Consider the following 144179-nt stretch of genomic DNA (forward strand, 5'->3'; position numbering starts at 1 on the left):
GGCTGTCTTTTAAAAAAATAAATTCATTCAGCTTCCATTTAACAAATCAAGAGCTAAGCCTAAAGAAATCACCCATAGAGTTCTTCCAGTGTATAGTTGAAGTCAATCTTGGTTTGGTATTTAAATCCTAAGTAAGACTGGATGTAGAACTGGGAAGAAACAAGGTATAACACAGTAGAAAGATGTCTCACTGCTTGTACTGATAGAGGATAGTGATAATAAAGATGAAGTCAGAAGCAGAATAGCATATTGATAAGGCATAGATCTCTAAAATTAGATTATAAATTAAATTAGATCATACATTGCTGCTAAATACATTGTGAAAAATACTTCCTGTTTTCTGAGGTTTTGAAGTTCAGAATAAGACAAAAATAAATGCTTTAATTATTGAGCAGTAAGAGAAACAGAAATTTTTTTTCCCTTTCCTCTTTCTAGGCTTCAGTCCAGAGCAGAATATGTTCCCTAATAAAGTATGAGGATGTCAGCAGATGCCATTTGTGTCCCACCCAAAGCTGCAAACTTACTTAAAGTTTATCTGTAGCTTCAGGGGACAATTTCCATAATGACTGATGGCATTTTATCCCAGGTATGTACTTACATCTTTTTACCTTCATGATTTTTTTCTAGCCATGGGAATGTACTTGGCTGGTTGGGGCATCTTGGACTGCCGAGGACTTATCATTCCTAGAATCAATCCTCAATCTATGAGGGATTGGAGCAGTGGATAAAATCCCCATCTTGCTCTTCTCTTCTGTGTGATACTTCTGAGCTTTATTTCAAACAGTCTTTCAGAGGGCTTCTCAGTGGGACATACCTCTGGTTTCCCACAGTAATAACCCACTGATAAACACTTGCTTTATTCCTTTTCTCACTTGCTCACTCCCTAGAATCATATCCTAAATACATATCCTAAATACACCCACATACTTATTGTACTTTCTACAACAAGCAGGGGAACACTGAAAGCAGGGAGGTAGTTGCCCAGCTTTCCAGCTAGGGTATCCAGTAGGAAACCAGAAGTTGTACAGAGGACTCCACATAAATATGGGTCAGCTCAGCATAACAGCAAGGAGGAGTGGGTGGGTACAATCAGATAAAAATATATAGTTGTCCTCCTCAAGCCTCCCTCAATTTTTTGTGTTGAGTGGACCCTAAGCTGAGAACCTATGAAACTGCCATTGAATGCACTGTGGAAGAATGAAGGCACTATCTAGAGAAGCTGACAGCAGAACACTGGACCAGGGTATATATGAGGCACATAACATAAACCCAGGAGCTTTTGGCTAGCAAAACCTAAGGAGAGTAGATTTGGCAAGAGGAATATAGTTGCTTTTCTCAATAAGTATTATCCAAGTAAAAAGAATATACCACAGATTTATTTGCCATAGGATGCCGGTAGCGTTCTCAGTGACCAGACCTACAAGGGCTATTTTGCCCAAATAACAGTGGTGGCCTGCACCTGCAGCTTGTACACAGTCCATTTTCATAAACCAGAGGCCCATCTTTTCCCATGCCATTTTCCTCCTATTAATAAACTGGGACACCATATTTGTCACAGAAGCATGAGGAGGATGCAGGTTCTTCAAGAAACTAAGCACTTTCATCTAGGAATTACTGAAAGCCACCTAAAGGGTCTATTCATTTCTTTGGATCCAACCAAGTTGGAAACCTTATGAACTTTTAAAATTGTATTTCCCCATACTGACCAGCAGGTGGCAATCAAGAATTAAAACATTTTTGCCGCTTATGCGAGTTTCTAGTGTGAGTTAAATTGGGAACTCAACTGTAGACAAATGAGATTACACTATATCTACAGTTTTGTAACTAGTTTTTAACTCGACAAATATAGTAGAATTCTTATGTTAATTTTAATGAATGGATTGTGTTATATCCCATAATATTATTTTTAAAACTAATTATTGTTAGGTTATTTCCTATATTTGCCTATTACAAACAACGCTGCAATGAATAAAATATACTTGCACTATCAACCTTCTACCCACACCTTTATATCTACAATTTACAAGTTTGAATATTTGTGTAATGTAGATTTCTAGAATGAAATTGCTGGTCAGATGTATGCAGTTTTTGTGCTCTTTTTAAAAACTCTTTATTGTAAAAAAATTCAAACACATACAAAAGGAGAAAGAATAGCATTTAAAATCTATATGCCACTCCTTACTGAGCTTCAACAAATATGAACAACTTGTAATCTTGTTTTATTTATCCCCTCTGATTTCACCTCCCCACCCCCATCCAGGATAATTTTGAAGGAAATCCCAGGCATCATGTCATTTCACCTACAAATATTTAGGATGCATATTTAAAAGATATGTGCTCTCAAAGTCATGGCCATTAATACCATTATTATACCTAACATTAAAAATAATTCATCATTCATTTTGAAGTAAACACTAGATAGTCATGGCTCAAATATGTTTTCCTCCTAATTTTTCTGCGGCTGTTCATCTTTCTCTTCCTCCTTTCTTTTTCCTCTCTTTTCTCTCCTTTTCCTGCTTCTGAACCTCCTATTCTTCCTCCTTTTCCTCTTCCTTCCTTTCTTGAAGTTTGCTCAAATCAGGATCTAAAGAAGATGCATACATGAGTGATAGGTTTCTTAAGTTTTTGTTGTTGTTGTTGTTGTTTTTCATACGTTTCCCTCCACCTCTTTTCTTTTTGCTGGTAATTTATTTGCAAAAGAAAGCCAGTTATTGGTCCTATGGAGGTTTTTTAGTCTAGATTTTTGTGGCTCCATCATGTTTAATAAGTTCCTCCAACCCCTGTATTCTACGTAAATTGGTAGATCTAGATACAAATAACAGTTTTGTTGATTGCTTTATGAGTTATACATATTTTCTTTTTTTAACCTATATTTTCCTGGCTACAACATCCATGTGGAATAAAAAGGGTAATTGTGTGATTTTTTTAAACCAAATTTTTATTTAAAAAATTTTCAAAAGTACAAAAGCTTGAAAATAGTATAACTAAATGTCAGTGTACTCACTACTTAAATAGTTTTTAATAATTTGAGTCATTTTCTTTTATCTCTTTAGTATGTATTTGATGAGTCATTTGACATTAAGTTTTAGATATCATGTCACTTTGCCTCACCTACTTCAATGTGCATCTTTTAAGAATAATGGTATTATTCCTATTTAACCAAAATACCTTTATCAGAATTAACAGTGAGGAATATCATCTCATAATCCATGTTCACATTTCTCCAATTGTCCACAAAATGTTATTAGTTTTTTTAAACTTTATGTTTTGAAATAATTTCAGACTTACAGAAGAATTGCATCTATAGTGCTATCCTTTACCCAGCTTTCTCTAATATTAGTGCCTTACACAATTGTACAATTTTCAAAAGCAGGGAATTAACATTGATACAATAGGATTAGCTACACTATACACCTATTTTCATCTCACTAGTTTTCTCATTGATGTCCTTTTTCAAGTCTAAGATCCAGCCCCAGATCCCATATTTCATTTAGCAGTAGTCAAGTCTCTTTACTCTCCTCCAATCTGTCAGTTAGCTGTTCATTCTTTGTTTTGATGATTTAATCCTTTAGTAGAATGTATCTCAATTTGACTTTGTCTGATTTTTTTTTCATAATTAGACTGAGGTAATGCCTTTTTGGCAAGAATACCAAAGTACTGATGTGTCCTCAGTGCCTTATACTGGGATACATGATATTAATATGTGTTATTACTGGTGATGTTAATCTTGATTACTTGGTTGCAGTAGTGTATGACAAGTTTCTCTATTGCAAAGTTGTTATTTTTTTCTCTTTCAATTAAATAAATACATTGTGGGTAGTGATTCTTTAAGTCTTTTCAAATGTCCTATTTTTATCATGCTTTCTCCTATTAATTTTAGCCTTTAACAATTATTTCTGTGGTTTATGTTTAATATGATTTGCCTCTCTGATTCCTCCCAATTTATTAGTTGGAATTCTTCAATATATTTTCCCTCATTAGTTCATTTATTCAATTATTTGTTTGTATCAGTGTTAACTACTGGGTATTATTATTATTATTATTATTAATTTTATTGCTCTAATTTTTCCAAGTTTAGCTGTTAGGAGTTCCTTCAGGTTGACTTCTGTGTCCTTTGACACGTCCCATCCTTGAGCACTCTCTTACTTTCTGTCACCAAAAAATGTTTGAGACTCCTTTTGTATTCTCTCTGCTCTAGCCTTTAGAATCAAATATTTTTCACCAGAGTCCACTGAGGCTAGATTGTAGTCAGCACTACTGTAGTGTCATTGTTTCCTGTGTTCTCTCAGAGAATGTAACTAGAAAATATATGCATGTACATTAAAATATGCACATCTACATTTTTTGTATTTGTCTATCTATCTATCATTTATCTGATCTATCATGAGTATTTTGTTACCTTTAGTTCCAGCTTAAAACCATAGAGTTCATTTCTGCTTTTCTCTTTCCGTTATTTATAACTTTTCTCTGACAGTGATAAACCCTATTCTCATTATCCACATTATATTTACTTATTTTTCAATTCTAGTATATACATAAATAATTTCAGAATTGCTAGATCATATTCCTGTGAGAAAGACATTTACTAACTAGAGTATAGTACGTAAGTATACTTCTTCCTGTATTTAGCCTTACAGTATATAGTCAAATTATATTGTTTTCCAGGTACTTAGGTTATTTTTTTTCTTCTCCATGCCCTGTAGAGTGTATTTATTATTCACTTTTAATATAGTTATTTATTTTTAAATTTGTATTCCATCTGGGGTTTCTACCCTACATCCTGATGGACTTCTTTTTTTTTTTAATTTCAAGGTTTGTGAAATATTACCATACTTATAACAGTCAGAGGTATTGAAAAGGTATGCCTAGAGAAACATTGTTCCTCATCATCCCTTCTACCCAATATTTATTCTATTCTCATCCATTTCCTGTAGGTAAGTAATATCATTAGTTTCTGGTTTATTCTTCTATTTCTTTTGCAAAAATTAGCAGATATACAGATACATATATATATCTGTTTTTTATCCAATTCACTTTTACACCAAGTGTAGCACACCATAAGACCTCTTTTGGATTTTGCTTTTCTTACATAACTGTGTATCTTGCAAATCATTCCATATCCATTCAGACAGATCTCTTTATTCTTTTTTACACAGCTGAATAATATTCCATTGTGTGGATGTGTTACAGTTTACTTAAGCACTCGCTGTTCTATGTATGAACATTTATATTGTTTTTAATATTTTGCAATTATAAACAGTGTTGTAAAGAATAACCTATTGCATACATATTTTTGTATTGTTCAAGATACATCTTTAGGATAGATTTCTAGAAGAAGAAATGCTAGGTGAAAAAAATAAATGCATATGTAGTTTTGTTGGGTGTTATAACCATGATAATATTTCACAAACCTTGAAATAAAAAAAAATTAAAATCAATCAGGATGTAGAATAGAACCCACAAATGGAATAAAAGCAAAACGATAGGCCGGGCACGGTGGCCTGTACTCCCAGCACTTTGGGAGGCCGAGGTGGGCGGATCACGAGGTCAGGAGATCTAGACCATCCTGGCTAACACGATGAAACCCTGTCTCTACTAAAAATACAAAAAATTAGCCAGGTGTGGTGGTGGGCGCCTGTAGTCCCAGCTACTCGGGAGGCTGAGGCAGGAGAATGGCGAGAACACAGGAGGCAGAGCTTGCAGTGAGTTGAGATCACACCACTGCACTCCAGCCTGGGCAACAGAGCAAGACTCCGTCTCAAAAAAAAAAAAAAAAAAAAAAAAGCTCAACGATCAATTATCTTCTCAGTGGGTTGTACAGTTTATATCTCACTAGGAACATAAAAGAGTGCCTTTTTCCCCACAGCCTCATAAAAAAATTTGTCATCAAACTTAAATGTTTACCAATCTGATAGGTGAAAAATTCTGCCTCAGTGTTGTTTCAATTTGCATTCCTCTAATTATAAGTTCAACATTTTTCATATATTTGAGGACCATTTTTATATATTTTTCATTAATTATCTGTTCATTTCTTTGTCCTATTTTTTCTATAGGCCCTCAGTCCTCTGTACTTTAATTTTTAGGGTTCGTTATAAAATAGAGAGATTTGTCCTTTGTCTAAGTTGCAAGTATTTTCTCCCAGTTGGTCATTTCCCTTATGGTACCTTTGTAATGCATTTTAAAAAATTTTTATGAAATCAACTTTACCAATCTTTTGCCAATCCAGTGTCTTTGGATTTTGAGTCATGGTTATGAGACTCTTTTGAAGTAGCACATTCTTTGAACTCCTTTCCTTGCATTCTGTGTTCTGATCTGCCCAGACACTTTTCGAGTATTTTAAGACTTTGATGTACTCAATTTTGGGGGCAGCACTTCTACATCAACCCTAGGCCCCTTTGATAGCTTTCATTTTGTCTTCCCTGTGGTTTTTCCATTTGTTTGTTTTTGGTCTAACTTCGTTCACAGTAAAGCCTTGCTGTAGGATGGGTGTAGAGCAGGAATATGAAAGATCATTAACTGGGATTTGGTGACTTCTCTACTTTTACTCACAGTTAATGTGAAATTTCAACCATTCTTTCTTCAAGATATGCTAAAGCATGCATTTTGTATACAGTTACTTTTCTCTTTTTGCTGTTTTGTATCGTTTTGGAAGAAAATATTGGCAGACTGGTGGCACTACTATGATCTTCAGCTACCCTGAAGTCTATAGTTTGTGTTACTTTTAAATATCAACATTATATCAAGACTCATGTTCTCTTTTAATCTGTAACAGCATTCCTCCTCCATTTCTCATTACATTTAATTTTTTATGGCTATAGGTCTTATAGGAGTATACTATATTCTGCATTGGTTTCATTGTTCCTCACCGTGTTTGTGCTTCTATGTCCTAGAATTCCTGTAAACTAGAAGTCTAAACATACCTCAGATGTTATGCTCTGTACTGTATTTTTATATCTTATTGTATAATATGATCTTAAGTTGTTCTACAATTAGTGATGCTAGGTTTGATCATCAAGAAAAGGTGGATAACCATAAGATTTTTCCATTGTAAAAATACATAGTTTTCTTTGCAATTAGCAAGCAGTATATGAAGTGATACTTTGGCACCATGTAAATATTCTCTGCTCACAAACCCTTTTACTATATAGTATATTTAACAATTAATGACAATACTTTCACAGATAATACATGAGAGGACTGCAAAATAATTTTTTTTTCTTTTTTTTGAGACGGAGTTTCGCTTGTGTTGCCCAGGCTGGAGTGCAATGGCGCGATCTCCGGCTCACTGCAAGCTCGCCTCCCGGGTTCAAGCCATTCTCCTGCCTCAGCCTCCCGAGTAGCTGGGATTACGGGCATGTGCCACCACACCTGGCTAATTTTGTATTTTTAGCAGAGATGGGGTTTCTCCATGTTGGTCAGGGTGGTCTTGAACTCCCAACCTCAGGTGATCCACCTGTCTCAGCCTCCCGAAGTGCTGGGATTACAGGCGTGAGCCACTATGCCCAGCCCAAAATAGTGATTTAAAAAATCACTTCTTCCAAGTTTATTAGCCGACATTCTTTAAGTTTTCTCTTTTTAAGTGTTTCATAGACCCAATATATATATTTATTCAATGTGCTGTAATCATATATAGTTACTATGTTTTTTGATGCTCAAACTTTCTCAAATTTGGCCATAAGGTGCTCCTTCAGGCTGACCGTGTGTGTGTGTGTGTGTGTGTGTGTGTGTGTGTGTGTGTGTATGTGTGTGTGTGTGTTGAGCCAGAGTCTCGCTCTGTCACCCAGGCTAGAGTGCAGTGGCATGATCTTGGCTAACTGCAACTCCCCTCCCTGCCCCGTCCCCACAAGCCCCACCCTGGCTCAAGAGGTCTTCCCACCTCAGTCTCCCAAATACCTGGGACTATAAGCGAGCACCACCACACCTGGATAATTTTTGTAGTATTTTGTAGAGACAGGGATTTGCCACATTGCTCAGGCTTGTCTCAGACTCTTTTGACATGATCCATCAGTGCTTAAATTTTCCTTTCTCCTTAAAAATGAATTTAAGGTTTATCTTATTTTCTTCGATAAACTTGGAGTCAATCTTTTTTTTTTTTTTTTTTTTTTTTAATGGGGAGACCTATTTAGAAGCCAAGATCTGGGTGCTATATGTCCTTATTTATAATAGGTTCTAATTTCCTCTTGACACTTTCAGTAGATACATGCAAGACATTAAATAATCATGAGTTCATGTGGACAGTTCTCTTTCAAATGTAATATTATAACTTAAAAAACTTATTTTATATTTTTTATTTTTTAATTGATAATTTTCATTTCTAATATAAACATATTTATGTGTTTGTATAAATGAAATAGTTTCAAACTCAAAATACCAACATTTCTACTAACAATAAAACTGCAGAGTGAAGTTTGAGGTATCTTTGCAGTTCTTTTTATATTTAGAACATACTGCACTAAGGATATACAGAATGCTATGCACCAAATCACTTGAAATAATTATTTTTCTTTTGTTCAGTTTGTTTAATTTACAACATTTAGTGTGATTTTTAAAAAAATTTTTGATCTCTCTTTTTTATGTTTAAAATATTTACAGAGTTCAAAAATCAAAACATTACTATTAAAGAAGACGTATTTCCATTTTTCTTTTTAAGGCTCTATCTACCACCCTTAGGTAACAATTTATATTAGAAGTTTCTTTCTTTGTAGTTGACAAGTAAAGCGTGCATGTATTTATGGTGTCCAATATAATGTTTTAATATAGGTATGCATTGTGGAATGACTATACCAAGCTATTCAACATAGACATTATCTCACATACCTTTTTTGTGGTGGAAACACTTAAAATCTCCTCTCTTAGCAATTTTCAGCTATACAATATATTTATTAGCTCGTTGCCATGACATACAACAGATCTCTTAAATTTACGTCTCCTGTCTAACTTCGTGTTCCTTGATCAACATCTCCCCAGTACCCCACCTGCCCCAGCCTCTGGTAACCACCATTTTACTTTCTGTTCCTATGAGTTCAACTATTTTATACTACACATATAAGTGAGATCATGTAGTATTTGTCTATTTATTCCTGCCTTATTTTTCTTGACGTAAGGTCATCCAGGTTCATTCATGTTGTAGCAAGTGGCAGGATTTCTTTCTATTTTAAGGATGAATAGTATCACGTTGCGTTTATATACTACATTTTCTTTATCCATTCTTCCAGTGATAGACACTTAGATTTATTCCATATCTTGGGTATTGTGAACGGTCTGCAATGAACATAGGAGTGCAGATATCTCATTGACATACTGATGTCATTTTCTTTGGATACATATCCAGTAGTGGGATTGCTGGATCATATGATAGTTCTATTTTTAATGTTTTGAGGAGCCTCCATACTGTTTTCCATAATGACTGTCCTAATTTACGCTCCACCCCCCCCCCCAGCCCCAGTGTGCAAGTGTTCCCTTTTCTCCACATTCTTACTAACACTTGTTATCTCTTTTCTTTTTGATAATAACCATTTGACAGGTTTGAGGTAATATATCATTGTGATTTTCATTTTCATTTCTCTTATGATCAGTGATTTTGAGCATTTTTCGTATATCTGCTTTCCATTTGTATTATTCTTTTGAGAATGTCTATTCAGATCCTTCACCTGTTTTAAAAATCTAGTTATCTGTTTCCTTACTATTGATTTGTTTGCATTCCTTATATATTTTCAGATGTCAACCTCTTATCATATGCATAATTTGCAAATATATTCTCCCATTTTATCACATTAGTTTTTTGTTTATAATTCCAGTATTTGTTTTTTCCTTAACAATTCTTTAGCGTGTATTTCCTATAAATACACAGTTTCTGTAGAAACTCAATACAACCTTCAAAATTAGGATATTAACATTGACACATTTCTCCAATTTAATCCTCAGATAATGTTCAAGTATTACCAATTATACCAATCTTGGTTTTTGTAGCAAAAACATCTGGGTCATAATCACACATTGTGTTTGCCAAATTTGTCAAATTTCTTTAGTATACTTTGATCTGGGATAGTTCTTTAGTCTTTTCATGAGTTTTATGTCTTTGCTACTTTGAGAATTAGAGTTATTTAGTAGAATGCCCTTCGGGTTGGGTTTGTTCAATGTTTATTCATGATTAAATTCAGGTTATGCATTTTAAAGCTGGCTCCTATATTCTTTTTACAACACGTTGAATCATCCTTTGAGAATTTTCTTGCTTTCTAGCATAACGAAATGTTTCAGGGTCACCTTGGACATTGCCTGCCCCTGTCTTGCCATTTTGTATGTGAGTGTGTGTACTCACATTTATATTTATTTCTGTATCTACATATGAAAAATCATTAGTTCTATCCATTACCTCCAATTTCAAACACGAGAGGAGTCGTTCTAGGGTTCTCCTTTAGAGATCTGTAACTCCTATCTCTAACTGACTATATCCTTAGTGTTTTCACATACTTGATTAAGCCTTTGTATATAACCTATCTCTCCCATCACTCCTACCACCCCTACCACCCCTTCCTCAATGTGCATGACCTCTTCATTCCTCTCTGAGCCCCAAACCTCAAATCAGCCACCACCATCACAGACTGCAAGAATGGCGTCCCATCCTCGTAATGCTTCACATTCAGTTTCTGACACTTCCAGATAATTTGGCTACCTGTGTGAGTCCCAGCTCACCCCATCCACCTCCATCACACTATGTCAGGTCATGACAAGTTCCCTTCCCTCAGCCCAGTGTTAGGACTATGTGGGTACTCTCTTCACATCATTTGGGCCCCAAAATTCCATGTCATGTTACCAGCATGTGTGTCCACACTCCTTGCCACACTCTGACTCTCATTTCTTCCTCCAGGCTACACCTTTTTGGGGATGTGGTCATCACCGAGTTTGGGCTCTGACTCTCTATGCTGGGTTGGCATTGCGTAGATGACCTCCTCACCTTTTTAGGATCCAATACCTACAGCCAGGGCCACCTTCATCCTGTGTGAATGCACTTATGCCATTCCTACCATTCTTGGACTAACTCCCCGAGTCAAGCTCTTCTCCCATGAATTCACCAACCTCACTCTGTTTGGGCTTTGAGACCCCTACTCTGGGTGCCCCTTTTTCGGCAAAGTCTGTTTGGGCTTTGTGACCCCTACTCTGGGGTGCCCCATTTTTGACAGAAGCTCTTTGATCTCCTTGGCCTTTGAAACCTCACGCTGAGTCACCCCTCTGCATGAATTTTTTTCACACACTTGGATTCTCTAAAAACAGTGATTTAGCTGATTCCAACAAATTTGAAAATGTAAATATTCATTTTTATTTACAAATGTTATCTAATATGCATTGATATTTCTTCTCTGATCCATATATATTGAGAACTGTGTTTTGCTTGCTTAGTTTCCAAACATTCTGGTGATTTTCTAGTTATCTTTCTGCTATTGAGTTCTAGTTTAATTCACTCTAGTCAGACAAATACTCTAAATGACTTCAGCCGTTTGAAATTAATTTCATCTGCCTTAAGGTCCAGGATATGTTTCATTTTGGAAATCTTCCGTGTACACTTAAAAATGTGTGTGTTGCCATTGTTGCATGTTATTTGTCATGTTTTTATGTGTATATATGTGTGCGTATATACATTATATATATACACATATATGTATTTGTCAGTTGTCAAATGGATTGATTGTACAGTTTAAATATTCCATATCCTATTGCATTTGTTTCCGTTGGTCTATCAGTCATTAAGAGCATGCTAACATCTCCAGATAAAATGGTGAGTTTGGCCAGGCACGGTGGCTCACATCTGTAATCCCAGCACTTTGGGAAGTGGAGCTAGGCGGATCACGAGGTCAGGAGATCAAGACCATCCTGGCTAACACGGTGAAACCCCGTCTCTACTAAAAATACAAAAAAATTAGCCGGGCGTGGTGGCGGACACCTGTAGCCCCAGCTACTCGGGAGGCTGAGGCAGGAGAATGGCGTGAACCCGGGAGATGGAGCTTGCAGTGAGCTGAGATCGCGCCACTGCACTCCAGCCGGGGCAACAGAGCCAGACTCCGATTCAAAAATAAATAAATAAATAAATAAATAATGGTGGGTTTACCATCTCTCAGTTCTGTCAACATTTCTTGATAAGTTTTCCTGTATGTTATTAGATAAATACATGTTTAGATTAGTTATGCATTCTTCTTAAATTCATCACTTTATCATTATACAATATCTCAGTCTCTACTATTACACCTTGCCTCACATTCTACTTTGTCTGTTGTTAGTATAGATCAATTTTATTTTATTTTAGTGTTTCCAAGGAATATCTTTTTTCCCCATTATGTTCATTTCAACCCTTCTGTGTCTTTATATTTAATGTCTCCACAGAAAGTACTGAAATTTTACCAGGGCTTTTTATCCTTGCTAGGATAAATATTTCTCCCAAGATGTAAATCTGTTGAAAGCTCAGCAGAACCTCTCTTTCAGCCTTTTTTTTCCCTCTTGAATCTACAGTTTCCTCAAGGGAAAATATTGTCACAAAAAACAGGCTTACTTCTCTGCTTTTCTCTCCTAGTTATTGTTTCTATAAAAACCCTTTGTCTTATATTTTTCTGATGCTTTTAATCATTTTAAAAAACATGTTACCCAGTTTTTCTAGTGGTTCTTGGGGTTGCAATAGTCTGAAAAACTAGGCTATTATTGCTGGAAGTGTGCTTTTTTATTGCTAATTATAAAGAGAATAAGTCTAATATGTTCCCATTAAGGATATTGTTTTCTGTATACTTTTCATGAACTTCTCCTCTTAAAATGATTTTTCCCTTCCTTTTACTTTTTTTGTTCATATTGCTGTTCTCTAACTTCTTTAGATGCTTCTTTTTCCTGTCTTTTTTTAATAGCCTAATTAAATGCTATACAGTTCTTCTAAAACCACCACAAAATATATTTAGTGTATCCCACAAAAGTTGAGCTGTGCAGTATTTTTGGTACAATGTAATTAAAAAGTATCTTCTAAACTTTGCTTTGATTACTTTTTTGTGTTATTTCAAGATTTGTTACATAATTTTCCTAGCCATCTTTTTATTTTTTATGATTTCATTTTATTGTGGACAGAGAAAATTGTCTGATTTATATTGGTCATTTGAAATTTGCTGTTTTTTGTTGTTGTTGTTGTTGTTGTTGTTTGTTTTTTGGGTGGGGCTTGGTATTTGACCAGATTTTGTTAGTGTTTAGAATGTACTTGTAAAGAAATTCCTTTTCCTTATTGAGCACAACATTTAATGAAAGCACATTGTGTCTGTTTTATTAATCATTTTGTTCAAATGGCCAGTAGCCTTACTAAGTGAAGCTGGAACTGCACTGCCCAGAAGTCTTTTCTTTATCTGGTATCATGTTAGATTTGCACAAGAGGCAAACAGAGGTGAAGGAACAGAAAGACTTCTTTCTGGTCTTTGAGGACAGATGTGATAAAGGACAGGCAAATTGGAGTCTAGTGGGCTCTATGCTCGCCTCACTCTTTTTCACTCCATATCCAACTATTCCTGACCAGCAGTGCACTCCAAGTTTGTGGATGATTCTTGGCTGCAGATTCATAGAAATAATAGCTAGACAAATGTAACACTTCCCCATAGACTTCTTCATTAGTTTTCCTTCCCAGTCTCACTTTAGCACATCACATGGATATCTCTACAAGCTTCAACTTCTCTACCCATGGCAGTGTTTCAGGAGAGCTGAATGGTTCTTCTTCTCTGACTCTCTGTATTAGTCCATTTTTATACTGCTATGAAGAAATACCCAAGACTGGGCAATTTATTAAAAAATAAAGAGTTTTAATGGACTCACAGTTCCACATCGCTGGGGAGGCCTCAAAATCATGGTGGAAGGTGAAGGAGGAGCAAAGGCATGTCTTATGTGGCGGTTGCCAAGAGAGCATATGCAGGGGAACCGCCCTTCAAAAAACCATCAGATCTTGTGAGACTTACTCATTACCATGAGAACAGCATGGGAAAAACCCATCCCCATGATTCAATTACCTCCTACTGGGTCCTTCTCAGGACACATGGGGATTATGGGAGCTATATTTCAAGATGAAATTTGGGTGGGGACACAGCCAAACCATATTACCCTCCAAATCTTTCTTCCAGACCGTTGCTTTCCAGTTTATTTCACAATTTCAAAAGGTCTGTTTTCTATAAACAACCCTTTATTCCATAATATTCCTAACAGCTTTGCTTTCTTGATTAAATCTTGTATGTTAAACTATTTGTTCTACTTGTTCTTAGAATGTGATATATCCACCTTAATTTCTGTCCAGTCTATACTTTTATTTTCTTGAATATATTGGTAAAAGCAAATAAATTTAATTTACTATTTCCTTTTTTTAAAATACGTAGAAACTAAAGGGCTAGAGCTCTTAGGCTGTAGGATTTTAACTACTTCCATATACAACAGAATTGGAACAGTTCTACAAATTTGGAAACCCTGACTACATGGCTTAATGTACTTCTTTAATGGGCTGGAACAATAAATTAATGTTTAAGAGTCATTATAGAAATACTTTGGGCTAGGGAGTTTGGCATCTTATGAAATTCTCATCATTGTTATTGCTCCCCCACCCCCATCCCCCAAAACACACCTGGAGAGATTTTTTAAAGCATCTCTTCCAAAGACTCTGTTTCTAGAGATCTGGGATAAGACCTAGGGATATGCATTTCTAACAAGAGGTCCAGATAATTCTGATGAACAAGGTTTTGGACTTCTTTTTGAAAAACATGAGACTAGAAAAAATATGTGGGGGCTATTTCTGTTAGCGGTGGCAGACATCCAAGTTACCCTGAGTGACCAGAGGCAAATCCGTATGGGACCAGTAACTTCAGTCCTTGCCTCCTCAGAAGAAAGAATTCAATTGAGGGGCATAAAGCAGAAAAAGAGACCAAGGCATTTGGGGGCAGTAGTGGGAGTTTATTTTAAAAGGCTCTAGAATAGAAAAAAAAAAAAAAAGGAAAATTCACTGGGAGGAGACCTAAGTGGGCACCTGAAGCTCCAGGGGAGAAAAAAGAGGCATTTAACCACGATCCTGGGACTTTATCGGCTTCCCTGTTTCCCATGATTCTTCCCTTAGTGTGGGCTTTCTGCATCTGCAGTGCTCTCCTTACCCTTTGGAATTAAACATGTGCAGTGTGTTTAGGGAATTATACACACGCCCACCTGAGGCTTGCTTCCTTTTTCAGGTGGAGTGTGCCTGGAAGATCGTCGCCATTTTTGTCTCTTAACATGCATGCCCAGGAAGTTGCTTCTCCCTGGGGCCTGCATTCAAATAACACTTTTAATGTTAACAGGTTTGGATCACCAGGAGGTTGCCTCTCCCTGGCTGTAGAATTATCATTTTTAGAGAAGCAGTGTGATAATCGTGCAACCATCACCTACATTCCTAGTGAGTGTGTCGGGAGCCCACTCCTGCCCCGCTCATTGCCTATCTAACTACCGGTAACATTTCAACATGCAATTTTTCTTTTTGTGGGACTTTCTGTTCACCTTATCTTCCAAAGTAGTAAAAATAAAGAGACAAAACAACAAAAACTACCACCGTCTCAAATTTTTCTGGATTATCCAGCTTCTTACTTCAAGGAATTTGCATCGTTAATATGCAAACATCTAAATGTGCAAAAATATGTAATTTCATGAGCTAAACACGTTATATATATACACTTTAATGTTTCTAAACAACAAATATGACTAAAAAAGGAGTACTTAAACTCCAAAAAATCAACATTTTATTGTAAGAATAAATTGAGTTCATGTCAAAATGTAGTTTAAGTATTACTTTATTCACTCTGTAAATTTGATTCTCTTGAGATTTATGTACACATTATTTAAGACAGCTTTTCCTGCATAACTGCATATTATTCTTCCTGGAAAAAAAAACTTGGAAGAAAGAAATTTTAAAAAGGAGCACTCATTTCCTCTGTTAACACCAGGGGACATAATCTCACACATAGGAGAGATACACCCAGTCAAACCTTTGAGGAGAAGGAAGCAGGTATCTCATACCAATTAAACCACACTATTATTTTCTTTTTAACATTCTCATCATTTTTCACATAATGCTGAAATAAATAGAATGCTGGAATTATTATACATAAAAGTAGAAGAGTCAAAATTTGTCTAGAAAAAGAATAACACAGTAGTTATACCGATTCATTGTGGCTGACTTGTAAGCCTCCCAGTGGTACTTTTTGCAATGCTATTTTTCTTCATAACATTCTTTAGTTACATAACAACTATTAACAATTTAAAGGAAATATAACAGAGTTTCTTTCAAAACAATAGATTCCCTTTTTGAATGATTGGTACAGATTTCTCACCTTCAACTGGAGTCAATCAACAAAGATCCATACCTACTTATAGCGCCCAACACTACAAAATCACTTTGGAATCTAAGTTTTATTTTGACACATAATAGTGGTCACATTGAAATTTTCTTTAGCTCTTCTCTCACTTTCATTAGGTGTCTTTTTTAAGAGATAGACCTCTTATCAGCCACAGCTGGACCAAGCTTCCTCGGAACAGCTCTTTCTTCCAAAGAAACACACCCAGAATTCATAAGGAAATAACTCTTTCCTCACACCTCCTCTTTCTCATCTCCCGTCACTTTCATCTGTCCTCCTTTCCTTCTCCTCTTCTTTGATAACTTGCATAATGGCTTGGTTAAAAGAAGAATGTTAAAGCTAAGAGATGTCAAAAGACACAGCAAATATAAGACAGCATTTCATTTAAGTAAAACAATCCCTTCTTAATGGATTCCTCTAAAATAAATGTTTTGAAGTAGGTTTGCTTCCTGTGTGCAAAGGAAAGTTGATGAAGGCAAGGATGAAAGAGGGCATTTGAAAAGAGTTAAGTATTTTTTGGCTTTGGCACTTAAAATTTTATTTCACATAAAATCTCAAATGTTCTCTAGAACATTCTGAAAACAAAACAAAACTATGCGCTTGGTCAGCGGATAAAATCACCTGCCATGCTGGTAATTATCAACTTATATGTGGTGGTTGGGCGCTCTTAATGCAGCCCTCCCATAAAAACCAATGGGTTTAATTAGATGAGACACATCTGTCTGAATTGGTTTGGCTCCTGATTTTGGTTAGCATGCTTTCAGGAAAGTGAGGAATACCTGTATTTCATTTTTAAATCTGAAAAACAAAGATAAACTTCTTGGTAAGAAATTTAAAGGTGAATAAAAAATATCAGTCCATAACATTTTAAAAGGAAAATATCTATCAATTATGGGAATTATTTACTTATCTTAAAAATGATTTCTTGCCTTGCTGTTTTCTCCATTCACTTCCAGAAACCCAATAATTTAGTTGGTATATTTTAAAACTGCAATGTACAGATAACTTTGTGAATTAAATTTGTCTTTATTTATCATACAGTCTACCTCTATGAATACTTTTAAGCCTTAAAAATTAAAGCTTATATTCAAGAAACCAATTTTCATGCTCTTTCTTATTTTTATCAGCACCCAGGAAGGAAGCAATATGAGCGTGTGCACTGTACACTGTAGCAACGGAGAATCTGATTTGACAAGCCAAAGATCCTGCGTTGGTGGCACACATCATGGTAATCCTGATTTGTCTTTTCAAGAAAGAAATATTATCTCCTCTACATATGAAATCATCTTTCAATAATGAGATCATTTCAAATTACCCAAAAATATTCATAAAGTCTACTCAGTGGATGACAAATCAGTACTGGGGATTAGTCCCAGTCCAAACTGGGGTGACCATCTCATAGTTTATAAATCCATAATCCCCAGTTCTATATGCTTACTATTGATCAGTAGTTAATACCATCTGCCATATATTTAATACTGGCAGTACCACAATAATTTATTAGCATTAGATAATGAAATATTAGTTTTAAATATTGTGATAAAATTTCTTATGTATGTGATTAAAAAACAATATTCTTTTGGAGATGAATTATAATTTGAAACTAGAGATTCCAATACTACATAACTGGACTATATCCCTCTAGTGCTAATAATTACATATATATAGATATGTGTGTATATAGATACACAAATTTGTACATAGTTTTTTTTTTAAGTGAAAAAAGAACAAGGATTTTTGTGGATGTAACACAAGCCTAAATTTGAGAGGAATAATTCAACAAACATTTTTTCCCCCTTAGATTATTAAGTCCATGAACTCATTCTTAGTTGGTTGATTCACTTTCAGTGTTCAAGACTGTGGTTGTTATTACACTGACAATTTCTTTAAGACTAGCTTACATTTAAGAGGTTACATCACATCAAATCACTAGCTAACAACATGACTTCTTGTATGTCAGAGGTATTGGAACAAGGCACTGAGCATTGTATAAGATGACACATCAATAGAAAAGGTTGTAAACTTATTAAAAGATTTGCAATTATTTTAAAGCAAAGAAATGTTTATCATAAACAACTTGTACCTAACTTATACAAAAAGGCTTCATGATGCGAAATTGGCATTCCAGAAGAAAAGTGATTTTTAAGAAATAATTTAACAATTTTCTAAATTAAAACCAACAAATTAATCAATATACATTGTCTTGCATCCATTAACTACTAAGAAAACACATTTACTTCTCTATTGTATCTTTGCTTGAGAACCTGAAGCAATCTAACAGCTTCATAATGTTGTTTTCCAGATAAGATCAGTCTTGAAACTATTATAACCAAATTATTATCTCTAAGAACCAAGTTGTTTTATGTTGAAACCCAAAATTTCAGTCTCGAGAAAAGGAATTCTGCATTTACCAGGAAGAACTATCTGGGATTCTGATGGTAGTTGAATGTGTCAGGAATAAACCTCTGCTATGATACATTAACACCTTAATATGTGAGTTTTCTTATGTCATCTGATCTTGGCAATTCATTTGCATATTTTAAAATGATAGGATATATAGGGCTCAGTCAGTTTCTTTGATCCCTTTCTTTTTGCCCCAACATTTTTCTTAATGGTGAAGGAGGTATCAAATAACCCAAGAGAAGACCATAAAAATAAATAGATGCACTGGAAAGTGATGGGACAGCCCAAGGCCAGTGTTTCTTACTAAACTGCAAGACTCCATAATTTCCCAGTATTCTGATTCTACCTGCACTTTCAACAGTCATTTACAGCACCTCAGAAAACAACATCTGGAGAGGGCCCAGTCAATGAAGCAGAGAAGTAGTACATTTCCAACATCACAAAGTTGGCCTGTATAAAAGTGTATAAAAACTTTGAGTTTAAAAAAAAAAGAAAAAAAAAAAAAAGAAAGGGTAAAATTGACACATGGCTTCTGGGGTCTGGCCCTAAACCCAGAGGATAAAGTGAAGTAAGGCAGGCCACCTGCTGCTTCCTCATTATGCTGATTAGATTGTTGATTTAGCCAGCTGTGCTTTGTTTTGCTCAATCATGAAATGCTTGGCAAATTCATTAGAATTAATTCCCAAGTTCTCTTTTAATTTGTTGAGCTCAAAATCATGGAGAATCTTGATAGTCATTAACTTTTCTCGCTTGATTCTCTCCACAACATCTTTTGGAACATCAGGTATCATCCAGGCCAGCAAAAATTTAACTAAAAATACAACATGCTAGAGGAAATATAAAGGAAAGATTAGACACTACTAGAGTTGTCACATGTTCAGCAGAAAGTCTTTACAAATCATTTCACTTATTTAAGAAACTGCTCAACATATGAGGCAGAAAGGCAAGGGAGAAGATATGGTCCCTGTCCTAGGACTTTCATACAAAGATCAATATCAAACAAATAAATATATACTTAAATATGTAACTAGCAATATTCCAGTTAAACATGGTTATTGAATATACTGTTTATCACTGTTCCTTCCCGAAAACCTGATAAAATATTTATAAAGGAATCAGACTCAAAAGAGTGAAAAAGGCTAGCAAACTTGCAAATGGTGATGTGGTGACTGATAGTGGAAACCAAAAAGACAAAAGCCAATTTTGTTTCAGATTGTCAGAAAAGTTCAGGAAAGAAGGCAATAAGGACTTTTGAAGGTATTAGTATGAGCTGGAGTTGAAAACAAGAGGATTAGATACAAATTTGCATAAGGAGCACTTGAATTTTCAGAGCCTTTCTCCCATCTGTATCCAGATATTCTTTCACTCCATACTATACCCTGGAAGCAGCTGAAGAGTTTGTTTTCTGCAGAGATTATACCAGAAAGCTGTGAATCCAGGGGCACCAGACACAGTGGAGGTATGAAAACATATTTAAAAAAATGTAAAAGCAGTGAAATTCAGCACAATGAACTGTGAGATACTTAGTCCCCTCTGCCTTGCTCAGGTCTTAGAACATAGGCAGCCACAAAATATCTCAATAGACAGATTTAAAGGGCTTTCTCTGGGAAAAATAACTATTCTGTAAAAGCAGAAATGTGGATGTCAAAATTTTGTAAGGATCCAATGAAAATGTCAGCTCACTACCTTATCAACCTACAGTGAAACCCACCAAGTGACATCACTCCTGTATGCACAAAATGCTTAAAATCAGCTTTTCACTGCCACACTCTTAAACATGAGCAGAACCACCAAATATGTAGGTAAGTCGTCTCTGACATGGAAAAGAAAAAAAAAAAAGAAAAGAACCAGATATAAGGAAAGGAGTAAAAGAAAAAAGTAGAATTTTTAAAAAGATATTAATCCAGGTTTTCATAGAAAACAAATAATTCAAATTTCAAACTAGGAAGTGTAAATCTGAATAACAGCAGTTCCAGAGAGACAGCACAAAGAAAGAAAAAATTTATCAAAGAAATTATGCCAGCAAATTTTCTCAACTTGAAGGGTAAGTACGTTTTTAGATCTAAGGGGCTCAATGAGTGTTTAAAACAATGAATATTGACAAATAGCAAAGAACCATCTTGTGAAGCTTCATAAAAATGTGGCTAAAGACAGAATCCTAAAACCGCATTGATTTTAAAAATAGATAATACACAAAGACTGGGAAGTCAGAATAGTATTGCATTTTGTAGCAATACTGGAACCTGAATGAAAATGAAGCAATATCTTCAAAATTTCAGGAATACCAAAATAAAGTTGATTAAAAATTTTTTTAAGAAAAACAACTTTTAATTATAAATTCTATTCCAAATAATCACATGTAAGGAAAGAAAAGAAATTTTCAATATTCAATTTCTCAAAAATGGACTGTCCATAATTTTTCCTCAGAAAATTACTGGAAGATGTGCTTCATCAAAATAAGCTAGTAAACCAAAAATGGGAGAAACATAGATTGCAGAAAATACAGTCTTCAATAGAAGACAAGATGAAGAGAAGTCCCAGGATGATGCTTGGGTGGAGCCTGCAATGATTACAAAAATTAAATACAAATAATAAATAAATTAAAACAAAAGAATTCCTGAAGTAATTTACTGGCTGAAAGGTGATCTAAACTTCTGATGCAAAATGTTGGAATGAAAGACTGATAAATTCATAAGGAACTAAGAGACAGAGGGAGAAAAGAAAAGTACAATTATAATAAAAGAAATATGTTCAGAATGTAAGACAGGAAACAGATGTGACTAATATTTATAAAGTCATAATTTATAAACCCTGACTACTGTATTTATATAAAATCTCTTAATCAAAACTCTGATGGACAGAAATATTTCAGAATTGAGATTTAATATTAAAAATATGTAATTTAGTGTATAAACCAGCAGGGTCTCAGGTGGCACTCTGTATCAAACACTTAAATATTTCTGCAGCAAAGTAAATGAATAGTCACTCTAAAAATAATAAAGGCAGAATTAGATCATATGTTGCTGCTAAATAAATTATCAAAATACTTCCTGTTTTCTGAGGTTTTGAATTTCAGAATGAGACAAAAAAAATGCTTTAATTATTGAGCAGTAGGAGAAAGTTTTTTTTCCCCCTCTTTCTCTGTGTGTGTGTGTGTGTGTGTGTGTGTGTGTGTGTGTGTGTAAGATCTGCCAAAGTAGAATGTCAGTAATTGGTAGCTAAACCTAAAAAATGAAAATATATAACTGCAAAATGATCTTCTTTTGCCATACAAGGGCAACTACTAGAAGAATGAGTTAAGAAAACTGAGATGTTTAATTTGGATATTAGGATTTTAGGGTAGGCAGCTATATTATGTACGATTGCTCTTTTGTTTTTTTGCCATGCAGAACTATTTGATTTTTAAAATTACATGTGAAACCTTGATAACAATAAAAATAAACAGAAACTGGTTGGAATGGCATGTTCTTGGGTTAGGATTGTCTTTTATCGGGCTTTATTCCAGGGTGAAAAAGTACCTTTCTTTTATTTTCCCTCCCTGATAGGCCTTCTTGCCCTATGATTTGTATCACTCAATTTGAAACTTTGTCCAGTACTGCCTCTGTATTGTTTACCTTTTCTTGCATGCCTTATCTCTATAACTACAGTAGATATTCCACAAGAGAGGAAGCATAATATAGTAGACAGAGCATAAGCTTGGGAGTGAGGCACATTTGGCATTGAGACTTAGCACTAATGTTAGTTAGTTAACATTAAGCCAGCTACTTATTTTTGCTGAATCTCAGATTCCTTTTCAAAGGTGACTGATAAGGTCTAATTTACAATGTTGTTATGATTTAATACAGCCTCTGGAACTAGTAAATAATAGGTATTCTGTAAAATCAGTGGGTTATTTCCCCTTTTCCTGACTTGAAGGGAAAAAACCATATTTGTTTTCCTTTCCTTTTCTGTCACCATGACATGTTCAACAATAATAAGTGAATAATAGGCAATCCATTGTACTGAGAATATCCCTAAGGTGCTTTTTATGACAACAAATACAATACTTCCTTCAAGACAATTTATTGAGATATTGCTAACTTTCTGATGAGAGGTTACCTTTAGAAATATCTGCCTAAAGAGAGAAGAGAGTAACCCGAATGAAAGTTAAGAACAGCTTACTTCCATAACAATGATGAAGGTCATCTTAGCAGCAAGGACATGCCAGAATTGCATATTATGAAAATATTTATTCTCATCATCAGGAGGATATCTGTAATCTCTGTACCTGAAAAGTGGAAGTAAATGCAAAAAAAAATAATAGTTATAGCTTCAACTAGAGAGACCTAACATAATTTCTTATTATTTCTCTTAACAGACCTTTCTAGTTGATCAGAAAAATCAGGTCAAAGTTAATTGATATTATGAAACCTTTATCTTTCTTGTTCACATAAAGTCAGGGTATATGCTACTTATGTGCAAAATAGATCTAAGAAGAAACACACAAGAGGAACTTCTCTCTTACCCTTCAAAGACAAGCTTCTCAAATGAGTTATTCAAAATTTGCTGCTTCCACTTCCTCTTTTCCCACTCCTTAACACTCCCAGTCCTTTCCTTCTTTCCTATCCTTAAACTGCAGGTATATTTTAATCCTTTGATTTGACTTTCAAAAATAAGACTATTATAGGCCACTTCTATATTCTTAGAACTCTATTTTCTCTTGGCTGTTCTGATGCTGTATTGCTTTGTTTTTCTTAACACAATTCTGAAGTTTTCTTAGTGTTCAACTTTGTGAGTTCATTCTCTTCTATAAAGTCACTGGATACTGGTCCTCCTCAAATATTTAGTCCAGCTAAGGGGTAATCACATCCAGAAATCTGACACCAGTGGCCATGCTCTTAAACACATTAGGCTATGATTTAACTATACTCAAATATGTAATATAACAATATAATAATGTCTGCTTGTCTTGCAATATTTTGCTTTTTTGTTTGGAGTCTCAAATGAAACAGCTGGTTTAAATTAAGTGGCCTTGATAAGCGTGTGTGCGTGTGTGTGTGTGTGTGTGTGTGTCTTTAAATTGTATGGTGAAAAGATCCCACAGTACATGATACACTGAGTGTAAAAAGAGTAGGTTCACATATGCAATTTTATATTCCCTATACAGTATAAAACCTTTTAGTAGGATAGGTGGTGAACTGATCACTGATCATATTATATTTCTCTGTCTCACTCTCTTTTCTGAGGACACAGATAAATTTAAGTAAGTTAAATGTATATACAATTTGACAATGTTGTATGATCTATAGATTATTGCAGCTTTGGACTAAGGGGCACTTGTTGGTGACAAATCCTTCTGATACATTAGAAAGTAAGAAAAAAATTTTAATTAATGTTATCTTTACCCATAATCTTAGTTTTCACCATTTTACCTTTTCGAATCTGAATCATGCAATGTGTGAATTCTAGAATGGATACACTTTATTTATACAGGATTTTTGTTGCCCTAAGAAAATCCTTTATATTGTAAGACAGAAAGGTAATAGATAACTTAAGAAATACACTTAAGGGATAAAACTAAAACCTAAACAAACAAACAAATCACCTGCAAGTGATGAAGTCTCGTTTTTCCGAAGGTGCAGTGTGGTTTGGAAAATCAGCTATCAGGAATACTGACAGGCTATTATTCACATATCCTGTCATAGGCTGTGTGGCATTTGTTGAGTAAGCATAGTAGTAAACTAGACGGGGAATGATGTCCGACGTAAATGCAACAATAAAGGCCTGAAGAATAAAAAAAAAGAGGAAGATCATCAGCTGCCAATTTAGTTTTAATAATGTCTGATTTGTACATCTCTCAGTACCATAAATTATACAGATGCAAAATGATTAAATACTATTATAAACCATAGTAATATGCAAGTCTTTGTCCTGAAACACAAAATAGCTCATTTACAGTGTGTGATCAGTATTCCAAGATTTCATAGCTTCAAAGTGGCTAAGTAGAGAGTCAGACCAAAATGTATCTGTCTCCAAGAACCATGTTCTTTCCATTAAGCCTTGCTATTTCTTACATTTCTTATTGTTTTACAGCACAGTTCTACTATCTTTAACCAAATTAACTTTCTTAGATTAACTCAATGAGGTAGGACTGCAGGGTGTGTGTGTGTGTGTGTAAGAGATTAACAGGAAAGGAATGAAGAAGCAGAATATCATGTGTTTGTAAATTTCTCACAGTTCAGTGCAATTAATTTCAGTATTTGATTCCATGGAAATGATATTTTTGTATCCTTTCCTAAGTTCTGGAATAGTATAAATAGCATATTTCTTTTAGATTAGATAAGTCAATTAAAACCATCTGGCTCTGGCACCTATAATTTTAGTGCTACGCTTTAAAAAAATCTAATGTAAATTATATGGCTAATGGTACATTCAGGCTTTCTATTACTTACAGAATAGATTTGGCAATTTTTGCTTTCTAAAAAAGTGGTCATTTCAAATATATTTCAAAATTTATTGGAGTAAATAGGTACACAAGAGTCTCTCATACTTTTTTTCAGAGTTTTACTTACTTTATTTGTCTTTCCAGTAAACTAGCTCTTGATTTACTTAGCAATTATACTGCTTTTTATTTTCTAATTTGATTATTTCTGATTACATCTTTATTCTTTTTTACTACTTTCTATCAATTTGATTTACAATTTTTGATAGTGTCTTAAGTTATATACTCAGCTCATTTTCCAGTCTTCTTTTAATAATTAAAAATGTATGGCAATGGAGTTATCTGTAATAGTGGTTTTGGCTCATTCCTATAGGCTTTCATTTAAATTAAGCTCTATGATTTCAATTCTGTTTTCTCTTATAGGAGGCCTACTTAAAAGTGTTAGATTTTCTTTTTTGATTATCTTATTATCAACTTCAATTTATAAAGTATATTGTAGGTGAAAATGTATTGTAAAAGTTATGCTTTTGGAAATTTATTGTTCTTAAATTTTAATAAGTTTTTCATAAACACAACAGGTAAATGTATATTCTCTGTAGTATACAAATACAAATATAATCCATTTTTAATTGTTTTATTCAAACACATTATACTGTTACTTATTTTCTGTCTACTTTGTCACATGCTGTGAAACTGTGTCATGATACTTCAATGAGAATAATTTTATAATTGTCCTTGTATTTCTAAGAGTTTGCATGACATAGGTTTTTCTGTATTGGTTAGTGCATAACAATTTCGGAATGTTTTAGCTTTATAAAGTATCACCATAATGAAATCAATGTAAAGATTAAGCATCATTCACATCTCCCCACGTCCCCCAAAATGAAATACAAAGTTACCCCACCGAAATAGGTCTACTTACATTAGTTGCAACAGAAAGGACAGCCATTCCATAAAGAATGTCTTGCCAAACACCTATGCTATGAGCTTTAGAAGCTACAGTTCTCCTGTATTGAGTGGTAAGTTTCCAGGCATCCACTCGAATCTCTACAATATTATTTATGAGAGCAAGAAGAGGAGCCAAAGGAAAAGAGGCCACAAATAGTGTAACAAATCCAAATTGAATAACTGTAGAGAAAAGAAAAAGGCATGAATTCATTATTGTGAAGGAGAAAGACAGGAACACCCTGCCCAAATCCTGCTACTTCCTTCATTTTGGAGTGATCCACACGAATACGACAATCCAGGCTTCTGTCCATCTGTCCAGTTCCTGCTCTCCACAGGAGGCATAGTGACTTATCTGCTTGCTAGAACTAGAAGGAGAAACTGGGCATGCATGGCTGAGTTCCTTCTTTGCTCTTCCTTTAGAGATATGCTTGTTAGAAGGAAGAATCTATTCCTCTTTGCCTTTTATTATGGGCTAAGCTTAGGTTTATGCTGGTCTAGTCTTTACATTTGTATTAGCAATTTAGTGAGGTAACCAAGTTTTTCTATCTTGCTAGCCCATCTACTTTTTGAGATCAGGAATGATGACTGATTCAGTTGCATAATCCCAGCAGCCAGCTGTGTGTGTGTGTGTGTGTGTGGGAGAGAGAGAGAGAGAGAGAAAAGGAAATATACATTTTCTAGAACAAGAAATTTGTTAAGGTCTTGATTCTCCTTACTATCATGACATCTTTCTAAATAAATTTTATTCCCTCTCCTCATTAAAACTCAACAGAGGACCACACCTGTGTAAGCTGGCTTATTGCCACACTTTTATTCTTTTGTTTCCAACGACGTTTAGGGTAAAATAACCCATGCTACTAACAGCCCAAGCTTCCCACATGATTGAAGAAAAAAATAATAAGCCATTTAATGGAAATGGCTTTCCATTAAAGGAAAAAAATTTAAAAAAATTCCGTTATTCCTCCATTTTTAAATACATCTCAAATGTTTCTGGAATTTAGCTTCTCTCGTCTGACTGAATCCGTCTTGTTATCAAGTGACAAAAATACATATTCACCTCCTTTTTTTCCTGCTTTCTCTACCTAACCTACAAGGTAGAAAATGAAAAGGAAGTATTATGTAGAAGCAGCATGAACTTTCTAGTTCACATCTAATATCTTTACCTAAAATCTTTGTGGCCCATAAAAAATGTATTAACTTATGCAAGTTTCAGAATTCACAACAATAAAATGTGTGGAATAATGAATACTCTGCAGAATTGTTTCAAAATTTGAGATAATATATAAAGTTTTCAGAATAAATTAATTATGTCTTAATAAGTGGTAAACAATCTTATGAAACCTTTGTTTCAACTTTCTAATTTCAGTAGTAATCTCTGATGTACATATGTGCAAACTCATTTGAAACTTACACAATTAATTAAAAATCATAGCCTTATCACCTTATAGGGCAAAGATTATCTGATTTTACAAAGAGTTCTATAAAATAGCTTCTATTTGCCCTAAATTTACATTTCAATCCATGTATCACATAATGTATTACACTGGAGAAGTATGAAGAATTTTGGCTCATCTCATGTTTTCTACCATGGTTTTATGGGCCTTGAAAGGTAAGAAAATTATTTTCCTGGCTGGGCGCTGTGGCTCACGCCTGTAATCCCAGCACTTTGGGAGGCCGAGGTGGGAGAATCATGAGGTCAGGAGATCGAGGCCATCAACATGGTGAAACCCCGACTCTACTAAAAATACAAAAATTAGCTAGGCGCGATGGCATGCACCTGTAGTCCCAGCTACAGGCAATTCTCCTGAAGCAGGAGAATCACTTGAACCCAGCAGGCGGAGGCTGCAGTGAGCCGAGATCGGGCAGCTGCACTCCAGCCTGGAAGACAGAGCGAGACTCTGTCTCAAACAAACAGTTTCCTTAATTCTGTGAGAGAAACAGAGAAAGTTGCTTGAGGGAAAACGCTCTGAGCAGACCATATAAGCAGTTCCCAGAAAAATCTCTCTGAAAGCTGCTCCTCAAGGGTCTCTTCTCCTGTTCAAATCTTGCAATGTTTTAGATGTTTCTTGTGTTCAGCTTGTATTTCCCTTACACAATCGCTTTTAGCCTTATTTTTAGCCTCACAGAAAGGACATATACTAATTGCAAGTCAAACTCTGGAAATGTTTTCCAGGCAACTTATTCTATCTTTGAGCCGTCACTGAGGCAAACAAATGGAGAAATAGCCATCAAAGCGAATTTGAGATGGGTGTTAAAAAATGACTCTTACTTGATTTGGTTCAACAATATTAACATTCAATTAACAGGAATTATGTCTCTGAGATTGGTGTTTTGAAGCTAAACTTTATTCTGCAGTCTATTTGATGGAACAGGGAAATAGGGAACAAATTTTCTTTATATCCCTCCACTCATCTTTTTTGCCAACCAGCCAATGATTTATTGAACACCTACCATGTGCAAGGCAGAAAGAAGTATCAGGAGCTGAAAACCCACTCATTCATGCCGACTCTATGTTTCAAAACAGTGGTTAAAAATTACCTGTTTCTAAGTACTCATAGAAAAGCCCAAGGGGTCCAAAACTTTCAAGGTCATGATCCTGCTCCCATCGACTATACAGCTTCTCAGAGTTTGTCCGAGCTTTTCGGCGTCTCCACCAATTCAAAGCCAAGCTGTTGGAAGTGATAAAAGTTAATATATGAAATAGGACTAAAAAGAAAGCGATCAGAGAATCAGAGTGTTAGATCTGGAAACTGGCAGAAATTAGAGATTAAATAACTTAAGATCACAGAGCAAAGAGAAATGACACCAGCCAAAGCGAAAATCAAAATCTGGTGTTCTTTTCATGACACATGCAGAAGTCAAGAGTTCTTTATTAGGGTGATTGAGAAAATAAGACAATCTTTACTCTGCTCAGAGAAATATATTTACTCAGAGACAGTTTGGCTAAGGAATAAGTGGATGAGAGGGTTACCACTAAGACCACTTACTAATCCTGATGCTGTCATGATGCTCAGAAGAAAATTCAAACAAATATGAAATTGATTATAATAGGAAATGACTTACATAATATGAAAATAAATGGAATAACATTAAAATTTTAACCAACTGAATTCCATGCTATATAAAAAGATGATATATCATGATAACGTACTACTTTTTTTAAAAAAGAGGCTTTTTAAAAAAGAAACTTAAATTAGCAAATCAATTATATATCACATTGACTGGTTTGAGGTGAAAAATATAAAATCATCTCAATTGATGCAGAAAAATGCATTTGATATATTTTAAGGATCTATTAAAACCTACTTAGGAAAGAAAAGTAGAAATAGAAAAAAAAATTATTTCAATCTTATCAGAAATATCTACTAAAATCCTAGGGCAAACTCACTCTTTCTTTCTTTCCTTCCTTCCTTTCTTTTTTCTTTCCTTTCTTTCTTTCTTTCATTTTTTTCTCCTTCCTTCCTTCTTCCTTTCCCTTCTCTTCCCTTCCCTTCTCTTTTCCTTCTCTTTCTTTTCTCCTTCCTTCCTTCCTTTCCTTCTTCCTTTCCCTTCTCTTCCCTTCCCTTCCCTTTTCCTTCTCTTCCCTTCCCACCCTTCCCTTTCCTTTCCTTTCTCCCTTCCTTTCCTTTCCTTTCTCCCTTCCTTTCCTTTCCTTTCTCCCTTCCTTTCCTTTCCTTTCTTTTCATCCCTTCCTTCCTTCCTTTTCTCTCTCTCTCTCTCTCTCTCCTTTTTTTTTTTCTATGCCTGTCTCCTTTCTTTTTTGAGACAGGGTCTCACTCTGCCACTCAGGCTGGAGTGCAGTGGTGCGATCACAGCTCACTGTGGCCTTGACCTTTTCTCCTGCCTCCACTTCTCAAGTAGCTGGGACTAAAGGCATGCGCCTCCATGCCTAGCTAATTTTTAAATTTTATTCTGTATGACGGGGTCCCATTTTGTTGCCCAGGCTGGTCTTGAACTCCTGAGCTCAAGCAATCCTCCCTCCTCAGCCTCCCAAAATGTTGGGATTACAGGCATGAGCCAATGAACCAGGCTGCAAACAGCATTCTTAATTGGGAAAACTCTGAAGCATTTCCTTTAGAATCAAGAACAAAAGAAGAATTTGCATGATCACATTCAAGATTGCTGGAGATCTTAGCCAGTAAAATAAAATAAGAAAGGCAAAATATTTGGAAATAAAGGAGAAATCTGTGATTATTAACAGTGATGTGATTGTCTGAATAGAAAACCCAAGTGAAGTTAGACAAAAATGATTAGAAATAATATTAGGGTTTATTAATATATTTCATTCCTATACACCCACAACACACAAGTAGAAAACATATATATTTTTAAAAAGATATCATTTACAATAGCAATTAAAAAGTACCTATAAATTGATGTGACAAAAGATTTATAAGACCTATATGTAGAAGTTTAAAATATTTATTAGAATTCATTAAGGTCCAATTTAAATGTTCACAAGTAAGAAGGCTTGGTATTATTAAAAAAAAAGTCAACTGCTTATATTGAAACAATTAAAATATAATTTCAATGAAAAAGCCAAATTATTTTTCCATGTAAAATCTGACAAGATGTTTATAAAATTTATATAGAACAAAAAACCAAACACCGCATATTCTCACTCATAGGTGGGAATTGAACAATGAGAACACATGGACACAGGAAGGGGAACATCACACTTCGGGGACTGTTGTGGGGTGGGGGGAGGGGGGAGGGATAGCATTGGGAGATACACCTAATGCTAGATGACGAGTTGGTGGGTGCAGCGCACCAGCATGGCACATGTATACATATGTAACTTACCTGCACGTTGCGCACATGTACCATAGAGCCTAAAGTATAATAATAATAATAATAATAATAATAATAATAATAATAATAAAAAGAAAAAAAAAAGACTAAGAATAGCCAAGACAGTTCTACAGATAAAAAATAAGTTGATAAATGTTGCCCCGCCAGATATCAAGACTTAGAAAGCTGTATTAATTAAGAGATTGTAGTACTGTATTCACAATAGCAAAGACATGGAATCAACCTAAATGTCCATCAGTGGTAGAGTGGATAAAGAAAATGTGGTACACATACACCATGGAATGCTAGGCATCCATAGAAAAGAACAAGATCATGTTCTTTGCAGGAACATGGATGGAGCTGGAGGCCATTATCCTTAGCAAACTAATGCAAGAACCAAATACCACATGCTCTCACTTATAAGTGGGAGCTAAATGATGAAAACACACAGACACATAAAGGGGAACAGCGGACACTGGGGCCTATCAGAAGATGGAGTGTCAGAAGAGAGAGACGATCAGGAGGAATAAGTACTGGGTATTAGATTTAATACCTGGATGATAAAATAATCTATGCAACAAACCCCCATGACACAAGTTACTTGTGTAACAAATCTGCACATGTACCTCCGAACTTAACAGTTAAAAAAAAAGAGAGAGATTGTTGTACTGGTACAGGGATAAACAAATCTTGGGATGGAATGGAAAACTTGAAATAGCCTTGCACTTCGTATAATTGTAGATAGATTTTATATATATATATATATACAATCGTAGACATTTATATGGTATGTAGATAGTGTTTATATGGCATACAAAGTATTGTAGATAATATTGTATGTAGATGAAGAGTATTGTAGATGATGGAGCATACGAAAAAGGAATTTTTCAATAAATGGTAATATGAGGATTTATACAAATATATAGTTTATACATATATATACACATATATGTAAAAAATAGACTTGTATCTCATATCAAACGTAAAAATCCCATCCACGTATATTTATAATTTGAAAGTGAAAAACAATAATGTTAACATATATAAAAAATTTAGAAGTAAGTATATGAGAATATCTTTGTGTATGTGTGTGTGTTTCCGTATAACTTTTTATCAGTACATCTGCATATCCAGTATTTTGCCTAGGACCTTACTTTTGGCATAACTTTAACCGATATAGTCAATAATAATGAAAATGTCTTACAATCCTGGGTAGGAAAATATTTCTTAAACAATTCTTTAAAAATGCTAACACATAAAATAAAAGATTGATAAATTCTACCATATTAAAGTTATGTAATTTGGTTCATCTAAAGCAGTGGTTTCCAACTGGGAGTAATTTTGCCCACAATGACACAATTGCACTGTCTGGAGATATTTTGGTTGTCCCAACTGGAGAGGGATGAGTTACTGGCATCTAGCGGATAAAGTCCAAGGATGCTGTCAAACATCTTACAATCCAAAGGATAACCCACACCCCACAACTAAGAATTATATCAATAATTCTGTGGTTGTGAAACTGTGACCTAAACATACTATTAAAAAATAAAAATATAACAGTTATGTTAAAATAAAATATTTTCAACATATATAACCAAAAAAGAAGCAAATAAACAAAAACCAGTAACCAGAAGTTTAAAAGTATTCATAGAAATAAATTGAAAAAAGATTGACAAGTAGGAAAATGGTTAAACAACATGAACAAGCATTTAATTGAAAAGGAAACAAATATGGCCAAAAATGCTTATTCATATTGTTAATCAGAAAAATGCAAAATTAGACCAAAATGAGATATCATTTATAACCCCCAGTTGGCAAAAATTAATAAGACAATATGAAGTACTGTAGCAAATGTAGATTAAGAGGAACATTTGTATATTGCTTATACTCAAACCAAAACACAAAGAGGAAAAATGAATGATGATGTAAAGAGGAAAAAGCACCTGTGGTTTCTGAGACACTATCAAACAGACGAGCATACTCTCACTGGAGTCACAGTGGAAAAGAGATCACCCAGTTCAAGACACAGAACATGGCTAGAAATTTCGGAAGCTCTTTCATGTGCTTCATTCCATTTATAAATTCTTCAATCCCCACATCCATAACCATTATCTTAAATTTTATAATAAACACTTCCTTGCTTTTTAAAAAATAGTTTTGTCTATGATCCATTTTGAATTCATTTATGAATGAGGTGCAAGTTTCACATAGAGTTTTATTATTTTGCATATGGGATGTTCAATTTTTCCAGCACCGTTTACGAAAAAGACTACTCTTTCATCAATGAATTGTTTTTGCACCTGTCTTAAATTAAATGGTCATATTTGGCTAGAGAACAAATTTCTGCAATATCTGTTTCTACAATCTCTACTCCATTCCATTGGTTTATATAACTATCCCTTCACCAATCCTACATTGTCTTGATTAATATAGTTTGTAGTAAGCCTTAAAATTGAGTAGGGTATTTCCTACAGCTTTATTCTTCTTTTATCATACTTGTTTGGGTTATTTTAGTTCCTTGGCCTTCCATATAAATTTTAGAATCCACTTGTCTATACCTATAAAAATCCTGCTGATATTTTGATTATAATAACAATAAATCCATATATCAATTTGGGGATAATTGACCACCAACATGATATTTCTGTCCATTTATATAGTTTTACAGTTTCTTTAATCAGGATTTTGTAGTTCTCCCCACACAAATTCTATATGACTTTAGATTCTACCAAATGATTTCATTTGTTTGGAGCTAACAAATTCTGTGCTAACCAATGTTTCTTGCATCCTGTACTTTCACTTTGTGATCTCTTTTTGCTCAAGAAAATCTTTCAGTAGTTCTTTCCATGACAATTTTACATGCAAACTCTCCTAGTCTTTTCATGTCTAAAAATGTCTATTTTACCAGCACTTTAAATAATAGTTAACCTGGTTCTAGAAATGAAAGGGGAACATTATTTTCACTGAGAACCTTGAAAACATTATCTTTTGGCATCTAATGCTATTGATGAGAAACTGATGATAGTGTAGGTGTCATTCATTTGAATAAAGTTAATCTTTTTCATCTAAGATTTTTAAAGATTGTCTGTTTATCTTTGGTGTCCTGTAGTTTCACCATAATGAATCTGGGTATGAATTGAATTCTATTATCTTGAATTGAATTTTAGTATCTTGATTCGTACTCAGAATTTGTTTCCATTTCTGAAACTTGTGTTTTTCCTCATTTTTGAAAAATGTTCAGCAATTACCTATTCGAATATTTTTTTCCTTCAGCATTTACTCAATTACCTTTTTCTGGAACTACTAGTAGATTAATGTGGAAGCCTCTTAATCTAACATATCTTTATTTTATTTTTATTAAATGTCATATATTTGTTACACTGTACAAGGTAGGAATTTCTCACTATTATTTTCCGATTCACTAATACATTCTTCAACCATGTCCAGGCTGGAATTGTACTCTGGAATTTTCCCATCTGTTGTACTCATTATTTAAAGTATAATTTTTCCCTTATGTGTAATTGCTTCCATTTCATATTTACTTATTCTTATTTCATTTCTGTCAGTTTTTATTTATTTCCTGATCTGTTTTAATGACAGTATCACCTTTCCTTATGTTGTTAGTATTGTCAACATCATTTTTTCAGGGCTTTGCCAGAATATTCTAGTTAGAAATATCAGCTGGAGTAAGTTCACTTTCTAATAATTGATTTTGTTCACAGCCTTTGTAGCATTAAATATTATCACATTTTGAAATTTTCGTTATTAGGAAGGCTCAGGGGTTTTTTTTGTTGTTGTTGTTAATTTGCTTGTTTTTTTTAAAAATTTTTTTATTCTTTTACCTCCCCTGTCTTTTGTCTCTCTCCCTTTCTGTGCATATGTATCCCCCATCTTCTGTTTGGTTTAGGTATTGCCTCCATTCAGTCCTCAGGGCTCTCAATCTAGAGCTAGAACTTAAAATAAAATTTGGGGGCCAGGCATGGTGGCTTACACCTGTAATCCCAGCACTTTGGGAGGCTGAGGCGGGTGGATCACCTGAAGCCAGGAGTTCCAGACCAGCCTGGTCAACATGGTGAAACCCCATCTATACTAAAAATACAGAAACTTAGCTAGGTGTGGTGGCACATGCCTGTAATCCCAGCTGCTCAGGAGACTGAAGCAGGAAAATTGCTTGAACCCGGGAGGTGGAGGTTGCAGTGAGCCGAGATTGGGCCATTGCACTCCAGCCTGGGTGACAAAGTGTAACTCTGTCTCAAAAAAAAAAAAGAAAAAAAAAAGTTTGGCTATTTCCCTTATGGATGTGGTATATCTAAGCATGAAACTAGAAGGCTAGGCTTACATTTATTACCATTTGTAAGGATAAGTCCATGTTCTTCTTTTGTTAGTACTTGAAATACAGCCCTAAGTGGCACTATGAAATCGTGTATATATTGGAGGTGGGAAGGTGTGGGGATGGTGTTTTCAGTCTTCTTTCATAAGTGAGAAGAAACCCAGTCTCTGGCTTCAAGTGCAGTTAAAGTGGATGGGCCTCTGTCTTAAGTGGAGCACTTTTACTCCACTTTATATTGCATGCCAAACCCTGACACAGTCATTTCCTAACTAGGAGCCCTGCAGGATCGTAGACTTATGATTTTATAATTCTTTCTCTTTTTATCCATGACAATTTTCATCTACTATTTGAGATAAACTGTCAGTTTAGTTTTCTCTTTTTATAATGTATTCATTATTGCTGTGCTTTGATCAGAGAGCAATCTTTCATGTATTGACCTGAAAGTCTCCATCATTTTATTTACAATCTATTTTTATGCCTAGATTACATGACACATCGATATTTTTACAAAGTTCACCTTTTAGTAATATTCAGAAATAATACACAGCATGTAGAGTAAACTAGAGGATATAGCATTTAGATGTCCCAGTGAAATCTTCACAGGAAAGAAAAGTAACAAAAATGTATATTTAAAAGATTGTGTTCAAAACATTATAATGTACCTCATAAATATAGATAATTATTATTTGTCAAATAAAATTTTCTAAAAACCTTGCTAGCCATGGAACCAAAATAAATAAATAAATAAAAATAAGAGTTTATATTACTTCAGTGCAACCTTCACTGTTGATTAAAAATAAAGCTTTCTTTTGGCTTAAACATTTTCTAACAAAGGCACCATGGTAATCAAAAAATTCCATCTTCTTCTAGAGGAAATATCTCATGGTTACTTAAATCAAATAAAAAGCTTGTAAGTCATACATACGGATAAATGGCTTCTTTAATGTTTCCAAAAATCTGTTTCCCGGTCATTATAATGGTCAATTGGGTTGTTAATTCTATAAGACAGCCTCCAGGATCACACTAGTCAGAAGCAAGAGGGGAGAAAACAGAATAGAATGATCAAAGATGGAATTTTGCAACACCTAAAGGAAACCCTAAACCATAAAATTAGAATCTCAAGGTTTTGGTTGGAAGGGTTAAGATATATTTAGCCCAATAGTTTCAAACCTGATCACAGACCAGTGCCGGGCTAGCTGCATTAGATTCATCTGTGAACTGTGTTAAAAAACACAGATTTCTGGGTCTCATTCTTAGAAAATTCTGAGTTCTTTATATCTGGGTTAGGGTTGGGAGTTGTTATATCTTCCATTCTCCACAATTTGGAAGCCATGGATCTGTTCTAACTCTACTACCCATAGTGGAACCATTTCTACAGAAAGTAATCAGTCTTCCTTTGCAGGAAATTTTCAGGAATAAAGAACTTATGTCATTTTATAGCTCATATTTTACTGCTAAACCATAGGCATAATGTAACTTCTTGCTCAAAAATAAACTGAGAAGTTTATCAAATGACAGGATTCATCTGTGAACAATACTCTCTGTGGATAGAGTCAGTGCCTAGATATATTTTGTAATTTTTTAGCATGTGAATCAGTGCTTGGCACACAGAAAGTGGTTAATACTGAGGTATTGAAGCTACACACCTCACCTCTCAAGGAAATTCTTACCTCTTCACTTCGCCACTTATTAAATAAATATGTGTATTTTCCGGGATAGCCTACGAACTTCCCTTTAAAGAAAGCTACGTAGAAGCAGGATGAGTAAAAATTTACAAACTGAAACAGGAACATTTTCAAGGTAAGACTGCTCTCATACTCCTGGTATGTTCGAGGAATTTCTGTTAAGTTAAAAAAAAATGTTTAGTGCATCTTCCTATTTTTTTCCTTGAACTTCATACTCCCTAGGACAAGTGAATATCTAGTCACATCATTCTGGGAGCCTATAGAATGCTCCCCATTCTGGCGATATTAGGCCAATATTAAGTAACTATGGATTTGTGCTAGACTTTCTGTTACACACTTTGTAATAAAATAACCACTGGAAAAGCCTAGGAAGCTGTTGTTACCACAGTCAGAGAGACAGCATTCTTGTCTTGGGTTTACACAGAATTTGAAATTCAAACCCACATGATATGGTTTGGCACTCTGTCCCAACCGAAATCTCATGTCAAATTGTAATTCCCACGTGTCAAGGGAGGGACCTGGTGGGAGGCCATTGAATCATGGGGGTGGTTTCCCCCATGCTGTTTTCCTGGTGTTGAGTGAATTCTCAAGAGAGCTAATGGTTTTATTTATTTTTGAGACGGAATCTCACTCTGTCACCCAGGTGGAGCGCAGTGGCGCGATCTCAGCACACTGGAACCTCCGCCTCCCAGGTTCAAGCATTCTCCTGCCTCATCCTCTCGAGTAGCTGGAACTACAGATGTGCGCCACCACACCTGGCTAATTTTTTTGTATTTCTAGTAGAGACAGGGTTTCACCATGTTGGCCAGGCTGGTCTCAAACTCCTGACCTCATGATCCGCCTGCCTCGGTCTCCCAAAGTGCTGGGATTACAGGCATGAGCCACCGCGCCTGGCCAATTGAGAGCTAATGGTTTTAAAGTGTGGCACTTCCCCATGCACTTTCTCTCTCTCCTGCTGCCTTATGAAAAACGTGTTTGTTTCCCCTTTACCTTCCACCATGATTGTTAAGTTTCCTGAGGCCTCCCCAGCCATGTGAACCGTGAGTCAATTAAACCTCTTTCCTTTACATACTACCCAGTCTCAGGTAATATCTTTATAGCAGTGTGAAAACAAATTAATACACCAAATAAGACTGAAGAAACGTATGCTCATCTTCAAACACTATCTGCCATACTATAAGCCATTAGAACTCATCTGTTTTACAATCAGGTTTAAAGAAAGTAAGCTCATGTCAAGGGCAGGGATGATTTCCAACAGAATTGTGTTGCCCTCTCATTAATTCAATGGCTATATTAATTTTGAAAATAATGTTATTAGCAAATAGTGGCAGAAACAGTACACATTTTCCCTCTCCTTTATTTAAAACGCATGATCATGATCTGTCATTTAATGAATTCTAAAGATAACAAAATATTAAATTATCTTCACCCTGCAATAGAGGATCATGAAGCACAAAAATGTAGAAAAGCATGTTTTCCTGAGCTGATGATCTCCCAGTAGCATAAGCTGATCCAGCCAAATCATGACATTTTCAGCAATACTGGAAGAGTATCACAAATTATTTTAAAGACACAGATAACTCCCCCATTTTAGTGAAATGTAGCTGTATTCCTACAAAACCTGTAACGTGGACTTGATTTTTTTTCCCATTGAGGAAAATGGTGAATTTTTAGGTGCTTTTAAAAGCAATTTATCTGCTGTTATTTTCTCACTGTTGATAGCAGAGACAAGTAAAAATGAGAGAGAACTCCAAATTTGAAGACAGTATATAATGAAAGTCTCATCTCAGTGATCATTCCAGCGCTGACTGAATAATGTGGTCTTTTGCTTGACATCAGCCATAATGTCTATGTACAACAGATTCAAAGGAGCTTGAACCCTGGAGAGAACACTCAGAGAAGAGGCTGATGCCTTGATTTGAGTTTCCGATCTTACTGCTAACTTGCCAGGAAAAAGAGCAGAAGCGACTGTGCTCTGTGCTGCTCTACTTAACTCAATCTCTCACTTAACCTGTGACCCCTTTCACTTTCCCCTGTGGCTTTAAGTAGAAATTTTAATATTTTAACAAGAAAATAATCCAAGTTCTAAGAGATAGCAGTAGAAAAGAAAAGCACTAAAATTTAGATTTATTTAGGAGAAGCTGATGTTTCTGTTTTTCTCACAATAACTTCCAAAATCAATACTTTATAAGAACCATACACATGAAATAAAAATTATCTGTGTCTTCAGTGAAGTGATTATTTTTCTTAGACCCATCAAGGGAGAATCAAGACAAGGATACTCAGAAAGATACATAGAGTCTGAATTCTTTTTTTTTTTTTCAGTTCTTCTGCTGCTTCCTTTATAATGGACCTTGAATGATGGCTCCTGAGCAATTTTGAAATAGCAGATATGGGTCTATCTATAGAGAAAAACTGCCTTAAAATGTGCCCTTTGAAAATGAACTCCTGGAGACCTGATCCAAAATAGACATATAGCATCAATAAGAATCATTCTTCAGAATCACACTAATGATTTGGCCAGCTTACCCATTTTTGTGATCCAGGCAGATATCTTTTCATAAAAGAAATTCAAGATCAAGATGACAATAAAGTTCAGGCATGATCCTGTGAGTGATGTGGTTATCTGAGGAGTAAGGAAGCTTTTGACCTGCTTTAAGGATGCATCACTTTCCATGAAACTAGCAAATGTAGCAAAGACTGACAGGCGGTACACAATTACAGCTACCATACTGGTGACGACAAGAGACATCTGGGAAAGGAAAACAAAGAACTGCTATTTGGGTCTCTGTATCTCTGTTATGAATACATATATAACATATTGATTATTCTGTTCATCTCATTATATGAAGTTTAGCAGTTCTCATGTGCAAAGCAAACTAAGTCAGTCTCTCTTTCCCTAGATGGCAAGACGTGAACACTGGCAAGGTAAAAGGGTTAGAGATAAGGCATATAGTAGCTGCTGATTAAGTCTAAAAGAGAAACGTATTCATTGCTCATCCTCTAGGCTCATCCTCTAGTAGGGAGTGGCAAACTATAGTAGAAAGCCAAATCCTGCCTATGGCCTTGCCTGATCTTATATGGTCCTTAAATTAGGAATGTTCTTTTGCATTTTTTTCTTTTTCTTTTTCTTTTTTTTGAGACAGAGTCTCGCTCTGTCACCCAGGCTGGAGTGCAGTGGCGTGATCTTGGCTCACTGCAAGCTCCGCCTTCCAGGTTCAAGGGATTCTCCTGCCTCAGCCTCCTTAGTAGATGGGACTACAGGTGCCCGCCACCACACCCAGCTAATTTTTTGTATTTTTAGTAGAGACGGGGTTTCACCGTGTTAGCCAGGATAGTCTCGATCTCCTGACCTCGTGATCCACCCGCCTCGGCCTCCCAAAGTGCTGGGATTACAGGCATGAGCCACTGCGCCCAGCCTTCTTTTGCATTTCTAAAGGTTATAGAGAAAAATAAAGGCAATTATGTTCCAGAGACTCTATGTGGCCACAAAGCCAAAAATATATCTGGCCCCTTTACAGAAAATGTTTGCTGACGCATGCTCTACATTGAAGTTAAAGATGGAGAATCAAGATCACTTATTTTCCTAAGAAAAATACATGTCAATATTGTATTTCATTTCCCCTCAGAATATTGCCGTTAGTGCTCTAATACGCCTGGTAGTTTAGAAATTTATATACATTCTTTATAAATTTTGTATACTTCCCATATTGCAAAAGCACAAAGATGGCTTTCTATCAATCATTAGAGAATTTTATTCTAAAAGTTGAGGAAGCAAGTCAAATTAAATGAAAACTAGAAATCAAAAACAGAATAATTTTCTGGGGATATACTCCAGAAGATTTCTCAAAAGAGAGTCCTGAATTAATGATTCTTCCCCTTTTATTTTATCACATCTCCTCAATGATTATTATGTAATCTAAGAAAACATATTTTTACTGTTTTAACATATGAAAATAGTAGATTTAACAAGAAATGTTAAAGATAAATCATATGGGGTTTATGGACTGGTGAGTCTAAACTATAGTCTACAACTGTCAATTATTTATATTTCAACATGCTAACTAAACTCTTAGAAGGTAACACTGCCTGTTTTCCTAAAATTAGACGCTAACTGTTAAGAGGGAACACATTTGGAAAAAGGAAGAGCAGGAAATAAGGTGGAAATAAAGATACATTCATGATTTTTCTAAAACTAACCAAAGAGCCTGGAATCAGAGTAAGTTTGTTATACTGTCCTGATTTCAAGTGACCACTTAAATGAAGTGTCGTGAGGCAGGGAGGGACAGGCTTTAAGATAAAGTACTTCCTTTTCCCCGAGATCTTTTCCCAAAGTGTAAGTATGGAAAATCCATATAAATTAGTTTATTTTGTATAAGAGCTATAACCAAGATAAAAAGACCAGGGAAGGAGAAGGAAAGGAAGGACTCAAGAGACATTGCAGGTAACACTGTTGAGATAGCTCATTTAATCATCTGTTGAAGAAATTATAGCAATTTTTAAAGAAATGCTCACCCATAATGTCACTGTGGCTCCTGAAAGAAAGTACCATGGAATACGTGCGTATAGAGGCATGTAAGGTTCCATCTCCTGTAATGTTGAAGAAATCACAAAGAAATTCAAAATCTCCCCTCTAAGTCAAGACTCCAAGCACTAGTCAATATCATAGAGCCCAGTTAAAGTAGGAACCTCCCAAAAGGGCCTACTATAGGTCATGGAAAGCTACATTATAGGAATGGTTCCTTCTCTTGAAGGAGAAATCTCCAGGCCTCCTAGATGGGTTATCTTACACATGATATGAGACATAATGGATATACACAATTTCCTAAATGCTGAATTACGATGTTCAGGGCCTGGCACTGAGTAAATAAAGTCAAATAATGAATAATGAAGGTTGCTGCTTAGGTAGACATGCTTTGTGATGTTTAATGATGTTATAACTTTATTCTAATTGAATTGAATTGCATTGCTCTGCATGATATTAAATTAGATGCTTTCTTTATATTTTTCAGATAAACTGTGTTCTTCCACATAGCTCAGGAGCCAAGACTTCCACCTTTAGTCTTTAAGAGTTATTAATGAAAGATATTGATTATACAGCTGACATTCTTAGGTGCATCAAGAAGTAAGTAGATTTTACCCAAAAGAAGCAAAAAATAGTAAAAAAAAAAAAAGCTGTCAGCAGAAATCAAAATCATGTAATTCCATAACATAATATTTCACATTTTAAGAATTTTTAGGGTGGTCTGAATAAAAATAGAACTCTCAACAGGCAGAGTAGGCTGTCCAAGAGTCCTACAGACCTCAGAATGTGTGTGCATGTATGCATATATGTCACTGTGTACTTGTGTGTTCATGTGTGCACCCAGTGTATGTGTGCTCATGCATGTGTATGCATATTTGTGTGGGTGCACATGTGTGTTCCCAATGTGGACTCAAATGTGACAGTTCTGGTTGTCCTTAAACACTGAAGAAGCACTGCAATAAGTAAAAAAAACTCTGTTTCATGATTTCTAAACCATGAAATCTAACTGAAGCCAACAATTCACAGTGAATCAATACATATGGCTTTTCAACTGGATTCAAATGTAAGCATTCAATACATTTTTTTTTCTGCTAATTTTTGGCAAAGCTAATGGGACTGCTTTTGTTTACTTTTTTATTTCATGAAATAGGAATGAACATCATGTCATTATTCTGTCAATATCTTTTAATATATTTTCTTAATTTCAAACTGCCACCCACATTGTTAATGTATTTTGTGAGATGTTTTCATGATCTTTTGAGAGGTTTTCACGATCTTTCAATGAAATTTAGTAATTGTTTAGTGAATGCCTAAATGGTGAAAATAATTTTAAATGTTATACTGTGAGAATAATTTTCTGAAGAGAATAGGGAATTCTACTGAAGAGAGTGTATTTGGGATACATATTATTCTCTTTTAAATAGCAGCAGGAAACACAGTGATTGTAGATTATGGAAAGATAGGGGCTCAAAAAATATGTAACTAAGATTCTGGTCTTTAAAGGCAAAGCACTTCCATTTTCACATGAAAAAAGTGGGGTACCAAAAAGTTAAACAACTCAGTCAAGAACATATAGCTGGTTTGTCAGTTAAGCATTCTAATATGTAGACTTCTTCCCCCATACACCAATACAATGATTCTCAATATAATCAATTAAAAGGGGCCGTGTGAAGAAAAGTTAGTCTAATAAAACATAAGACCTCAATCTTAATATAAATACTATTTTAATTTTTATATATCACTTAGCATCATTTCAATGTCTGTACATTTATATACAAAGCCCACAGCATACACACTATTTTCCTTTTTGCACTTAGTTTAATGTTATTATGCCTTGGATTTGTTTCCAAATAATTTAGTGACACAAAAGAGTATGAGTATGAATGAAACAAGATTGTCCATGAATTAAAAACGATTGATTCTGAGTGATGGGTTCATCCATGTAGTTCATTATACTTTTCTATCTACATCTGAAAGTGTTTGAAAATTTTCATATATATACATTCATATATATACATTTATATATGTATGTATATTAGAAACAAGTAACGAAGTTTATGTGATTTATATGTTGCAGAATATTTTAAAGGCAAAATAAACTATGATTATACGAGAAGAAACCTATAGCAGTGTGTCCATTGAGATATGCTGTCCATTTCACAGTTTTCTAGTCTACCTTAGTCACTGCATTCAATTTCCTGTGTTTACACATAGCTTCAAATTCTGGTCTCAGCTGGAGCTGCTGCTGTTCCTCTTCAAAGTCCACCAGGTCCCATTCACATTCCAGTCTGGCTTGTCGTTGTTTCCAAAACTCCAAAAATAAGGTGACTATAGGTAAATAAATATATAAAAAAAAAGATATAAAAAAAGTTAAAAACTTTTTCAACTTTTCCTTTTAATTACTTTGGTTGCAGGATGGTTCACATGTTTCAGGTGGCTATTCTTTCATCGTTGTGTTTGATTAAAACTTCATCAATTATTAATGCTGGCATAATATTGTGTATCCAATAATACACTGAAAAAAAATCATATAAAAATTTAAATTAATTTCTTGGTCAGTGGTCCAAGCAAGAATTTTTTTCAGACATATTAACATATTTCTTCATTCAGATAATTTGAAGTAATATTTGAACTTAGCTTTTTATTAACACTGAAGTATTTCTTTGCATGTATCTTTTATCTTTTATTGAAATCATTCAAGTCATTGTACTGCTTTCTCAGGCTTAGGGAAATACACCTAGGAAGCATAAGAGCCAATCCCCAGCACAATTACTCTCTCTTTTAAACTACATATACTATATATACACATAAAACTTCAGCTTTCTTTTTATGTCTTTGAGTCTCCTTCTGTCACCCAGGCTGGTCTCGAACTCCTGGCTTCTAGTGATCCTTCCACCTCAGCCCCCCAAAGTGCTGGAATTATCAACTTTCAATTGAAGAATATATATTTACAGAAAAATACATAAAATATAAATGTGCAATTCAAAAAAATTTACAAAATAAATATACCCATATAACCAGCACCAATTTAAAAAATATTCCATTACAAATGGATTTACATAAATGATATACAACTGATATTTTTTCGTGTCAAGCTTTTTTTTTTTTGGTTCAACTTTGTTGCTGTGTACAGCGAAAATTCATTTATTTTCATTGCTGCATAGTGTTAGACTCTGTGGTTAAATTGCAATTCTGGTTATATATTCTTGGGCTGACAGACATTTGAGTTGTTTCCAGATACCTGCTATTACACATAGTGCTGCTGTGAACATTCTTGTACACATCTATTGGTGGGCATATACATGCCTTTCTATTGGGATATACTTAGGAAGAGAATACTAACACCTCCAATATTAACTCATAATTTTATCATCTATAAAGATTCAACTTTCTGACCCACCCTCTACCTTTTAAATAATGTAAGGAACTATGGATGATATCCATACATTTTTAAAAATCCTAATTATATTTTTATCATAACAGTCACCTAATTGCTTTCTCGGCTTCCAAAATATATTTTTCCAGTGTAAATATACCTATCATCTGACTGTTGGTTTTTTGTTTATTTGCTCTGTATACATTGGCTTATGTTTTCCTTTGTTCATTATTTAAACTTTAAAGAAATATTTAAACATTTATTAAGTGGGAAGGACACAGTAGACTAACCGTTCAACAATTCTAAAGTGTACAATTAATTATTGTGGACCATTAGTACAATGTTGTACAGACCTTATTCATCTTGCTTAATTGAAACTTTAAATTATGCTTATTGATTAGTAACTGCTCATTTCCTAATCGTCCAGCCCCTGGTAACCACAATTCCACTCTTTGATTCCATGAGTTGGGCTATTTTAGATACCTCATATAACTCCTCCAGTCAAAAAGTAATTCAGCCCTCCTCTGTACTCCCTCAGCATTTACAATGCACTTCTAGGAAAGTAGACTTCAGATTCTATCCCAATTAGATTGTAACTTTCTTAACAATAGGTTATATTTCATTCACTTACTCATTCTATCATTTAATATTGGTTGTGAATTTCATGAGGCAGAAACTTTTACTCTATTCATTTCATTACTGCTGTATGCAGTAGACACATTGTTAGCAGGGAGAACAGTTTCATGAACTTGGTACTATTAAACATTTTAATATTTGCTTGTTTGTTTATACTACAATAGAACAACTACCATTAATTTTAGAAGCAGTATTTGGTTACCGTGGCTATGCAAGAGATTGGATGTCATATACATACTGCTAAAACTTTTAAATACACTAAGCATTTAAAATTTTTTGTCTCAAAGTTTGTTAATGCTGAAGTAGAAATAAGAAAGTTGGCCAACATAGATGGGATTGTGAGATAAATTAATGATGGCACAAAATAGTTAGCAAAAAGTACTGTAAGGAAAGAGAAATGATGTGGACTAAAAACAAAATTGTTCCCATGATTTCTACGGACTTTTGTGATTATAAGTATATAGGAATCACAGGATTCATATATTCCCTGGAAAGGATTTCAAGAAATTAAAGGGACCCTTGGTTTGGGCCTTATAGATTGTGCCTAAATAGAACTTGACCTTTTTCATTTTTAAGAAGGAATACAATTAGCATTTAAATTATTCATTTATTCAACATATATTTGAATACATACCATATGCCTAGCCCTGGAACTATGGAGATGAAAGCCATGGTGTTTGTCCTAAAGGAGCAAGTAATCTAGTGATGAGCCTGGCTTATACACAATTACAATCATGGAGGCATGTACACTCAAAATGTGTCTTACAATCAAGGACAATGTATGTGCATATTTAAATTCCTATTGCCTAGAATAGTACCTGTTCCAGGGTAGAAACGTTAAAAACTAGTTGCTGAATTATATTAAAGTATAAATAAAATGAAATCATTAAATTTCTGAAATAAAGCATAGGTGAACATCTTACATTATCTCTGAGTGGGGAACATTTTCTAAAGAAACACAAAAACAAGAAAAACCCTAAGGAAAGTTTTATGTCCAGTAATATATATTAAAATGTCCATTGACTATGAATGAGATCAAATGTAAATTACAAACTGAAAAAAAATTTGCAATTTATGTGGCAGACAAAGGATTACTGTGCTTATTATACAAAAGCACGTGTGAATTATAAAACAATTTAAATACTTCAAACATCAAGGAGAGCCAATGGTCAGTAAATATTAAAAACGTGATCAGTCTCACTTGTGATCAAGTAACTGCAAATAGTGCTGTAGGGTGCTCCACACACACCAACTCCTCTATTTATGATGTAATATAAGGCAGGTGTTGGTGCACAATCTCTCTCAATGGAAACAATGGAAAATTCTCACAATGTATTTGTTTTAATCATGCACCTATCATTCATTTTCGATTCCAAGTAATGAGAGGTAGGATTGGGCAGCCTCATGAAAAATGGATGTATATACAACTTACAAAAACTGGGGTTGCTGTTAAACCATTAATAAGATTTCTAGATTATTTGTTCTCTCTTTGAATCTAGGCTGCTCTCTTCAGACCACAGCAGCCAAGCAGAAATGAGAGAAAGCCATAAATCCCTCTGCTTTGCATACATACCTACAAATTTTGATGTTATTTGCCTGGATAATGCAACCCTTGCCCAGTTTTGTTTTTTTTGTTTTTGTTTTTGTTTTTGTTTTTGTTTTTGTTTTTTTTTGAGACAGGGTCTTGCTCTGTCTCTCAGGCTGGAGTGCAGTGGCACAATCTCGGCTCACTGCAAGCTCAGCCTCCCAGGTTCATGCCATTCTCCTGCCTCAGCCTCCCAAGTAGCTGGGACTACAGGCACCTGCCACCACGCCTGTCTAATTTTTTTTGGTATTTTTTAGTAGAGACGGGGTTCCACCGTGTTAGCCAGGGTAATCTCAATCTTCTGACCTCATGATCCACCCACCTCGGCCTCCCCAAGTGCTGGGATTACAGGCATGAGCCACTGTGCCCGGCCGCCCTTGCCCAGTTTTGAATGGCACATATTTGTGTTTGTTAGAGGTGTTTTTTAATTGGGAAAAATATCTAATTTACACCCAGGAACTCCAAGTTTGGTGATATATTTTAGACCAGTCTTTAGGTCTCTTCTAACAAAGTTATTCTTACAGAAAATATTTTCCTTGCTGATGATAGGAAAAACTTCATGACACTTTAACTTTCCAACTGAAATGGTTAAAATATGAAGTCCTGGTCAGGGCATTTTTAAAGTTAAGGGAAATTCCATTTTATATGAAGGATTTTTAATGAATGAATGTGGGAGTGGTAACTATAACTAGACAATTTAGACTCAAAAATGTTCATTAGTCCTCAAGTTTTTGATCTTTGTTCCAGTTTGTATACATGACTCAATATCCTCCAGCCACAAAATATTTGTTTAGTCTCTCATGAATGAAGTACTTTTTGAGCCTGTTTTTAACATGGCACTGAAAGACAGTGGGAAATTAATACATTTGATGTTTCAAAAATTATGTTGTCTCTTAGAGAAATGAGCTGATGTTTAACAGAGACCTTTGTGGACCAAGAACTAATGGCCACTAATACGCACTCCATCAGTATATCAATGCTAACAAAGACACAATGATCTAAAACCACATTTGGTATGTAAGATATTTCATCTGTCATATGTTATATGGAGGCAAAACAACACATTAATAGGAAGAAAGCTGTTTCTTTATGGGACTATTTACTCACCCCAAATTCCCATGAATATTGCAAAGAACACTGTTGACTCATTATCAAACAAATGGGAGAACTGTAAAAATAACAATAACAATATCACAAAGATAATTTAGTACTAAATGTAATAAAAAGGAGGAAAATTCCAAGTCTTTTCAACATATTACAATGCCTACATACCTTTGAAGCCAAACACGTACTATTTAGTCTCCAATAATCACACACTTGATCACAGAGTGGGCACATGATCATCTGACCACCAATTTCAGGGTCACAGATTTCAGTGCTGCAAGAGGAACAGCAAAGTTATTGAAAAGTGATAAGTGTTTAGGTAAAAGTCCAAGCTGTTCTTATTAGAACAACTACTTATATAACTTCTCACATATAACAGAAGGGGCAATCAAGCAGCAATTTCTATAGTGGGTCAAGTCATGATTTGAGGAGTAGACTTTTCAGAGACCATCTTTAAAAACAGATTTTCCATAAAGCACCAGGTGAGAGGCGACTGTTATGTTTGAGTAGTTTTTGGAAAATATCAATTATCTGCTGCTATAAGGAAACATTCTGAAGGAAATGCCAGGGAAATAATAACAACAACTTCATTTGGCACAAGATAAAGACGTTTTCTCTATCTGGGCAACTCAGGTGCACTTACCTGCTTGTGTTATGTTCCATTGATAATAAACCATAAATAAAACAAGCTAAGCCAACTACAGCTGCAAAGAATAGCATTTCTGTGTAAAATCCAAGAAAGACAAAATAGATACCAATTTTTTCTCCATAATAATTCCTGTGAAAAAGAGTAAAAACAGAATCAGAATATGGAAGAATGTTATAGTCCAGAGAGCCTTGATTTTGTATTCAGACAGGCATATATTCTAATTTTGGCTCCATTGCTTTCTAGACATGTAATTTTGGTGAAATTACTCAACTCACTAAACTTCAGTTTCCATATCATTATCATGTTTTAACACAAGATAGTGCTTATTGCATACTGCAAGGACTGATACAAGCATTAAAAGGGATAACAGATATAAGTAGAAAGCCAATTAAATGGAATTTAAATTTAAAATTTAAATAAGATAATTTGGAAAGCCTCTATACTATAAAGAGAATTTAAATGGTTTTTGAATAAACTACAGAATATTCTACAATGTAATTTCTGGGAATGAACTTAACAAATCAAAACCATATCCAAAATCTGCATGGACTTTTGCTTTATCTCTCTTTCTAAAACTGAAAACATTTCTCTGACCACATTGTAGATACACATTTCCATCTTTCTCCAAGTTTGAATCCTGGATGTTTACAGGATTGTGACATATGCAGCAGGCCAAGGAATTAAACATGACTACTTTAGCAAAAATTTTATGAAATATGCAGCTCAGCTCTTGATTTTCAAAGAATTGAAAAGTGACAGCATTTATCGGCACAACATTTTAATTCTCACAACCAAGTGTTTTGTTTTTAACTTAGTACCCATTTAGGAATGAGAGAAAGTAGTTTTCTCCTCCTCAGAAAGTCAGGTTTTCTTGTTGTTGTTGTTTAACCTGATTAATCTTCCTCCTTATTCATATAGATCCCAGCTCACCAAATCTGTGAGTCTTTCCACAGTTTCCTAGGCAGAAAGATGTGATACCTTTTGTGTTCTAGTAGCATGCCGTATGATTCTGTGAAAGTACTTAATATTAAATTGTAATTTCTATATATGCTTAACAAGAACACATATCTGAACATAAAGGTTACAAACATTTTTTCTCAATGAGATTTTAAAATATATTTATCATATTCAATATTAACTTTATTGAACATCCCATTCTTCATATTTCAACACTCTTAACATTAGTAGGCATCTTTCTGCTTATCCTGCCTTTTTTCATTCTTTTCAGTGACGATGAACATTTTTGCATTGTTAATTTCCCTAATTTGGTTTTCCAGATCACTATAAACTTGAAATTAAATTATAATGCTATCATATTCCCTTGCTAATCTGCCATTCACAACTTCCTTAGCTTACTCAGAGTGAATGAACTTCGTTTCTCCCAGTTTTTTGCTGAAAAATGTAGAAATTATTGTAATAGTACATAACATCAAAATCAGAAAAAGTACAAAAATATATTTCATGAAATTTACTGTTTGCCATGTCTATTTTTAATGTTTTAAAAATGGCAGAATCAATGTTATTAGAAATATAATATCAACATTATTGCTATAGAGTTAACTTAAAAATTCTTTAAGTATTCATAAGGAAACTGGATATTTCAACAATCTTAAAGTACTACTTTTTTCTCCTTTTCAATTGTCACAATTCTTATTCCTTGAGCATAAAAAACAAAATCCCTCAAGAACTCTAAACCTGTCAGAAAAAGAAATTGCTGAGAATTTACTAAATGAAATCAGGTAAGTATTTATTACATGTGGAAATATACAAATTATTTTACTAAACTTTGGACTTGGGTATCTAACAGTTACAGATTAACAACTAAATAATCTTTCAGGATCTCAGAAAGTAAGAGATATTTCTTAGATTTGCAATATGGTAAAAATGTATACATTATTGAAATTACATTTAATATTTAATTTAAACTACCTTGTTAGTCATAACTAAGAAAATAAGAGAAATCTAATAATATGAGACACTCTATAAAAGCTCAAATATAGGGAGAGCCTTCTTTTGAGTATTATTTTTTAGAAAAATATGCCATATATTTAAATCTGTGATCTTTTTTAACCTGTCCATTTTAATTATTAGACTTTCAACTGATCTGTGGCACTGCACCATTTAACACAGCATCTGATAGGTAGATGTGTGTTAGATACTGTGTGAGGGGACTGCTCTCATTTTGTATTTCCAAGATGTAATATTTAGTGGAAGACATAGTAAATAATCAAAAGAATGATGATAGAATTAAATTGAATACAATCTTGATAAATCAATCAATGTAAACATTTTTTCTAAAATGATTTATTTTTATAATGAATCCATAAACATCTGAGAAACTTAGCTTCAGTATTATCCTCACATTGTAATAACATTATCGGTACCACACATATATTTAGTCTATGCTATTTAGTATGTGGCAGTATTTCAATTTTGTTTCTAAGCATTAACATACAACATATGGATATCAAAAAAGAAATTACCTGAAGTGTAAGCTGGAAGGAAAAAAAATGAACTGATAGAGCTGATGTGCCAGTGATCAGTCTTCAATTTTATATGCTCTATCAACCCACTTTTTTCAATCTTAGCATTGCCATTTTCCCCAAAAATATTATCTAATGTGACAAAACTATCTGTGCTCAAAAGGCATAAAAAACCACTTCCAGATATCTGGAAATTAAAGTGATGTTTGTTATAGAGGTAACATGAAATATGTGAAATCTAGGAACTCAGATTCCTATAAACTGTATCTCTTTCTAGACACCCTATCATTCTGTCTTCCTTATTTTTGTCCTCCATATCCAATAATCCATTAGGTCCAATGAATCTGTCATAAAAATATTTTTTCTAATTCATAGTCTCCTCTCCTTCCTGTTGTCAATGCCTTGAAAAGACCTCCAAAATTTATTGCTGGACAATTTTAACAGCCTCCTTACTTCCCTGAGTTCAATCTTATATCCATCTAAATTATCTTTTGTTTACAATAAAATGATGTTTCTAAAGTAAAAATTGAGCAATATCCTTTTCTTCCTTCAAAGCTTCATCTTTTTACTTCAGCATTGTTCTTCAGGATTTTGTTCCTGGTAAACATTCAAATCTCCTTTGCCAACACTCCTACATGAAGAACTAAACACACAATGCTCTTGTGTGTTCTCTTTGCCTGAGATATTCTTACCTAACTTCTTTCCCTACAATACTGCTACTTATCTTTCAAGACATAGTTCAAAATCACTGTGAAGCTTTCCTAGAGGTTGTCATGAAGATAGGTACTTTTCCCTCTGTATTTTGTTTGGAGTATTACTGTGCTGTAACTAATATGCATTTGTGTGTGTTCCTGCAAACAAATTCATGTTAGGAAACCACCATCTGATTATCTTTGTAGGCACAGTACCTTGCTTGATATGTAGTGATGCTTAATAAGGTCTCATTAAAAGAAATGTGTAAATTGTAATTATGCACCTATGAATAAATTCTTTCTTTCCTTTTTTGCTTTTTTTTTTTTTTTTTTTTTGAAACAGGGTCTCACTCTGTTGTGCTAGGCTGGAGGGTAGTGGTGCGATCTCGGCTCATTGCAACCTCTGTTTCCCAGGTTCAAGCAATTCTGCCTCAGCCTCCAAAGTAGCTGAGATTACAGTTGTGTGTGCCACCACGCTGGGGTAATCTTTGTAGTAGTATTATTATTATTTTTTAAGTAGAGACAGGGTTTCACCATGTTGACCAGAATCGTCTCAAACTCCTGACCTAAAGTGATCTGCCTGCCTTGGCCTTCCAAAGTGCTGAGATTACAGGCAAATTCTTTCTATTTTAAGAATATTTTAACTTTTATCAAGTCCACCCACAAAACCTTTACTAAAACCCATGAAATCAACAAGGAAAGGAAAACACCCAAACCCAATACAGGCCTTCAGTATCATGACAGAGAACATCACGATCCTCAAATTACCTGCAACTAAGGAAATAAAAACAACTCCAACACCTGCTGCTACAAACCTAAGTCACAGGAGAGAGGTGAAGATGTTTAAGAAATTATAGGGGAAAAATGTAAAGCAGGGTGGAAAACTTAAAGAAAGACAGCTAAAATAACCCTAGAGAAAAGTTTAACTAAATGCCCTAATGCAGAATATATGTTGGGATTTTGTCATTTATAATCTATAAGAAAGGATCTGAAAAGAGTGAGACTGGAAGTGGCAGCCTGAGATAAGCAGTATTTCTTGAGAAGAATCAGATACAAAGAGAAGACGGGTACTCCCTGGAGGAGTGTCAGTAAACAGAAAAAAGAAAATAAGAGAGGAGAGTTGGAATCTTGTAGAAATGAAAGAAATAGGCTTCGCAGGGCAGGGGATGATGGGTGCCCACAGCTCTGAGACTCACAGGAAGCTTCAGGTCCAGCACACACGGAAAGATTCTCCCTCACTCCCATTCACCAGGTTGAGCATCCCTCATCTGAAAATTTGAAACACAAAATTCTCCAAAATCTGAAACTTTTTGAGTGCCGACATGATGCCACAAGTAGAAAATGCTACCCCTGACCTCATGTGATGAGCCACAGTCAAAACACAGGCACACAATGATGAAAATGACATTTTTAACACTGCAGAAAAGGTGTCTACAGACAACATGTTGAGAATGTGTGATGGACTAACAGAGGGGGCACTCTAGTGCTAGAAACTCTGTTTATAAATTAAAAACAAATTGAAATAGGTAGGCCACATCCATAAAAAAATGCAAAACAAAAACAAAATCAGAAAATGTGAAGTAAATAATTTAGTCTGATAATTCTCCCCAAATAACATGAAATTGAATAATACTGTAATAAAAACCTAAAAACAGAGTGAACTCTTCTCAAATAAATATTTGCTGATACAAGAAAACCCCAGAAATATAAAAACTTAAAAAAGGAGTAGAGAAGATTGGAAAGATATAAAACAAAAATTGATTGAACTCCAGAGATAAGTAGAGCAAATTATAAATCATATCAGATCACATCAGAAGTAATACTGAAATTAGCAAGTAACAAAGGAAACACAGACACAGTGCCAGTGATCAGAGGGGTCTCCCCCGGGATCCCGAAGCATACCAGCAGGGAGAGAGGGTCATCTCTCTTTTCACCCCACCACACAGCACTGCTGTGAATAGGCAGAAATACTGAAGCGCTGCGAGGCTGAGCCTATCTGCTGGCTCTTACTCCTAAGTGCCATCTACTGGATAGTAGCCCAAATTACAACACCAAAAACATTCTGCCAATATACAAAACTGTGAAACCCAAGGGAAGAATCCAGCCACAAATAAAGACCCTGTACAGAGCCTTGGCTCTCTGAAAGCACCCAGTAATGAAGCCAACTGACTATACTCAACTTATACTACAATTAATGGAACACCAGCCCTCTCAGGCAAGAAAGATTCAGTGCAAGAACTCTGGAAATTCAAAAAGTCAGTGTCCCCTTACCTCCAAATGAGCTCCTCAGCAATGGTTCTTAAACTAGATGGTAACAATAGAAATGACAGACATAGAATTCAGAATCTAGATGGAAAGGACACTCATCGCGATTCAAGAGAAAGTTAAAACCCAATCCAGTAATCCAGGAATCCAGTAAAACAATCTAAGAGCTGAAAGATGAAATAGCCATTTTAGGAAAAAACAAAACTGAACTTCTGGAATGGAAGCAATCACTACAAGGATTTTATAATACAACAGGAAGCATTAACAGCAGAATAGACCAAGCTGAGGAAAGCATCTCAGAGCTCAAAAACCAGTTCTTCAAATCAACTGAGCCAGACAAAGGTTAAAAAAAAAAAAAAAGAACAAACCTCCAAGAAATTTAGGATTATATAAAGAGACCAAACTTATGACTTATTGGCATTCCTGAGACAGGAAAGTAAACAACCTGAAAAAAATATTTGAGGATATAGTCTATAAAAATGTCCCCAATCTCACCAGAAATTCACAGACAAATTTCAGAAAGATGGAGAACCCTGATAAGACACTATATCCCCAAGGCACATAGTCATCAGATTCACCAAGTTCAACAGGAACAAAAAAATTTAAAGACAGCTAGAGAGAAGGGTCAGATTACATCCAAGTGGAAGCCCATCAGGCTAGCAGCAGACCTGTCAGCAGAAATCTTACAAGCCAGAAGAGATTGGAAGCCTATTTGTAGCATCCTTAAAGAAAAGAAATTCTAACCAAGAATTTCATATCTCATCAAACTAAGCTTCATAAGTGAAGGAGAAATACAATTCTCAGACAAGAAAATTCTGAGATAATTTTTTACCACTAGACACGGCTTACAAGAGGTCCTTAAGGGAGTACTAAACATGGAATGAAAGAACAACACCTGCTATCACAAAACACAGTTAAACACATAGCCCAAAGACACTATAAAGAGACTATACAATCAAGTCTACAAAACAACAAGCTAACAACATGATGACAAGATCAAAATCTCACATATCAATACTAACACTGGATATAAATGTTCTAAACATTGCATGTAAAAGACATAGAGTGGCAAGCTGGATGAAAACACAAGATCCAATGGTCCGCTGTCTTTAAAAGACCCGTCTCATGTCTAATGACACTCACAGGTTCAAAGTAAAGGGATGGAGAAAGATCTACGATGCAAATGGAAAACAAAAACAACAGGAGTCTCTATTCTATCAGATGAAACAGACTTTAAACTAACAAGAATTAAGAAGGGCAAAGCAGGCCATTACATAATTATAAAGGGCTCAATTCAACAAGAAGATTTAACTATCCTAAATATATATGTACCCAACAATGAAGCACCCATGTTTATAAAACAAGCCCTTCTTGACCTATAAAAATACTTAGAGAGCCACATAATAGTAGTGGGAGACTTCAGCGTCACACTGACAGCATTAGACAGATCACTGATGCAGAAAACTAGCAAAAGAATTCTGGACTTAAACTCAACACTGGACCAACTGGACCTAATAGGCATCTACAGAGCACTAACCAATCACATAATATATATTCTCATCTTCTCAGAGACCACATGTTTAGTCATAAAGCAAGTCTCAATAAATTAAAAAAGACAAAATAATATCAAGCACACACTCAGACCACGGTGCTTTAAAAATGGAAATCAATACCAAGATATCTCAAATCTGTACCAATAGATGGAAATTAAACAGCTTGCTCCTGAGTAACTCCTGAGTATATAACCAAATTAAGGCACAAATCAAACAATTCTTTGAAATTAATAAAAATAAGATACAACTTACCAAAATCTTTGGGATGCTGTTAACACAGTGCTAAGCGGAAAATTTATAGCTCTAATATGCCTCAATTAAGTAGTAAGAAAGACCTCAAAATAATGATCTAAAATTCCACCTAGAGGAACTAGAGAATAAGAACAAACCAACTCCAAAGCTAGCAGAAAAAACAACTAAAATTATAGAAGAATTGAACTAAGTTGAGATGCAAAAATCTATACACAAGATCAATGAAACCAAGAATTGGTTCTTCAAAAGAATAAATAAAACAGACCACTAGCTATATTAACAAAGAAAAAAAGGAGATCCAAATAAGTCCAATGAGAAATGACAATGATGATATTATAGCTAATCCTAGAGAAATCAAAAATCCTCCAATACTATTATGAAAAATTCTATGCACATAAATTAGAAAATCTTGAGGAAATGAATAAATTCCTGGAAACACAAAAGCTCCCAAGATTAAACCAGGAAGAAAGTAAAAACCCAAACAGACCATTATAAGTTTTGAAATTTAATCATTAATTTAAAAATCTACCAATCAAAGAATGCCCTAGACCAGATGAATTCAGACCCAAATACTAGCAGATAGACATATAAAGGAGAACTGGTAAAAACCCTGCTGAAACTATTCCAAAAACTCAAAAAGGAAAGCCTTCTCCATAACTCAGTCTATGAAACCAGCACCAGGCTGATACCAAAATCTGATAGAAACACAACAACAACAAAAAGACAATGTCAGGCCAATATCCCTGATGAATACAGACACAAAAGTTGTCAACAAAATACTAGTAAACCAAATCCAGGAGCACATCAAAAAGTTAATACATACGATCAAACTGGCATTATTCCTGAGATGCAAGGCTGATTCAACAAGTGCAAATAAGTAAATGTGATTCACCACATAAATAGGATTAAGAGGAAAAACTATTAACATATGATCATCTCAATAAATGCAGAGAAAGCTTTTGATAAAATTCAGCATCCCTTTCCATTCATGACTAAAAAACCCTCAATAGTCTTGGTATTGAATGAACATACCTCAAAATAATAAGAGCCATCTATGATAAACCCACAACCAACATCATACTGAATGGGCAAAAGCTGGAATCATTCCCCTTGAGAAATGAAATAAAACAAAGATGCCCACTCTTACCACTCCTATTCAACATAGTGCTTAAGACCTAGCCAGAGGAATCAGGCAAGAAAAAAAAAAAAAGGCATCCAAATAGGAAAAGAAGAAGTAAAACTATCTCTCTTTGTTGACAAATGACTCTACACCTAGAAAACCCTAAAGACTCCACCAAAAGTCTCCTAGACTTCATAAATGACAGATGAGAGAGTTCGGTAAAGTTTCAGGACCCAAAAGCAATGGACAAAAGTGAGTAGCTTTCTATATGGGAATAATGTTCAAGCTGAGAGTCAAATCAAGAACACAATCCCATTTTCAATAGCCACAAAAAATGAAATATCTAGGAATACAGCTAATCCAGGAGGTGAAAGATCTCTACAAGGAAAACTACAAAACACTGATGAAAGAAATCAGAGATGACACAAATAAATGGAACAACATTCCTTGCTCATGGATTGGAAAAATCAGTATCATTAAAATGGCCATACTGCCCAAAGCAATTTACAAATTCAGTGTTATTCCTATCAAACTACCAATGACATTTTTCACAGAATTAGAAAAAGCTATTCTAATATTAACATAGAACCATAAAAATGGCCAAATAGCCAAAGCAATCCTAACCAAAAAGAACACAACTGGAAGCATCACACTACCTGGCTTCAAACTATGCTATAAGGCTACGGTAAGCAAAACAGCATGGTACTGGTAAGACACATAGACCAATGGAACTAAACAGAGAAACCAGAAATGAAGCTGCATACCTCCCACCATCTGGTCTTCAACAAAGCTGATGAAAACAAGCAATGGGGAACGGATTCCGTATTCAATAAATGGTGCTGGGATAACTGACTAGGAATATACAGAAGAATAAAACTTGGACCCTTATCTTTCACCATATAGAAAAATAACTCAAGATGGTATAAAGTTTTAAATGTAAGACCTCAAACTATAAAAATCCTAGAAGAAAACCTAAGAAGTATCTTTCTCTACATTGGCCTGGGTAAATAATTTTTGGCTAAGTCACCAAAAGCAATTGCAACAACAAAAAAAAAATTGACAAGTGGGACATAATTAAACTAAAGAGCTTCTGCACAGCAAAAGAAAGTATCAATAGAGTAAACAATCTACAGTATAGGGGAAAACATTCACAAACTACACATCTAACAAAGGTCTAATATCCAGAATCTATGAGGAACTCAAACAAGTCAACAAGCAATATCCAAATAACCCCATTAAAAAATTGGCAAAGGACATGAACAGACACTTCTCAAAATACATACAAGCAGCCAGCCAACAAACATATGAAAAAATGCTCATTATCACTAATCCAGAGAAATGCAAATCAAAACCACAATTAGATAACATCTCATACCAGTCAGAATGGCTATGATTAAAAAGTCAAGAAATATCAGATGCTGGTGAGATTTTGGAGAAAAGAGAACATTTATACACTGTTGATGGGAATGAAAATTAATTCAGCCACTGTGGAAAACAGTTTGGAGCTTCTGCAAAGAACTTAAAACAGAGCTACCGTTTGACCCAACAATCTCATTACTGGGTATATGCTCAAAGCAATATAAATTGTTCTACCAAAAAGACGCACGCACCCATATGTCCATTGCAGCACTATTCACAATAGCAAAGACATGGTATCAACCTAGGTGACCATTAATGGTGGAGTAGACAAATAAAACATGGTATATATAAACCAAGGAATACTACACAACCATCAAAAAGAATAAAATTATGTCCTTTGCAACAACATTGACGCAGCTGGAGGCCATTATCCTAAGCAAATTAATACAAGAACAGAAAACCAAATGTTGTATATTCCCACTTGTAAGTGGGAGCTAAATATTGAATACACATAGACATAAGGATGACTATGATATACACTGGTGACTACTAGAGGAGGTAGTGTGGGAGAGGGGTGTGGGTTAAAAAACTCCCTATTCGTTACTATGCTCACTACTTGGGTGGCGGGATCTGCACCCCAAACCTCAGCATCATGCAATATACCCGCACAAAAAACATGCATACCACTGAATCTAAAATTAAAAAGTTGAAATTATATAAAAAATTGGGACAGCCTAATGTTTTTCAATAGAAAAACAAATAAATGAATTATGAAAAATTTATAATAAGGCATTCTGTGTTCCACTAAATAGTATCAGATAGATCTTTGCGTATTCATAGAAGGATATCAGTAATATACTATTTAGTGAATAAAGAAAAGTATTAGCATGAAAGAGAAGAGAAAGATGCCATTGCTCTCAGAAAAAAAAAATGTTTCTGCTTTTTTATGCATGAACACAAAAATAGGACTAAATCAATATTATCCAAATCAAGCCTAGTTATTTTTGTGGAGTTTGGTGAAGGTAGAATTTCACTTAAAACTTTGTTCATCTCTTAATTATTTGAAATGTTTTTCATAAATATTCTAGTTTTATAACTTAAAGTGTTAAATGATTATTGTTCAAAACAGTTAAAATAGCCATTCAAGAAAGAGTTTGCATGATTTATCAAAAGCCCCAGTTTATAAACTAGTGACATTTATTTTTCAAAATGCATCCTCTAGTTTGACTTAAACATAATATTGAGATAACATTTCAATTGATTTGGATGGATCCATTCAAATCAGTCTCATGAAACAGATACTGTGATGCTGTGTAAGCATAGCAATGCAAGTATAAATCATCAAGGAAAAAACACTGCCTATAGTAGCAAGAGATCTCTAATCTAATAGTTCATTGAATAAAATCATATAAGTCTCCTAACCTCCTGTATGCTTGTAGTATTGCCATGCTTTAAAGTGATAACCTGCAGTCATAGTTTTCTTGCTTAGCTAATGAAACTATCTAAAGTATTGAGGTCATAGAACAAATGTCTTCACAGCTCACTGAGAGCACACACACACAAACATCCATACACAACTTTTGTCTTATGTCCCAAATTTCTGGACTCCAAGAGAAACAAAAACTAATATGTATTAAACACTAAGTGTTAGCCCCTATGCTAAAAAGTAGTAATATTGCTATTCCCGTTTTACAGATAGTATAGATATTATAACTACTATGCTAAAAAGTAGTAATATTGTTATTCCTATTTTCATAATGGTTAAGTAACTTGACTAAATTTATATAGCTTTCAAGAGACAGAACTTGGATTGGAATTCAGCCTAGCTAAACGCTAAGGTCTAACCTCTTAACCACCATACTATCTCTTTTGTCTTTCATCAGTTTAGCAACAACATTCTCCTAAATGAATTGCTAATTTATAGTGTAGATATGAAATCAAGAAGTTGTGAAATGTAGTGGGCAAAAATAGTAGTAAAAAAAGCAATATTATGCCATTGTGAATAAAAATCACATTATCAAGTTTTAATTGGTCTGATCTTGTGTATGAAACTTACTTAATCAAGTCCAAAGGCTGCTCCTTGTAGAAATAGGAAAATCGAGCCCAATTCTGGTGAAGTGTGTATCTTTCATTGGTAGGATTGGGAGGTTCTGATGGCTTCCAATATTGGCCCTGCAGATATTCAAGAGGAGGGTACATAAAAGACGAAGCAAAAGACAAAGACGAAGTAAATAAACACTGCTGTTCTAAGAAGGTTAGTAAACAAGGGTATGTTTTCTTTTACTTTTAGATTTCATATTCAATTGATGTGAAATTATTTCACAAACTAATAATATTTATTTATTAAATTATCATGCAAAGCTATCTCAAAATACAAGTAAAAGTGTAAGACTTTGGCTTTACTCAAGCTATTCTTTCACCTGGAATGCCCTTTCTTCTCTACTCAAATCCTAATATAATATTCACGGCCCAGAGAGCCATATCACTATATAACTGGATAGGACTTTAGAAATGGGCTAACACTTTTTTTATAGATGAAAAAATTAAACTTCAAGGAACATTAAGCAACTAATCCAAAGTCATACTGCTATTACAGGAAGAGACTCCTGTTCTGTCCTCACTGATAGCCATTTCCCAAAGAACTTAAAATATTACAACAAACTTTAGCATTTAAGGGGCTCGGTATTGCTTCATGCATAAGTTCTTTTCCCATTGTTAGACACTAACTAATATTATTAATATCTTTTCATGGCCTAGCAAAGTATTGTGTACACTGTGGCTGTTTCAGACATTCTGTTTTTACTGCAGACAAATGAACTGCTGAAGGCAGCACTGAATAAATATCCAGTTTAAAATTCAGCACGTTGGAGATATACCTAATGTTAAATGATGAGTTACTGGGTGCAGCACACCAACATGGCACATGTATACATATGTAACAAACCTGCACATTGTGCACATGTACCTTAAAACTTAAAGTATAATAAAAAAAAGAAAGTTAAAAAAATAAATAAAATAAAATTTAGCACGTGTGAAAGTCTTTATATGACAAGGTGTTAAATTTTATATCACCCAGATTCCAACTTTTTTCTTCTTCTGTAGGTAATCCAACTGAATCTTAAGAAATTAAACAACCAAAAAAGCAGCCTATGTGGGTATTTTGAAAAATGATTCTGTAAAGCATATAAGGGAAGATCCAGTGCCTAACACTGCATTCAGAAGAAAAGAAAGATTAAAAAGTAAAATCAACAGTAAGTTATAGCTATCTCTAGTGATAGCTCAGTGACATCGAATTTCCAATGAGCCTATATGACTCTACTGAAAGGCTACATGTATAGTTTAAAATTGCTGATGACTGAAGACATTAGTTTGGCTATATGATATGGCATTGTAAGAATAGAATTAATGCCCTAAAAATTAATTTTAAAAAACTCAAAATCTTAAAAAAAAAAAAAGAATGAGCCCTTTTGTGAAGAAAGATTGACAAAATGCAGTGCAAAGTGTTTATTAACCTACTTTAGATCACTCTGCTTTACCAAATGTCCATGTTGTTATTTAGAATCTATAATCTCCTAAGAGTTTCTTTGCCCCAGGAAAAAAAAATTGTGACAGTGGTCCCTCTGTATCTGCAGGTTCTGCACCCACAAATCTAACCAACAGCAGATTGTAAATATTTTTAAACAGCAGTAAACACACACACACACACACACACAAATTTAAAAACAATACAGTGTAACAACTATTTACATTTATATTGTATTGGGTATTATAAATAACCTAGAGATGAATTAAAGTATGCTGAAGAATGTGTGTAGGCTATATGCAATTACTACTACATTTTATATAATGAACTTGATCATGCTGGGATTTTGTTATCCAAGGGTCCGGGGATTGGTTCTGGAACCAATCCTCAGTGGATATGTACTATATATGTGTCCAAAGGCTGTTGAAAAAAAGAAGAGGCTGTTTGTTTTTTCTAATACTTAAGTTACTAAATTGACACTTCTGTTGAAAATGGCGACTCATTTTGGAAAATTTCCTCTACTCTTACAGAAAAACTAATCAGTGTTGAACTGACCTAGAGTAAATTCTCATACTACTGAATAAATATTGAACATTGGCCAGGAGTTCAATTACAGCCTGGCCAACATAGCAAAACCCTGTCTCTACTAAAAATACAAAAATTAGCCAGGCATGATGGTGTGTGCCTGTAATCCCAGCTACTCAGGAGGCTGAGGCAGGAGAATTGCTTGAACCCGGGAGACAGCCAAGATTGCACCACTGCACTCCAGCCTGGGGGACTGGGCAAGACGCCGTCTCAAAAAACAAAAGTAAACAAAACAAAAATTAAATGTTAACAGAGGGAAACTAGCACAACAGACTAAGTCCTATAAAAGGAAGAGCTTGGCTTTGGGCTTTGGGGAACTATTACAGCAACACTGTATTTCAAAACAATGGGGAATTATTTAGCTACCGCTTGTTTCAATAGAAATATTTGTTTCTTCTATTACTGAGAACTATATTTCTTACAAAGAGAATACATCACCAAAAAGTCTTTTTAAGTATGGAAGAGTAAAACTGTAACAAAAGAAACAACAAAAATAGACGTTCCAAGGGATGATCTCAAAGTAGAATATGTACACATTCGGCCCCAGGATTTCCACTGCCAATAGGTGGTGAAATTTAAACACTGGCTATTCAAATGAGAAGGTTTCCATCAAAAACACCCAGAAATTAGGCTGAGTATTGGTTCCAAGGCCAAGTTTTCAGATTTGGTTCAACAGGTGAATCATGTAAAATGTCACTTCTCTATTAAACTTATAAACTCAATGTTTTTGTACAATGATTTGCCAGCCCCCAAAAAACATTCTTCTGAATATCAGTTGTCATAACATCTGAAGCATTCTTATGCACTGAAGCCTTTAGTTTATATTGCAGTTGTACGCATGCTTTATTTCTAGGAGAGTCCTAGTCTATGAGCTTGGATTCATGGTTGTGTTCCAATAATGCCTAACAGAATGCTTTACATATAATTGAAGCCAATCATGTATTTGATGAATGAATATGTGAATGCATGTAATTTAAATTCTTTACAGCTTCAAAACTTTATAAATGAGAAAAGAACTAATGGGCTCAGATAGAAATTTCCAAATATTATGTTCTAAAATGTTCTTTTAATGTGACTGCTATTTTCAAAATGGGTTCTAATAAAAAGTCATGTGCAAATGTAAAAGTTTTTAAAATAAATGTCCGTTTGAAACCTCAAAGATACATTTACTGTATATCTCAGCATAGCTGGTACAGCTCTCAGCTCAGAACCAAGAAGTCTTTGGGGATTTTCCCACCATGAGAGAAAACTAAGCACCTGAAGTAAAGGAAGATTCTCTCTCCCAGTAATGAACATGGCAGGAGGAAAATAAGCTCAGATTTTCACAATCAAACCTATACATACATCGTGGAGTGGATAGGCAGATGAATAAGTGTTAGAGTTTAGCAGTCTTTCAATCCCAAACCTTTTCTTCCCATCTTCTATGCCGAAAGGACATCTTGAGAGAATATAGTACACCTACAAGGTAAGTGCAAAGAGACACTGTCACATCTCAGAACTTTATGCTTTCCTCATTTCTTTCAATCACAATTTAACAATGTCTACTTTGAATGTAGATACAGGCTCTAATTATAGAAAGAAGCTTCTCTTGGTTGTCAGGAAGATGTACAGTGTGGGATTATACGGAGTTTGCAGATATTTCAGCTTCTGAGTCTGAGAGCATTCATTTGATGGGGTGCAGGGGTGAACAGACCATAATTCATTTTGCTTCTCCTGTCCAAACCTCCTCTTTAGTTCTTTGTGCCAGAATTTCTACTATAATTAGTGCTTCAGGTAGGATACTAATGTCACTACTAACAGTTCAGTTGGGGGAATATGGAGTAGAATTGATATTTATCCAAGCTGTCTTGAATACTTCTTCAATTAATTATTTTTACAAGGCCTTTTACCTGATATCTGAATTTATTAGCCAAAGTGATCCTATCTCTACAGCCACTTTGCAACAACTTGCATATTTCTATCAGTTTTATCCTGAATATAATTTGGGCTTTGGTATCCTCTGCTCTTATATTTCTGTGAATTCAATCTCATCTGCTTTTTATCTTCCAGCAACTTTTCAAAACTTCTTTCTTTCTAATTGCTAAATTTGTTTTTTTCAGCACTGTTTTATACATAGTCCCCTACCTTTCCTTTCTTTTACATTTCACCATTCAAGGACTTTTTGATTGGAATGGTTGTAGTTCTTGAATCATCATCATCTAAATTCATCATTCATGTTAAGAGCAGCTCAATATTCCATCTCGGTAAATAGATCATAATTTATGCAAGGTAGTTTTAATTTTTACAAATAATGTCATAAATATGACCTGTTTTACATATTTTAGATTATTTCCTTAGGAAAGATTCACCAAAATAAGAACTGTATCTTGGGATGTTAACAAAGTGGAAATATTTATACTACCAGGTATTAAGATGTATTATAAAGCTATGATAAGTAAAGCATAATATTCTAAAATTAAAAAAAAAACCTGAATTTAGGCCTGAAAATACATTATTTGAAAAAATTATTGCAAAAGATGGAGAGGGACTACTGCAATAGAAAGAAAGTTTCAGGAGATCTGCAAACATCTGAAAGGTCAGGCAGAAAAGTGATTTCATTCATAGGGAGAAGTAAGCAAGTGTCAGGGATTTTCTTTGTGTTGAGGAGCTGCTATACATGACAATATTGGCTCAAGTTGAGGGTAGGCCAGTGTTCAGGTTCCTATAGGGAGAAGAGAAGCTTAATTAAAGTTTGGTCAAGTCAGGTGAACTGCTTGTTCTGATGGATCAATGGGGATAAACAGTTCAGCTAACCACTTATAAAACGAAGAATAAGAATTTGGAGGAAGTGAAGTGTGTCTGGCCTTTGTTACCATAAACTGTTAATAACAACAAAAGAAAGAAACGGCAGGGGTAAGGATAGACGTAAAAGAACTAGATTTTCCCTGGTGCCAAAAGGGAAAGTGACTTGCCCCACCTCCTTTTTCTTGGAATACAAGGGGGTCTTCAAAACACTAATGAAAAATGGATATGTGTGGTTTTCAAATTTTTGGCACAAAATTAAACTCATACTAACTTGTTATAACATGTCCGAACAGGATTTAGTTTGAGGGACTAAGAAGGACACATCAGTTTAAAAAGGGCCGCTGTCAGAGCAACATAAATTCTGCTAAAATTGAAGCAAGAACAAATACCAAATTTATGATGAAGCTTGTGGGGAAGAATGGTGAACTCACTGATGCTTTACCAAAAGCTTATGAAGACAACCCCCCTAAAGAGATCAACAGTTTGTAAATGAATAACTCATTTTAAGAAGGGATGAGATAATGTCAAAGATGAAACCCACAGCAGCAGACCATGCACATCAATTTGCAAGGAAAAAATTCACCTTGCTCATGCCCTAATTGAAGAGGACCAATGATGAACAGCACAAATAATAGCCAACACCACAGATATCTCAACTGGTTCAGCTTTCACCATTCTGACTGAAAAATTATAGTTGAGCAAATTTTCCAATCAATGGGTGTGAAAATTGTTGTACTCAGTTCACCTGCAGACAAAAGCAGTTTTCAATGGAAATTTTAAATAAGTAGGATCAAGATCCTTAAGAATTTCTTTGAAGAATTATGACAGGAGATGAAACACGGCTTTGCCAGTGTTATCCTGAAGATAAAGCACAATCAAAGCAATGGCTACCAAGCGGTGGAAGTGGTTCAGAGAAAGCAAAAGCAGACAAATCAAGAGCAAAGGCCATGGCAACAGTTTTTTTGGGTATGTTCAAGGAATTTCGCTTGTTGACATTCTGGTGGGCTGAACAACAACAACTTCTGCTTATTACAACAGTGTTTTGAGAAAATTAGCCAAAGTTTTAGCAGAAAAACTCCTTGGAATGCTTCAGCAGAGAGCCCTTTTTCACAGGTACAATGTTCCTGCTCCTCCTCTCATAAAACAAGGGCAATTTTTGCAAGAGTTTCAATGAGAAATCATTAGACATACACGTTTCAGTCCTGATTTGGCTCAGTCTGACTTCTTTTTGTTTCTTAATCTTAAAATGTGTGGAAGGGGCATCCATTTTTCTTCAGTTAATAATGCAAGTAAGACTGCATTGACATGATTAGGTTCCCAGGACCCTCAGTTCCTCAGGGAAAGATTAAATGGCTGCTATGATCACTTACAAAAAATGGCTGGACTCTGAGAAAGCTTACGGTGATAAATAAAATTTATATATATATTTTTTAAATTGTTTTTCCAGAAAATTTTGAAGTCCCCTCCTATTTCTTTTAGAGAACTTATAAATTCTTTCTTTGTCCCTTTGAGATGTGTGTCTTTTAAAAAGCTAAATAAGGCTCTTACCAATTTTATAAATCAGGCATTTTTTTCTTATGTTTTCTTGGAGTAATCACTTTTAAATGTAAGTATCAAAAAAGGCAGCATACTCATCTCCCAGTCTCCATGGGAGTTTAGCCTAAGCACCTGGCTCCATGCCGTAACTACTTCTTGACATAGAGATATGAGTTTTGTTTTTTCTTGGAATAAAAGCAAGTAAGTAACACAGATGAACACTTCAATTACCAGGTGAATTTAGGATGAACTGTGTGGCAAATGGTGCTGTCACGTCAAGCTTGCGGGAAGGGGTATCTATGAGTATTATCTATGTCATATGGTAAAGAGTAGTTCTGTGTAATAAACAGTTTTCTAGAATGTGAAATGATTCCTTTAACTGTCCCTGTTTTAAGGGACTACAGAACTCAGATACACTTCAACATTCTAAGTACTGACACAAAAATAGATGGAGTAAATCAGCAGAATAAAATTCAGAAGTAGAGCTATGAATACATAGATACTTAGGTTATAACAAAAGGTGGCATGGTTAAACAGTATGAAAAGTTGAATGTTTTCAATAATTGGTGGAACCTGACTGACTATACACTTGAGAAAAAAAAATTGACTTACATTTTGTACAAGGCATAAAAATTAATTACAGGTAGATAGTAGTTGTCAATGTAAAAAGTAAAATAATACAACTTTTAAAAGATAATATATGAAATTAATTTCATTATCTTGGTGTGAGTTGAATATTAAGAGCATTATTCATAACAAACAATTGAGAAAGTGGGGTACATTCAAATTTAAAACATCGGTTTATCTAAAAACATTCAAAAGGGAAACACAAAGTAACAAAAGATCAGTAGAATATATAATGAATAAAGGACTCACATCAAGAATATATAAATAACTACTGCAAATTGACAAGAAAAGGGAAGACCTAATTGAAAACAGACCAGAGACTTTAGCAGGTACTTCACAAAATTGCATATCTAGATGGCCAATAAACATATACAAGGAGATCAATCTCATTTACATCAGGGAAGTGCAAATTAAAACAATGATGACACATACACAAATAAATTTCTATACCAAAGAATGAAAATGAATGAACAAAAGTTCACACAAGAGCTTAACTGATCACCCAAATAAAGGTTGAGTTAAAGAAGCCAGACTACCAACAACACATACTGTATGATTGCATTTTTATAAAATTTAAAAACAAGCCGAACTAATCTCTGCTGTAAGAAGTTAGTCTATCTCTGCAGAGGAGACAAGGAATAGTGAATGAGAAGAGGCACTAGAGCTTCTGGATGGCTAAGAATATTTTCTCTCTAGGTGTTGGTGGTGGTCACATGGCTGTGTTCGTCTTGTGATAATTACGACTTATGGACCTCTATCATTTTATGCGTCCATTAAGAAAAGAGACAACACGAAAGAATGATAATTTCTTGTGTCCAGAAAGGTATGTAGGTGGAAAACCAAGTACTCTCACATATTGTAACCAGGACTCCAAATTACTACATCTTTTTGCAAAGTGTGATAGTGTAATACACATAAAAATTTAAATGTGCATATCCTTAGATCCCGAAATTTTACATGTGTATCTCTTTTAGCAGAAAACTTATATTTATGCTGAAATGTATAAATACCAGCTTGCAAACTGAGTTGTTTATAATATCAGAAAAGTTGGAAACAACCTGAATAGCTATCAGATGTGAAAATGTTTAATAAAATTATATTATATCTATACTATAGAATATAAAGAACCATTAAAATGAATACATAGATTAATATGTACTGTCACAAAAAGATATGAAAGAATATACTGTTAAATGATGAGTGTTTTCCACTGAAAAATAAGTAAAATGGGGATTAATATAACTTATCTTTTCATTTTATGATATACATCTCTTTAATGTTTGATACTTTCACAATGAGGATGAAACTGTGCTTCAGTTGTACAATTAAAAAATTTAATAAACTAAATGACCATAGAAGTGGTATTGAAATATTGGAAAATGCTTATAATATAAAATGATGTGATGAAATAATGTACATCTTATTATTTCATTACTTAAAAATACTTATGAGTGTTATATACTGGGCATTGAGCATACAATGGTGAGACTAATAGGAAGATGAACACTAATAAAAAAACAGAAATATAATTATTTAATTTTCAAAATCTTCTGATTCCTCTGAAGTGAATCATGTAGTTCTCAGCCATATTAATAATTCTGATCTGTGCCATAAGAGGTATGGTGAGGTTTGAAGGGCTGACACTATCAGAGTTGATTTTACAAAGATCATTCTGGATGTCTATATTAGAGAGTAGCAAAAGCATGGGTAGGAAGACCAATTAAAATGCATTTCAGTAGATCTCATGAATGACGACTATAATTTTGGATAATTTGGTAATAGCGAAGGTGGAGATAGAAGTGGACAGATTCAAAGAGAGTTAGGAGTTAAACTGATAGAACCTAGTGATGGGTTGAACATGGGTGGTAAAGGAGAGGTAGTATAAAGAAATCTTAGGCTTCTTGCTGATGCCTGAATGGAAGTGCTGTTCATGGGAAGAGGGATACTTAGAAGAAGACCTGGTTTGCATCACTTTTGTCTGTCTGCTTTTTGGTACTGATAGTCAGGAGAACATGTGGGAATGGTAGTTAAAAGTTTGGCTTTAAACATGTCAAACATGAGTGCTTTCAATAGGCACACAGACATGATTTGTAGGTGTTGGATTTATGAATCTGAAATTTTTTAAACATTTTACAAACTTAAATTTAAGATAAAAGAATTTTTTAAAAACACTATCAAAAAGCAACTGTGTTTGGATGAAGTACACTTAGAATGTATAAAATCCAGCTGTAAAATATTATTTGACAAAAAAAGATACTGACATGAATCCATATATTATGTATTATTAGTGCAATGGAAAATTTTCAATTATAAATGGACTGAAATTTGGCATTGTGTCCTATAAAAATTAATTCTCTATCTTTAAGGAGGACATTGTAACTAAAATGATTAGATGTATCTTATTTGTTTCTCTTTCTATACACATAGAAATTCCTTGGCCATATGTTCCATTTAAATCTCATATTGATAGTGTCAGCTTTTTCACCAACACAGCTGGATAAATCTAGAGCTTTGTTAATGTTAAAAAGTCTCACCTTTTTCCACAATAAAAGGTGTAAACACATAATCATATATATTCATCATATACATATTCACAAATCTACATATTGGTGTATATATAAACAAACATATCACATATATGGGTTATATACTATTTACTATATATTGTGAAGCTCAGGTGCCATGATGGTTGTGAAATACTTTGAAAAGTATGAAATTCTATATTAATGTAAGATGCTGTTGTAATATTATTCCGTTTGTATATCCATTGAAACAAGTGTTATGGATGAGGATAAAAAGGAAGGGATTTTGTCTACATTAACCTCCCAAATATCTTCCTCAATAAAGCAAGAACAATGTTGCTACACTATGAAGGAAGATAAAGTGTGCTTTAAAGTTGAATTAGACTAAGGTATTGACACTGTTCACAAAGAACAAGTAGAGGTAAATGAATACTGACATTTCTATTTCTGATCAAGTTCCTAATTTGTTCCTACGAGTTCACTGGCTTTTTATGAACAATTTTTCAATGTAACAAATATCTCTAAAATACTTTTCCATTTTCAAAGAGCATTACATATATTATTTCATTTGATTTTCACAATCATGTTAGTATTATCATTATTCATTTTAAGAGAAATGATCATATTTAGAGTTACGACTTGAAATAAGGTCTTCTGATTCCATGTTATTTGCTCTTTATTCCCATAAATCCTGACTTAGGTTTTGTTGTTGTTTAATCCTGGTTAAAAAAAAAAAAGAAGAAAATTTTATTTTGTGGATTCATATCCTCAATTCTAGGAATTATGTTTTGTTGACTATTCCTGTCAGTGAATTTTTAAAATATTTATTTAGGAACTAGAGAAAACATGGAATCAGCCTCTAATTCCTCAGGAAAATAAAGTAAGTAATCTCAAGGAAAAGAATCTTGTGATTGTTAGAACCGTGATGATTAAATTAATAAACAAAATCAAAAGATAACAAGTGCTGGAGAGTACCTAGAGAAAGTGTTGGAGAGGACGTTGGAGAGGACGTGGAGAGGAGGTGGAGAGTGTGTAGTCTTACACACTACAGATGAGAATACAAATTGGTATAGCTATTATGAAAGACAATATGGACGTTCCTCAAAAAATTAAATATAGAGCTACCACATAATCCAGCAATCCCATTACTGGGTATATGCCCAAAGGGAATGAAATCAGTATGTCTAAGAGATATCTGCCATCCTATGTTTACTGCAGCACTATTCACGATACCCAAGATGCGGAATCAATCTAAATGTCCATCAATGAATGAATGAAGAAAGAAAAGGTGTACACACAGAATTAAATAAATTTTATGGCTAGATATAGTCATAAAAAGAATGAAATGCTGTCATTTGTGACAATATGAACCTAGAGGACATTAAGGTAGGAAGAGAAAGATCAACACCGTATGATCTCAGCCATATGTGGAATCTAAAAAGTTGTTTTCATAGAAGTAGAGGGTAGAATAGTGATTAGCAGAGAATGGGAAGAGGTAGGGGGAGGAAAGAATGGGGAGAGATTGGTCAATGGGTACGAAGTTATAGTTAGATAAGTTGAATAAGTTCTGGTGTTCTATTGCATAGTAGGATGACTAACATTAACAGTAAAGTCTCAAAATAGCTAGAAGAGAGGTTTTTGAATGGTCTCATCACAAAAAAATGAAAAATTTTAAGATGATGGAGATGCTAATTATCCCAATTTGTTCATTACATAATGTATACACGTATTGAAACATCACATTTTATCACATAAATATGTACAATTACGTGTCAATCATAAATTTTTTAAAATAAGCAAGCTATAAGAGGTAACACACAATCTTATTTTTTTCCCTCTGAAAGCCAGATAAATAATGATAATAATATCTAACACTTGTTGAACACTTGGTATAAGCCAGGCACTGCTCAAAGCTCTTTATGTCTGAACTAATTTAATTATCTGGGTAACCTATGAAGTGGATATTATTCCAGTCTAACCACAAAGAAACAGTGGCACAAAACCATGATTCTTTCTGAGAGAGGTTTTCAATGGGAAACTTAAAGATCCTAGGACTTCAAATGCACAGAAAACAATACTATTTAGAAGGCAGAAAATAGTTTTAAATGAAGGAAAAAAAAAGTATTGAGGTTTCTCAAATTTTATCCATATATAAAGGAATTAAAACATTTCATTTCCATTTGGAATGATAAATAGTTCCTTTACTATGCACTGACTGTATAAAACCAAACTCCAAGTTTGTAAAACCATTTTACAAAGATCTTACAAAATCAAAGTCCTCTAGCTCTCAATTAATTGCTTTTTACAATATTGTATAACATCTCTTTCTTTACTACATCCATACCACCAACCACTCACTTTTAAACAACAGTTTGAGAGTTAGGGAGGGTAATATGTTTATGTGGTCTAATTACACTTTCAAACTGCCCAATATCACCAAATGCTTATATCCTATACAGAAGCACCTTGCAGAAATGGTATGACATCTGCACATGTATAAAAGCACACACAAGCATACATCTCGTATTTGAAGGGATGTGCCCAAAGGTTTTCTCTACCTACAATTCTGTTTCTTGATGAGGATGGAAAGAAGGTTGCCTGATCTTCGATGAGGAAGAGCTCCTGCCGATGTCTGCTGAATTGTGCAGTAAAATATTCAGGATGGGGATACTTCACACTCACTGGGAGTCTTACAGGTCCAAGCACATAGCTCATAGGAGTGTGCTTAGGGCGGGGAATATCACTCTCCTTAATAGGCATTTTGATTCCCAAGACTTCAGCATAGGTAACTAATACCTCCCAAGGGGCATGGATCTTGACAAAATAAGTTCTTCCATCTTCAGAGTCCTGCATTAAAAAAAAAGGCAAAACAGCAGAAAGCTTACTGGTCAGTTTGTTATTGAGCTGATTAAATAAAACAAATGATATTTTATAAAATCTCAAACACATCAAAGCATTTTCAATTTTTTGAAATTTTCAGGCAAAACTTTGAGAAAACAAAATTCACAAAACATATAGTTACAAAAACATGTATATATGTATACATATAATGTGTGTATATATGTGAAAGACAGAAAGAGAGACATACAAAGACACACGCAGAGAAAGACTATTTTTAAACATATATTTCATGGTCAATGTATACTCATCTCTAAATCCACAATTACCTATGCAGTTCTGGGCAATTTCTTAAGTTTTTAGTAACTAGCTATAAGCTTACAATTTTACTTAAGTTATATAAGCGATACATATAAACTGTAAAACGTACTCATTCTTCTTACCCAGCTTCTTTGTTTAGCCTACACAAACAGGAAGAACTTTAGGTAACAATGGTTCACGGCATAGGATAAATTATGGATTGTGTGGTATAATAATTTATTAGTTCACTGAAAATGGGAGAACTAGAGAGTAATGCTTTTGTTTTTCTTTTCTTTTTCTTAAAGACAGAGCATCACTCTGTTGACAAGGCTGGAGTGCAGCAGCACAACCATGAAACTCCTGGGCTCCAGCAATCCTCCTGCTTTGGCCTCTCAAGTAGCTGGACTACAGGCACCATGCCCAACTAATTTTTTATTTTTTATTTTTTGTAGAGACAAGATCTTGCTATGTTGCCTGGGCTGGAACTATTAGAAATTTCACAGATAGGGTGAGATATTAAATAGGCCTTTAAAAACAATTTTGAAGGAAATTCTAGAAAAACAGTAAATAAGATGACTTTAAAAAGAAAACTTGGTATATTCATGAACAGAAAGAATGTCTTGGCTTAAACAGCAGGTTATGCTGTAAGACAGCCTGGTTAATTATTTAGGGTATCAGATTATAGGCAGACTTCAAAATGAAACTTTTATGAGAAAAAGTCCACATCTTCTTTTTCTTTGTATCCTGAATGCAAACTGTGTCAATTTATAAAGGGTTCCATTTATTACTGCATATTCACAGTACTCATCTACTTACCTGTAAGACTACAGGCCCTATCATCCCGGTGCACATATCTGTAGCCAAAAGAGCTATTGTATTGCCCCCAAACACAGACTCTATCCAGTCAAAGGCCAGAATAGGAGAAAACAACACTGAAATTAAAGAGGCTGGAATAAATTATCAACTACATTTACCCTTTTGTCTTCTATTTCCAACTCAAGACCTGTTTTTCTGAGATTATTTTCAAACTCTTTTCTTCTTTCCTATGACAAAAAAATCAACAGAATTATGCAGAACACTTTTGTTTTATTTGCTCAGTATTGACAGATTCAATATACAATGGCTGTGACTCTGGATGGCTCTCTGCCCCTCCCATGGTTGTATATAAAAATGCTCCATCTGAATGTCAGGTACTGCTTTTCTCTTCTACTATAATTCACAACAACTACAAAAATTCACAACGACTACAAAAACTTTGTACATTTCTGAAGAAATGTACAAAACTTTACTGAATAACAAATTATAAAAAAAACTTTATAAAGAGAGAGACATATGCTCCAAGTTGAAAAGACACACTATTACAAAGATCAATACTCTTCAAATAAACTATACATTTAATGGAATTTTAAGCCAATATGTCATCAAGACTTTTTAATCCTGAAGGACAAAATGGCTTCACTTAGCAAAAAGTAAACTTAAATTTAACTATAGGTCATTACTGAAAATAACCACTTGAGTGCTTAGTTTTTCATTTGTTTGTTTGTTCATTTTGTAGTGACAGGGTCTCGCTGTGTCACCCAGGCTGGAGTACAGTGTTGTGATCACAGCGCATTATAGCATCACACTCCTGGGCTCAAGTGATCCTCCCTAGCCTCCTGAGTAACTGGGACTACAAGAAGGTGCCTCCACACTCAGATAATTTTTTTAAAAATTTTTCATAGAGACTGTGTCTCATTATCTGCCCAGGCTGGCCTTGAACTCCTGGCCTCAACTGATCCTCCCACCTTAGCCTGCCAAAGCACTGGGATTATAGGTGTGAACCACCCACCCAGCCTTTATTAAAGCAATGTACTGATGACAAAAAAAGTATTTTTTCTTTTTAAAACATTTTTACTGAGTTAAAATATACATATATAACTTACCATCTTTACCATTTTTAAGTGTACAGTTCAGTAGTAATAAATACATTATATTGTTTTTCCCCCTTTATCTCCCTCCTTCCCCCTCCCTTTCCTGGCTTCTGGTAGCCACCAATATACTCTATCTTCATGAGATCCACATTTTTACCTCCTGCACATGAGTGAGAACATATGACATTTGTCTTTCTGTGCTTGGTTTATTTCACTTAACATAATGGCTTCCAGTTCCATCAATGGCTGCAAATGATAGTATTTCATTTTTTCAATGGCTGAAAAATATTCCATTATATGTATTTGCCACATTTTCTTTATCTATTCATCCAACAATGAACACTTTTCCTTTGCTGTGCAGAAGCTTTTTGGCTTGATTTAATCCCAGTGGTCTATTTTTCCTTTAATTGCCTGGTCTTACACAAGAAGTCTGTCTGCACCAATGTCCTGGAGCATTTTCCTAGTGTTTTCTTCTGGTAGTTTCACAGTTTCAGGTCTTAGAGTCAAAGCTTTAATCCACTTTGATTTGATCTTTTGTATGGTAAGAACTATGGGTCTGGTATCATTCTTCCACATATAGTTATCCAGTTTCATCAGCATCATTTGTTGAAAAGCCTATCTTTTCTCCATTGTATGCACTTGGCCCCTTTGTCAAAGATGAGCTTGTTTTAAATTCATAGATTTAAATCTGGATTCTCTATTCTATTTCATTGGCCTGTGTGTCTGTTGTTATGCCAGTACCTTATTGAAGGTATGAGATGCAGAATAGTCATTTAGTTATGCACAGTTGGAAGAGAAATGTGGACTGGAAAAGTGAATTCTGGGATCGTATGATTAATGTATATAAAATCATAAAATATATGATTTTAAAACTGTAAGACAGAATCATCAAATACATCAGTGTAAGATAAGGAAAGGTGAGGATTAAGGACTGTGCCCTGACGCACTTTAATAATAAGAGATTTAGGAGAAGTAAAGACTGAGAAGGAGCAACTAGTGAAATAAGAAAAAAACTAAGATAATGTGGAGTCCTGGAAGCCACATGAAGAACATACACAATAGAAAAGGGAAGGATCAACTGTGTTAAATATTGCTAATAGGTCAAGTAAGATGAGGGCTGAGGCTTGACCATTGGATTTTATACAAGGAGATGGGCAGAGTGGTTGGGATGAAGGCTTGAAAGGAATAGGTTTAATATATAATTGCGTAGAAAAAAATAGAGAAATAGTAGCTAGTAGGAAAACTGGATCAAAAAGAGGGTTTTTATTCATACCTTTTTAATATAGAAAAATTAACAGCCTAGTTATTAATTGAAGAAAATGGCCCAGTAAAGAATATCAAATATAATTTAGGAGAAAGAGGAACTAATTTTCAGAGCAATATCCCAAAATAGGTATACAGAAAAGAGTTAATAAAGCAGGCATTAAATTGCTATCCTTAGAAAGGCCTGCCTGCAACTTTAGAAAGGTTGGTCCTAGTGTCTGCGACTTGCTTTTCTGAAGAGTTCCCTCCACTCCCAGAACTGATAAGAGTGGCTCATTTTGCCTATACTGTTTTTACAAACAGTGTTATTTATGCTGAATATCTGCTTTCCTTCTGGGAGTATGAAATTTTGGTATGTGCTAGGCAGAAGGTGACAAGGTAACCAGCCCCTAATAAAAACCTAGGGCACTCTAATGGGCTTGCCAATAGATATTTCACATGTGTTTTCATACATTGTTGCTGGAAAAAGTAAGTATATATCCTATGATTCTACTGAGAGGGAATTCTCATAAGCTTGCTCCTGGTTTCCTCCAGACTTTGTCCGATGAGCTTTTTCCCTTGCTGGTTTTGCTTTTTATCACTTCACTGTAATAAAACATCTCCATAAGCATGACTATATACTGAGTCCTGTGATTCTTTCTAATGAACCCCTAAACCTGAGTGTTGTCTTTGGCACTCCTGAATAGTAGGCAAGAAGGAAGAGAACGCAGGGCACAAGTGGAGGAGTTGGCTTTAGGTAGAAGGATAAATAGTTTGTCTATGGTAACAGAAAGTAAGATAGCTCACACAGGCAAAAGTCCTGGTGGATGGACAGATGTGGTGGTAGAAATTTATAGGTTTTCTTTTCTTGCTTCAGTTTTCTCAATGAAGCAGAAAAATGTGATCAGCTAAGCTTGAAGACGGGAGGAAGTGTTGGAGGTGTGAGGAGAGAAAAAAACATTATAAAACAGTCATCTAAGAAAGTGGGAGACAACAGAATATGGAAGGAAAGTATGATTGCCACACAGCATAAGGACCCAGTTAAGGTCCATGGGCACAAATATAAGGTAAAGTCAGTCAGTAAATTGTAAGTTTTCCTTTCTGCATGTGTGCTGGCATGTAGTAGGTGGGGCTGGGTTTAACTAAAGTTGTTATTTTGTCAAGTACAACTGGGAGAGGGGCAAGGGACTTGATGGGATATGTAACAGCATAATTACAATTGTTGACCACGAGACATAAGCTGAATAAAGATTGAGAGGGGAATAAGAGCAGCAAAAAGCAGTAAGATGATTGCATCTTATCTGGTCCTGGTGAGGTTGAAAGAGGAAGAATGTGGATCAGAAAGATTTGAGGTATAATCAGACAGTTGTACATGTAAAATGAAATTATAAAGAGTTGCAGTTATTAGTAATGACAAGTTCTAGGTGAGTGAATGGCTGAGTAGAAGCTAAGATCATTGGAAAAGGGAGTTCAAGGAACAGAGAGGCCAGAGTGTCAAAATAATCATCTAAGTATGAATTGATATAATCAATGATTTTAAAAGATTGCTGGAAAGACTGACAGTGATCCAGGAGCTAAAATTGTTGAGGAATAGAAGATGCAGAGACAGATAAATGACAAAAACAATGCAGGATAATAATAAATCTGATAGATTTAAATCTCAGGAATTTCAGGGACAAGTGAAGGAGAACACAGTATAATCAACAAGATACAAGGAGGGCAAGCAGCATTTACCCCATCTCTAGGGAAATGTTGTGTAAAGAAAAGTAACCATCACTTGAGAGGACTGCTATGGAAAGCAAAAAACCTCAAAGAGGTTTGAAGGGAATGTTCAGAGAAGAGATGAAAATGATGACAGGTCATGAATTTCAGAGGCCTGGTAGAAGGCTTTCCAGGCAGTGGGTGGAAAAAAGGGACAGACCTGTATATGTACGGAGTCTTGTGGGAATAATATCTTCATTTTTTATTTTTATTTTATATGACATTTATGTTGTAAGTACATAAGTAAATGTGTGTGTATGCACACACATATGTGTATAAAAATGGATTAATTTATGATTTCAAATATTGAGTATTTATTGAGCATCCGTTATACTCCAACCATTGTTCTAGGATTTGGGTACATAGCGGTGAACAAGACGAAGTGCTTGGTCTCATAAACTTAATTTATAGTGTTGGAGACAGCAAACAAGTAAAAACATGAATAAATAAACTCATAAAGTGATGTGTAATACAAATAAAACAGAATCAGGAATAGAGTACAATATAAAAGCTATACCTGGAGGAATGGATTAGTCATACATTTCCAAAATGAAAATATCATACAAAAGGTAATTATTATATTCAGACACATACCTCAAATTTTGGATGTTACATTTAATATCTAAAGTGAGCTATAAAAAGAATCAGTTACTTGGAAGAAGAACAAAAATAAGTTAGTATGCAAAATATCCAAAAAAAACATTGACTTTACATGTCTATTCTTAGGCTGCCTACTTTACAGTTATCTCACTCAGTTTCAGTTTTCAGTAACACTTCAGGGCCTCTCACTTTTATAACATAATTCAATCCAGATATCCATGTGAAATTATAAAATGTGCTTCTTTTTATTATTCCCACTTCTGTTATAATGCACTTACCGCCTTTAACTCTGCATCTTTCTTTATGTCATCAACGTAGGAAAGCACAAAATCAATTTGCCTAATCCCATCTCGGAAGAAGATAGAATCTTTGCTTTGCTGATTTTTTTGAAACTGCAGGAGACATAAATGACACAATTGTAAATTATAGTTTTATTCTGAAATGGCAAAAGCACAAAAGGAATTATTTATAATTTGGTCAAGACAAATAACCAGAGGTTTCAGCAACAGATTATGCTTTCTTTTATAAAGTGAAATTCCATATAAAAGATTAAGCAATAATGACTCGGGAGGAAGATAAGCATGTTAACTACATGCACGTACAACAAAAATGCTGCAAACATACCAAAATATGAAATGAATATATGTATAAATTGATCTCAAAATGTACATTCAGAGACTGACTTGTTCTCTTCATTAAACAAGATATCACTTAGTCCACTAAATAATTCATGGCTACACACAACTTTGGGGGTATAATTAATTACAGACCAATTAATGGAGTCACACTATAAGAAAATAAATTTATGATTAATGTTTATTCTATGTTTTTATAAAATTGTCACTTCCTAATTCAACTTTGTAAGGATTAAAATAAAATCAAGGTGCAGTTAAATATTAGAAAGCAGGTAGCTTATTAGCTGGCATCACAAGTTAGGTTTCATGCAACTCGCCCTTCAACATCAATTTCCCAGGTGAGCAAAAATCAATCCTTTCTTTAAATTTGCATGAATTATCTTAGTATAATAATTACACTTACAAGTTCAACTTTCACATATTGTGTAGTTAGTTCATTAGTTCCTTCACTTTAAAAACAGCAAAAACATGACAGAGCTTCAGAAGAAATAAATTTCGTGTTTGACTGATTTGGTTTTCTTTAAAGTTTATATCTAATACTTAATATTCCTGCTAGCCTACATGTATTATTACACTTAGAATTATGCAAATAGATAATACAGTGGCTGTCAATGAGATAATTTTCCAATTGCTTTAGCTCACATGCGAATGAGTAACTATATGGTTTTAATTTTCACAACTAGTGTTTCTATTAATTCATGAGTTTCTTTTATTATACCCTATGGGATTTTTTTACCCAAGTCAGGTGAGACAGGCCTCCCAGAAAAGGGAATGGATGAGGATCAGTTATACGCAAATAAGCCATAAGTCTCATGTTTGATCTGTGGTCTGTGAACAAAGTAAGTGCATTTACATAGCTGACGCAAAGCTGATGTGTCTCAGAAAAAAACTAGCTCCCAATGCACAGGAAGAATGTGCGGAAAAGGGAACTAAGAATTAAAAAAAAAAAATCTAGGGAACCCAGAGATTAAGTGCCAAGATATAGTAACTCAAATGTTATGTGAGTTCTCTTCACCTCAGCCAAAGGATGCATAATCATCTCCTATTTCCTAAAAGAAAGTAAAAGAACCTGAGAACAATCAAACTGCTATCACACTATACTTGGATTATAAATCACTAAAACTTGAAAAGAAAGAAAAAACAAACCCAAACAAATCATTGGCACTCTTATAAATCATCACAGCATTAGCATCTTATGAAATTCACCAAAATTCTTGGAAGGCAACAGAGGCAGAAATAATATACTACTTAGACTAAATAAAATCAAAGCTCAAAAATTAGAAGAAAAAAACAGTCCTCTTGCTCTAAGTCTGTGACAGTCATATTTTGTATGATAGAGGGTTTTTTTTGTTGTTTTCTGTTTTGTTTTCAAAAACTAATATATTTACAGGTACTTGTATTGTTTACATAAGCTAAATCTGGGTACACAAAGAGCAGTTCTGGTAACAGAACATGTGCACATATGAACTAACAAAACTCATATTCAGAGTATTCAACAACTAGAAAATAGACAAAGTAGCTAAGAGAATAGTAACTCCAGTGATTTTCCGGAGTGCTCAGTCAAAAATAGGTATACATATTGTCCTTCTGACAGCCAAAGGCTAGCTAGGAAAACACAAATTTCTATCACTATATCACACCCTGATGATACACTGTAAATCTGTTTTAAATATGGGAAAAAATCACTGGGAGCCTTGTAAGTCAACATGAGGGACATGTCTCAGGACTACTAATAAAAATCAGTTAAGGTTGAGGCAGAAAAATCTGATAATTCTGTCACATATAACTGAATGTTACTAACACACATCATGCTTTTGTTTTGCTCAAAACATAATATAAATATATTTTGTAGTACGTGTGTGCATTTGTTTATGTTTATATTTGATTTGTCCTTAGAATATCTATTTGTAATTATGTAAATATCTGAGTGGCTTCTCTGTAAAAGATGTACTTATTCTGTGGTTCAAACACCTGAATTACCAGCTGGGTGTGGTGGTTTATGCCTGTAATCCCAGCACTTTGAGAGTCCAAGGTGAGATGACTGCTTGAGCTCAGGAGTCCAAGACCAGCCTGGACAACATGGTGAAACCACTCATCTCTCCTAAAAATACAAAAATTAGCTGAGCATGGTGGTGTGCCCCTGTGGTCCCAGTTACTCAGAAGGCTGAGGTGGGAGGATTACCTGAGCCAGGGAGGTCGAGGCTGCAGTGAGCTGTAATTGCACCACTGCACTCCAGCCTGGGTGACAGAGTAAGACTCTGTGTGAAAACAAAACAAAATAAAACCCTGCATTCCTGATGAGAGTTCATAAACCTCTGAAACTGAATGAATTGTGTGTGTGTGTGTGAGAATGTGTATACATTTTAGGAAGAGGATCTATAGATTTAATCCAAATCCAGAACAAATTAAGAATCACTATTCTTAAACTTCAGTTGCCTGGGGACTAGGAATTAGGGACAATGTTCCCCCAAATCAAAGCATTCATTAGAAGAAAAATAACTAAGGCTACCACTGCAGCCATTCAGAGCATAAGCAGCATCATTCAGCACTGGTTTTACCATAAGCCGCCGCCTCAGGAACAAATTGAATCGCTTTGCAGGCTGTGAAGCAACCAATAAAGAATTAGCACTTCCTGCCCAGAATTACAGTAAAGATTCCAAAAAACAGACACAGACAAACTAACCCTTGGTATGATCATTTTATAAGTGTGTGTGTGTGTGTGTGTGTGTGTGTGTGTGAGAGAGATATTTCAAACTGGAGGATAGAAATTAGCAAGGAAAAAAAGAAGAAAAAATGGGAAGAAAGCAATAAACATGTAAAGAAAATAAGGAGACTCAAGTAAATTTTCCTAAATTCTTTAAATAGTGACTAAAAATAATAAATATTTGTGGATTTATATTTTATTTTATTTATTTCAACTTTTTTTTAAGTTCAGGAGTACATGTGCAGGATGTGCAGATTTGTTACATAAGGAAATATGTGTCATGGGGATTGGTTGTACAGATTATTTCATCACCCAGTTATTAAGCATAGTACCCAGTCTTTATTTTTCCTGCTTCTCTCTCTCCTCCCATCCTCTACCCTCCAAAAGATCCCATTTGTTGTTTCCTTCTATGAGTCCATGTGTTCTCAACATTTAGCTCCCACTTATCAGTGAGAACATGCAGTATTTGGTTTTCTGTTTTTGTGTTAGTTTGCTAAGGATAATGGCCTCCAGCTCCATCTATGTCCCTGCAAAGGATGTAATTAAGGAAGAGAAGAGAAAAATAATAATAATAAAGGAAAACATGAAAATAATAAAAATATAAAGTAAAATAGATATTTTGTTAAGTATGCCTGTATATACCAGGAAAAGAAAGTAAAATTACTACATTTATACTGAGATGATGTGTAGTATGGAAAGTTTACCCAGGTTTTTTTTTTTTTAATTTAATGAGCATGCAATATAATAGAATACATAAAAAGTCATTCAGTTATTCAGATGCTGATTTATCTCCAATCTTCAATTACATGGTCATTACTTAAAATACAGGGTCAATTACCTAAAAATATCTGGGATACTCAACTATATTTGAAAGAAAACCAAACCTATAGCATAAATGAGCAAGAATTGAGTGTATTTTATAGTGTAATGCATGGATAAATAATCCAATACAATTACTTAACCTAGTCTCGTCCTGGAATAGGCTGAAGAAGTCTAAGCAACTGGTGACTATTGGAGGGAAAATTCCTGCCCTGTAAACTAATGTCTTCTATATGTAGACAGAGGAGTTAATATTTATGTTATTTTAAAATACAAAAGATACAAGACAAATGTTGGTCATTACATAAAATATATTTTAACCTATATTATTCTGATGGCCTGAAATTTTTCATCTCAGTATTTTTATTTTCTCGGTATCTTTCATGAGATTCACAGGTTACTATTTTTCTCAGATGTTTTCCCTAAATTCATTAAAGAATTGTTAAGAGAAATGAAAGAGTCCCACACTAAAGGACTATGCAGGGCCACATTATGACTTCCATGGATCACAGACCTAAACATAAAAACTAAAACTATAAAACTGAAGAAAATCTTAGAAAATCTCCCCTACTTTGCTGTAGGCAAATATTTCTTAAATAGAACATAAAAAGAATGGATGATAAAAGATAAAATATGAGAAACTGAATTTCTATACTTCTAAAAACACTGTATGTAAATGAAAAGGCAAGGAACAAACTGGAAGAAAATGTTCACAATAAGTAAGGCTGACAATGGTCTCACATCCAGAACACATAAACAACTCTTACAAGTCAATACAAAGATAATCAACTCAATTTTTTAAAATGCAGAAAAGATTTGAACAGTTCATAAAAGAGTATCTATGAATGTCCAATATGCCCATGAAAAGATGGGCAACATCATTATTTAAAAAAGAAATGAGAATTGAAATCACAAGATACTACTACCTATCCACTAGAATTACTGAAATTAAAAAGCTATCAATATCAATATCAATATCAAATGTTGGTGAAGATGTACAGCAAATAGCTCGTACATTGCTGGTAGGAATAAAAAATGGTACAACCACTTTTAAAAATAGTGTGACAGTTTTACATAAAGTTACACCTATATTTTCCACATGACCCAGAAATTGTACTCCCAGGAAATTACCCGAGATTAATGAAAACATACATCTCTAAAAACACTTCTTACATGAATGTTCATAACAGCCTTATTCATAATGGTCTTGAAACTGAAAACTATCCAAATATCCATCAATGGATGAGTGGACAAATAAATTTCAGTATATCCATACAATGAAATATTACTGAGCAATAAAACAAACAATAATATCTGTAGTACAGATATATTCAAAAAGAATCAATTTATTAATAATATTTGGAGTTTTGGATGAGTCTTCAAAACACTGTGATGAGCAAAAGCAGCCAGAAGCCAGATACAAATTAGCGTATACTGTAAAATCCCATTTATATATTACATTAGAAAGAAAAACAAATCAGCGGTTGCTAGAATATGGTAGGGAGAAAACTGCTAAAGGGAAATTTTTGAGGTAATGGAAATTTTCTACATAAATTATAGTTTGTTAAAACTCATCAAACTACACACTTAAAATGGGTGCATTTTATTGTCTCTAATCTAGAACCAATGAAGATGAAAACTTTTTTTATAAATTTCTGATGTGAGCAACGAAAAGAATATATTGCGTGTTGTTGGGATGTGAAAGACTTCACACAAGCAGTTTTTTTGCAGGGGAAGATAAAGAATTACATTTTGGACATATTAATCTTGAGATAGCTTTTAGACATCCACATGCATATGCTGAGAAAGCATTTGGATATTTAAAAGTGAAGTTGAGGAGAAATAACTACGCTTGAAACTTAAATTTGAGAATTGAGATGGCATATCAATTGTATTTAAAGCAATGAAACTGGATGAAATCACTAGGAGACTGAATTAATGACTGAATCATAAGGTGATAATATCTAAATATATGCACAGATCAATTATAAATACTGTGCTAATATCATACTAATTGCTTCTTGTCATTTTACTCAAAGACTCCTTCTGATTGGTTTGTGCCTATGCCATATCAGTTATTAAATATTTGGAATATCATCCTTGAGGTTATCAAGGCCCATACTCCTTCAAAATCTGTTAATTGCATATCTGTCATTATTTAAGCAACCTTTAGTGTGTCTTTTCAATTCCCATTCTTTGCTTACTAAACTCTAAATACTTACCAAACTATTCTGTCCAATCCCCTACAGTAGTCACTCTAAGATAGGTTCTCTTAAGCATAATAGTTTCCATCTTTCTATATTTCATTTAGTGGCTTTAGTGACCTTTCTATACTGACAATCTGTGTAATCATTTAGGTACTCATCCACTTTTCACTATTTTGTTTCAAACAGAATTTTAAATTACAGTAATTATTATATATTTATAAAATAACCGATATAGAGTTTCTGTCATAATCATCACAGTAGGAACTGCAAGACTCCATTTTTTTTTACCCAAAAACATATCCAGTGATATTATGTTGGTTTATCCCAGCACATTCCCTCTCCACTCCTCTCCACCCTGCTTTTTGTCCTGTGCAGGTAAGCAAAGAGCTCCCTTGACCTCTTGCTTCTCACGAATGATTGGAAAGAATAGATAGTGTTTTTCTTCCTAAGGTTGAATGCAGGAAGGTTGTGTCCCCTCACCAAAGATCATTGAGCCTCTTGATAATGTCTGTAGTATATGACTTCTTCCTTCTGGGTTCCACTAAGTTATCCTTAGCCTATTCCCTTCAGTTCTATGGATTTTAATAAATTCAAGATTACTAGACCTATATATGCTGAGATTCCCTTACACCCCATCTTTGTAAAAGTCTTTTTAAGAAGTCCTTCTCAAATTATCCTACACTGAGTAGGCCTAACAGGACCCTAATTTATACAGATTTTTCTTTTGTGATATTTCTATGATAAATTTTAAAAAAAAACCTTCCCTGGGTACACAGTTGATTCTAGGACTGAGGCAGGAAATGTACAAAATGAATTTGGAGCATCTTGTCAGAAAGCAGAAAAATACTCAAAACAAAACTAAACACAATAATAGGGGTATACCAAGGAAACACAGGAGTCAACTGAAAAGCTTCCAGCCAAGTGAAGTGGCTTATGTCTTGTAATTCCAACCACTCAGGAAGCTGAGATGGGAGGACTGCTTGAGCCCAGAAATTTGAGAGCAGCCGGACCAACAGAGTGAGACCCAATTTCCAAAATAATAATAATAATAATAATAATAATAATAATAATAATAATAATTAGCTGGATGTGGTGGTGTACTCCTGTAATCTCAGGGAGGCCGAGGTGAGAGGATTACTTGGGCCAAGGAATCTAAGGCTGCAGTGAACTATGATCATGTCACTAGACTCCAGCCTGGGCAACAGAGCAAGATGCTGTCACAAAACAAAACAAAACAAAACAAAACACTTCCAATAGCCAAAACTAGAAAAATTTGAGCAAGAAAATAAAGTAGTATTTGGTTTATAACATAAAGTATAAAATAAATATCTGTAAGTACACACTGACAAAAAGAAAGGAAGAAAGATCTCCCCTACACACAAAAACAATTCCAAATAATGGATTCACCTATAAGGAGGGAGAGCATAATCCCAATCCTTTTGTGTAGGCTGCAAATAGTGACTTTCATCTGAAGAATGCAGTATGGAAAGGGAGAAAAAAAAAACAAAAGAATAACTTTACATTGAATAAATCTGCTAAACATTACTTCAAGCCAGGTAATCAAGGTTAAAACATTAAGGGTGATTAAGTCATGTTGATAGAATATACCCTTGATATGACATGAAGAGAACAACACTTCTATTATTTCCTCCAAAAACACATAATCCAAGTCTAATCATAAAAAAAAAAAATCAGGAAAGTCCCAATTGAAGGGCATTCTACAAAATACCTGACCAGTACTCCTCAAAGCTGTGAAGGATATAAAAATCAAAAGAAGTACATGAAACTGTCACAACCAAGAGGAGCCTGAGGAGACATGACTACTAAGTGCAATGCTGCATCCTCAATGAAATATTGGAATAGGAAAAGGATCTTAGGGGAAAACGAAGGAAATCTGGATAAAGCATGAACTTTATTTGATAATAATGCACCAATATAGGTTCATTAATTGTTACAAATGTACCATACTAATGTAAGATTCTAATAATAGGAGAAAATAAGTGTGGGGTATAAGAAACTCTGTTTAGATTTTATTTATAATAAATAGATTTATAATAAAATCTAAAACTATAATAAAATAAAGTATATTTTTAAAAAGAAGCCTACTGTTTAACAACATACTGTTTAATCAAAGACAATGTCAACATAGTGAATCAAATATCATATATCATTTTAAAGTCACTTAGAATTTAAAAATTAAATTACATGTATTTAACATATTTGAGGAAAGTATCTGCAACTTCTGTCACAGGCAAGGAGATAACAATAAATATATATAAAGAGCTCCAAAAAAATCAAGAGTAAAAAAAAAAACCTGACAGGAAATGGACAAGATATATGAACAGAGTGACATAGCAAAATAAATTTAAATGACCACTCAATGTAGAAAAAGATGAATTTCTCACACATGTTGTGAGAAATGCAATTTTAAATGATACTAAGATACTGTGCCAAGTGAAATAGCTCCCAATAGCCATTATCTATCTCAGTACCATGAGACAGGCAAGAATCTAAAAGCATAACAACACACTGCTGATAGGTTTGGGGGGAAACAGGAACTCTCATAGGTTTGTTACAAACACAAAGGGCAGGGGAATTTGGCAATATATGGGAAAATTACAAATTACTATATATACCTTTGTTCTCTGATAAATGAATTCCATGTAGAAAAATGAAATGACCAAAATATTATAAGACTAATTCCCAAGGGTATTCATTTTAGCAACATTTGTAATAGCATTGGAAAAATAAACCAAACAAAAATGGTAACTATTACACAAAAAGACTGAGAGGACAAAGAAGAAAGATTTCTCTGAAAACACTTTGTTTCATATTTTCAACCTAAGACAGATTTACCTTCAAGCTAATAAAGTCTAATCTTCAGGGCATCTTCCTTGCATCTACCCCTTCCAAGGGTTTAGGAAGGACTCTAGCAATGCGTTCTCGTGGTAAAATATTTTTGTAAATATTTTAAAGGAAAATATTTTTCCATATGTTTCTTAAAGAGTGATATCAAAATTGTATAAGCTTTAGGCTCATCTAAATGTTATTTGATCTGTGGATTTCAACTTTGGAATCATGTAAAAATGCTTTATGTAGTAAAAAAAAAAAAGTAAAAATAAATTAAAAAAGAAAAGAAACCAACAACATTTCAATTGTTTTAATTTGGTCAATATCACAATCCTCATTCCAAAACACTAAAGATTAGTACCCTAGTGAAAAGCAAACTATCACCCTTGCTAAAATTATCAGTATAGGAATATAACTCTATTTCCCCATCTTCCCAAACAGCATTTTTTACTTACGAGGCAACTAATGAAAACTTTCAGGTCCTCTTACCAACCTTTTAATTGATATTTAAGTTTGATTTTTAAATGAATTGTACTTTTTCATGATTATCCCCAGGCATGTACTTCAAGACAAGAAGAGTGATGCAGTGAAGAAAGAATACTGAACTAAGCCTCAAAAACTTGAGTGCTAGTCAAGCATCAACCCCTTAAACATATCAATAACTTTGGTCAAGTCATTACACCTCTTAGAACCTTCATTTCTCATAGAAAAAATAAAATCCAAGCAAAGTGTTATACTCAGTGTGTCATTCTCACTGATACGTCTGATGTGTTTTTCCCCCACCTAAAGAAACTGATTTTTTTTTCTAAAGTAATACATTCTCAAATACCATGTATGAGAGCATGTCAAATAACTGAACTGGAAAAGAGCATCATCATTGCAGACTACAAAAAGATGCCCCATTTGTGTCCATGCGAGAAAGGATAATACTGGTCACTGCTTACCATTGTTTCTTCATTGATGAGAAAGCTGGTCTCTCTGCTGCTCAGGCTCTGCTAACAGTACCGGGGGAAGATATAATGCTATTATTAATAGTGCAGATGGAGCAAAGGGAGCTTTTAAGTTTCAGTAACAAAAACTCTGTAATCTCTATGCAGAAACACTTAATCTGGAACCGCATTAAATCATTTGTAAAACTGTGGGCATATATATGTTTATACATGTGCATGTGTGTTCATGTATGTGTGCTATGTATCTGTAAATGTGCCTGTGGGGCAGGGTGTATTTGTCTGTGCAGTGAGGAAAGAGAGTGAGCTTCAGAGAGAATTAGTATTTGGGAGGTAGCTTTATTAAATCATAAAAAAAATCAGATACAAGAAATGGTTAAGAACTACTACATTACTGAGAAATAACAAGGAGGTCTAATCTTCTTATGATGCTGCATCCTGAAGAGGACCAACAGGAAGGGCAGAATTAATTGGCTATTTTACGCCCTTCAACATTTATTTGAAATCATTAAAGGGAATACCTTGGAAAATACACCATCAGGATTCTTAATAATTTGAATTTATAACCTCTTCAAAAAAAGCCATACATGTATAAAAATACACACAAACCGCTTATAATTAACACAATAGGGATGCCTCCCTCTGTATATGGTGGATTTCCAATTCCTCAGGTTACACAATGGTCCACACACCACAGGACACAGACCTGAGATAACACTCAATGACTTCTCAGCAGTCTCTAGTGACAGGTACAATAGAATACTATGGAGAGACAGCAATCAACAGAAATGATCGGAAATTCATGTCCAGATTGTAATTCACTTACCTTGTTCTTGGAAAAATCACAATCAGTATCTCATGATGCCCAAATAAGCTGGGCAAATCAGTTTTCAAAATAGCAGATAAAATATGCAACAGACATATTTAAAACATACTCAAAGAGCACCTTGGAAATATACCTAATGCTACAAAAGTAAAGTAACAGAATGTGCCACAAAAGCAGTAATTTCTCTGTGTTCTTTAAAAGAAAATGAAAGATAATTTTGAAAATGTACAATTTTCATACTGCTATATTTAATATAAATTACAAGATAATGCAATCGATTGTACTAAAGTAATACTGAAACCGGTGGGAAAAGTTGTGGGAAGACTGAGAATCTGTGAGTAAATACAGGCCTAAAATACAGTTATAATTAGAATCCACTTATATGTGATTATATCTCCTTGTGGACCTTGAATGAATTCCACTAGCTCGTCTAAATACAACAGATAGCAAATGAAGTGAACGAGTATCTTGGTCACTCAATTCTGAAATAGTAGCCTCTAAAAATATACTGTGCAGCTACATTTCTACTAAGACAATAAACAAATTTATTATAGCTTCATTTATATTGACTCCTGATAAGTTTTTCCAGTTATCCTAGAGAAATGTTAGTTGTTTTGCTTACAGAAGGATAGAAGAAAACCATATATTCAAAAGCAAACAGGCTAGTCATTTTACAATCTCTCCCTTTAGGAAAAATCTTTGCTCTGATTTCCAATCAAAAGATGGAGTTATATCTTCACTTTGCAGAATGTAAAACAAAATAACTTAGATTACTTCTTCATTTTGCTGAGTATGTCATTGTCTCATTTCTTACTAAGCTTAGTCTTAGGCAAAACGAGAATCCTTGATGTACTTCTAGACACAATTCTTAAAACAGCATTCTTAAAGAAATATTATACAGTGAATAAGGAGCTTTAGAATCAGATTACCTGTGTTCAGAATCCCAGCTCCAAAACATAGGAGATATAACAATTTATACAGTTTCAGTTTGCCTCATAACCTTTTTCTTCAATTATATAAAACCCATTAAATACATATGTAAAACTGATTACATTTGTAAACTTGAGCAAGTTAACCTCTCCAAACCATAACGTCCATACAGTGAGATTAAATAATACATGGGAAGTTCTCAATAAATGTTGACTTTTTAAAATTAATGTTTGTTACTTTACAGTGATCATATAATAAATATATTAATCATGTCATACATGTTTAATTCACATGCATTTTCTGACTTCCAACAAGACCGTAACAATGTCCAATGATGGACTCATACTAATTGTAATCAGAGGTAAAACTAGAATAGCTTTTTAATATTTAAGCAATCATGAAAGCACAGAAGACCTTTTCAAAGCATAAAATAGTTTTGAAATAATGAACCTACAATTCTTATATATTCTTCTGTCTTGTAAAAGCCTAAAAACATTCATCATATCTATAAATTTGTTACTGGACAAAATCCATTGATTCTAGTCAATTCTGCCTCAATCCAATAGTTGAATGAATATGCTATAATACTTATTTTTTTGAAAATTGCCTGCCTCCTGTCCATAGATGGGGTGAAAAATATTGACTGCAATGTGTAGAGCCTGTTTTTATTGCATTTGAGTGTCAGAAAAAATATAATTTAGCATTGAGGAAAGTGAAATAAGTTGTATTCACTTTTTTTAACTGTTTATTTTGCAATAACTATAGCTTCACAAGAATTTGCCAAAATAATACACACAGATCCCATGTAACCCCTACCCAGTCTCCTCCAGTGGTTATTTACATCTTACATAACCACAGTAAAATATCATAATCAGGAAGCTGACATGAGTACAATGTCTCTGTATAGTTGGAGGTCATTTTGTCACATGTGTACATTTGGGTACGAGCCAGCCCTGTCAAGGTATAGAGCTATTCCATCCACAAAGATCTTCCTCATGCTACCCTTTTAAATTTATGTCAATTTTCCTTCCCCTCAACATCCATGTCCCCTAGAAATCACTAATTTGTTCTCCATCTGTATACTGTCATTTCAGGAGTGTCATAAAAATGGAATCATAACATATGTGTTCAAGATTCTTTTCCACTTAGCACAATGTCCTGGAGATCTATCCAAGTTGTGTTTAATAATAGTTTGTTCCTTTTTACTGATGGGTAGTTTTACATAATAAGGCTGTGTCACACTTTGTTTAACCATTCACCTGCTGTAGGACACTTAGGTTGTTTCCACTTTCGGCTACTACAAATAAAGCTGCTATGAATATCTGTGTTTAGGTTTTGTGTGTGAATATATGTTTACATCTCTGCCAGATAAATGCCCAAGAGTATGATTACCCAACTGACATGAAAATTATAATTTAGTTTTTTAAGAAACTGCCCAACAGTTTTCCAGAGTGACTGTATCATTTTATATTTCTCCCAGCATTGTGTGAGAGATCTAGTTTCTCTGCATCCTCACCAGTAAGTTGTATTGTCACTATTTTATATTTTAGCTCTTCTAATAGGCATATACTGACATCTCACTTTGATCTTATTTTGCATTTCTTAGTGGCTAGTGATATTGAAGATCTATTCATATGCTTATTTGCCATCATATTTCCTCTTTAGTGAAAGATCTCAATATGTATTTTGCTCACTTTCTAATTGGGCAGTTTTTTTTTTGTAAAATACTTAAATTTTATGGGTTCTTTATAAATCATAGATATAAGCACTTTGTCTGATACAGAATATGCAAATATTTATCCCAGTCTGTAGCCTGTCTGTTCATCATCATAACAGGATCTTTCACAGAACAATAATTCTTACATTTGATAAACTCCAATTTATCAATGCTTTTCATTAATAATGTTTTTGTTTGCAGATATGACATAACTACAAACTCTTCACCAAGACCTAATTTCCAAACAGTTTGATCCATTTTTTCTTCAAAAAATTGTATGGTTTTATGTTTTACATTTAGTTGAATTAATTTTGTTTAAGTTATAAAATTAGGTTAAGTTCATAAGTTTGCCTACAAATATGCAAATGCTCCAGCCTGTTTGTTCCATTGAACTGCTTCTGCACATTTGTCCAAAATCATTTGGCTGTACTTGTGTGAGGCTATTTCTGGGATCTCTATTCTGTTTCATTAATCTACATGCCTATCCTTCTCCAAATATCACACAGTCTTCATTAGACTGCAGCTAAAGAACAAGTCTTAAAATAAGATAGAGGGTTTTCTCCCACTTTCTTCTTTTTTTCACAATCATTTTATCTCTTCTACTTCCTTTGTATTTCCATAAAATTTTCTGAATAATCTTGCCTATGTCTATGAAATGTCACACAGATATTTTAACGTATATACCAATTTGGGTTTCCACATTCTCATTACCAGTATATAGAAATATAACTAATTTCTATATAATTTTCTTATTTTTTACAACCTTCTTAAACTCAGTTCTAGGAAATTTTGTTTTTGTCTTTAATTTTGTAGATTTCTTGGGATTTTCTATGTACATTGTCATGTCACCTGGAAATGGGGAGAATTTTATTTGTCCCTTTCTGATCTGCATACCTTTTATTTTATTTTTTTGTCTTATTGCAAGAACTGTCAGTACTATATTTAATGAGAAGGGTAAGTGAGGACATTCTGATCTTACAAAGAAAGTGTTCAGTCTTTTACTATTAAGTATACTGTTAGTTTAAATGTTGTGTGGATGCTCCTTATCAGGTTAAAGTACTTCCTCTCTATTCTTGGTTTTCTGAGAGTTTGTGTTTATTTTTAATAAATGGAAGTTAAATTTTGACAATATTTTTTCTGATAAAAATCACATGATTTTTATTCTTAAGCCTTTGGTGAAGTATACCAATTGTTTTTCAAAAAATTAATGGAGACCAGGCACAGTAGCTCACGCCTGTAATCTCAGCACCTAGGGAGGCCAAGGCAGGCGCATCACTTGAGGTCAGGAGTTCGAGACCAGCCTGACCAACATGGTGAAGCCCCCATCTCTACCAAAATTATAAATATTAGCCGGGTGTGATGGCATACACCTGTAGTTCCAGCTACTCAGGAGAGGAAGGGGAATCACTTAAACCTGGGAGGCGGAGGTTGCAGTGAGCCAAGATCGTGCCACTGCACTCCAGCCTGGGTGACAGAGCAAGACTCTGTCCCTTCCCACACACACACAAAAATGAATGGAGCCTTCCATCAATAGAGTAAACCCTACCTGGCCATGTTGCATAATTATTTTTATATTACTGAATTTTATTTGCTAATATTTTACTAAGGATTTTTGTATCCATGTACATGAGGGACACGACTTGTAGGTTTTTTGTTTTTGTTGTTTTTAAACTGTCTGTCTCTTTTGGTATCAAAGTAATGTAGGGCTCTGACATGAATTGAGAAGCATCTGTTTTTCTTCTATTTTCTGGAAGAGACTGTAAAAAATTAATGTTAATTCTTCTTTAAACATTTGGTAGAATTCTCCAATGAGACCATTTAAGCCTGGAGATGTCTTTTAGGGGAATTTAAAAATTACACATTCAGTTTACTTAGTAGCTACAGGGCTATTCAAATTATTGTTTTAATGTTGAGTGGATTATAGTAGTTTGTGCTTCTTGAAGAATTGGTCCGTTTCATCTTAGTTGTCAAATTTATGTGTAGAGTTGTTAATAGTATTCCTTTATTATCTTTTTGGTATCTACAAATTCCATATTGATATGTCCTGTTTTATTCCTGATATTGGTTATATATGTCCCAGCCCAAACCCTTTTCTGCCAGTCTGGCTAGAGGTTTGTCAATTTTATATATCTTTTCAAAGAAACAGCTTTCGGTTTCGATGATTTTTTCTAATACTTTCTGGTTTTCAATTGCTTTTATTATTATTTCCTTCTTCTACTTGCTTTGGGCTTGTTTTGCTCTACTTTCCTTTATTTATTTATTTATATATTTATTTATTTATTTTATTTTATTTTATTTTATTTTGAGACACCCTGGGCCCAAGAGTCTACAGTTTTAAGAAATTCTTCATATAATTCTTATTCTTATTTGTATATTGATCTGCAGACTACACTATAAGATCACTGTCCTATATGATCTTTGTAGTTCCCTCTGGTTCTTATATTCTGTTTCTCTCAGCATTTAGGTCACTGAACTTTTCTTTGTTAGCTTTTATTTTAAGTCCAGAGATACAAGTGCAGGTTTGTTGCATACATAAACTTATGTCATGTGGGCTTGTTGTACAGATTATTTCATCATCCAGGTATTAAGCCTAATACCCACTGGTTGTTTTTCCTGATCCTCTCCTTCCTCCCACCTTCCATCCTTCAAAAGGCCCCAGTGTGTGATGTTTCCCTCTAAGTATCTGTGTGTTCTGATAATTTATCTCCAACTTATAAGTGAGAACATGGGGTATTTGGTTTTCTGTTCCTATATTAGTTTGCTAAAGGTAATGGGCCTCCAACTCCATCCACGTTTCTGCCAAGGACATGATCTTGTCATTTTTTATGGCTCCATAGTATTTTATGATATATACATATCACATTTTCTTTATCCAATCTATCATTGATGGGCATTTAGGTTGATTCCATGTCTTTGCTATTGTGAATAGTGCTGCAATGAACATATACATGCATGTGTCTTTATAAAAGAATGATTTGTATTCCTTTGGGCATATACCCAGTAATGGGATTGCTGGGTCAAATGGTATTTCTATTTTTAGGTCTTTGATGAATTGCCACACCATCTTCCACAATGCCTGAACTAATGTACACTCCCACCAACAGTGTATAAGCATTCCTTCTTCTCCACAGCCTCACCAGCATCTGTTATTTCTTGATTTTTTAACAATAGCCATTCTGACTAGTGGGTTATTGAACTTTTAAAGGAACCCTGTAACTTCTAGGAATCTTAATGAGCTTATCCAGCCAACTAGCAAATAGCCAACCTATTCTAGAAGGATGTGTTTTCCAAGCAGAAATTTCAGTCATTCCTGGAAATTCTTTTTAAATCCTGTTTATATCTGGCAGGACATCCTGAAACCACTCCAGGACGTCTACCTCTGTGAGAGCTATGCATGTGATTCCTTATCGACTAGAGTCTATCAGAAAAATTATTTCATTGAAATGCCTTTAACATGCTTATATTCAGTATAGAAGCAATATAAATTGTTCGTATGTTTCTTAAAATTTATACAAGAAGGCCTTTGGTTAAAAGAATTCTGTATTTTTACAAGTAGTATTTAATTTATTTATTGTTCTATTTAATGTGTTTATGCAATTCAGGTTGAACTCCAGTATAGTCATAGATAAGCACTAATCATACTAATAACTGTAAAATAATAAGCTATCACAGACTACACTAACATTACATTATAGCAAAATGTTAAGCCAAATACTAGTATCTTGCATATCAATGATCAGCATATCTGAGTTTATTTCGCAGGGAGCCTCAAAACAAATCAAAGATCTATTCGTTCCCTTATAACATCTAGAAAAGATCCAATATTAAATCTGCATGGAACATGGAACTTGCTTTAGCTACTTAAAAAATGAATAAATTAGAGGACATAATAGAATGTATTATAAGTAAATAAGTACAAAGACTTAGCCTTATCTTGATTTTTTATTCTGACTTATAAGGAAGCTAATACATATATATTTAACTTACCTCACTCATTTGGAAAGAGTAGTCTATATGCTTATTGACTTTTTCCCCTAAATTAAATAAGAAAGAGAAAAACATGTTAAATTAGCCAACTGATCAGAATATGTTCAAAAGTCTGTGTAAGGAAAAAATAGGAATTGAATGAATTAAAAAATTCAAAGAAAAAATACTAGAAGAAAAGATACAAGACTATTCAGGAGGTAAATTGTTTGAAACAGACTCCAAAAGAAGTCTTACCTAAAACTGACTGTAATAGGAAAAGCATAAAATACTGATGTGTAAAATACAATCTCAATTACTGAGAAATAAACTCAACTCTGATCAATGTGGTTATCAATCTACAACCACAGAACCACTAAGAGTAAAATACCCAACAGGGTGTCCATTCATATCTTTTAGTTCTCACCATGTGAGATTTAATATTCTCTCAGCTTATTTTCCTGAAATCAAACCAGACAGCTTGTATATAGAACACTACGAGTTTCTACACAGGCCAAAGTACTTTCCCGACATACAGATAGCTCCGTAATGGTAATGCATTTAGTCGTTTGCACTAAAATACATGTTCAAATAAGTTTATGACACTAAAAAAGTTAAATATGGAACTGAAATTCTTATTTTCTAGTGGTTCCAACTTGAAAAAGCCCTAAGATATATTTAAGTCAAAAACTTCCTATGTATTTTTTTTTTGGAGAAAATATCACAATGGGAACCACATAAAATGTTAGCACTTTAAGTTGAAGTTAGTGACTATAATTTTAGAAATAGGATAGAAAAACTAGCACATGAAACTGAACATAGAGCCCAGAATAAGACACTTTATTATATGGAAACTTGATATTGAACCATTGTAGGGGTTGACTAATGTCTCTCCTACACCCAAATTCAGGTCCATCTCAAACCTCAGACTGAAACCTAATTTAGAAATGTAGTCTTTACAGATGTAATTAGTTAATGATCTAGAAATGAAGTTATACTGGATTTAAGGTGGGCCCTAAATCCAATGATGGATGTCCACCTAAGAAAAGAAGAGGGAGCAGAGGCACAGAAGAAGGCAGTGTGAAGATAAAAGCAGAAATCAGAATGATGTGTCTACAAAGCCAAAAAACACCAAGTATTTCAGGTGCTGTAGTCTGAATGTGCTCATGGTGCAGAGCTCTTATGAATGGGATTAGAACCCTTATTAAAGAGATTCCAGAGAGCTGCCTTCCCTTTTCCATCATGTGAAGACACAGTAAGAAGATGTCGTTAATGAGCCAGGAAACAAGCCCTTACCAGACACTGAGTTCAGTACCAGGATCTTAGACTTCACAGCACCCAGAACTGTGAGAAATAAATGCTTATTCTTATAAGTAAAAAATAATAAAATAAAGCAATTGTATAAATCAAAAAAATATTTTAAAAAAATCTACCATTTGTATAGCTTTTTCACAACCCAAGTATGATAGTCCAATTCCTTTTCACAGATCACACAAATCACTCAGTTATTCTCTTAAATAATTAAGCCCATTATATACATAAATTTATACTTGACAGAAATTCAACCATTATAGGTCGGCTAGGGAATAAGGTCCAAAGTTTTCTGCAGAGGAATATTTTGAGTTTTGATCTGTACATTGGTTAAAACAAGGCTGTATGTGAAAATAAACACTGGTTTGTAAGAAAGTTTTATTTTATTTATAATTTTATTTTATTTTAAAAAGCAGATTTATGGTTCATAGCTTTGCTAGTATAAGATGGGATCATTCTTGATATAAGTTTCTTGCCTTTGGCAAACAATAAAACTCTTTAAAATTAACTAAAACCAACCAACTTCTCCAACCTCACCCTTTTGCGCTCTTAAGTCTGGCCCACTAGTCTCCTTTCAGATCCTTATACCTTCTTTCAGTTCCATTCTCCCTCTTTGAGGGGCTTTAACACACAATTATTCCTCTGTAAGGAATTCTCTCTGCTATGGATTGAATGTGTCCCCCAAAGTTTATGTGTTGGAAACAATCTGCAATGCAACCATGTTGAGAGGTAGGACCTTTAAGAGGTGATTAGGTCATGAGTGCTCTGCCTTCATAAATGAATTCGTGCTGTTATCACAGGAATAGATTTGTAATTGCAAGAATGGAATTGTTATGAAAGAAAGCTAGGCCATCTCAGGTGTGCATGCTCTCTCACCAAGTGATGCCTTCCACCATGTTATGACACAGCAAGAAGGGGCTCATCAGACATGGTCCCCAATCTTGGACTTCCCAGCTTCCAGAACATGGACCAAATAAACTTCTATTGTTTATAAATTACCCAGTCTGTAGTATTCTGTTATAACAGCACAAAAGGGAATAACACAGTCTCTCACTCCCCACCTTGCCCTGGGTAATTCTTCACATCCTTCAGATATCAGCTTCAAAGTCACTTTCTCCCCAGGGAAGTCTTCTTTCACGTATCTGGCTAGTTCAAAGCATCTGATATATCTCTACTCGATGGCACTTGTCAGGGTTTCAATTTTACACGAATATATGTGCTTTTTGATTAATATCTTTTTGTCTCCAAAAGAAGATACATTTCTGAAAAGTGAGCACAATTTCTGACTTTGTTCTTTTAGCATACTGATCGGCAAATGAAAGATGGCTGATAAACATTTATTGAAAAATTGAATGAGCAAGCTGACAAGGGAGCCAAGTTTTTCACTGTGGCTGCAAATGAAAAGCCAAAATATAATGATAACTTGCCATGCACCAGGCACTGTGCAAAGAGGTATAACAAATATTTACATGGCATTTCCTTTGTATTACATATTATAAGTAATCTAGCAATGATTTAAAGCATGCACAAGGATGTGCATAGGTTATATGCAAATACTATGCCATTTTATATAAAGGACTTGAGCATCCTTGGATTTTGGTAACAGTGGGGTATCCTGAAACCAATGCCTGTGGACACTGAGAGACAACAGTACTAACACACGTACATAACACACTCATACAACTTCTCCTTCTAGGTGATAATTCAAATCCTATATAAGCAATTTTAAAGTACTGTCTGCCAACCCCCATCAAGATACAATTTATTTTACTTTTTGTATGCGTCAAAGTTATATATTTTATTTTTTATTTAAAGTTTTATAATAATATTAAAACCATATTTGCCTTTTTCATTCTGTTGACGTTTGCACTGATGATGCAAAAACAATGGGATAAAACTGCTGGTGCCATCATATGAATCAAGGCTATGGCACCAGACTATACTAGTAGTCATTATATTCTCCACCATCATGCACTCTCAGTACAAAAAGAAACAACAATGTAGTTTAACTTAAAAATGTCCTTGATAAACAGTAAAGCTTATGAAGTTTATAAAATCTTGACCCTGAACACACAAAATTTTTAATAATCTATAAAGAAACAGAAAGAATGCATGAAGCACTGATGCTGCATTCCAAAGTACCATGGTTGCCTCATGAAAAAGTACTTTACATTGCAAGGTAAAGTAGCCAAATTTTTCATAAAACACCATTTTAGTTGAAAGTATGATGGGAAAACATATAGAGTCATACAGACCTGACTATTTGTCAGATATTATCTCAAACATTAATGACATGAATCTATCACTTCACGGAAAACACCTGATAGTATTTATTGCCAATGATAAAATTTGAGTTGCAAATGAAATAATTTTTGTAAACTTGTGACCATCACTGTGTGCTTTACAGATTCCCAGGGCCTTCCTGATGAGATCAGTGATGACGTTAGCATTACGTTTTGGTATTTTAAAATGAAATATGTCAACATTTGGAAGATCTGTATAACTCAGTAGATAAGCAATACATGATGTTACAAAACCATGCATGAGAAAAAGACACATTTAAAGTGAAGGACAGACCAACAGATTTTAATGCAGCAGTGAAATAAAAGTTCATTTCAATGGTTTCAAATTCTACATTATATCTAACTTTAAAGAACCTATTATTCGTTGAATTTGGGGGCAAATCAGAGAAGAATATCCACAATTATTCAAAAACTCTTTAAAATTATCCTCCCTTTTCAACTATAGATCTCTAAGAGGCCAGATTTTTTTCATACACTTCAACCAAAACACAACACATCACAGCAGAGTGAATGTAAATGCAGATATGAGAATACCTATATTTTATCAGGCCAGAGATCAAAGAGATTTTTTTAAAGTAGAACAATGCACTCTTATCACTAAATTTCCTTTGTTTTAGAAAATATACCTATTTTCATAAAAATATGTTAAGATAAAATAGAAGACTCCTAGGCATGAGAAATTTGAGAAGATGTCATTTAATAAAATAGGAAAGACTGTTAATGGTGGGTGACTAATATAGCAGAGGCTACAGGATACTGACAAATATCTTTCCTCTTCCTCCTCCTTCTTTGCTAATAGAACCCCAATTATAAGGTGTAGTAATGTACTCAAGCAAACAAAATATTTCCTAGCCTCCATTCCAAGAGTATGACATAAATTCAAAGCTCTCAGCTGTCATAAGTAGTATGTCTATCTCATAATGTTTGTGTAAGCACTAAATAGATAATGCATGTACTTGGCATATAGGAGGTAAACGGGTGTTATTCTTGTTGATATTGTTGTTATTATTCTATTCTACTGTTAAGCTTCAAAACTGCTGTAAATTCCTTGGGCTAAGTTTCAGAATGTCAGAATAAAATTGAAATACTCCTTTTGTATTCAGATTTTTGTGTTGCAGGATCTGCTCTTAAAATGTTTTACTCTAAGCAAAACATGAAAACTAACCAACTATAGCTATACCACTTAACTTTCTGAGTGCAGGCTTTCCCATGTAAAAGATACAAATCTAAAGAGAAATGCTTCGAAAAATATTAAACATCATACAGTATTATCATCAATGGGTTTTACCCATGATTACTGCCTAAACATATAGCTCAAAACTCAGTTGATCCTGATCCTGATCATCTCTTGTTAGATCTGTGAATGAAAAGGAGACCAATTTAGCATGGCTTTATACTGAATAGATAAAGAATAAGATTCTAAGAAATACAAGCCTTGTCTCTCAAGATATGATAGTTGACATTGACTTAGAGAGGCCTTTTTTTTTTTTTAAGGACGAAAACAGTCACTATTATGCCAAAGAACAATGCATCAAACAAAATATAGTTCCAATCACTGAACAATCAAGCAACTGCAAACCTTAAGCTAGGTTTAAAGAGTTTTACAATTCTATTTTTACAAAAAGAAAGTTGAAAAACTGCAAACACTAGCCCCTCTTTTTCCTAATTAGTTTCGTTCCATTTAACATAAAACAAGTAGGTGAAAAAATATTTTCAAGCTGCTATTAAAATTTGATGCGATGCATTTATTTGAGAATGTGGAAAAGGGACAATATGAATCCCTGAGATTACCTCCTATTATTACTAGCTCTCCTTTCATACTTTAACCTTTAAAATTACAGCTTTCTTTCTCTAGAACTAACACTGTTTACTTCCCTTTCTAACTCTTGCTTATTTTTCACATTATATCAGCCTAGACCTCCTCCTTTCAGGCCTTGCCTGAAACCTCAACTGTCCCCTGGATTGGCCTCCCACCTGCTCCCATACCACCTTGAATGCAGCCCTCTCTGGATACCTAGCTCAAATACACATCCCTCCACAAGACTGTCAGCTCCAGAGAACCAACAGGGACACATTTTGTCAACAGCATCCTTTTGTGAAACATCGGGACATTCAAGAGGATAGATTTACTTCCACACACACCATGCTCCCTCTCACCCCTGCACACTTACTGCTCGCTAGCTCTCTCACATGCATGCACCGTTGCAATTAGATGTTCACACAGACCATAGACTCAGACACTTTTACACTCCCTCATAGAGTATAAAGATGCCATAACTATGCATAATCACCAAACCTCTGTCAAAACTGAGGCCTGACTGAAGAGGCGGGATTTGAAGCCAACAACTCTGTCAGCTTCTTTCTATTCCTCCAACTTCCATTAAAATGAATGGATAGCACTATACTCTCCCTGAAGGCTAGATTCCAGGGATATGAAAGATTTGGTACCAATCACTGTGGAGAATCATCAAATACGTGCCAAAAGTAAAGCCAGCCTAAAGACTGAGTCTTGAGTTTTCACTGAAAGCACATGACTAAGAATACACACTCCAGCAAATCCACAGCCCAGAAATAGCACTTGTATTTACCAACTGGTCTTCTCAGTTTACACTCTTACTAGCAGTATAAAATAAAATATTTCTAATCAAATGTTAACATTACTAAAGACAGATGGCTTAGTTGGACACAATGCTTAACGTAGCTGTAAAGATGCAAACAACCTAATATTCAACTTTTAGTCTGCCTTTTCCAATGCTAAAGTCTCAAACTGTCTTTTCCAATACCAACTGTATCATAAATCAGCTAAAGCATGAACATTTCTTGAGGCTGTGATGAGCTATGATCACACCACTGCACTCCAGCCTGAGCAACAGAGTAAGACCTCAAAAAAAAAAAAAAAAAAAAAAAAGTTAAATACCAGCAACGACATTTTACTGGCAATGTTTGTTTATGTAACTAATTAAGTGCTCTATTAACTTCTGCCATTAGAATTTCATTTTTAAAATTAGAAGATAGTAGGAAATTAACCAATTGGAAATCACTGATTCCTCATGTGTTTAATTGTGAAAAAAGTAGAGAAGATGTAATAAATCTTAGATCTATTATGTCTAAAAGGCAAAATGTTACATTGTCTCTCTTACAATCAATTTTATAAATTAACTCTCATATTCAATATTTAAAGGTGATTTAGAAAGCACATACAAAATCAAGGCTTACCTATATGGGTAAATTTAGTCTGAAAAGTCTTCTTATATTTTAAAACATAGAAATGAAAGTAGCTACTAAAAATTGATGCTCTGGAACTTGAATTTTTCAGCCTTCTTCAGCCAACACTTTTGTTTTCATAACAGTGTCATTTATTTTATTTTTTATTTATTTTATTTATTTATTTATTTGAGACGGAGTCTCGCTCTGTCACCAGGCTAGAGTGTAGTGGCGCAATCTTGGCTTACTGCAACGTACGCCTCCCAGGTTCAAGGGATTCTCCCACTTCAGCCTCCCTAGTAGCTGGGACTACAGGTGCATGTCACCACACCCAGCTAATTTTTGTATTTTTAGTGGAGACGGGGTTTCACCATGTTGGCCAGGATGGTTTTGATCTCTTGACCTCGGGATCCACCCGCCTCAGCCTCCCACAGTGCTGGGATTACAGGTGTGAGCCAACACACCCAGCCAACAGTGTCATTTAACCTCAAGAGAAAATATATCTGGAAGTAGAGTTCTAAAAATCCACTGGAATGTTCATTAAAAAAAAAAAACTCTCATAACAATGATCTTTTCATATACCCTAGTGCTATGGTTTCAATATCCCTCCAAAACTCATGGTGGAATTTAACTGTCATTGTAATGGTATTAGGAGGTAGAGCCTTGAAGAGGTGATTACGTCATGAGGGCTCCATCCTCATGAATGAATTCATGCCATTCTCATGGAAGTTGGATAGTTACATTAGAATTGGGTGCCTAATGAAAGGATAAGTTTGGACACATTTATCTCTTGGTCTAATGTGCTCTCTTGACCTTCCAACATGTTAAGAGGCAGCACAAAGGTCCTTGTCAGATGCCAATACTAAGCTCTTGGACTTTCCAGACTCCAGAACCAAAAGCGAAATATTTTCTTTATAAATTACCCAGGCTGTGGTATTCCATTGCAGCAATAAAAAAAAGTGGGCTAAGATACCTAATAAGAACACAGGTCTCAATAATGGGCAGTAAAACTAAACCAGCAAAAGAACTGACATGCTAAGAAACATCTAAAAATATACGAGTCATATGAGTGGCCTGAACTATGCTGCTCCTTAGGCCCTGCTCTCATCAATGCCACACTTCCCTGCTGCTTGGCTTCTGGATCTTTGAATATACCTAGATACAGGAATTTGGGCAGAATGCAGTAATTAGTCCCAGCCATCAAATATACGGTATTCCTCATCAATATCTTTTTCTCTCACCTCCACCCTAATCAGAGGCACAATCTGGATCACATGCAAGCATAAATAGATTACAAAGGCCCTTTTTTAAAATGGGGGAGTGTGACTGGGCATTGCGGCTCACATCTGTAATCCCAGCAATTTGAGAGGCCAAGTCAGGTGGATCAGCTGAGCTGCAGAGTTCAAGACCAATTTGGTCAACAGGGTGAAACCCCATCTTCATAAAAAAAATAATAATAATTAGCTGGGGAGGTCGTGGTGCAGCACCTATAGTCCAAGATACTCCAGAGGCTGAGGTGGCAGGATCGCTTGAGCCTGGGAGTCAGAGGTTTCAGTAAGCAGAGATGATGCCCCTGCATTACAGACTGTGCAACAGAGCCAGACCCTGTCTCAAAAAATAAAATAAAATAAAAAATAAGGGGGGTATGCTTCAACTGACACCATCAAGAACATAGAATGATAACACTCAGAATGGGAGGAAATATTTGTAAATCATATATCTAATAAGGGACTTGTATTCAGAATATATAAAGAATTCTTGCAACTCAATAATGAAAAATACAACACAATTTTTGTAAACAGGCAAATGATCTGAATAGACACTTCTCCAAAAACATGAATAACTAATAAGTATATGAATATACTTGCTACATTAGTCACTAGGGAAATAGAATCAAAATCACATTGAGATACCACTTTACAACCACTAGGATGGCTATAATAAAAAAGACAATAACAAGTGTTAGTGAGGATGTACAGAAATTGGAACCCTCATACATTATTGATGGGAAGATAACATGCAGATGCCTGGAAAACAGTTTGGCAGTTTCTTAAAATGTTCAATATAAAGCTACCACATGATCCAGCAATTCCGCTCCTAGATATATACCCGAGGAAAATAAAAACATATATTCATATGAAAACTGATATATCAATGTTCATAGCAGCATTATTCATAGAAGCAAAAAAAAGTGGAAATAACACAAATCCTACCAATTGATGAATGGATAGGTATGCTATATCTCTACAACAGAATAGTATTTGGCAATTAATAAGAATGATGCACTGACAAAAGCTGCAGTATGGATTAACTTCAAAAACATTAATCTACGAGAAAGAAGCCAGTTACAACAGACCACATGTTGTATGATTCTATTTATATGAATGGTCTTGAATAGGCAAATCTATAGAGACAATAAAGAGATTACTTGTAGGAAGTGGGGAGGATGGGAAGTGACTGCCTAAGAGGTTTCTATTTGGGGTGATGAAAGTGTTCTAAAATTAGATTATGATGATAGTTACAAAACTCTGTAAATACACGAAAAAATCCAACTTTACACGTCAAATAGGTGAATTTTACAGTATATAGATTATATCTCCATAAAGCTGCTTTAAAAAGGGAACGAGGAGAATGCAGTAACACACGGTATTTCCCGGTGCCTTTGAAGACTGAATAGTAATGATCAGATCTTTTGTCATTTTGGAAAACTGTTTCCATGTTTAAATCCAACACTAAACAAGACATGATAATAAAGTATCATTGAAGGAACTGGGGTCCTGGATATAGCAGCAAAATAGTATGTGCATTTTAAGGAAAATGCATGTATTAAAATAGGTCCACAGAATACAGGTGGTGTAAAGGCTTTGGCAAACAATGGATAAATATTTCTCAACGGAACTAAAGGGCTTAATGAAAGCTGTTTAAAAGCAACAGCAGCAGCAGCAGCAGCAGCTTTTCCAAGTGCCTATGGCTCTCAGTATCTCAAACTGATAGATTTTAGGATCTGCTACTCCTACAATTAACAAGCATCTCAAAGCATGATAAGTAACGGGCAGAGAGAGTGAGGTAATAAGACTCAAGGACCAGCTCCTTACACGTGGGATAGCTGTCTTGCACTCTATACTGCTGCTTTTTTTGGGAAAGCCTTCGTTTCCATTGGCTGGGTTCGGAGGCCCAAGCACTGCAGCGCTAGCCTAGCAGCCCTGAATTACTCGGCGGTTCCCAGGCCTGCAGGGGAGCAAGGAGGGTGTTCCGGAACCACAGGGGTCACAGGTCGCAGGTCCCTGGCGCGCAGGAGCAGCAGAGAAATCTGTGGGGCCGCACTCACCCCAGGCGGGGGACTCTGCCCCACAGTCCCGGTTTCGCGCTGGGCACGCCACGCAGCGAACCTCCCTAGGACTTAGGCCGCAGGGCCGCCAACGTCCCCCGGGGCCCCTGCGCCGCGGGTGGCGGGGTGCAGGCAGCCAGCCCGGCTCTCCCTTGACGCCTCTTGGCGCGGTCCTACCTTCCTCCGCTAACACTTCGAGGAGATCCGGGTCGCCCATCTTCGCCAGCTGGTTAATGACACTGGTGCAGGAGAGGGGCAGCTGAGACAGGCGTGGAGATCTGAGGCAGGTGCTGAATCTGACTGTGGGCCGCCGGATTTGCTGCTGCCGGACTTCTAAGGGGCTGCTCTTCCTTCTGCAGGCCTCCTTCTCCTCCTCCTCCTCCTCCTCCTCTTTCTCCTTCTCCTCCTCCTCCTCCTCCTCCTCGGACTCCACCGTCTCTGGGCGCCACAGCCAGCCGGCCTTCCTCTCCAGCGGGTACTTCCACTCGACCCGGTCCCCCACAACCTGCTTCGCGCGCTTGGCCCTGCGCTTCCCCACCCTCACCCGGTAGCGCTCCTGGGCGCTCTCCCAGTACTTCTCTAGGCACCTGTCCCTGTGCCTGCTCGGCAGCTGATCCCGCAGCCGCCACTCCTTCCGGTGCTCGTCAGGGTCCTTTCCACTCCTGCCCTCTGGCAGCTTTCCTTTCCCCTTCGCTCCGTCCCTGTTTCCACGCCTCTTTCCCCGCCTCCAGACCGCAAGACCGGCCGGCGCCCCACCCTCGGAGACCGCCATCTCCCCGCCCCCCGGCCCGGCTGGCTCCACGCTGGCCCCCTCCTCTCGGCTCAAGCCGTCCCCAGGTCCCTGCTCTGCCGCCTCCCGCACCTCCTCCGGACCCGCAGCCTCCCGTCCCTCCTCGGGACCCGCGGCCTCCGGTCTCTCCTCAGGACCCGCCGCCCCCCGGCCCTGTTGGCCGGCCTGCTCCATTCTGTACAGGCTTCGCACGTCCTTTTCCACTGGGTCCACCCACGACCAGGAATCCTGTTTCCCCAGGCTGCCGCCTCCCTCCTGTCGGAATCCTCCTCCTCCGATCCCCAAAGGGGGTCCCGATGCTCCCGCAGCCGGTTGGCCGGGTCCTCATCGATCCGCTCCTGCATGCCACTCGGAGAGAACCCCCTCCCAGTTGGGAGTTACTTTTTGTCGCGTGGGGAAAAGTCCCTCTCCCTTAAAGGAACCCCTCCCTATTTAAGGCCGGCTCATGGCTGGAGACTCTAAGGTGCCAGCAGCCCCTTTCCCCATAGCGTCTGGAGCGGGAGTATTAACTTTTCTCCTGGCCCTGCCTGCTTCCTGGGTTCCCAGCAAGATCTCCGCCCTCTACAGGTGGGGGAAGGTCATCCCTTGTGGCCTGAGTTCCAAGTCAGCCTCTGCCCCTTAAGAGTTGGATAGTGTGGGGCAAGTTTCTAAGTCTCAGTTTCCACATATTTAAAGGAGAATGATAATAGTACCCACCTCCTAGGGTGTTGTGAGAAGCACGGTGCACAGTCCTTGGCACAGAATGTGTTAAACATTTAGCTGCTATTAAGATTAACCCATGTTATAGTCCAGCTGGGATGACGCCTGTTATCATCTCAGCTGGACGATATCGCTTGAAAGCTCAGGAGTTCAAGACTAGCCTGGGCAACATAGGGATACCCCTGTCTGTACAAAAAATTGGAAAATAGCCGGTCATTGTGGCAGGCACCTGTGGTCCCAGCTACTCGGGAGGCTGAGGTGGGAAGATCGCTTGAGCCCAGAAGATTGAGACTACATGGAGCCACAATCATCCCACTGCACTCCAGCCTAAGTGATGGAGAGCAAGACCCTGTCTCAAAAGAAAGTAAAGAAAAGAAAAAAGAAGAAGGAGGAAGGAAGGAGAGAAAAAGAATGAAAAGAAAATTAACTCATATTACATTGATCCCTACTCCATTTCAAAGGGTTACTTTGTTTCCCCCCTCCACTTCCTGCCCACCCCAACCAGTACTTTAACCTCAAGCAGAATGAGTCGTTCTACTCCTCACAGGCCCCTCTGCATTGGTTCTGTGTTTTTGAGACCAGATCAACTGCCAACTACACAATAATTGAGAGACTAGATTCATTGTCTAATGGGGGGGGAAATAAGACTGATGATGAACTAACAGTGAGGTAGAGGTCTCAGCTGAGAGCCTTGAGTGCTGAGGAGGGAGTGACTGTATTAGTCTGTTCTCATGCTGCTAATAAAGACATACCTGAGACTGGGTAATTTATAAATGAAAGAGGTTTAATGGACTCACACTTCCACATGGCTGGGGAGGCCTCACAATCATGGCAGAATGCAAAGGAAAAGCAAAGGTGCGTCTTACATGGGGGGAAGGCAAGAGCTTGTGCAGGGGAACTCCGATTTATAAAACCATCAGATCTCCTGAGACTTATTCACTACCACTAGAATAGCATGGGGGAAACCACCCCCATTATTATCTCCACCTGGCCCTGCTCTTGACACGTGGGGATTATTACAATTCAGGGTGAGAATTATTACAATTCGCTGGGCACGCCACGCAGCGAACCATATCAGTGACTCTGAGTTTAGGACAAGGATGGGGTGATTTGAAAGTTAGGATGAGGTGACCAAAGAAGACTTGACCTTTCTTCATTTTTCTGCTACTGCATTCCCCTCCCCACCCACCATTCTATTGATATTTCAGAACTAAGAATCACCTTTTGCAGATGAGGAAACAGGCCTAGAGAGAAGTGTTTTGGTAAAGGTTATGATTAACCACGGAACTGGAAATCAGTTTTGCCCCTACACCTTACTTTCCTGCCTATATGTCTAGGAATACATGAGCTCTAGTCAAGTGATTTGAGACTATATGTAGGCAATTCCTTACTTGATGTAATTTGGAACTGTGTTTGAAAGGTGACTATACATAAGCATAGATTTACACATTAAATTATAATGACTAATTGTGATAGAAGTGTTTGGTTATCATCTCTTGATTATTAATCCTTGTTTGGGCTTCTAAGAAAATTTCTACAATATGAATGTTTTCTAATATTTTTCCTGAAATCGGGTATTTTTCTAGATGCTGTGGACATTGTGAGTTAAGAGCTGGGGAGAATCTTTGCTTTATATAGATTAAGTTAAAATAAAGAAAATAAAATTATTTTTCTATTATTTTACATAATTCCTTGTTTCTTTTTTTTATTCTGTTCTGTATTTGAAATGATGTGTATTGGAAGACATTATATGTTGATGATTTTGCTCCAAATTAAATGAAACATTTTGAGGCTGAATTTGCTTAGATTTTTATCAACATGCTTTAAACTTTGTTAGCAAGAGTTGAAAACCAGCTATGTTCTTCTAATAAAGGTCTGAGTTGTGACCATAACTCTTTAGGTCTTGAGAGAAATATTCTCTGTATTCAGATCATTGACATATTTTATATTGCTTATCCATTTATACTTTTAGGATATGCCCATTTTCTCCTCCATCACTATACTCTGCCTTGTTAGATACAATCTTTAACCATACATTTCCAGAATTATGTTCTGAATAATTTATACATGTTCCTTTAATGTAATTGAACATTCAGTTAAGTATTGAATATAGCCCACAAGTTGTCTTTTTTTAAACATCCAAATGATTTCAGCCTTTGTTTAAATTATTACAAGCATCTGGTAACACTTTTTCTTATTTGCCTTTTATATCTTATACTGAGTAGTATGCCAAAGTTTTTAAACGATCATGTAAGAATAGTTATAAAGATATAAATGGTGATATTTTGGAAATTAAACTATCAACTGGCACCTGACAGTATTTGTATGCCTGCTGATCAGTAAAAGTGTGAATTCTCTGTAGGAAAGGCATCTCAGGAATGTAAGTGTATAGTGTGTGAAAAAAAGAGCCTAAGCTGTATGAAAGTTAAATGTACACTCTTGAGCAACCCCTGCATGTGAAGTTTGTATTATTCTAGCAGGCTGATTGAATCACTGAACTTAATCAGATTAAAGAGCATAAGTTTACAAGCTAGACTCCGAAGACTAGTAAAGGCCTCAGGAAGTTAACTAACGAATATATTTTCCTTCTAGTATTTAAAGCAAGGATGTGATACCTCCCATCTGTGGCCTGGATTAGTCTGCTTTTTTTTATTTCTTCACATGTCAAAGCTTTGACTCCTGGAAGTTCCATCCTTTTGGACTTCTTATCATGCAATGGTTTTCTTAACACCTAAACATTTCATTTATTCCATGTATATTGAATATCTCTGCAGTTCACATAAGATGCCATACTCTAATACATGGAGCATTGTGCAGGAGTGAAAAGATATGCATTAAATCCTTACCCCTTAATAAGGTGGGCAGCACAGTGATTATGGACAGATGACTTGTCTTTGATCCCCAGCTCCCTTCTCTGGATGTGAAGTTTCTTAACTTGTTCCAGCCGTTTCTCAGGTTGTTGTAAAAGTCAAATAAATCCTATGCATGAAAGGACTTTGGAAACAATTAAAATGTACCAAAACATGAAAAAGTTTTATTGGCTGGCAGAGGTGAAGTTAAAGTAATAGATTTACCAGAAGGTAGGAACAGTAGTTGAGGGTGTTTTTTCCCCCACACTCCTACAAAATGCTGCTTCCACAGTTTCTCTGGAATTTGCAGTTACTTTCTGACTCCACATATTCACTACTCCCTGGTTTCAGAGGAGGGTCCAAATCTCTTTATTTTCCAAATTGATCACTTTGAATCCTGACATTTTTAGGCCCCAGACCTTAACAATAAGCCTCAGTCCTCTTTACTAGCTTGTTCATTTCTGCCTGCCATCTTTCATTCTTCTCAGAAAAAGCTCACTTTATGAGCTGATACCTGGAACCCCACTGGTCATCAGAAAATGGGGTTTAATACTTGGCAGTCACATGCATGCTTGATATTTCCCAATCTCAATGCCTAGGATGGCATATCCCCTCTGTCTTGTAACCAGAAAACTGTCATTTGTCCTCAGACTAAAGAGATCATGGAGAACTGTTCAGCAATAGATATGGAGCAAGGAAGCATTATTCTCTCCTATGCCTGCATGGAACAGCAACTGAGGTTACAAATAATACTCCCATTTTCAGTCTTTCAATGGCTTTCTATCACAAACTATTTTGTGGACTTAGGGAAAAACCAAAACATAGTTCTTGTCTATAGGACTGCAAAAGCTCTATTTACATGATGTGGCCCTAACTAAGTCTCCATTATTATTTCCCACCTCTCTTTCTCTCCCCCACTACACTGCAGCCATGGTGTCACACTGCTGTTCTTCAGACATAACAAGCACTTTCCCATCACAGGGCTTTTGCACTTGCTGTTCCCCCACTCCTCCTAAAGATCTTCACACAGATGTTTGATGGTTAACTGTCTTACATTATTCAGTTTTTCATCCAAATGTCACTTCCCTGGAAACAACTTTGCTAACCACCCTAAGGCAACAACCCAACATCAGTATCTGCTGACCCTGTTGTTTGTCTTCACAGCAGTAAAGACTTTCTGGATTTTTATATGTGTTTGTTTATGCATATGTGTTAGCATATAAACTCCATGAAGGCTGAGGTTTTGTCAGTTCTGTTTATTGTTGTATCTGTGGTACCTAGAATGGTGCCTGACACAGAAAGTTTCTATATAAATGTATGTTAAATGAAGGATTTGACCAAGGAGTATCATCAAATTTCCTGTTGCCTAAGGTCAGCCAGTAGCTGGCTTCTCTGTTGTCCCTTGCTTTCAAGCAGCTGGTCGAGTAATTGTATTATATACATTGGGTGGCCAAGTGCCATTCTGAGAACTAATTTTCTAGTTCTAAAGAAACTATAAAATTGATCAGAAGAAACTACTAGAGCCAACAGTAATTCAGGAATTCATCCCACCATCTAGAGAGCACTAACATTTTGACTTTCCTCTGAAGACAGGTGCTAGACTTTTGGCAAACAATGGCAGCATATGACAGGAAGAGGCGAGTTAAGACCTATCTTGACTTAGCACTGCTATATTCCTATGGTCACAAGTGTTTCACAGTATAATCACATCCTCTTGTTTAAGTGGCATATGCTTAGGATTGTTATTTTTCTTTAGCATACACATAAACAGGGGCCAAAATTGAACTCAACTGCTGTATATTGGCTACATTAAATATTGTAATAAGAATCTGGACTTTGGGGTTTGAATGGACAAATCTATATTGCAATTTTCCTCTGATCTTTTACCAATAAACTTTTCCATCAAGGAGTCTACACACACTGGTTCTACATTTTCTTTACCATCAAATCCTCTTTTGAACACTACCACGCCACTGAAGAAAACTGTTCTCTCCAAGATCATTCTTCACTGACCTGTATCAGTCATTAAATCCAATGCCTCTTTCCAAATTTTCCAAAACAGCTTGCAAGACCTGTGACATTCTGAGTCTCCTCCCATAACTAACTCTCACTTTACAGGCAGTACAATGTAGAAGGAAATGCATGGACAATAAAGTCATACCATTCTGGATCAAGCAAATCTGTTCCAGTTTTGAGTTCTCACTCAACCATCTATTGGCTACACAACTTTGAACTAGTGGGTTCACAAACCTTTAAGCTTTACTTTCCTAACCTATATAATGGAAGTAATCATATCCACTAAATGTTGTTGCTATGAAAACTAAATAATAATAATGTCTTTGGCACATGGTAGACACTAAATGAATGTAAGTTTTCATCTTTCTTTTGTATCCTCTATCATTTCCTTGACTATTTGTCTTCTTTCAACAAAGACTCTCCTATTATTTTCATTTATTCCATTAACCATCCCTTTTTGAAGGGCTCATGTAAGTATTCAGCTCCACACTTACTTCTCATTGAAAATTTCTTAATTACTTAAAAATTTGTAAGTCACTGGTATGTTCTTACATTACCCTAATTTGGAAAAACACATGGCTAAATTAATTTTTCCTTAAATTAGTTCAACTTTCCAACTCTTCTACTTCTTTCAAAATCACCAGGATTATCTCCAGTTAGTATTTAATAATTATAATAACTACTAGTATTTAAATACTTTCTATGTGTCAATTAATATGCTTTGCATATGCTACTGCATTAAATCTCAAGATTATATGAAATACGAGCTTATCAGACATTTCTTGTATTTACTGCATGTCTTGGTTCATCCTTTTTTAAAACAACCAACTTTATTGAAGTATAATTTATACTTGTCTTAGTCCACTTTGTGTTGCCATTACAGAATACTCAAGGCGGGGTAACTTACAAAGACAAAGAAAAGAGGTTTATTTGGCTCATGATTCTGGCAGCTGGAAGGTTCAAGATTGAGCAGCTGTATCTGGTGACCGCCTCAGGCTGCTTTAACTCATGGTAGAAAGTGGAAGAACAGACGTGTACAAAGAGATCGCCTGGCAAGAGAGGAATCAAGAGAGAGAAAAGCTGAGGAAGCCAGACTGTCTTTAACAACTTGCTCTCATGAGGACTAATCCATTCCTGTGAGAGAAAGAACTTACCTCCCTTAGGAGGGCATTAATCTGTTCATGAGAGATCTGCCTATATAACCCAAACTCTTCCCACTAGGTTCCAGTCCCAACATTGTTAAATTGAGGATCAGATTTCAACATGAGATTTGGTGGGGAAAAACCACATCCAAACCATAGCAATATTGGTAATTATATTTGTATTAATAATTAAATTGCCAAGTATAAGAGTACAACTAGAGAAATTTCTGACATGTACAGTATACGCTTATGTAAACATCACACATTCATTATATAGAACATTTTCAAAAACCACCCCATTCACCTTTGTAGTCAATCACCTCATTCTATCCACTGGCCCCTGGCATCCACTGATATGCTTGCTCTCATTGTACCTCTTTGGCTCACCTTTTTACTCTAATCTTTACTACAGTAAATATCTGTGAGCACATAACTTAACAGGACCTTGCCTTAGCTCTATTGTATACCTTGTGCATTCTGTCCCAGGGCCTCTTTACCACCATAATGTGGGTTGCCTATTCATATCCACAATTCCACCCTGACATATGTGCAAAACTGTAAGTAGGAGGAAGTTAGGGCAACACATGGCAACTCTGAACAATAGATGATGATGGGTAAATATTTTCTTTTTCCATTCTTTAAAGGGGCAATTCTGAGATGCATTTTGGATAGCTCTTTAGGTGTTTTGCAGAGACCAACACTTATTTGCCCATAATGGTAGCCAGCTCAATAGCATGTTCCCTGATTGGCTCTCTTTTCATGTTTCAGTCTTCCAAGCCCCCCATTTCTCTTAATAGGGATCATTTCCAAAAATAATCTGCCTGTATATAAGTCTTATATCAGGCTCTGCTACTAGGGGAAATCCACACTAATACAGCATTATTATATTATCCCCTAAATAATTCATTAAGGAAACTGAGGCTAAAAGAGGTTAAATAACTGTCTAGAATTGCATCACTATTAAAAGAGTAACAGCTTAGTTTCAGGATAGCCCATCTACGAAGTTCATTTACTTAACTACCATATTGCTTTTCAAGGCAGAAACAAGTCAGCTTTGATTTTTGTCCAATATTTTAATAAATTGTACTACCAGTTTTTATTGTCATTTCTTCTTTTAAATTGTCTCCCTTACCAGTTATTGGAAATGACTTCATCTAGCTGAAAGCCACAGTGGGTAATTTTGGGGAAACATCCAAAATCCATTGCTGCTTCTCCTTTCCTACTGCTATCACTTTACCTCCACCCTCTTTGATTCCTACAATAGCCATCAGTTGATTTTTATTTCTTCCAACCAGACAATATTGTTTAGTGGAAAGTGTGTTAGCTTGATGGAATTGATTTCAAATCCTAACTCTCTCAATTTTTTAACTTGGGTAATATTGGGTCTTTTAGCCTCCCTGAGCCCCAGTTTTCTTATCTGTACACTGGAGAAAATAATTTATACTTTTTGGTGGATTAAATGTAATAATTATTGTCTTTGTTCAAATAGGAAACCACGGGATCCCACTTTTATTTTATTGTATTTGTTGTTATTTTTGTTGTTAGGTTCATTTTAAGCAGTAGAGATTTGGAGAAGATGGAGCCTTTTGTTGTTAAATGCAGATTTATTCCTTTAATTTTCATGAAAATATTTATTTTTATTAGTCTGTAATATTTCTAGTAGCCTATAGCACAAACCCAAAGATTTCTGAATTTTAAAATGAAGTACATGATGCATAAGAATGCCAATACAAATATTGCTTGAAACAATGAAAGGAACTCTTAAGAGCCAATGGACTCACATATTGATTAAAGTACTCCATTAAGCAGTATTCAGATGATTATTATTGCTGTGGCAATGAAATAAAAGCTTCTGAGAAATAGTGTGTTCCCATTAAAAGATGATTTAATACTTGGATTCAATATGCTGTTGGCCAATTCACATTCCCTGAAATACATTCACCACTAAAATTCTAAAAGGGTCCTTAAAACAGGTTAAATAGAAAACCAAACCAAACTTGATTGAAATACAGGAACTTCAAGTTAGGGAAAGTATACTATTCATGCACACTAAAATTGGCCAGACCTTTTATAAAATATGTTTAAGAAAGCACAGTCTATTTTCAAAGTATCTAATTCTTATGCAGTTTCAACCATAAGTACAAAGAGAGTGAAATTAAAGAGTTTCATTGACTGAGTGGTTACATCTGGGGTTTTATCCTGTGAATTAAATCGTCTTTTGTGTTCTCCACCCAGTGGCTACATGATTTTCACCAGAAGCATCAGAAGCATCAAGACCATATTTGACATCCCCCAAATGATGAGCATGCTTGTAACAGAGCCTTCTGTGGTTTGCAATTTTATGTTTTGAGGAGAAAGTTGTTAATTACATTTTTTATTTAGCTTCCCCAGGCTAGATATGTTTTTTTAAGCAAGTAGTCTCTCCCAGAGAGAATGAGCCTACCCTACTTAATTATATATTTGCTTTCCATTGAAGGGATGGTTCTAATCTGGGATTGCCAGAAAAGTCATCTACAAAGATAAAAAAGAGGGAGTCTGTAAAATAAATACAGGCTGCTTCTAAAATTAACTAGCCACCTCCCATTTCACTGAAGTCAAGGAAGATCTGCAGATGGATGTTAAGGCAAGTTCAGAATGATAGGATGTATGTAGATGGGGTGCTTAGTCAGCAGAGAAAAGAAGTGATGGGTACTCTGAAAACACATTACATCTGTAATTATGTAATTATTTGTTTTCTACTATCTCTGCCATTGTTCTGTGAGGACAAGAACCATGTATCTTCTACTTATCACTGCATCCACCAGAGACAAGCATAGGGCATGACACATATATATTCACTGATTGATGGCCAGTTGAATTTCTCCTTCATTGTTTTGCCCTTTGATAGTTTCTTGCATGGTTAGCATATCTACCCAACTAGATAGTAGTTATGTGAGAGCAGAAGTCATATCTTATATTCCTCTAAAATCCTTTCTAATGGCCTTCTGTTCAAATCAGTGTTGATATCTGTAGGATGTTAGGTTGTGAATTTGGAAAAAAAAAAAGTAAAGGAAAAGATAGAGAAAGAAGAGTGTTAGTGAAGAGTTGTGATGATTTTTCCACAGTATATTTCTAAATACACATTGAACTATATGGAATTGCCAAATGTGACTATTTTTGGCATATTTCATCTCAATTTCATTTGATTCCATCTAACTGCTGGAGAAACCAAACCAAATAAAACAAAAACACATGGCAATTAGAGTGGGCAAACTGGAGTTTACATCATAGCTCTGCCACTTGCTAGCTTTAGAATCCTGTATAAGCTTCCAATACTTACTGGGCTTCAGTTTAGGAATGGGCATAAGACCATTTTGGAGGGTGGTTGTGAAGATTGGATGAGCTGAGGGCTCTGAAATTCTCTAACCCATTACAGATGTTTCACTTCCCAATTATCTTGTTCAAGTATCTTGACGTTTCATTGTCTCAATCTGCTCAACAATATTGGCAAAATAAATACAATAGGTTGTTATAAAAAATACAATTTAAAGCATTTTGCTATATTATTTGATCCCCTCAATAATGCTCTGAGGTAGTTATTGTTCCCATTTTACAAACAAGGAAACGTAAGTGTGGCTCATAGTTTTTGCTCATAGCTATTATATTATACTATAGTGTATTATACTATAGTTTTTATAGTGTTTAAAAATTCAATTTGCATAAAAATTTATACTGATTCAGACAACAAGATATGGAGCTAGTATAGGAGACAGAAAAAAGCATGGGGTGGGTGTGTGTGTGTGTGTGTGTGTGTGAGAGAGAGAGAGAGAGAGAGACTGAGAGGGAGGGTCTAAAGATGTCTGTGTCTGACTTGTGTCACCCATTTTTCTTTTCAATGCAGGAACAAGAAACTAGTATGTGTCATACTTCCTAGATCTTTGCATAACTAACCTTCATTTGGTAGGAGCATGAGGTGTTTATCTCTCAGTCAGTTTGCAGATCTATTCACACTACAAGTTTGACCATTTTGAATAAAAGAAGGGTAATAGTACAAGAGTTTGTATCTTTTTTTCCATTTAAGGAACTTCTGCTTAATCATTTTAACAAATTGATTTCAGTTCTGACTCTGATACTATTCTAAGAGCTTTAATGTATCAGCTCATTTAATTCTTTTTTTTTTTTTTCTTGAGACGGAGTCTCGCACTGTCTCCCAGGCTGGAGGGCAGTGGCGTGATCTCGGCTCACTGCAAGCTCCGCCTCCCGGGTTCAAGCCATTCTCCTGCCTCAGCCTCCCGAGTAGCTGGGACTACAGGCGCCCGCCACCACGCCCGGCTAATTTTTTGTATTTTTAGTAGAGACAGGGTTTCACCGTGTTAGCCAGGATGGTGTCTATCTCCTGACCTCGTGATCCGCCTGCCTCGGCCTTCCAAAATGCTGGAATTACAGGCATGAGCCACCGCGCCCGGCCTTCAATTAATTCTTATAACAACCTCTTACGAAAGATACTATTCCCTTGCCTTTTCAGATAAGGAAACTGTGGAACAGAGGATTTCAGTAACTTGCTGAAGATCACACAGTTGGTATGTTCTAGAGCTAAGGTTTTCACAGAGGTATATAGGCTCCAGAGATCATGCCATTTCTCTCTGTGCTATTCTGTCTTCTAATGATTTATTAATTTTGTATATTATTAGCTGAAAACTCTTACTACCTGGCAGATGTGTTCTTATGAATAAATGATTACAGTTAATGTTATATAAATACCCCTGAGGGTGCCCCAACAAAGATACTTCCCTGCCACTAATTGCACTATTAAATTTTTATTCTTTTGAAACACAAGTTACCTTCTTTAAGATGCATATGGTGTGTGAGAATATAAGGCTAGGTAAGAATGCTAGGATTGGAGAGGAGGAAAATGAATCCTGGAGCATTGGCTAATTGCTGGGCAGTTAAGACTGGATTTGATGACTTCTTAAGGGGAAGATAGAGGGGGAAAATACAGACTTTCCTATCAGGTTAGATAGTCACAACAATGAGATAGTTTGTATGAGTTCCAGTTTTTGAATGATGAAGCTGAAGATCAGAAAGGTTAAAGATTTTCCCATGGTCACATAGCTGCTAAGCAGCAGAGTATGCATTGGAAATATGGGTGTCAGACTCCGTATGTAAGTGCCATTTCTTCCATTACTCTGATTATCTTCTCGGGAAGAGGAGAAGTTGGTGAAGAGGTATATTTAGAATCTTAAAAAGGAAAACAGGAGAGTATGGAGAAAAAATTCTTTCTAATTTTCTTAGGTGACCTTGCTTTTGACTTTTCATTTATATTATTTTATTATAAATTGATGACAAGTTGTAGTCCTCTGTATTCTGCTTTACTTGAACATATTTTATTGATTGGCTGTGATGCATAAAGCATTGTACTTTTTGCTGTTTATGTCTGCAGTTTCAGTATAAGATGGGTAGGGGCAGAGGGATAAACACTTTATCCTTCTAATCGTTCAAAGAAATTATGACCTGATTAGAGAAATATTCATACATGTTTTCCTGGACACAGACTAAGTTTTTGAACCTGGCATGCAAGGCTATTCCAAACTGAATCACAACTTTCTTGTTACCCTCAAAACTCTCTCCTCCTCACCTTGACCTCATCTGACAATTGTCTGGGAACATCCCGCTGCCTGCTTATGCCTTGGTGTTTTGGTAAGCAGAGTTTTTCGGAATTTTTTTTTTTTTCAGTTGAGGGTGCTCCCCTACCATCTAACACAGAAACTAATTAGCTAGCAGCTGAGGGGAATCGGTCATATGACCTAGAGTTTGCCAATTAAATGTTCTCATTTAGCACTTTGAAATTGAGCAAATGATACACAAATAAAAGATCAGAATTAATTCATCATGGTGGTAGATGGGATCGAACAAGAGGCATGCTCAATCATGTCACAATGCCAGCAGGAATACTGAGGATAGTAGGGGGTCCCGGCTCGACTATTTCTGCCAAGAGATAGTTATTCTGCTTCCTGTTTCTGGGCCCATTGTCACTGCTTTGATTCCTGTCTCTCTCTCAAGCCTGGCCCTCTTATTAAACATTGAGTCTTTGAGCCCTGATTGTCTTTTCCTAAGTCCTCCTGTATTGCTGCAACCAAAATAGCTAATTGTCTATTCTCTGTTTTCAGACTGTGAAACCTTTTTCTCAAGCATCTTCTGGTATTCTCATCCAGAACTGACTACTTTTCTTTGCGAAATGTGCTAGTTACTATGGAAAGTACATTAAAATGCAGATAAATGATTAGAAAGAATATTATTCTCTAAGAGTTTAGTATGTTATAGTATAGTATAAAATCTTTTTATAGTACAAGAAAAAGATATACTCTGAACTTAACTGATGAAAATTCATTGTAAGTATTTAACAAGTGATCGTCTTGGGTGTCTGCCATTTTTCTCTTTCTTTCCCTTTTTTCTCTCCTCACTAATTCATTCACTAAATATCACTGAGCTGCTGCTTGGCATTGTTTTTGGCTCTGGGGATATAACAATGAACAAGGAAAATAAAGTCTTTATTCTAATGTAAATTCTTTTTTAGTGCCTAGGGAGAGAAAATAAACAGGTAAAAAAAATAAAATTATTATTTCAAAAAGTTACAGAAACAATATATCAGAGTAATGTGGAAAATTATTGGGTTGGGTATATGAGTGTGATTACTTTACATAGAGTTTACACAGGGATATTTAGGAAGGCTTCTCTGGGAAGATTATGTTTAAGCTGAAGTTTGAATGATAAAAAAACAATCTTACAAAGAATTGAAGAAGAGTAATCTAGGTAGAGAATGTAGTGCATGCAAAAGTCCTGAGGTAGGAATGAGCATATGTTTAAGTCCAGGAAAGGGACCAGTGTGAGGAACATAGTAAGGTGTAAATGTCAGGAAAGGAAGAGGGGAAAGGGCCCTTTTACACAGGGTCTAATGGGTCACTTTGAAAAGTTAAATTTTACTCTAATTTTTCATAGAACACTCTACCCTCATTCTGTATCTCTGGATTTCAACTTTCCTAATTGGTAAAGATCTAACTGAGTAGATTGTGCATCACCTTAGTTGCTTGTGTTAATTAAGAGAATGCTGACTTCTTTGACAGATAATCCTCAAAATCTTGGTCATTTAATACTGAGTGGAAGAAAAGTGTATTTCTTACTCCACTAAATTCCCAAATGATATTCCTGATCAGTGTTGGGGAGCTCTATTTTACTCAATCTGATGAAAAATCAGACCCAGACTGATAAAAAATTTACCATCATCAACACAAGGCTTTCATGTTTGCCCTGAAGGTAGAAATTTAGGCTGGGGTGGTGTATTAGTCTGTTCTCACACTGCTAATAAAGACATACCCGAGACAGGGTAATTTATAAAGGAAAGAGGTTTAATTGACTCACAGTTCAGCATGCCTTGGGAGGCCTCAGGAAACTTACAATCAAGGCAGAGGGGAAAGCAAAGACATCCTTCTTAACATGGCAGCAGCAAGAAGTACAGAGTGAAGGTGGAGGAAAGTCTTTTATAAAACCATCAGATCTCATTCTCAGCAAACTTTCGCAAGGACAAAAAACCAAACACCACATGTTCTCACTCATAGGTGGGAACTGAACAATGAGAACACTTGGACACAGGAAGGGGAACATCACACACTGGGACCTGTCGTGCGGTGGGGATAGTGGGGAGGGATAGCATTAGGAGATCTACCTAATGTAAAGGATGAGTTAATGGGTGCAACACACCAACATGGCACATGTATACATATGTAACAAACCTGCACGTTGGGCACATGTACCCTAGAACTTAAAGTATAAAAAAAAAACAAAAAACCATCAGATCTCGTGGGAACTCACTCACTATCAGGAGAACAGCCTGGAGGTAATCACCTCCATGATTCAATTACCTCCCACTGGGTCTCCCAGGACAGATGAGGATTGTAGGAGCTACAATTCAAGATGAGATTTGGGAGTGGGGACACAGCCAAACCATATCAGGTGGGTTGGGGACTGTGAGGAGAGAGGAGAGTGTATGATCTTAAGGAAGGGTTTGATGGGCTAACTGGAAGTGATAAGCACCACTTCTCACATCCCTTTGGGTAGTTCAGTCTCATGGCCACACCAAACTGCCCAGGAAACTGGAAAATGTTGTCTGGATAATACCCAGGAAGAAAGGCAAATGGTTCACTCAGTCGTGGCCTGGATAATGAATTGCATGGAGCTGCCTAACTTGGTAGGTAGACAGTGGAACACAGAGCAGTTGGCAGGCATTTTGAGGCTTCCTACCCCATAGGAATGGGGAGTGGGTAAAGAGAGAATGTGTTTTGCAAAATGAAATTCAAGTAAATATATTTTTTTCTAGAATAATACTAAAGTTTAGATAATACACACTGCAGAAAAATATAGTGATTCTCAATGGAAGTAACATTTCCACAGGGGAATTTAGTGGATTGAATAGTGTCTCCTCAAAAGCGTATGTCCAAGTCCTAGTCCCTAGGACCTGTGAAGGTGACCTAATTTGAAAATAGGATCTTTATCATATATAAATAAGTTAAGGATCTTGGGATGACATCATCCTGGAGTTGGAGGTCCCCGTACGTGGCCAAAAAATAAGTTCCCCCTTAACATTGTTTTCACTCAGTCTTTCCTATGTACCCCCACATCCCTTCTTCCAGGAAAGTGTCTCCTCTTATCATTTGATGCCTCAAAGATTGTCTGTAAAACATGATCAAAATGTATTCTGTCAGTTCAGCTTCAGCCAGCATCTAGGCCCTGCTGCAACTTGCTCATCTCTCCCTCGTCGTAATCCAACAGCTGGAAGGGAATGAACCTCCGTATACTTGTGATGATGTATACACATCCAGTCAAGCTGAAGCTGCTGATGTCCCTGGAGGCCAAAGCAGGGTATTGAAAGGAAGGGAGGAGAATGATTCTCCCCTCAGCTTTCTGGCAACTGAGGCTCAAAGTAGCAGTGCCAGTTCTTAGACTTTCACTAAGTCCCTCATGTGAGAGGGTCTGTCATGCTCTGGTCCTAACTCCTCTCTCCCTTAGTATCTCTCACACAATCTAATGGGCTTTGTGGCAGCAAACATGGTCCCATTGCCTGTACTCTCTTCATCTCTTCCATTGCCTCGGCACCTCTTATAAAAAAAATTAAAAAAAAATCATTGTTTCTCCAGCCAAAGCAAAAGCCCTATGTACAGTAATTTATATAAAGTGAACTCTTGGAAAGTGGGAGAAATATTATCTACACACAAATAGCTCCCCTCCAGGAAATGTATTCACTGCATAAGGAAAAACTAAAAAAAAAGAAGAAAATAATTTGCTATGGTATGGATGTGTTTTGTCCCTGCCAAAATTCACGTTGAAGTCGAATTGCCAGTGCAGCAGTGTTGGAAGGTAGGGCCTAGTGGGAGGCTTTTGGTTGGTGGTAGTAGATCCCTCATGAATAGATTAATGATGTCTCTGTCTCTCAGGAGTGAGTGAGTTCTTGCTTTCTTGAGAATAGATTAATTCTCACCAGAGTGCATTGTAAAGCACAATTTCTCCACTGTTTGGTCCCTCTTTGTACACATCCACTTTCCTTTTTGCTAACCTGCCATGAGTTGAAGCAGCACGAGACCCTCACCAGAAACTCAGCAGATGCCTGTGCCATGCTCTTGGACTTTCTAGCCGCCAGAATTTTGAGCCAAATAAACTTCTTAAAAAAGAAATAAATTACCCAGCCTCAGGTAACCTGTTATAGCACTGCTCAATTATGAAGACAGGATTGTGGGCATAGAGCAAATATAAAGTTGTCAGAGATAAATGCCTCCTCCCCAAGGCTAGTCCTATTGTGCTCAATAGTCTTTGAATTTGTACTCCAGCTTTCATATGACTTGTTACTATTTCTTATGCCTAGGGGAAGTCCACTTCTTTGTCTTGGGAGGGATGTTAGTTGATGAGACGTTTATAAGGTGTAGCTGCTGGGCTTTAGCCACAGGATTTGGGTTGAGAAGGAAAAGAATGGAATCTGATGATTGCATTATCCCCATGAAACAGGTATCAGGAGAGTTCCTAACACCCTCTTGGATTTAGTCTTTTGTACCTGTAGAGGATAAAAGCAGGCCTGCTGAAAGAGAAGGTATGCCAACTGTAGCTAAGGAAAGAAACCAAGAACAATAGCAGAGGAAAAGGACAGTGAATTAAGTTTAAGGAATGAATTCAAGGTCAGAAACAGAGAACAGGAGCATGTTGTGGAATTAAGTGTGATACGTTGCTATGGTTTAAATGTGTCCCTCCCAAAGCTCATGTTGAAACTTAATCCTCAGTGCAACAGTTTTAAGAGGTGAGGTCTTTAGGCGGTGACTAGGCAATGAGGGTTCTGCCCTCATGAATGGATTAGTGTCTTTATTAAAAGGCTTGGGGAAGGGAGTTTGGTCTGTTTTGCATTTCTTCCATGTGAGGACATCTAGATAGTGCTATCTATGAGAAATGGGCCCTCACTAGATGCTGAATTTACCAGCAATTTAATGTTGGCTTTCCTAGCCTCCAGAATTGTGAAAAATAAACTTTTGTTCTTTATAAATTAGTCTCAGGTATTTTGTTATAGCAGTACAAATGGCTTAAGACATACACCAAATATACAGAGATGCTATTTATTCATTTGCTAGGGCTACTATAACAAAATACTGCTGATTGCGTGGCTCGAACAACAGAAATTTATTGTCTCACAATGTCTCACGGTTTTGGAGATAGAAGTCCAAGATCAAAAGCTTAGCACATTTGTTTTTCCTAAGGCTTCTCTCCTTCGCTAGCAGATGACCACCTCCTTGTTGTCTTCACATGGTCTTTCCTCTGTGTGCACGCATCCCTGGTGTCTCCTTCTGTGTCCAAATTTCCTCTTCTTATAAGGACACTGGGCCTATGTGATTAGAACCTAATCCTTATGACCTTATTTAAACTTAATTACCTCCATAAAAGCCCTATCTCCAAACATCCTGAGGCACTTGGGAGTGAAGTCTTCAACATACGAATTTGGGGAAAGGGGAGCACAAGTTGGCCCATAACTGTTACATACTCAGTAAAATGAACAAACATGGTTTTTAGCACAATATAAATACTAATTCATGTTAGTCTTCCACTGTCTCTTAAACATCTATTTAGTGGAGGTAAAAATTTCCTGATCCTGAATAATATCTGGAGAGTCCAAAAATTTTCAAACTTTCAGAGAGTTAAAAGATCATTTAAATTTACGAGACATTGTTTCAATTCAGTAATTAGGATGCACCCATTTTTAGATATTAATCAAGTAATTCAATATTTGTTGAAAGTTAAGATTTTTCTCCACCTTCTTGTAGATGGCAGCTGCCTGCCTTCAGGGAAGGGAATGTTGAACTCTTCATCTCTGTCCTACTCCTAACCCACATACTAACTAATGCTTCTGGTTTTCTAGAGGCAAAGGAAAGAAGAATGAAAGTAGAGGTGAGGAAAGGCAACATATAACTAGGCCGGATATCTTTTTGTTCTCTGTCTTCAGCAAATGCACATGGAACCCTAGTGATCACCATTGATGAATACTTCTCTCCAGCAATATCCTTAACCTGAGTGGACGTACCCTTATTCCAATTGGTTACTTATGGCTTATTTCCCTAGCCTGTATCCAACTCGTTGCAGGTCAGAACCCTCTGCCCTTCTAGAGAGCTTTACTGGCCAGGACCATGGATGACCCAATACTGCCTTTTGCTCCTGCATGGTTTATGTCTGTTTAATGAAAAATCTGTCTCATCCTCTTGCTCCAGTGAAGTCTGAGAGTTCAGGTCTATCCCAATGCACCCCCTTTTACTTTGTTGCCATAGACTACATTGGCATTCTCAGGCACAAATTAGTTAGCGGTTCTCAGCATTTCTCATATGGAGGATACACATTTTAATCTCATTAAGGGTCCTATGATTACTTCTTTGCCTCAATAAGTTTGAAGAGAAAGAAATATGCCAAAAATTTTATTAAAACTTCATAAAATAAGTATTAATGTAGGAATGGTGGAAAATATTATTTCTTTTCTCTCCATTCATTTTCCATCTTTTGAATATTTTATATTGATTTTTAAAATTTTTATTTTAGAATAGTTGTAGAGTTACAGAAAAATTGCAAAAATATTAGAGAGTTCCTTTATACCCAACAACTAATTTCTCCTATTACTATTTATTTTAGTGTCTCACTATTTTGCTCAGCCTGGACTTGAACCCTTGAACTCTAGTGATTCTCCCACCTCAACCTCCTGAGAATTTCCCCTATTATTGACATTTTAAATTATATAGTAAATTTGGTAAAATTAATGAACCCAAACTGATACATTACCATTACCTAAAGTTCACACTTTATTCAGATTTTTTTTACTTTTCACCCAGTGTCCTATTTCTGTTCTAAGATCCCATCCAGGCTACCATATTGCATTTAGTTTGTTTTGTTTCATGCTCCTACAGACTGTGACAGTTTCCCTGATTTTCCTTATTTTTTGATGACCTAGACAGTTTTGAGGAGCACTAGTCAGGTTTGTTTGTAGATTGTCACTCAATTGAGATGTGCCTAATGTTTTTCTCATGATTAGACTGGGGTAATATATTTTGGGGAAGAAGACAACAGGGTAAAGTGTTATTTTTATCACATCATATCAAGGGTAAATACTCTGAATGTGACTTATTACTGTTGATGTTTATCTTAATCATCGGGCTGAAGTAGTGTTTTGTAGATTTCTTTACTGTAAAGTTATGGTTTTTTAACCTCCTTTTCATATTGTATTATTTGGAAGGAAGTCACAATGCATAGCTCACTCACTTAAGGTAGTTATGCCCTCACATCCTTGAAGAAAAAGTAACTACCTAAACTATTGAAATTATTTTGCATATGAAACTTGTCTTTGGTTCTTGATTTATTCAGTCATTTATTTATATGAGTATAGACTCATGGATATTTATTTTATACCTTGGGTTATATGATGCTTTTTATTCTCTGAAAAAATAAAGTACGAAAAACCAAGTAAATGAAAATATTTCTAATTTGGATCAAAATTGAAATACGCTAATAAGCAGTTTATAATGCATTTTGTAAGGACCTTCAATGTGACTTTTTTAAGTAAGTTAAATTTAACTAAATATAATCATTGTCGTAAAAAAACTTCTTTGAAAAACACCTAATTACTCTAAAGGGAAGGACTAACAAAATAACTTTTAAAAAATATATTTTAAACTAAATAGCTCTTGAACATTGTACTTTGATATGCATGCTTATTCTAAAAATAAAATAACTTTATGTATAAATTATAAATTATTTTTATAATAATTATCTTTTAATTATTATAAATTATTTTTTATTTGCCTGATGGGTTTGTATTTCACAGTAGTATGTGTGTAGTGATTCTGAAACTATTCTCTGTGTATTGTGAGATTGAGTGAATGAGTAAAGACATTGATGTAGCCAGAATTTTCACCCTTAGACAAGGGAGATACAAATATGGAATAGAGGAAGGCTACAAAGAACCCAGTAGCGTTGGACTGGAATTTTCCAGAGAAAGGAAATGTACAAGATGAGCCTGGAACAATTTATGGTGCCACAAAATAAGGATGTAGTCAAAATACTAGTGATAATAATAATAATAATAATAATAATAATAATAATAATAATAATAATAAGGCATGTCAAAAGTACAATGGGGCTAACCCAAAACGGTTTCCAGTGGCCAAATCTGGAAAGAAGATTAGAATACCAAAATAAATAATGATAGTAATGGATGAACTCATTGCCGAAAAGAAGAGTCTGCGTGCCCACACCAATAATAAAAATGAAGGATTGAGGGCGAATGGAAAACTTAAAAAATAATGGAAGGCTAACAATTAAATGAAGAGGAATAATGATGTTAGAAAATCACCAACTTGTGATTATCATAGCAGTATATCTTTTAACCTGAAAAAGAATTGATTCTGGCATGAATCATTAAAGGATGATAAAACTACAGTACAAATTGTGATAAGAAGCGGTATATACATAATCACAAAGCATCTTCCCAGAAATTAATCACCATAGATTAGACATCTGATGTGATCTACTGAAGAAAAACATTATGTCATTTGTATTCCAGATAAAAATGTATAGCTTGAACTGAATTACAGGAAAACAAATACAAATTTTTGAGACAAAGTCTATAGAATACTGGCTTGTATTCTTCAAAAAAAAGTCTACATCACTGGAGATTAAGAAAGCCTACAAACTAGAAATTAAGAAGATATGTAAAGTAAATCCAATGTGTAACACTAAGTTGGTTTCTTGATTGAAGAAAAAATTACATAAAGGAATTTATTGGCATAGAGGTAAAATTGGAATATAAAGTATAAATTAAATAATAACAAAATTCATGGCGGTAGTAGAATTACTAATGGCCAGAAAGTTATAAAAAAAAATCTTCAATTTTAAAAGTAAGCAATGTAATATAAAATAAAATCAAAATCAAAATCATATCATTCAATGCTGGTAAGTATATAGCAAAATGGATACTATTGTTTATCACTTATATAGGTATATTGATGGATATTTAGATAGATAACAATATATCTTTTAACCTGAAAAATTCCAGCTCCTTAAACTTAGGCTAATAAGAGTTGTTTTTATTGTACTTATATTTTGAGGGGAACTTAGACTTTTTTTGAAATTTAAGTTTTTTTCTCTAACTATAAAATTGGTGTGTTGCCCATTTTAGAAAATTTAGAAAATATGAACAATTTCAAAACAAAATTAAAAACTTTTATAATTTTGCAACATAAATCTAACTACTATTAATAAAGACATAGTTTTTTTTAAACATTGAGAACATACTTGTATACAATTTTATTTTTTTGTTCCAAACTTAACATCATAATGTTATCCTGTCATTTTTTAATTTTTGAAGACCTGAATTTTAAGGAAAGCATAATATATTATTTATGGCTATAAATATATTTTTTTTTCTTTTTGGAGACAGAGTCGCACTCTGTTGCCCAGGCTGGACTGCAGTGGCGCGATCTTAGCTCACTGCAACCTCCACCTCCCTGGTTCAAGTGATTTGCCGGCCTCAGCCTCCCGAGTAGCTGGGCGCGCACCACCATGCCCAGCTAATTTTTGTATTTTTAGGAGAGACGGGGTTTCGCCATGTTGGCCAGGCTGGTCTTGAACTCCTAACCTCAGGTGATCGGCCCACCTTGACTTCCTGAAGTGCTGGGATTACAGACCATTCTTTATTCTGTAGAGCATTAAGCTTATTTTTATTTTTTTACTATGCTATTGCTCTGGCACACTTCTCTGTACATTTATATTTTACATGTCTCTGGTTATTTTCTTAAGTTAGTTTTAAAGAGATACAAATTTTCAGGTTTAAAAATCTATCTGTTATCTAGCTAGCTAGCTAGCTAGCTACATAGCTACCTACCCACCCAACCACCTACTTACCTACCTATTCACACGTTTCCACATTGCTTTCTGAGTTTTTTTTTTGTGCCAGTTTAATACTCATGCCATTAGTATATGAGAGGGCCTATTTTGCTATCTACTTACCAGCATTGCATATTATAATTTTGTTTTTCTCCTATATTTCATTGCTTGATTACTATTATAGCTCAAAATTATATACGTATATAGTATATATATTTTATACATATATAATATATGCATTATATACATACATGGCCACTAGTGATTATGCTACATGTGTAAAGTATGTTTATATTGGAATATTAGAGTTTTACATAATTGTCTTATATTTTATAATTATATATATAAATTTTATATTACATATAAAATTATCTCATATATAATCAAAGGATAAAGCTTGAAGAAGGATATAGAAATAAAGGGATAAGGATAGAGATGATAAGAAAGAAAGGAGGGAGGAAGACAAGGGGGGAAAGAGGGATAGAGGGAGAGGGAAGCAATGATATATGTGATTTTGATACAGATTTTACATTACTTTAAAATTCCCGAACAATAGATCATTTTCTGGTTGATTTTCATTATATTCTCCTAATATGTTTTTCTAGATTACAGTAAATATGCATTCCCCTATCTTGAAGTAGTGTATATATTCTATCTAGGGAGAGACTCAAGAGCATACATAGTATATTATTTTAATTTATTTAGTCCATCTAGTGAGATATATTTGTGTATGCCTTGCAAAATTTCTAACTTTTTCTTCAGTATTTAGTGCCCTCTAGTGTTTACAAAGAAAGGATAACAATACATTTTGCTTCTAGTCCGTTTTCTGTTTATTTAGGACTCCTTGCTATAAATGAATTGTATGTATACAGATTGAGGAAATGCTTATTTTCAAATTTACTCCAGAAATACAAATGAGTGCCAGTCAATTCGTTATTTTGGGAGAATTTCAGCTTTAAAATACATACATAGGGTTTCTATCTGGCAAATGAAGAATGAAAATTGCTTGGGAAACCTAGTTACCAGAGTGACTCTCCTTTACAAAGTCAGAAAATGAAATATTCACATTAATCCTATGAAGTTCATTTCATGATACTTTAGCAAATATTGTGAGAATAAAATCAGCATGAGAGAAGGGGAACTAGCAAAGAAGAGAAAGGAGGAGGCATAAAGGAGTGAGTTTTCTTTGTTATCAGAAGAGTACCATATTCTTTCCAGGGGATTTTCCCATTCTTGAGGTTTTTTTTAAAATTTTTTCCATGTAATATAAAGATTTGATATCAACAAACTCTGCAGCTTTGGCTTATTTCACTTGCTTAATATGGGCTTCAGCTTTCTCATCTGTATACTGAAATTGGCTAGTTCAGTAACTTCCAAATCTTTTTGAGGTGGCACAGATGGAGTATACACTTATTCAAACAAAACAGTCCATCGAATTCTACTGCATAATACAGGCAACATCAAAAATAATCTGGCTAAAGTGGAGCAGGGAATTTGGGATTGTTTTGGTCCCTGCCATTTAACTTCCCCTCTTGTCTAATCCCTAGTTGACCCTTGGGTCACCTCTGAGACTCCCCAGTTTCTTGAGGAATGCAATTTGAGGAATAAGGGCAGTAAAAGAGAAATTCAAAAAAATTTCCCTTCCCATTAGTTGTTGACGTTTACCCTCACATGCATAAACTCTGCTGTCTGTAAGTTATTTCGTATTTCAAAAACCAGCAATTTTTTCACTTACTCATATGCTTAACAAATACTTAATGATAATCAGGTGTTATGTTAAGTTCCAGGAGTGCAATAAATAGATAAATTCCTTGTCTTTATGTGTATAGTCCTAGAGTGGAGATTAACTAAATGGTTGCATAAATATTTATAACATTATCAAAGTGATACACATAATGGAGAAGTAATAAGTGTTACTATGAGACTATCTGATAGGAAGATTTGATCTATACAGAAGTATCAGGAAATTTTCCTAGGGGAGGTGATGAATGAAGTGGGATCTAAAGATAAATTACCAGTTACCTGGGTAGAGTTAGGAAGTAGGAATATTTTATGCAGAACATGGGGCAAGAAGCAGCATAGCATTTTTATTAATTGAAGTATGGTTAATGTAGCTAAAACAAAACAAGCAAGGGATGGGGGCTGGTGGAGAATGAGATGAATAGGGGCCAGGACAAACCGTCTTGTAAGCTACTCAAGGATTTTGATCTGTAGTCTAAGAGAAGTGGAAAAAAACTGTAGCTGAAGAGCAATACTACCAAAATATTTTAAGCAGAGGTGTCATGATCAAATCACTCTGGCTCTAGGATGGTGAATGCATTGGTTTGGCATGGGTGAGAAGATGTATAAACATGAATACAGTAACACATATGAGGAGATTATTTCTATTGTTTTGTAGAGAGATTAGTCTTGGACTGAAATGTGTCAGTGGAGATTTTAAAAAGAAGGAGTCTTTAAGAAATTCTTAAGGGATAAAATTTTCTAACTTGGTCATCGATTGGATAGAAGATGTAGGAGAGGGGGACATATTAAGGATAAACCCTAGATTTCTGTCTTATTCGATGGAATGGATGAGACATGGCCCATTCCAAGAAGGGTACAATTTTTGGTGAAAGGAGAGTCATGAATGTGGTTGGTTTGGCTATATTAGATTTGAAGATCTTTTGAGACAAGTTGTCAAGCTGGTTTACAAATTCAGACTTGAAATACTAAGGATCTATCTCAGCTGAAGATAAAGATTTGGGAGTCATTTATGTTTCAGTAGCAATGAAGACATAAGCATAGATGATGGTTCCTACAGACAAAGTGCAAAGTGACAATATAATAGAGTCTTAAAAGAACTTTTGGGAGCTTCAGCATTAAATGGCTAAGCAAAGAAGGCCAAAAGGTTCAAAGCAGGTAGGCAGAGCTGTTACTAAATCAAGAAAATATGATATCCTGGGATCTTGGACAAGAAAGTGTTTCGAGAAGGAAAGGGTGGTCAGAAGAGTTGAAGAGTGCTGTGAACTTATGCAAGATAGGAACCAAAATTATTCACTGGATTTGTTACAGGTAGTTAGACAGGCATGAACAGAGCAGGAGAGGGCTCTCCCTGCCACCCACTAGAAATGCTGGATGATGGTTTGGCAATGATCACATTGCCTCTCTAAAAGTGATAAATTGGAAGCCAGTGCCAGGGAGAGGCCATATCCTGATGATCCATACCTGTTGCACTAAAGTGTTTCATTCAATGCAGATGCCAGGGAGAAGCAAATTCCTGGGCATGCACGTTAAGAGACAAAATGGTGGGGTACGATCTTCTGGGGGCATACCACCGGAAAACAGAAGAAAGAGTCAGATGGGCATGCATACAACTTCCTAAACACATTGCGTATGCTCACCTTCCAAGGGTTAGCAGGGCACTGTGCATATGGGCAGCCCACCTTAAAAGAAGAATAATGGGAAAGGGACTAGCCTATAAAGATCTAGGATCAAAGTTGAACACCACACTTGACCTCGGTGCCCGCTTTAGTCTCAGGATTCTAAGTGTACTTTGCCTTTTTTTTTTTTTTTTTTTTTTTTTTTTGAGAGGGAAGTGTCGTTCTTGTCGTTGTCGCCCAGGCTGGAGTGCAGTGGCACGATCTCGGCTCACTGCAAGCTCCGCCTCCTGGGTTCAAGCGATTCTCATGCCTCAGCCTCCTGAGTAACTGGATTACAGGTGCCTGCTGCCACGCCCAGCAAATTTTTATATTTTTAGTAGAGATGAGGTTTTGCTGTGTTGACCTCAGGTGATAGGCCTTCTTTCTTTCCTGTTCTAAAGCCTTTTAAAAGAAATGTCCACTCCTGCTCTGAAACTCACCTTGGTCTCTTCTTCTGCTTTATGACCCTCAGTTGAATTCTTTATTCGGAGGAGGCAAGAATTGAAGTTGCTGCAGACTCATACAGATTTGCCACTGATAACTCAGATACCTTCCACCAGTAACAGGTTTAATAACAGGAGATTTTGGGTGATCTTCATGAGACATGGTTCAGTAGCATGATGGAGGCAAAAGTCCAGGCTAGAGTAGTTTGAGGAGTGAGTTAGAAGTGAGTTGAAATATTTCTTTATAGAAGTTTAGCCTTAAAGGTGAGAAGAGAGATAGTCTGCTAACTAGTATAAGTTGTAGTATTGAGGGAAGGACTTTTATATTTAATTGGGAGAAACTTGGGTATGTTTAAACACCAAAGGAAGACTCCACAGAGATGTTGCAATATATGAGAAGGAAAAGGAATAAGAATGTTAGTCAACAATCCAATTTTCTGGAGAAAAGTAAAGGTGATGTATCTGAAAGCGTGTAGGAAAGCATTGCCCTTGGATAGAAAGGAGATACACTTTACTTTAACCAGGGAGAAATATTGTTAAATTAGTTATGTATATATGGCAAATTGGCGTATTTCTTGGCAGGGAAGAGATGTATTTGTGTGAGTGTGTGAATGTATATGTAATGTTTGTATTTTCCCTGTAAGGTAAATGGTGACATCATCTGCTTAATTTTAAGAATAAAATGGAGCATTAAGACTTGATGACAGAGTAATAAGTGAAGTGATAGAAGAAAATGAGTTCACCATATAAATGTAGAAGGATGAACTAGTAGTGTTGCAATTATATCAGGGTTGGTTTCCGTGAATTTACAGCATATCCAATCTGCTTTCCTCACCTTTATTTTATTTTGCTTTTTACCACATACAATTTAACTGGACCAAATACAATAAGAAAGCAGCCATGGAAATAACATTTTACATCTATTTCAGACAGCCTATATAGTGTCCTGACCATTCACTATATATAATAACATTTTGGCATTCCCTGGATCACTGCTAATGTAATTGAATACATGCACATGTAAAACAGTAATCTAATCATTGAGCACATGAAACTATTTAGAATAAGAAGAAAGAGAACATGACAGACCACTGACCAAAGATTCTGGTGTGATCGTGACATTTTGATATACTAACTCTTCCTGGAGTTGGGGAGGGAGAAAAGAGGCATACAATAATTTCTTTGTATTTTCAGGATGGTTATAGAGGCAAATCTGTAATGAGATGAAGCATGAAAGTATACAGAGATGAAAATGATGTTATATAAAAGAAAGAAAACAGGGAATTAATGTGACAAATTTCACTTCTAAATCAGCTTTTCATGCCAGTACATAAAACCTGGGGTCCCAAAGTTGAAAAAGTAATTAAAAACTGTTAAGTTACACTTTACATATATAACAAACCTGCATATGTACCCCTGAACCTAGAATAGAAGTTAAAAAGAAGACAGAAGAAAAGGAAAACCCTATGACATTTTTGGCTGCTCCTTCTCCTTTTTTATATCCAATCTATTATCCTTCCAATGAGACTGACCTTATAGGAACAACTACATTTGTTTCCAAGAAAATCTGTCTTTAGGGTAATAATTACTATAGCTTCTTTTGTTTCAGCTCTTCAGTGAATTTGGTACATGAGTAGCAAGGAATTTAGCCAGGTCATAAAGAGATCTGGCCTTTGTCTCAGGTTCCTGGGAGGTAACCTTGGAACCTTTGGCATTTCCTTATTGATAGGAGTGTCTTTGTTATTTGAGCTGGATCCCCTAATAGTTTATGCTATAAAGGTAACTCATGGTAAGCCCTTCTGACCATGTGATCTCAGCTTAACCTTCAGGGAGCGTGATTCAATCAATTTTGCCTAAGTAATGGACCCTAATAAAAATTCTGGACATCAAACCTCAATTGAGCTTCCCTAGTTGGCAATACCCATGTGTAGTGCCATAGCTTGTGGCCAGAAGGAGGCAACCCTGTCCATCCCTGACTCCTTGGAGAAAAGATGACTAGATGCTCCATGTTTGTTTGGATCCTTCCAAGACTCTGCCTTGTGTGTCTTCCTTTGTCTGGTTCTAATTTGTATCTTTTCCTTTTAATAAATGTGGCCTTGAGTCTAATAACTTTCAGTGAGTTCTGTGAGTCTTTCTAACAAATTATTGAGCCCAAGAATGATTCTGGGGATGATTCTGGGAGCCTCCCAAACTTGTTTGTTTCAAAAATCTTGGGCAGACTTGGCAGTCTAGAGGACTGTGACCTTAACTTTGCAGTCTAGCTAACTCCAAGTGGTACAAAACCAAATAAAACTTATGAATGTCCCTCTTGATTATTTAGATGACTTTGGGCTCTATGCATATCTGTTTTGTATTCTAAGTGAAGGTTTTTGTGTCTTTCACATGTGGTTCTGCCATTCCAAAAGCCTTGTTACTTTCTTCTGACGGCTCACCTCCAAAACAATGCTCCTTAGAGAGGCTTAGCAGTGGAATTACAAGATCTTATTCCTAGGCCGGGTGTGGTGGCTCATGCCTGTAATCCCAGCACTTTGGGAGGCCAAGTTGGGTAGATCACCTGAGGTCAGAAATTCGAGACCAGCCTGAACATAGTGAAACCCCATCTCTACTAAAAGTACAAAATTAGCTGGGCATGGTGGTGCATGCCTGTAATCACAAGTACTTGGGAGGCTGAGGCAGAAGAATTGCTTGCAGTGAGCGAAGATCACGCCATTGCACTCCAGCCTGGGCAATAAGAGCGAAACTCTATGTCAAAAGAAAAAAAAAAAAAAAAGATCTCATTCTTAACAGTAGCATCCTGGAAATAATAGTATTTCCGAGTCTTAAAATCTTAGAGGTGTGTATCAGTCAATGTTCAATCAGAAGACAAAAACTGCATGGTAATTTGAATGGGAAAAATTTAAAGAATTATTAACTATAAAAAGGGATTGGCACAATAAGGGTTTGGTTCTTAAGAAGTAAAGAGAATTCTAAGGAATATGGGAGTAGCAAATATAAAGAGCAGCCAGTACCTCCCAGACTGAGATAGGCTGGGATAGAGCAGCCAAGGAAGATCCACTCCCAGCTCCCGGGCTGAGACCCAGATCTTTTGGGAGAAGGCTCTGCTGTGGTTCATTGGATGGCAGAGAAATTGCTGTGGCACCTCACTAGTGGAAACCTCTGGAAATCTGCCCTGTAGAAACTTACAGAAAATCTACACTCTAGAGACTGGAAAAAGTTGTTCACAGAAGTTGTCTTGCCTGAGGCATTCCAATACAAAATTGCCTGGTTGAGCGGATGGCAGGGGAAGCTGCTGCCTATTGGGTGCTCCTGATAACTGTCTGCTGCAGGAGCTAGGCTCTGGGGAAGCTGTACTTGGTACAGCAACTGGGCACTAGAGAAGCAGTTCACTGAAACAGCTGGACATGGGAGAAGTTGTGTGGGCTGCAGAGGGCTTCTGAGCTAGCTCATCAGAACCAGAAAGGAAAATCCTTCTTCTGCAATGGGTCTTTAGTGCCCTCTGTTACACAATGAGGAAGTGGGGCAGGGACTAGATCTGAAATCTTCCAGTCCAGTGTAGTATCATTTTTTTTTTTTTCTTACCAGAAGATCATGCAACTTCAAATGGCTGTTAAAAAAGAAAAAAAAATGAGTTATCTTCTGGAACAATTTTCTCTTTTTTAAAGTGACAACAACGACGACTATATTTTCAGGGCAGAAACTATGTGCTCACAAAACCCAGTGAAGACGGTAATATTATCTCCATGTTACAGATAAAGAAAGTAAGACTCAGGGAGGTTAAGTGATTTACTTAATGTCACACAATAAGTAGCAGAGCAGTTTGCCTAGTTCCAAAACCTGGCTCTTAGCCTTACATCAGGTAAATCATATACTTATTATTTACAGCCAAGAATTTCTTACATAGGTAAGAAATGGGAATGTTCCTAGGATTAGAAAAAAAAGGAGACAATTATGGTAGGGAGTGACAATTATAAAGTAAGAGATACACCAGCATGGGTTGGCTGATTACTTGTCTACATGGCTGGCTGGGGGAAGTATGTTGTTGGGTGGAGAGGTTGTGGATAGGTGTAAGTTGAGGGAACGCTGGCACTTGGCAGCTGAACAGAAGCCGAGGGCAATGAAAGCAGGGCTGGAGGAGGATTGCAGGAGATAGAAGACTTTTATGCACCATCCTTGCCTTTTTCACAGCTTGCTTAACCTACAGTATACAAAATCAACTGAATGGTAGAGTGTCTTCTCTCATTTTTGCCTTATTTCTTTAACTACATACTATACATTTTATGGTTTTTGTTTTGTTTGTTTTGTTTGAGACAGAGTCTCACTCTGTCACCCAGGGTGGAGTGCAGTGGGATGATCTCGTCTCACTGCAACCTCTGCCTCCCGGGTTCAAGTGGTTCTCCTGCTTCTGCCTCCAGAGTAGCTGGCATTATAGTCGCCTGCTACCATGCCCCGCTAATTTTTTTGTATTTTTAGTAGGGATGGTGTTTCACCATGTTGGCCAGTCTTGTTTTGAACATCTGACCTCAAGTGATCCACCCTCCTTGGCCTCCCAAAGTGCTGGGATTACAGCCGTGAGCCACTTTGTGCCCGGCCTATAAATTTTATGTTTAAATTTAGGGTTGGGTAGCTACATAATTTAAAGGAGGGCAAGGTACAGATTTTGAGCGATTACTCTAGTTTTATAATGCTGCCCCCAATCCCATTCTTAATGCAAGCATGCAGAACCTTTGCCAAGTTCTTCAGAGTACACACAGTATAAGTACAACCATTGTCATAGAGCATTCTCTTAAATGTGGTTTCATTTCAGTCCTTGGATAGAAAATAAATGTTCAGTGAAATGAATGAAATGTTACTTGTGGTTGGGAAGGGAACACTGTAATGTTCTTGAATTGGCTATATTTAAATCTCTTGTCCAGTAAAAGCAGAAAAGCAGATCTCTGGCTCCTTGCTAGTTGGTGGACTCAGGCTGGTGGATTCTGAGCCTCTGAAGTTATTTGTGCATGTGTGTTTAGGGAATGCAGACAGATTTTTTAATGACTTTACATAAAAATGCAAAAATATTGGTAAGCATATTTAAAGCAGAAAGAGATGAGAAAAACAAAAAGTTCAATACTTTGTAAATTAATAGAACTGAAAAAAATCTTAGATATATTTTCATCTAGCCTCTTTCTTTTACCAAAGTAGAAAATGAAAGTTGAGTTTTTCTTTTAAAAAACAACTTGGACTTCAGAAGGCCTTTTAATAATGCAAATACATTACCATGCAAGGTATCATATGAACACAGAGTTGAAGTTGTAATTACAAAAACCACCAAGGCAAAACCACAAACTCAGAGCTGAAAGAGACATGAACCTCACTTAGTCTAAACTCCTTATTTCAAAGTTGGCAAAGGACTCCCTGTTAAGATGGAGGCCCCTGGAAGCCAACACCATAAACAATTTCTCTTGTTTTTCTGTTAGTAGCTCTGACATCTGCTTGGCATAAGACTTCGGCCACTATCATCTGTGAGCTTCATTTAACTCTTTTGTAAAATTGGGACAATAATTCTTCAAGGATTGTTGTGAGGATGAAATGAATTAGTAGCTAGAGAAGCACCTTCAAACTATGAAGTTCTATATATTCATGTAAGTACATACGAGTATGCTACATGATAACATATAAAAGCAATATAAATATTATTGCTTTTATTACTTAAAAGGAAGATTCCTAGATAAATCTAAGCACTGAGTATAGCTTTCACTCAGTTTTTTTTTTTTTTTAGAATGGATACCAAGTAAAGCAGACAGCATTTAAGGCAAACCAACAAAGCATATTTTATAAATGGATAAAATTCAGCATTGTAGAAGTGGACAGTCACTGTTCCTTGTTAGGAAATGTGACTAAGGCTTCATCTATTTTAGCAACTACAATATTTAAGGTACTAAATAGCAGACTATTAGTTGCTTTAAAATAGTCAATCATCTTGTGATTCTTAGTGTACCTTTTATTATCCTAGGAAAAATTGATTTGTCAGAGACAGCAAATGGAATACGGAACAAGTTCATTCTGATGAAGAGTGGAAGGGTGAGGAGGGTGTCAGCATGGAAAATCCAGCATAACAGAGCTTCCATAAATTGTCTGCGTTTTTGGAAAGATGTGTTCATTTTTCAAATCTAAGTGCAGGGCTTTACCTGGCTCCTATGACAACAGTCATATACATTTCCAATATAGCAGCTGTCTTTCTGGAGTGAACCTATGTTATTTCTGTTCAGGAGTTAGCCTTTCTGACATTATTACCATGGTTTCTCCACATATACTTGTGTATATGCAAGTGAATGGCCTCTGACCAATAAAGCCTAAAGTTTCCCTCAGCTTGACTAACATATTTATTCTCTACATTAAGCCCTTCACCTCTCTTTTCTTGGATTATTTACTTTAGAATATTTGTAATCCTAAATTCTTTCTCTGCTCCTTTGAGATATCAATATTTTAAAAAGCCTCTTGCTAGTTTTACCACCCAGAAAATGCTTTCCTAAAAACTTGGAAATGAACTCTTTGAAATATAATGAACAAGGAAGATAGCATCCCTATCTCCCAGTTTTTGTGGGAGGTTAGGAACCTACCTTCAGCAAATGCTTTGCTCCAAGTTGTGAAAGGACCTCCAGTTAGGAAGACATGAGAAAGTCTTCTTTTCCTTTGGGTAAGGCCAGTTAGCAAACACAGATGGCCTATGACCCTCAACCCCAGCTCCTAATAAAGACTCTCTCCCCCTTTTCTTAGTGGAGCTGAGTGTGCAGACTTTGTGCCCTTTCTCCTATTGCTGGTGATCAAATTGGAGTAAAACTAACTTGGATGTTTACTGTCTTGTCCAGTGTGATGTTTTTCCTTTAACAGCCCTCTTTTTATTTACTTATTTATTTTTATAGATTCAAGGAGTATATGTGGAGGTTTATTACTTAGATATATTGAGAAGCGGTGAGGTTTGGGCTTCTCGTGCACCCATCACCCGAGTAGTGAACGCTGTACGCAGTAGGTGATTTTTCAACCTCCTCTCCACTCCCATTCTTCCCACTTTGGGGGTCCCAGTGTCTATTATTTCCATCTTCATGTCCATATGTACTGATTGTTTATCTCCTACTTTTGAGAATATGCAGTATTTGATTTTCTGTTTTTGAATTATTTTACTTAGGATAATGGTCTCCAGCTCCAACCATGTTGCTGAGAAGGACAGCCCCCTTCTTATACTTATTTCCAAAGCCAAAAGCAGAACTCATTTGAATGCTCTGTGTAGACCCTGATTGATTGGGCTTTCTGGATGCCCCTTGTTTCTACACACACACACACACAAAGGGAGACAGAGAGTGAAAGGGAGGCAGTCAGGATTTTATTTTTAGAAAGTTTTCCTTGATTTTTTTTTTCTCTTTTGGAGTTTCCTGCCATGGTATTATGGCTATAGCTGAGTGTTATCATTACTGCTATTTGTATTGGCAATAACCACTTCATCATATAGTTAAATTTTACATAATGTTTTCCATAGTACTTTATATAGTACTTGTATAACTCCTAAGGGATATGCATATGCTCAATGAAAATCAAGGAGTTTTGCCTGAGTAGCCTTAATTTATTGATTTTTTTGGGGGTACAGTTTTCTGATTCTAGTTTTTAGTAAAAACACGTTTATTAAAAATGTCTAATGGGACAGGAACCTTATATATCAAGACAATGCCATTCAAATAGGACCACTTGAGAAGCAGGAACCATATAAGTCAGTTTTTGGTGATTAGTTCCCAAATCAGTCAAATAACCAGAAGCCACATTCTTAGCAAGAAACACCAGGTAAGCAAGTCTTATAAAGAATACTTTTTCTGAAATTTTCTAAATACAAATATAAATGACAAGTAAGAAAGGGAAAAAGCAAACTTAATTCACCCTCCAAACCCAAGTGTTACTTTCTAGTGACACTGTAAATTCTTGTTCTCAATATGCTTGCCTTTTCCTTTTTCTCTCTGCCCTGAACCTAGAGTAATGCTTGACTAAAAATAAGCCCTTATTAAGTGCCTAGAAGAGATTCCTTGTTTTAATTTCATTTTAAATGTGTAGGTGGTGGAATCAAATTGAAGGAATTAACTAATGTTTTTCTCCTAATGATTCCAAATGCATAGTGTCACTAAAAGGTGGATGTACTGTGCCTCACTTAGAGGAAAGGACCATATGGTTACTGTGTAGGGGTAATTTTACCATAAAAATTTAATAATAGCAAACATTTATTGGATACTTACATGTGTCAAGGGCTGGGCTAAATGCTTCATATGAAATATCTTCTTTTAATCTTCATAATAACACTATGTGTTAGATTCTATTATTATTCCCCTTTTACAGAAAAGGACAGCTCTGGTTACTGCTTTGTCCTGGACTATATAGCTGGGCTGCCCTCCCCTCCATGTCCCCATGTATAATTTTTAATGTATAGTGTGCACTGAGATCGGGAATCGATAAGTCTAAAAAGAAAATTAAGAAGGAAGAGGCTGCAGATTAAATGAAGTGAGGGAATTTACCAGGTACAAACCCTGTGGAAGAAATCAGAAGCTGAGAACAGAGAACTAGTTAATTATAGTAAGGTGAGGAATTTGGTTTGGATTTTGTGTCCCCCTAAATTTATCTTACTTTTAAAATTATAGTAGAATATAAATATTCAGATAATCTTAAAATACAGGCTTAACTGATTTGCTTTTCTTGCCTTTCTTTGCTATTCAACAGGAATTGAATGACAAAGTTTCTCCTTAACCTCTGGAAGGATTTGAAGATGAATTTCTTTCCCTCAAGGAAAGGTGGGAATACTTAGGATCTGGGTTTAATAAGCTGTCAAAGTCAACTGAAAGAAATGAAAAGGAAGACGAGGGTTTGATGTCAGACGCTGGGGAAAATGGAAGGCAGAGACAAGTTTCCCTCAGTACAGGGCTAAGGAAAAGAGAGGAAGGTATGTGGTTGCTGGGTCTGTGGCAATCCAAGCCCTGACTCCTGGAAGTGCCCTGTAGAGATAACAGAACCTCTGAGGAGGGTTGTGTAGTGCATTTAGGGAGAGGAGATTCATAATTCTTTTTCTTCCTCTAACTATGCAGGTAAAGACCGTAAAGATTCCTCCCCATGTCACTACTGTGTTCAGGTGAGCAGAGAATAGCTTACACACTTTGTAAGCCAATGCGTTCAGCAGGAGGTGGTGTAAGAGTGGGGCTTAAGAGCAGGATCCCTGTGAAAATCTGATAAGACACACCCAGAACTTCTTGGGCATGTCTTCCTTCCAGATGCTCCTTCTGAGGACTGGTATTAGTGGGTCAAAGTTTATTTTGTTGAAATAGTACTATTTAATCCAGCACTCTTAGTCAGAATCCCTGATGTGAAATATCTACATTGTGAATTTAAGCTAAATACATTGCTAGTTTACTAAGATGCTTATAGCTGAATTTTCCTGGTTTCATGCTTATGGCTAGAAGAGGTACTAAGGTACAATCAAAATAGTATTCTCTGTACTCTGAAAGAGCCAAGAGAACCAGATCCAGACCCAGTTCTGCAGCTTACTTACCATGGTGAGGCCTGGGCAAATGAGTGCCCCCTCTAGACCTTATGTTTCCTACTTGTGAAATATAAGTGACAGGAGTGGCCTCATTGCTATATACAGATCTAGTCAACTCTGACTGTGGATCCCCCACTCTCCCGTATAGAGTCACGTTATTCCAATATTACCTGCAAACTGCCAAATGGGCCAGGTAATAAAGACTAACAAATATAATGCTATTTACGAATTACCCTGAGGATCAGTTCAGATTAAAAAAGTGGAACAGTAAATCCCACAGAGCTGAACACTGGAGAAGAAAAGTTGTTAATTTGGTGGCCTCTCTGCTGCCACTGTGCCTTCTTAAGGGAAATTTTAACTGATGGAGAAGGGAGTGGAAGAAGGAGCCTGAAAAGTTGAATGAGAAACCAGGCTAGTAGGCTGCAGCTGCCGTCTGCTTGCACCAGTGCTGCCTGAGAAGTTTAGAAAAGCCACCTTCTCAGCTACATCTGGAAGCAGCACAGTCTTCTTGAGAATTTCAGGTAGCCAAAGAACTCTGAACGAAGACTTAGAAGACCAGTTTCATGTCTATTAATAATAAAAATAACAGCTTTACCATCAATTGATCACTTAATTGTGCAACAGGACAAAAGCCTTTTGCAACATGATCTCATTTCATGTGTACAGCAACCCCGTAAAGTGAACATTTTTAGTAACCCTATTTTAGAGACAAGAAAACCAAGATTCCCAAAAGTATTAGTGATTTTCCCAAGTTCAGCCAGCTAAATAGCTTTGTATTAGGTGCAGAACTTAATAGCTATTATTTGGGGAAGGGGTGAGAAGAGTATGTTTATTACATGTGTTGTTTATACCTCCTTATACTCTCTGAAAATCCTTTTAATATTTAATGATAAAATCAGATGATGAATTATATCAAAATAGCAGTGAAGGTGGGGAAAAACTATCAAAAGGGTAACAATTTGAAGTTTCTGTGAAAATGGAGAGGAAAAGACTTCTTGATGTGGAAGCTTGGGAAGTGCCACAAGCTGATTTCTTAGGCACTTGTAAGACTCAGATTTTCTTCCCCCTAGGTACATTTACAATTCAGTATCTTCTTTTCTTGGTTAAGGTCCTCACACCAGTCCTAGTAAGTAGAGGGTGGCTCTTTTTCACTTCAGCAATTTGTCCTGTGATGATGTGGAAAGGCTTTGCTTATGGAGTCTTCTTAATGCTTCAGGAAAGAGAAGTAGCCACAAATGCTCTAAAGAGATAAAGCGGTTTTCCGCCTAAGTGTATTTGAGGCAGGATTTCTGCCCACAATTATGCTTCTCCCTTCCACTGCCTTCATTTCACTTTGATTAAAGGGAT

General features: G+C 35.5%; 1 protein-coding gene across 4 annotated transcripts; it reads right to left on the reverse strand.

The window, feature by feature from the left end:
* Window positions 1-15793: 15793 nt before the first annotated feature.
* ANO5 (anoctamin 5) lies at window positions 15794-107820 on the reverse strand. Of its 4 annotated transcripts, XM_054439119.2 has the most exons (22): window positions 106700-107820; window positions 96401-96447; window positions 88938-88988; window positions 81972-82013; window positions 79057-79170; window positions 74240-74308; window positions 72690-72974; window positions 64003-64116; window positions 60607-60722; window positions 48821-48955; window positions 48346-48451; window positions 48181-48241; window positions 43653-43804; window positions 41467-41541; window positions 39481-39703; window positions 36937-37106; window positions 36192-36289; window positions 28684-28814; window positions 26120-26325; window positions 24361-24539; window positions 22938-23043; window positions 15794-19603 (listed from the first exon to the last, which is right to left on the reverse strand). In XM_054439119.2, exons 1-22 carry the CDS (start codon window positions 107484-107486, stop codon window positions 19382-19384), a joined length of 3489 nt encoding a protein of 1162 aa, XP_054295094.1. In that variant the 5' UTR covers window positions 107487-107820; the 3' UTR covers window positions 15794-19381. The 4 variants fall into 4 exon arrangements, with proteins under 4 accessions (XP_054295094.1, XP_054295096.1, XP_054295095.1 ...); XM_054439121.2 differs by lacking the exon at window positions 81972-82013 and having other exon boundaries at window positions 88938-88985; window positions 106700-107819; XM_054439120.2 differs by lacking the exon at window positions 81972-82013 and having other exon boundaries at window positions 106700-107819.
* Between the last annotated feature and the right edge of the window lie 36359 nt (window positions 107821-144179).

This window comes from Pongo pygmaeus, chromosome 9, assembly GCF_028885625.2.
Source record: "Pongo pygmaeus isolate AG05252 chromosome 9, NHGRI_mPonPyg2-v2.0_pri, whole genome shotgun sequence".
Lineage (NCBI taxonomy): Eukaryota > Metazoa > Chordata > Mammalia > Primates > Hominidae > Pongo > Pongo pygmaeus.

What these genes read in the sequence shown, in the direction of transcription:
- ANO5 (XM_054439119.2), bottom strand. Translation starts at nt 107,486, where the DNA reads ATGGAGCAGGCCGGCCAACAGGGCCGGGGGGCGGCGGGTCCTGAGGAG. An exon ending in GTACGTGTTTGGCTTCAAAG is followed by an intron (nt 48,242 to 48,345) that starts GTATGTAGGCAT and finishes TTATTTTTACAG; the next exon opens with TTCTCCCATTTGTTTGATAA. An exon ending in GAGCCACAGTGACATTATGG is followed by an intron (nt 39,704 to 41,466) that starts GTGAGCATTTCT and finishes TTCCTTTCCCAG; the next exon opens with ATGTCTCTTGTCGTCACCAG.